General features: G+C 35.8%; 8 protein-coding genes, 2 long non-coding RNA genes and 1 pseudogene across 23 annotated transcripts; 6 read left to right on the top strand and 5 right to left on the bottom strand.

Annotated features, from left to right (window-relative positions):
* Window positions 1-56,616: 56,616 nt before the first annotated feature.
* On the bottom strand, window positions 56,617-58,970 carry LOC112292710 (oligoribonuclease). 9 transcript variants are annotated; one of them, XR_016506680.1, is made up of 4 exons: window positions 58,666-58,844; window positions 57,499-58,535; window positions 57,168-57,269; window positions 56,739-56,967 (listed from the first exon to the last, which is right to left on the bottom strand). XR_016506680.1 is itself a non-coding variant. In XM_090256391.1 (3 exons), the coding sequence occupies exon 2, from the start codon at window positions 58,444-58,446 to the stop codon at window positions 57,709-57,711; it is 738 nt and encodes a 245-aa protein (XP_090112517.1). In that variant the 5' UTR covers window positions 58,447-58,535; window positions 58,829-58,970; the 3' UTR covers window positions 56,617-57,269; window positions 57,704-57,708. The 9 variants fall into 9 exon arrangements, 3 of the variants coding, with proteins under 3 accessions (XP_090112517.1, XP_090112516.1, XP_024397236.1); XR_012219121.2 differs by having other exon boundaries at window positions 56,617-56,967; window positions 57,430-58,936; XR_012219124.2 differs by having other exon boundaries at window positions 56,617-56,967; window positions 57,499-58,913.
* A 183-nt stretch (window positions 58,971-59,153) lies between these two features.
* Window positions 59,154-60,127, top strand: LOC112292711 (uncharacterized). Its single transcript, XR_002972812.3, has 2 exons — window positions 59,154-59,309; window positions 59,836-60,127. It is a non-coding gene; the product is annotated as an uncharacterized LOC112292711 (long non-coding RNA).
* A 4,510-nt stretch (window positions 60,128-64,637) lies between these two features.
* Window positions 64,638-70,980, bottom strand: LOC149987741 (ABC transporter G family member 29-like; annotated as a pseudogene).
* A 5,587-nt stretch (window positions 70,981-76,567) lies between these two features.
* Window positions 76,568-80,816, bottom strand: LOC112292449 (uncharacterized). Its single transcript, XM_024540949.3, has 4 exons — window positions 80,249-80,816; window positions 79,666-80,017; window positions 78,209-79,403; window positions 76,568-78,093 (listed from the first exon to the last, which is right to left on the bottom strand). The coding sequence occupies exons 1-4, from the start codon at window positions 80,597-80,599 to the stop codon at window positions 77,175-77,177; spliced, it is 2,817 nt and encodes a 938-aa protein (XP_024396717.1). The 5' UTR covers window positions 80,600-80,816; the 3' UTR covers window positions 76,568-77,174.
* Window positions 80,817-84,706: 3,890 nt separating this feature from the next.
* LOC112292481 (vacuolar protein sorting-associated protein 41 homolog) lies at window positions 84,707-92,618 on the top strand. The gene is made up of 19 exons (XM_024541017.3): window positions 84,707-85,402; window positions 85,541-85,810; window positions 85,996-86,166; window positions 86,308-86,556; window positions 86,731-86,863; window positions 87,058-87,148; window positions 87,363-87,465; window positions 87,815-87,918; window positions 88,267-88,360; window positions 88,618-88,773; window positions 89,092-89,154; window positions 89,411-89,476; window positions 89,764-89,964; window positions 90,123-90,200; window positions 90,350-90,469; window positions 90,662-90,742; window positions 91,039-91,124; window positions 91,303-91,384; window positions 91,482-92,618. The coding sequence occupies exons 1-19, from the start codon at window positions 85,115-85,117 to the stop codon at window positions 92,019-92,021; spliced, it is 2,976 nt and encodes a 991-aa protein (XP_024396785.1). The 5' UTR covers window positions 84,707-85,114; the 3' UTR covers window positions 92,022-92,618.
* Window positions 92,619-92,912: 294 nt separating this feature from the next.
* LOC141046274 (uncharacterized) lies at window positions 92,913-93,999 on the top strand. Its single transcript, XM_073539190.2, has 2 exons — window positions 92,913-93,052; window positions 93,233-93,999. The coding sequence occupies exons 1-2, from the start codon at window positions 92,913-92,915 to the stop codon at window positions 93,432-93,434; spliced, it is 342 nt and encodes a 113-aa protein (XP_073395291.1). The 3' UTR covers window positions 93,435-93,999.
* Window positions 94,000-94,007: 8 nt separating this feature from the next.
* LOC141046275 (uncharacterized) lies at window positions 94,008-96,291 on the bottom strand. The gene is made up of 3 exons (XR_016506681.1): window positions 95,749-96,291; window positions 95,326-95,410; window positions 94,008-95,042 (listed from the first exon to the last, which is right to left on the bottom strand). It is a non-coding gene; the product is annotated as an uncharacterized LOC141046275 (long non-coding RNA).
* A 3,204-nt stretch (window positions 96,292-99,495) lies between these two features.
* Window positions 99,496-103,024, top strand: LOC112292870 (CBS domain-containing protein CBSX5). Of its 3 annotated transcripts, none has more exons than XM_024541788.3 (4): window positions 99,496-99,717; window positions 100,577-101,018; window positions 101,134-101,306; window positions 101,630-103,024. In XM_024541788.3, exons 2-4 carry the CDS (start codon window positions 100,743-100,745, stop codon window positions 102,636-102,638), a joined length of 1,458 nt encoding a protein of 485 aa, XP_024397556.1. In that variant the 5' UTR covers window positions 99,496-99,717; window positions 100,577-100,742; the 3' UTR covers window positions 102,639-103,024. The 3 variants fall into 3 exon arrangements, with proteins under 3 accessions (XP_024397556.1, XP_024397558.1, XP_024397557.1); XM_024541790.3 differs by having other exon boundaries at window positions 99,497-99,717; window positions 100,715-101,018; XM_024541789.3 differs by lacking the exon at window positions 99,496-99,717 and adding an exon at window positions 99,752-99,897.
* Window positions 103,025-107,906: 4,882 nt separating this feature from the next.
* Window positions 107,907-113,097, bottom strand: LOC112292922 (uncharacterized). Its single transcript, XM_024541912.3, has 10 exons — window positions 112,256-113,097; window positions 111,300-111,378; window positions 110,901-110,995; window positions 110,593-110,697; window positions 110,187-110,266; window positions 109,834-109,924; window positions 109,319-109,426; window positions 108,814-108,900; window positions 108,584-108,652; window positions 107,907-108,353 (listed from the first exon to the last, which is right to left on the bottom strand). The coding sequence occupies exons 1-10, from the start codon at window positions 112,511-112,513 to the stop codon at window positions 108,183-108,185; spliced, it is 1,143 nt and encodes a 380-aa protein (XP_024397680.1). The 5' UTR covers window positions 112,514-113,097; the 3' UTR covers window positions 107,907-108,182.
* Window positions 113,098-121,518: 8,421 nt separating this feature from the next.
* On the top strand, window positions 121,519-135,576 carry LOC112292035 (sister chromatid cohesion protein SCC2). The gene is made up of 28 exons (XM_024540125.3): window positions 121,519-121,945; window positions 123,013-123,125; window positions 123,471-123,604; window positions 123,729-123,852; window positions 124,096-124,352; window positions 124,754-124,861; window positions 125,134-125,248; window positions 125,549-125,657; window positions 126,120-126,306; window positions 126,534-126,959; window positions 127,346-127,884; window positions 128,223-128,433; window positions 128,646-128,696; window positions 128,890-129,048; window positions 129,424-129,591; window positions 129,796-130,095; window positions 130,229-130,381; window positions 130,789-130,958; window positions 131,248-131,371; window positions 131,544-131,705; window positions 132,011-132,115; window positions 132,315-132,527; window positions 132,908-133,041; window positions 133,232-133,513; window positions 133,780-134,089; window positions 134,263-134,355; window positions 134,646-134,777; window positions 134,885-135,576. Exons 1-28 carry the CDS (start codon window positions 121,665-121,667, stop codon window positions 135,164-135,166), a joined length of 5,442 nt encoding a protein of 1,813 aa, XP_024395893.1. The 5' UTR covers window positions 121,519-121,664; the 3' UTR covers window positions 135,167-135,576.
* Window positions 135,577-136,303: 727 nt separating this feature from the next.
* On the top strand, window positions 136,304-142,444 carry LOC112292036 (uncharacterized). 4 transcript variants are annotated; one of them, XM_090256393.1, is made up of 19 exons: window positions 136,304-136,474; window positions 136,895-136,959; window positions 137,132-137,233; window positions 137,354-137,439; window positions 137,763-137,847; window positions 138,021-138,107; window positions 138,475-138,536; window positions 138,962-139,158; window positions 139,294-139,354; window positions 139,473-139,650; window positions 139,777-139,815; window positions 140,029-140,087; window positions 140,170-140,206; window positions 140,415-140,464; window positions 140,796-140,865; window positions 141,128-141,206; window positions 141,397-141,473; window positions 141,787-141,855; window positions 141,986-142,444. In XM_090256393.1, exons 2-19 carry the CDS (start codon window positions 136,921-136,923, stop codon window positions 142,049-142,051), a joined length of 1,443 nt encoding a protein of 480 aa, XP_090112519.1. In that variant the 5' UTR covers window positions 136,304-136,474; window positions 136,895-136,920; the 3' UTR covers window positions 142,052-142,444. The 4 variants fall into 4 exon arrangements, with proteins under 4 accessions (XP_090112519.1, XP_090112520.1, XP_090112521.1 ...); XM_090256394.1 differs by lacking the exon at window positions 136,304-136,474 and adding an exon at window positions 136,486-136,667; XM_090256395.1 differs by lacking the exon at window positions 136,304-136,474 and adding an exon at window positions 136,496-136,577.
* Window positions 142,445-144,179: the final 1,735 nt, after the last annotated feature.

Below are 144,179 nucleotides of genomic sequence, written 5' to 3' on the forward strand. Positions count from 1 at the left end.
TGGCTGAGGCCCGTAGTAAGACCTGGATTTTCTCGTAATTAGACTGTATTAGGTTGCCCGACCAATGCAGGTCTCATATTGGATAAGAGGACCCGGATTAGATTCTTGAAATTGGATCCAATTGGCTCTTCGAACCAGGCTCATCCGTCATGTGAATTGGTCCTTTCTCTTCCTGCTGACTCTCGTTATTGGAATCGAATGGAGCATTTCAGTATCCCCCGGCTGACTGTAACGGGGTGACTGAACCTGGCCACTCAGTATTTGCATCGGAGTTGGTCGTTGCTCCCAATATTCGAGGTAACTGAACATTAATAAAAGTCCCCTTTTATTTATATTTTCACGGTATACTCGTGTTACAACACGACATCTACCCTCTCTGAATCTGTGCATCCTCCGATATGCACCAATTTATCCAATTACTGTTTGATTCAGAATATATCCTCTACGTCTTTGCCCAATTCGTCTTCGTCACCTTCATTATCCAAATCACTTTCCTCTTCTTGCTGCGGAATCTCTATACCTTCATTAAGGTCTTCCATATTCATCTCCGCGTGTCTTCATTTAAATATTTTACTCGCTTCCCTGCAATTGGTATTTTCAATTTTAGACCATCTAACTCTCGTAATGAGTAAGTCGCATTATTATGAACAGTTGTTACCACATATGGTCCAAACCAACGTTTTGAAAATTTCCACAAAGTACTATGTTGATTATCCAGACTATTGTCATAAACAAGTATCCACTCACCTTCCTCGATTGCTTTTGGTCTCAATCGATGTTGCTTATCGAATCGTGCCTTGTTTTGTAACCTTGCTCTTTTTAACCTTTCCAATGCTATCTGCACATCTTCCATTCTTTGCTCCAATTGTCGAATTCTAATAGCCAGAAGTTCTTCACTTGTCAATCCATCTTCCCATGGTAGCATACTCCAAGTAAGTACCTTTTCTTCAATCTGCATAATTGGTTTTCGACCTGTCATAAGTTCTACTGGCATATATCCTGTCACCGAACTATGTGTTGTTCGATCAGCTCATAATGCAAATGACAAAAGCCATGGCCACTCTTTAACTTTCCCATTACAAGCTTTAACTAATGCTTTTACAATCGATGGGTGACCACATTCGCTTTTTGCATTCCCTTCTGGATTATAAGCAGTAGTCAGTGATAATTTAACTCCACATCTTTCAAAGAACTTACGAGCTTCTTGTGCATTTAATTCTCCACGATCTGCAGTGATTTTTCCTACGCATCCGTAGCGGCAAATGACATCTTCAAGCAAAAACCTACAAATCTCCTCTGTAGATTTTGTCCTCAATGTTCTTCCTTCTACTTGATTTGATAAATCTTCACGAACTAAAACCAAATATCTCATCTGCCATAATCCAACTGGCATAATAATCAAATCAACAACCCATTTAAAATGAATAGCCAGAGGATATGTAGGATGAAGACCATCTCGATGTTGGATATTAGAATACGATTGACAGATTTCACATGACTCTACAAATGAGAGCACATCTCGATACATATTTTTCTACCAATATCGTTCCTTGAGTTTAGCAAAAGTAGCCCAGATTCTTCTATGCCCTGCCCATAAACTATCATAAAACTCCTTTAATAATTTTAGTTTTTCTTCTTTTTTGCCTATCACTCGTCGTGGCATCCCAATTCCTTTCTTCGGTCTCTTCCATAAGAATCCATCTCGAAGTAAAAATCCATATGATTTTTTTCTTATTTGTTTGAATTTTTTCTGTAGACCAATTCCCCTGCTTAGTCAAGGTATTCAAGTAATGACCAATATCCAATAATTCTCCTTTATAAGATTCTTCAAGAAATAGCTTGTCTTCTCTATTGAGATTTGATATTGAATAGAATTTCAATCCGATGTCATCAATGTCTTCAACCATTTCGTCCTCCCTTTCGTATCTTGCTCAAGATAGCATGTCTGCTACTAAATTGTTCTTCCCAGTAACATGCTTAAATTCTGGATTTAGTGACTTAATATAAGCAATCCATCTAAACATTGCAATATTTGGCGTTGAACAGTTAATAATCATTCCAAGCAATGGCAAGTAATCTGTTTCAATTACTACTACTGCCCCAATCAAATAATCCTTTTCAGCTTTCATAGCCGAAACAATTCTCCAAAGTTCTCTTTTGACTTGCGAGTATGTATGCTGACGAATACTTAAAACTTTAGCTCCAAATCGAACTGCAAATCTATTCCCACTTGAATCATCTTGACCCACAGCCCATCCAATGGCAATTGGACTAGCGTCCACAGTAAGAATCACTGGTCTATTGCACTTATAATCAACCTTCCTCAATATTGGAGGTGACATCAATAATTTCTTCAATCTTTGCATTGCCTGAATATGCCTTTCTTCCCATTTAAATCGGTAACCCTTGCGTAACAGTTCATATAATGGATCCTCTATGTGAGCAAAATGAGGGATCCAGATTCGATAAAATATACATACACCTAAAAACCTGTGAACCTCTGTAAAAAAATCACAATCCTCTTTCATCCTTCCAATTGCATCAACTTTAGTCGGAACTGGTTTTCTTCCGTAAGATCCACATAAATGTTCAACAATCACAACCTCTCGTACTCCAAATACGGACTTCATACCCGATAATGTAAGATGAACTTCTCCAAGCCGAGTTAAAATCTTTTTACAATCTTGTATATGATCAACAACATATTTGCGACACCCCCTCGTATCTAAAGTTTCATCCTTGTCTCCTTCTCTGCACCCTTTTATAGGAATATCATCCAGAAAAGGCATAGTCTTTTCCGGAATAAAATCTCTCAATACCTTATTCATCCCATTCATCATATGCGCAACTGAGTTGGTCGCGCCTTGAGAAAGAGTGCACATTCTAACCAATCTAAGTGGTGTCCTCATTGTTGTTATATCTCTACTTCCTTCGGTGAGTTGAAATTGATCATAACCTGAATACAAGTCACCCATTGAATAGATCGCCCTTCCAGCAAATGCCTCAGTAAATTCATCCACAATAGGTCCAATTCCTGCATTCGTGACAGTTACTGCATTCATCGGTTACATATCTTGAATAAACCGTAGTGACCCATTCTTCTTAGGTACCGTAAACCATCGACTAGAATACGGCGCAATTGAAGGTTCTAATATTTTCATCTTTATCTTTTCTTTTAATAGTTCCACCAATTTAGGTAAATGTGCCCTCGGTACTGGAATCCGTCTTAGATTCCAAGGTACATGTGGTACAGTGAAGATAACCATAGGTGTTATAATATTTGGATCCACACACCCAATTTCATGAGATTCGAAGGCAAACGATCTACCTTATTTAGCCAACATCTTTTTGAAACAAGTAATTTCCTCTGGCAATAAAGAACCATTAGAACCAATCTTCAATTCTTCAAAAGTCTCTTTAGTAAACTGATGTCCAATACTCATTGGATCTCTTAAACTTGCTTCTTTTGATGCTTCTCCTATTTGTTCTTTAGAATCTTCTGGTAATGGTCCAGCAACAGGCTTTACCTTCTTATCTGCCATTTTATATCTCGTCTCTACAGTGACTTCTGGTGCTTGAAAAGATTCAAGTATGGTATAAACCTCTCTTGAATGAATCTCAACAATCTTATCATTATCCCCTATCTCAATAGATATAATCAATTCCAATGAATCTTCCAGTCCATTTTCTTCATAAACACCTAAAATCCTCTCATCATCTTGCAATGTACCTAACTTGCGTAATTCTCCTTCAATATTATATAATCTTTTTCTTTCTTTTCTATTAAAATCATTAACTTTCTTATACATAATATTTCCATTCTCCAAAATACCAATAAAACTTGCATCAAAGGCACCTTCATCTCGCGAGAGTACCTCCTCTTTTGTACCTTCATAATCTCGCTTTATAGTGGTACCTCCCCAAAATCCTTAAATCCTTCAACAATCTTTGGCAATGGTTTCTCCCTCAACCTATGTCGATTCCGATCATGGTTAAGAGGTACTGTTAGAAATTGTACAGCTTTCCTCCCATCTTCGCTACGTACCCTTGCATAAGCAGAACCATCGTCAAGTACTTTTGTTTCTATCCGTGTTGCCGTAATATAAGGTTTTCCTAAAATCAACGGATAAGATGTTGTATCTTGAACAAAGAAATGTTGCTCCGTCCTAACATCTCTAATCGGAATTTGGACATCTAGACAAGCTCCATATAATTCGCCCCGTGTGTTATTAGCTGCTCGAATTGTCCATCCATGTTCCATATCAATTGGCCATTTTTGCTTCTTATAAAGATCTTTAGACATGAGATTTATTTCAGAACCATGGTCGATTAAAGCAACAATTGGTTCTTCTATATCTCTTACTTTCACCAATACCTCAGTAGTTACCCTTGCCCAATGCTTTCGAGTATAATGGCTCAAAGTTTCCATTTCCTTGTCACTAGAATCTTCGAAACGTACTCGTTGATTATACCCATTCTTTTCATTTGTTAGTTGCTTGTAAGCAATATCAACCTCTTCTTCATCTTTATATATTCTTGCATCAATAGCATGACTCATTCCAGTTTCGCCCATTAATTGCCTCTTTCGCTTAATGCTGTCAATGATGACATCATGAAACTCCTTCTTTGCAATTCCCAAGACTTCTTTCAATGTGAATTTTACCTTAGCATTTAATATACGTTCTTCCAACACCCCTTTCAAATTTGTTGCCGCTTCAATGTCAGAAAGTAGCTTATTAGCAATTGATTTGTCCTTATTTTTTGTCTCCCTTGTTTTTTCTTCCAATGATGCTGAGGTATCTTATACATGCAATTCTTGTGAAGCTGCCTTCCGAACCTTGTCTCCTCGAGTTTGCCTCTTAGAAGAATTTCCTTCTCTAGTACCATCAAAATTTCCTCGTCTCTTTTCTTCCATCAAAGCTTCATGTTGGCTCTTAGCAATATATGCATGAACTGAAAGAGACTCAACAGGATCCTCCCAACCTGTTCTACCTCGTATTGTAGCTGCAGTCCTCAATAACGCTTCTCGAGGTAATTTCCCTTCTTGCATTGTAGAAATGGCAGAAGCCCAAAACTCACTAGTTTCTGACTTCCACCAATTTCATCATTTACTCTAGCACCATAGCTTGTACTTTCTCGTGTTGCTCTTTCATGCTCTTTTATGTAATCTTAAACCAATGCTCTCATTCATCCCTTGCCAAAATTGGTTTGAAGAAGATCTTCCCTGTCTTTTAATGCTATCTTTTCATCTTTTCAGCAAATAATTCCTTATCGTATCATATTATTAAATTCATTGCAATCTTTTCTAGTGTGTGAAGCATCATCACACCAAATGCATCTTTGTACATATCTTTGTTTTGAAACATTCTTTGAATTGTTTATAGAAGTATTCTCTTCAAGTCTTGCCAATTTGATTTGAAGATCTCGCATTCCTCGTATAATTTCTTCCATCTCCAAATCTGCTTTCTTTGATAAGGATGTCGAAGGTTGAACTTTAGGCATTGTTGGTGGTGTTGTACGTACTGGAGCTTTGGGTGCTTGTATTGTTTTTGGAATATTGCTCCTATCCTTCCTCCTTTCTCTTTTTGTAAGCAACCCCACCGCATCTTCAACGTTCTTCTACTTCGTTGTCAATCCTTCATCTTCTTCTTTGTCTTCAAGAAAGAGTTCTAATTTCCATTGCAATTCTCCATCAGCAGCTTGAAGAAATAGATCAACTTTGTTCGGCTCCAATGTCAATTTTTCTACCTTCGATAATTGAGAGAACTGCCTCTAAAATTCTCTTAGTAGCTCTGTTGCTTGCAAATTCTTATTGACCCGTTCTATCCATTCCAGAAAGAGCTTCTTAGTAACGCGATCATCATCTTTCAAGAAATATTCGTCTTTCAATGCATGTGAAAAAATCTCCCATGAATTCCCATAACGATCCGTAATCGATGTAATGTGGTCTCTTATCTCTGGTATCGTGGGAAGTCCAAATAGTTCAACCATTTTCTTCTCAGAAACTCGATTTAATTCCATTTCACGAAGATAACATCTTAAATACCTTAAAATATTCCTCCCATCAAATTGATCAATTTTATTGACCATTGCTTGCAATGCTTTGGTTGCCAAAGCTTTCTTTCAATCATTGCTTTGTTGTTGCTGCATTGATAATGAGAAGGCTTGAAACATGCTAGCAATAGACGGATCCATATGTATACCTTGTCCTTTAGATGACTCCCGACCAGAAACTCCTCCCAAAAATCCTTCAAAATTTTTATTTTCGTTCTCCATAAAAATAAAAATAAAATCAAACGAAATCCAATACCTTCCATCTCAAGCTTTCACGTCGGGTTCACCACTTTTGTCGTATTACGTGCTTTTCTGCTCGAGAACGCGCTAGGCGTCTAGCTAAAGAGGGTAGTATGGAGATTCGCAATTAGTCAAGCAGTCTATCAGTTTTTGACTGCTGGAATATAAATGACTGTAAGAATATATCATAAATCTATACGGATGCCCTTCGACTGCTTGTCGAAGTCCTTTTTGCCCCAGCCGGTAGGTCTCTAGACGTTACAGAGAACCCCGAACAACCCACACTGTTAATCTTTAATACCGCTTTGTACTTACGATCTTGTATCCACTAATTGTCTTGTTAAATTAACGCAATAAATTTCATTCACTCCGCATACTCAATCCTATAGACACCCTTTTAATTCTTCAATCACAGACATAACTCGATTTCACAAAACAATCAAGAGTAATCAAACCCACTTCATTAAAAAAAATCCCGATTCACCATTACAACACTGACTTCAGCAACGATTGCCTCAGTCTTCCCAAAACTCTATGAAGAAAAAAAAAAAAAACCCAATTCTCTGTCTTCTTTCCCCCGCCTTAAGCATGAAGCTCCTCTCCCCCTGATCTTCAAAAAACTCCCATGAAACCGAACTAGTAACCTTGAAGCTAGCTCTTTGATCTAAAATCCCCCCCCTCCCCCCCCCGATCTGAAAAAAAAAAACCCCCAAAACTTATTCTCCCCCTAACCTTATCCTCTGAATTTCTTCAATCTTCCGTCTTGGATCTAGAATTGGCTTCCATCGTCAAAGCTTAGATCCGAAATTGGCTCCCACCATCATAGCTTTCTCCTCCGTTTTTACCTTTAAGAGATCCATTTACTGAAAACAACGTTCCCTGAAACGGCACAGAGAATAGGACAGCCTGAAACAGAATCGAAACCCCGTACTCGGCTCCATATTGAGTCGCCCGAACAATTCAGGTCTCATATTGAGTAAGATGCCCGTAGTAACCTGGATGTTCTCGTAATTGGATCAAATTGGTCCTTCACATCAGACTGGCTGAGGCCCGTAGTAAGACCTGGATTTTCTCGTAATTAGACTGTATTAGGTTGCCCGACCAATGCAGGTCTCATATTGGATAAGAGGACCCGGATTAGATTCTTGAAATTGGATCCAATTGGCTCTTCGAACCAGGCTCACCCGTCGTGTGAATTGGTCCTTTCTCTTCCTGCTGACTCCCGTTATTGGAATCGAATGGAGCATTTCAGTATCCCCCGGCTGACTGTAACGGGGTGACTGAACCTGGCCACTCAGTATTTGCATCGGAGTTGGTCGTTGCTCCCAATATTCGAGGTAACTGAACATTAATAAAAGTCCCCTTTTCTTTATATTTTCACAGTATACTCGTGTTACAACACGACACCGTTTCGGGAACGTCCTTTCGGTAAAAGGATCTCTTAAAGGCAAAAATAGAAGAGAATGCTCTGACGACGGAGCGAATTCCAGATCCAAGACGGAAGATTGAAGAAATTTAGAAGCTAGGGTTTGAAAAAGAGGAGAATTAGGGTTAAAAGAGAAGATAGGTTAAGAAATGAAAAGAGGGGAGAATTAGGGTTAAAAGGGAGGATAGGTTAAGAAATTAAGTGGAAAGAATCAGGGTTTTAAGGGGTTGAGAGCTAGCTTCATGCTTCGGGAGAAAAAAAGATAGAGAATTGGGATTTTTTTCTCTTCATAGGATTTTGGGAAGATTGAGGCAATCGTTGCTGAAAGTCAGTGTTTACAGGTGAATCGAGGTTTTAATAAAGTGGATGTGATTATTCTTGACTGTTTTGTAAAATCAAAGTTACGTCTCTGATTGAAGAATTAAAAGGGTGTCTATAGGATTGAGTATGCGGAGTGAATGAAAATTTTTGGGTTAATCTCATAAGACAGTCAGTAGATACAAGGTCGTGAGTATAAAGCAGTATCGGAGTTTAGCAGATTGCATTGTTCGGGGTTCTGTGTAACGTCTAGAGACCTATCGGCTGGGGCAAAAAGGATTTTGGCGAGCAGTCAAAGGACATCCGTATAGATTTACAGTATATTCTTATAATCGTTAATATTCCAATAGTCAAAAATCGATAGATTGCTTGAATATTAGCGAATCTCCATACTACCTCTTACAACTAGACGCCCGGTACATTCTCGAGCAGGAAAGTACGTAATACGACACAAGTGGAGAATCCGATGTGAAGGCTTGAGGTGGAAGGTATTGGATTTCGTTTGATTTTATTTTTATTTTTATGGAGAACGAAAATAAAAATTTTGAAGGATCTTTGGGAAGAGTTTCTGGTGGAGGTTCTTCTAAACGACAAGGTATGTATATAGATCCGTCTATTGCTAGTATGTTTCAAGCCTTCTTATTATCAATGCAGCAACAACAAAGCAATGATCAAAAGGAAGCTTTGGCAACCAAAGCATTGCAAGCAATGGTCAATAAAATTGATCAATTTGATGGGAGGAATATCTCAAGGTATTTAAGATGTTATGTTCATGAAATGGAATTAAATCGAGTTTCTGAGAAGAAAATGGTTGAATTATTTGGACTTCCCACGATACCAGAGATAAGAGATCATATTACATCGATTACGGATCATTATGGGAATTCATGGGAGTTTTTTTCACATGCATTGAAAGACAAATATTTCTTGGAAGATGATGATCGCATTACTAAGAAGCTCTTTCTGGAATGGATTCAACGGCCCAATAAGAATTTGTAAGCAACAGAGCTACTAAGAGAATTTTAGAAGCAGTTCTCTCAATTATCGAAGGTAGAAAAATTGACATTGGAGCCGAACAAAGTTGATCTATTTCTTCAAGCTGCTGATGGAGAATTGCAATGGAAATTAGAACTCCTTCTTGAAGACAAAGAAGAAGATGAAGGATTGACAACGAAGTAGAAGAACGTTGAAGATGCGGTGGGGTTGCTTACAAAAAAAGAAAGGAAGAAGGATAGGAGCAATATTCCAAAAACAGTATAAGCACCCAAAGCTCCAGTACGTACAACACCACCAACAATGCCTAAAGTTCAACCTTCGACATCCTTATCAAAGAAAGCAGATTTGGAGATGGAAGAAATTATACGAGGAATGCGAGATCTTCAAATCAAATTGGCAAGACTTGAAGAGAATACTTCTACAAACAATTCAAAGAATGTTTCAAAACAAAGATATGTACAAAGATGCATTTGGTGTGATGATGCTTCACACACTAGGAAAGATTGCAATGTATTTAATAATATGATACGACAAGAAATTATTTGTTGGAAAGATGGGAAGATAGCATTAAAAGACAGGGAAGATCTTCTTCAAACCAATTTTGGCAAGGGATGAATGAGAGCATTGGTTCAAGATTACTTAAAAGAGCATGAAACAGCAGCACGAGAAAGTACAAGCTATGGTGCTAGAGTAGATGATGACCTTGGTGGAAGTACGGAAACTAGTGAGTTTTGGGCTTCTGCCATTTCTACAATGCAAGAAGGGAAATTACCTCGAGAAGCGTTATTGAGGACTGCAGCTACAATACGAGGTGCAATAGATTGGGAGGATCCTGTTGAGTCTCTTTCAGTTCATGTATATATTGCTAAGAGCCAACATGAAGCTTTGATGGAAGAAAAGAGACGAGGAAATTTTGATGGTACTAGAGAAGGAAATTCTTCTAAGAGGCAAACTCGAGGAGACAAGGCTCGGGAGGCAACTTCACAAGAATTGCCTGTAAAGGATACCTCAGCATCATTGGAAGAAAAAACAAGGGAGACAAAAGATAAGGGCAAATCAATTGCTTATAAGCTACTTTCTGACATTGAAGCGGCAACAAAATTGAAAGGGGTATTGGAAGAACGTATATTAAACGCTAAGGTGGAATTCACATTGAAAGAAGTTTTGGAAATTGCAAAGAAGGAGTTTCATGATGTTATCATTGACAACATTAAGCAAAAGAGGTAATTAATGGGCGAAACTAGAATGAGTCACGCTATTGATGCAAGAATATATAAAGATGAAGAAGAGGTTGATATTGCTTATAAGCAACCAACAAATGAAATGAATGGATATAATCAACGAGTACGTTTCGAAGATTCTAGTGACAAGGAAATGGAAACTTTGAGCCATTATATTCGAAAGCATTGGGCAAGGGTAACTACTGAGGTATTGGTGAAAGTAGGAGATATAGAAGAACCAATTGTTGCTTTAGTCGATCATGGTTCTGAAATAAATCTCATGTCTAAAGCTGTTTATAAGAAGCAAAAATGGCCAATTGATATGGAACATGGATGGGCAATACAAGCAGCTAATAATACAGAAGATGAATTATATGGAGCTTGTTCAGATGTCAAAATTCGGATTGGAGATATTGCGACGGAGCAACATTTCTTTGTTCAAGATACAATGTCTTATCCGTTGATTTTAGGAAAATCTTATATTACGGCAACACGGATGGAAACAAAAGTACTTGACGATGGTTCTGCTTATGCAAGGGTACGTAGCGAAGATAGGAGGAAAGCTGTACAATTTCTAACAGTACCTCTTAACCATGAACGGAATCGAGATAGGTTGAGGGAGAAACCATTGCCAAAGATTGTTGACGGATTTAAGGATTTTGGGGAGGTATGACTATAAAGCGAGATTATGGAGGTACAAAAGAGGAGGTACTCTCGTAAGATGAAAGTGCCTTTGATGCGAGTTTTATTGGTATTTTGGGGAATGTAAATATTATGTATAAGAAAGTTGATGATTTTAATAGAAAAGAAAGAAAAAGATTATATAATATTGAAGGAGAATTACGCAAGTTAGGTACGCAGCAAGAAGATGAAAGTGATTTGGATAATGAAGGTGACGAAGATGAACTGGACAAAGACATAGAGAATATATTATATATCAAACTGTAATTTGATAAATTGGTGCATACCGGAGGATGCACAGGTTTAGAGGGGGTGGATGTCATATTGTAACACGAATATATCGTAAAAATATAAAGAAAGGGGACTTTTATTAATATTCAGTTAATTGAATATTGAGAGCAACGACGGATTCCAAGGCCAATATTTAGGGGCCAGTTCAGACACCTTGTCACAGTCGGTCAGGGCATACTTACTAGTAACGAAATGCTCCGTTCGAGTCCAATAGCGAGAGTCAACAGAATCGAAAGGACTAAATCGATGACTGAGTGAGCCTGATGCGAAGGACCAATTTGATCCAATTACGAGAACATCCAGGTCTTACTACGGGCTTCTTAGCCAATATGAGACCTGACTTAGTCGGGCAATCCAATGCGGTCCAATTACAAGGCTCCCATTCCGTTTCAGGCTGTTTCATTCTTTGTGCCATTTCAGGAACGTCCTTTCGATAAAAAGATCTCTTAAAGGTAAAAATAGAAGAGAAAGATCTGACGGCGGAGCGAATTCCAGATCCAAGATGGAAGATTGAAGAAATTCAGAGGCTAGGGTTTGAAAGAGGGGAGAATTGGGTTAAAGGAGAGGATAGGTTAAGAAATGAAAAGAGAGGAGAATTAGGGTTAAAAGGGAGGATAGGTTAAGAAATTAAGGAGAGAAAATTAGGATTTAAGAGGGGAGAGTTAGCTTCATGCTTGTGGGGGGGAGAGGGGGGGAAGACAGAGAATTGGGGTTTTTTTTTTCTTCATAGGGTTTTGAGAAGATTGAGGCAATCGTTGCTGAAAGTTAGTGTTGTACTGGTGAATCGGGGTTTTAATAAAGTGGGTGTGATTATTCTTGATTGTTTTGTGAAATCAAAGTTACGTCTGTGATTGAAGAACTAAAAGGGTGTCTATAGGATTGAGTATGCGGAGTGAATGAAAATTTTTGGGTTAATCTAACAAGACAGTCAGTGGATACAAGGTCGTGAGTATAAAGCGGTATTGGAGATTAGCAGATTGGGTTGTTCGGGGTTCTCTGTAACGTCTAGAGACCTACTGGCTGGGACAAAAAGGATTTCGGCGAGCAGTCGAAGGACATCCGTATAGATTTATGGTATATTTTTGGAATTGTTTATATTTCAATAGTCAAAAACCGATAGACTGCTTGAATATTAGCTAATCTCCATACTACTTTCTACAGCCAGATGCTTGGTGCATTCTCGAGCATGAAAGCATGTAATAAGACAATTGTGCCTAAGAAAAATGGATCATTATATTTATTCAAGATATGCAACCAATGAATGTAGTAACTATAAGAAATGTAGATTTAGGACGTTTAGCAGACGAGTTTACAGAAGCATTTGCGAGAATGGTAATTTATTCAATGGGTGATTTATATTTAGGTTATGATCAATTTCAACTTGTGTATGGGAGTAGAGATCTAACAAGAATGAGAATGCTACTTGGATTACTTAAAATGTGTACTCTCCCTCAGGGTGCTACTAACTCAGTTGCACATATGATGAATGGGATGAACAAGGTATTAAGGGACTTCATTTCTAAAAAAACTATGCCCTTTTTAGATGATGTTCCTATCAAAGGATGTAAAAAAAGAGAAAAAGATGAAACTTTAGATGAGAGGGGGTGTCGCAAATATATTATTGATCATATACAAGATTGTGAAAAGATTTTAACTCGATTTGAAGATGTTCATTTTACACTTTCAAGAGAAAAATCTACATTTAAAGTGAAGGAAGTTCTTATTGTTCGGCATTTTTGTAGATTTTATAGGAGAAAGCCAGATCCAAGGAAAGTTGATACAATTAGAAGGATGAAGGATTCATGTGACTCTTTAATAGAACTACTTAGGTTTTTAGGAGCTTGTGTATTTTATTGTATATGGATTCTTCATTATGCTCATGTAGTGGATCTATTGTATAAATTATTATGTAAGGGTTATCAATTTAAATGGGAAAGAAAGCATATTGAAGCAATGCAGAAACTAAAGGTGTTATTAATGACACCTCCAATTTTAAGAAGAATTGATTATGGCTGTAATAGACAGGTAATTCTTGTTGTGGATACTAGTCCAATTGCTATTGGATGGACTGTGGATCAAGATGATTTAAGTAGAAATAGATTTGCAGTTCGATTTGGAGCTAAAGTTTTAAGTACTCATCAACGTGCATATTCGCAAGTCAAAAGAGAACTTTGGAGAGTTGTTTCAGCTATGAAAATTGAAAGGAATTATTTGATTGGTGCAGCAGTAGTAATTAAAACGGATAGCTTGCCATTGCTTGGAATGATTACTAATTGTTCAACATCGGATATTGCAATGTTAAGATGAATTACTTATATTAAGTCATTAAATCTGGAATTTAAGCATGATACTTGAAAGGACAATTTAGTAGCAGACATGCTATCTCGAGCAAGATATGAAAGAGAAGACGAAATGGTTGAAGACATTGATGATGTCGGATCAAAATTCTATTCAGTATCAAATCTTAACAAAGATGACAAGCTATTTCTTGAAGAAAATTATGAAAGAGAATTATTGGATATTGGTCATTACTTGAATATCTTGACTAAGCAAGAAAATTGGTCTACAAAAAAATTTAAACAAATAAGAAAAAAAACATATGGATTTTTGTTTCAAAAAGGATTCTTATGGAAGAGACCAAAGAAAGGAATTGAAATGCCACAAAGAATGATAAGCAATAAGGAAGAGAAACAAAAATTATTAAAGGAGTTTCATAATAGTTTATGGGTAGGACATAGAGGAATTTGGGCTACTTTTGTTAAGCTTAAGGAACGATATTGGTGGAGAAATATGTATCGAGATATGCTCTTTTTTGTAGAACCATGTGAAATTTGTCAAGCGTATTCTAATATACGACATCGAGATGGTCTTCATCCTACATATCCTTTAGCTATTTATTTTAAATTGGTTGTTGATTTGGTTTTTATGCCAATTGGATTATGACAAATGAGATATTTGGTCTTAACTCATGAAGATTTATCAAATTAAGTAGAAAGAAGAATATTGAGAACAAAATCTACGGAAGGAATTTGTAGATTTTTGCTTAAAGATGTTATTTGCTACCATGGATTTGTAGTCAAAATCACTGCAAATCATAGAGAATTAAATGCACAAGCTCGTGAATTCTTTGAAAGATGTGGAATTAAACTATCACTGACTATTACTTATAAACTTGAAGGAAATGCAAAAAGTGAACGTGGTCACCCACCAATTGTGAAAGCATTAGTTAAAACTTGTAATGGGAAGGTTAGAAAATGGCCACGACTTTTGTCATTGCATTATGGGCTGATCGAACAACTCATAGCTCAGTAACGGGATATATGCCTATTGAACTTATGACAAGCTAAAAACCAATCATGCCAATTGAAGAAAAAGTACCTACTTTGAGTGTGCTACCATGGGAAGATAGATTGACAAGAGAAGAACTTCTAGCCATTAGAATTCAACAATTAGAGCAAAGATCAGAAGATGTGCAAATAGCATTAGAAAGGTTAAAAAGAACAAGGTTATAAAATAAGACACAATTTGATAAGTAGCATCGATTGAGGCCTAAAGCAATTGAAGAAGGTGATTGAATTTTGGTCTATGATAGAACCTAGAACAATCAACATAATGCTTTAAGGAAGTTTTCTAAATGATGGTTTGGACCGTTGTTGTATTACGTGCTTTTTTGCTCGAGAACGCGCTCGGCATCTGGCTGTAGAAGGTAGTATGGAGATTCGCCAATATTCAAGCGGTCTATCAGTTTTTGACTGTTGGAATATAAACGATTGCAAGAATACACAGTAAATCTATACGGATGCCCTTTGACTGCTTGCCGAAGTCCTTTTTGTCCCAGCCGATAGGTCTCTAGACGTTACAGAGAACCTCGAACAACCCAAACTGCTAATCTTTGATATCGCTTTATACTCAGGATCTTGTATCCATTGACTGTCTTCTTAGATTAACTCAATAAATTCTATTCACTCCGCATACTCAATCCTATAGACACCCTTTTAATTCTTCATCACAAACGTACTCGATTTCACAAAATAGTCAAGAGTAATCAAACCCACTTCATTAAAAATCTTGATTCACCATTACAACACTGACTTCAGCAACGATTGCCTCAGTCTTCCCAAAATCCTTTGAAGAAAAAAAGAAAACCCAATTCTCTGTCTTTTTTCTCCGCTCCGAAGCATGAAGCTAGCTCTCCGACCCTTCTAAAAAAAAAAACCTCATTCTCCCCCTTTCAAACCCTAGCCTCTGAATTTCTTCAATCTTCCGTCTTGGATCCGGAATTGGCTCCACTGTCAGAGTTCTCTCCTCCGTTTTTACCTTTAAGAGATCCTTTTACTGAAAACAACATTTCCTGAAAGGGCACAGAGAACAGGACAGCCTGAAACAGAATCGAAACCCCGTAATTGGGACCACATTGAGTCGCCTGACCAATTCAGGTCTCATATTGGCTAAGATGCCCGTAGTAAGACCTTAAGCATCCTTCGGTATGCACCAATTTATCCAATTGCTGTTTGATTCAGAATATATTCTCTAAGTCTTTGTCCAGTTCATCTTCGTCACCTTCATTATCCAAATCACTTTCATCTTCTTGCTGCGGAATCTCTATACCTTCATTAAGGTCTTCCATATTCATCTCCGCGTATCTTTGTTTAAATATTTTTACTCACTTCCCTGCAATTGATATTTTTAATTTTGTACCATCAAACTCCCGTGATGAGTAAGTCGCATTATCATGAACAGTTGTTACTACATATGGTCCAAACCAACGTTTTGAAAATTTCGACAAAGTACTATATTGATTATCCAGACTATTGTCATAAACAAGTATCCACTCACCTTCCTCGATTGCTTTTGGTCTCAATCGATGTTACTTATCGAATCGCACCTTGTTTTATAACTTTGCTCTTTTTAACTTTTCCAATGCTATCTGCACATCCTCCGATCTTTGCTCCAATTGTCAATCCATCTTCCCATGGTAGCATACTCCAAGTAAGTACCTTTTCTTCAATCTGCATAATTGGTTTTCGACCTGTCATAAGTTCTACTGGCATATATCCTGTCACCGAACTATGTGTTGTTCGATCAGCTCATAATGCAAATGACAAAAGCCATGGCCACTCTTTAACTTTCCCATTACAAGCTTTAACTAATGCTTTCACAATCGATGGGTGACCACATTCGCTTTTTGCATTCCCTTCTGGATTATAAGCAGTAGTCAGTGATAATTTAACTCCACATCTTTCAAAGAACTTACGAGCTTCTTATGCATTTAATTCTCCACGATCTGCAGTGATTTTTCCTACGCATCCGTAGCGGCAAATGACATCTTCAAGCAAAAACCTACAAATCTCCTCTGTAGATTTTGTCCTCAATGTTCTTCCTTCTACTTGATTTGATAAATCTTCACGAACTAAAACCAAATATCTCATCTGCCATAATCCAACTGGCATAATAATCAAATCAACAACCCATTTAAAATGAATAGCCAGAGGATATGTAGGATGAAGACCATCTCGATGTTGGATATTAGAATACGATTGACAGATTTCACATGACTCTACAAATGAGAGCACATCTCGATACATATTTTTCTACCAATATCGTTCCTTGAGTTTAGCAAAAGTAGCCCAGATTCTTCTATGCCCTGCCCATAAACTATCATAAAACTCCTTTAATAATTTTAGTTTTTCTTCTTTTTTGCCTATCACTCGTCGTGGCATCCCAATTCCTTTCTTCGGTCTCTTCCATAAGAATCCATCTCGAAGTAAAAATCCATATGATTTTTTTCTTATTTGTTTGAATTTTTTCTGTAGACCAATTCCCCTGCTTAGTCAAGGTATTCAAGTAATGACCAATATCTAATAATTCTCCTTCATAAGATTCTTCAAGAAATAGCTTGTCTTCTCTGTTGAGATTTGATATTGAATAGAATTTCAATCCGATGTCATCAATGTCTTCAACCATTTCGTCCTCCCTTTCGTATCTTGCTCAAGATAGCATGTCTGCTACTAAATTGTTCTTCCCAGTAACATGCTTAAATTCTGGATTTAGTGACTTAATATAAGCAATCCATCTAAACATTGCAATATTTGGCGTTGAACAGTTAATAATCATTCCAAGCAATGGCAAGTAATCTGTTTCAATTACTACTACTGCCCCAATCAAATAATCCTTTTCAGCTTTCATAGCCGAAACAATTCTCCAAAGTTCTCTTTTGACTTGCGAGTATGTATGCTGACGAATACTTAAAACTTTAGCTCCAAATCGAACTGCAAATCTATTCCCACTTGAATCATCTTGACCCACAGCCCATCCAATGGCAATTGGACTAGCGTCCACAGTAAGAATCACTGGTCTATTGCACTTATAATCAACCTTCCTCAATATTGGAGGTGACATCAATAATTTCTTCAATCTTTGCATTGCCTGAATATGACTTTCTTCCCATTTAAATCGGTAGCCCTTGTGTAGCAGTTCATATAATGGATCCGCTATGTGAGCAAAATGAGGGATCCAGATTCGATAAAATATACATGCACCTAAAAACCTGCGAACCTCTGTAAAAGAATCACAATCCTCTTTCATCCTTCCAATTGCATCAACTTTAGTCGGATCTGATTTTCTTTTGTAAGATCCACATAAATGTCCAACAATCACAACCTCTCGTACTCCAAATACGGACTTCATACCCGATAATGTAAGATGAACTTCTCCAAGCCGAGTTAAAATCTTTTCACAATCTTGTATATGATCAACAACATATTTGCGACACCCACTCTTATCTAAAGTTTCATCCTTGTCTCCTTCTCTGCACCCTTTTATAGGAACATCATCCAGAAAAGACAGTCTTTTTTGGAATAAAATCTCTCAATACCTTATTCATCCCATTCATCATATACGCAACTGAGTTGGTCGCGCCTTGAGAAAGAGTGCACATTCTAACCAATCTAAGTGGTGTCCTCATCGTCGTCATATCTCAACTTCCTTCGACAAGTTGAAATTGATCATAACCTGAATACAAATCATCCATTGAATAGATCACCCTTCCTACAAACGCCTCAGCGAATTCATCCACAATAGGTCCAATTTCTGCGTTCCTAACAGTTACTGCATTCACCGGTTGCATATCTTCAATAAACGATAGTGACCTATTCTTCTTAGGTACCGTAAACCATCGACTAGAATACGGTGCAAATGAGGGTTCCAATATTTTCATCTTCATCTTTTCTTTAATAGTTCCACCAATTTAGGTAAATGTGCCCTCGATACTGGAATCGGTCTTAGATTCCAAGGTACATGCGGTACAGTGAAGATAACCATAGGTGTTATAATATTCGGATCCACACAACTAATTTCATAAAATTCGATCTACCTTGTTTAGCCAAGTAATTTCCTCCGGCAATAAAGAACCATCAGAACCAATCTTCAATTCCTCAAAAGTCTCTTTAATAAACTGATGTCCAATACTCATTGGATCTCTTAAACTTGCTTCTTTTGATGCTTCTCCTATTTGTTCTTTAGAATCTTCTGGTAATGGTCCGGCAACAGGCTTTACCTTCTTATCTGCCATTTTATATCTCGTCTCTACAGTGACTTTTGGTGCTTGAAAAGATTCAAGTATGGTATAAACCTCTCTTGAATGAATCTCAACAATCTTATCATTATCCCCTAACCCAATAGATATAATCAATTCCAATGAATCTTCCAGTCCATTTTCTTCATAAACACCTAAAATCCTCTCATCATCTTGCAATGTACCTAAGTTGTGTAATTCTCCTTCAATATTATATAATCTTTTTCTTTCTTTTCTATTAAAATCATTAACTTTCTTATACATAATATTTCCATTCTCCAAAATACCAATAAAACTTGCATCAAAGGCACCTTCATCTCGCGAGAGTACCTCCTCTTTTGTACCTTCATAATCTCGCTTTATAGTGGTACCTCCCCAAAATCCTTAAATCCTTCAACAATCTTTGGCAATGGTTTCTCCCTCAACCTATGTCGATTCCGATCATGGTTAGGAGGTACTGTTAGAAATTGTACAGCTTTCCTCCCATCTTTGCTACGTATCCTTGCGTAAGCAGAACCATTGTCAAGTACTTTTGTTTCCATCCGTGTTGCCGTTGTCGTACTGTAATTACTTACAGTATGTAAAAATTAGTAAAAACATATAATATGTTTATAAGTCTTAATGTGAGTTAGAATAGTTAGTATGTTAATTTAAAATGAATTGAAATAAGAAAAATTATTTGGAAGTTAATCAAGTTTGATCATAGAGTTTATATTATATAGGATTTAGATAGTTAGTATAAAGATTAAGGGAAGGGAGGAGTTAAAAGATGAAGATATAACTAGAAGGAGGCTTATTGGGAAGGATGAAAGTAAGGCATGGTTGGATGAAGGCAAGGGGTGAAGAACTTCATCCCTATTGGTCAAATATCATGCCCAATGGGCTTTGAGGAGGCTGCCCGAGGCCATACTAGGAATTAGGGTTCCTCTTTCGAGGCCATTCGAGCTTTTGAGGCTAAGGTCAGAGGGTTTAGGATTTTGGGTATAATTTGGATGAAGATTTTGTGTGATTCCGAGTTTTTATGGAAAAGATATGAATGTTCAAAGATAAGGTGTCAATTTTGTACCTACTGTCACTTCTTTTGGGCATCACATACGAATACGGAGAGCAACGGAAGATCGGAGACTGGATTTGGAGGGAGCATTTTTTCAGCTACACATTCTACTTACTGTATAGTGAATTCTAAGATTGCGTGAAGGAGTTGTGAGGCGTTGAAGACAGTACTTGTAATTTGAAGGTAGTAAGTATATCGTTTTGTTGCTAGTTATGGGTGAAGCCATATCTTGAGTTTCGAGACGAATTTCTGGCTCAAAATTTCCACAAGTGTGTGTAATTGGATTAAGAAGCTTTAGATCAAAGTTTCATAGTATTTGAATAATTACTTTGTGAGATATGAAGGAAGTTGTACACGGGTGTAAAAAAGCTAGGGTTTGAAGCTACAGTTAGGATTTTCAAGAAATCACAAGATCCAAGACGAATTTACAGTTGAATTTTGGTGTGGTAGTTTTTAAAGATATATCAGTACTCCGTGTAAAATTTGGAGTTGTTTAGACGGTTAGATCGTAAGTTATGAGCTGTTGAACTTCGGAAAAAATTCCTCATAAGGAAATATAAGTTTTTTATAACACCTTATTAAGTATTTTGGTGTTCTTTGGATTTTAAGGCTTGTATATTGATGTAATTGCTCCAAAGGAGAGGAGTTTATATATATAAAATTGTTATTCTTATATTTCAAACTTGATTGAGTATTTAGTGACAGCCAGAAGCCCAGCGCTTTCTTGAGGCAAACTCTCTCTACCCCGACACCGTAATATAAGGTTGTCCTAAAATCAACGGATAAGACGTTCTATCTTGAACAAAAAAATGTTGCTCCATCGCAACATCCCCAATCTAAATTTTGACATCTAGACAAGCTCCATATAATTCGCCCCGTGTGTTATTAGCTGCTCGAATTGTCCATCCATGTTCCATATCAATTGGCCATTTTTGCTTCTTATAAAGATCTTTAGACATGAGATTTATTTCAGAACCATGATCGACTAAAGCAACAATTGGTTCTTCTATATCTCCTACTTTCACCAATACCTCAGTAGTTACCCTTGCCCAATGCTTTCGAATATAATGGCTCAAAGTTTCCATTTCCTTGTCACTAGAATCTTCGAAACGTACTCGTTGATTATACCCATTCTTTTCATTTGTTGGTTGCTTGTAAGCAATATCAACCTCTTCTTCATCTTTATATATTCTTGCATCAATAGCATGACTCATTCCAGTTTCGCCCATTAATTGCCTCTTTCGCTTAATGCTGTCAATGATGACATCATGAAACTCCTTCTTTGCAATTCCCAAGACTTCTTTCAATGTGAATTCCACCTTAGCATTTAATATACGTTCTTCCAACACCTCTTTCAAATTTGTTGCCGCTTCAATGTCAGAAAGTAGCTTATAAGCAATTGATTTGTCCTTATTTTTTGTCTCCCTTGTTTTTTCTTCCAATGATGCTGAGGTATCCTTTACAGGCAATTCTTGTGAAGCTGCCTCCCGAGCCTTGTCTCCTCGAGTTTGCCTCTTAGAAGAATTTCCTTCTCTCGTATCATCAAAATTTCCTCGTCTCTTTTCTTCCATCAAAGCTTCATGTTGGCTCTTAGCAATATATGCATGAACTGAAAGAGACTCAACAGGATCCTCCCAACCTGTTCTACCTCGTATTGTAGCTGCAATTCTCAATAACGCTTCTCGAGGTAATTTCCCTTCTTGCATTGTAGAAATGAAAAAAGTCCAAAACTCACTAGTTTTCGTACTTCCACCAAGGTCATCATCTACTCTAGCACGATAACTTGCACTTTCTCGTGCTGCTGTTTCATGCTCTGTTAGGTAATCTTGAACCAATGCTCTCATTCTTCCCTTGCCAAAATTGGTTTGATGAAGATCATCCCTATCTTTCAATGCTATCTTCCCATCTTTCCAGCAAATAATTCCCTGCCGTATCATATTATTAAATTCATTGCAATCTTTTCTTGCGTGTGAAGCATCATCACACCAAATGCATCTTTGTACATATCCTTGTTTTGAAACATTCTTTGAATTGTTTATAGAAGTATTCTCTTCAAGTCTTGCCAATTTGATTTGAAGATCTCGCATTCCTCGTATAATTTCTTCTATCTCCATATCTGCTTTCTTTGATAAGGATGTCAAAGGTTGAACTGTAGGCATTGTTGGTGGTGTTGTACGTACTGGAGCTTTGGGTGCTTATACTGTTTTTGGAATATTGCTCCTATCCTTCCTCCTTTCTTTTTTTGTAAGCAACCCCACCGCATCTTCAACGTTCTTCTACTTTGTTGTCAATCCTTCATCTTCTTCTTTGTCTTCAAGAAGGAGTTCTAATTTCCATTGCAATTTTCCATCAGCAGCTTGAAGAAATAGATCAACTTTGTTCGGCTCCAATGTCAATTTTTCTACCTTCAATAATTGAGAGAACTGCCTCTCAAATTCTCTTAGTAGCTCTGCTGCTTACAAATTCTTATTGGGCCGTTCAATCCATTCCAAAAAGAGCTTCTTACTAACGCGATCATCATCTTCCAAGAAATATTTGTCTTTTAATGCATGTGAAAAAAACTCCCATGAATTCCCATAATGATCCGTAATCAATGTAATATGATCTCTTATCTCTGGTATTGTAGGAAGTCCAAATAATTCAACCATTTTCTTCTCAGAAACTCGATTTAATTCCATTTCATGAACATAACATCTTAAATACCTTGAAATATTCCTTCCATCAAATTGATCAATTTTATTGACCATTGCTTGCAATGCTTTGGTTGCCAAAGCTTCCTTTTGATCATTGCTTTGCTATTGCTGCATTGATAATGAGAAGGCTTGAAACATACTAGCAATAGACGGATCCGTATACATACCTTGTCCTTTAGAAGAATCTCCACTAGATACTCCTTCCAAAAATCCTTCAAAATTTTTATTTTCGTTCTCCATTAAAATAAAAATAAAATCAAACAAAATCCAATACCTCCCACCTCAAGCTTTCATGTCAGGTTCACCACTTTTTATCGTATTACATGCTTTTCTGCTCGAGAACGCGCTGGGCGTCTCGCTGTAGAAGGTAGTATGGAGATTCGCTAATATACAAGGAGTCTATCAGTTATTGACTGTTGGAATATAAATGACTGCAAGAATACATTGTAAATCTATACGGATGTCCTTTGACTACTTGTCGAAGTCCTTTTTGCCCCAGCCGGTGTCGTGTTGTAACACGAATATACAGTGAAAATAAAAAGAAAGGGAAATTTTATTAATATTCAGTTACCTCGAATATTGGGAGCATCGACCAACTCCTGTACAAATACTGAGTGGCCAGGTTCAATCACCCCGTTACATTCATTCGGGGTTAACTAAAATGCTCCATTCAATTCTAATAACGGGAGTCAGCAGGAAGAGAAGGACTAATTCACACGACGGGTTCGAAGAGCCAATTGGATCCAATTTCGAGAATCCAATCCGGGTCCTCTTACCCAAAATGAGACCTGAATTGGCCGGGCAACCCAATGCAGGCTCAATTATGGGAACATCCAGGTTATTACGGGCATCTTACCCAATATGGGACCTGAATTGGTCGGGCGACTCAATGTGGTCCCGATTACGGGGTTTCGATTCTGTTTCGGGCTGTCTTGTTCTCTCTGCCGTTTTAGGGAACGTTGTTTTCGGTAAATGGATTTCTTAAAGGTAAAAATGGAGGAGAAAGCTCTAACGGCGAGAGCCAATTTCGGATCCAAGCTTGACGGTGGGAGCCAATTCCGGATCTAAGACGGAAGATTGAAGAAATTCAGAGGATAAGGTTAGGGGGGATATAGTTTTGAAAGGGGGGTTTTTTTTTTTTCTCTGGGAATCGGGGGGGAGCTAGTTTCAAGCTTTTGCAAGGTTACTTGTTCGGTTTTCATTGGAGGTTTTTGAAGATCAAAGGGATTAGAGAGGGGAGCTTCATGCTTCGGGTCGGTGAAGGAAAGACATAGAATTTGGGTTTTTCTTCTTCGTAGAGTTTTGGGAAGACTGAGGCAATCGTTGCTGAAGTCAGTATTGTAATGGTGAATCGGGATTTTTAATGAAGTGGGTTTGAATACTCTTGACTGTTTTATGAAATCGAGTCACGTCTGTGATTGAAGGATTAAAAAGATGTCTATAGGATTGAGTATGCGGAGTGAATGAAATTTATTGGGTTAATCCAACAAGACAATTAATGGATACAAGATCGTAAGTACAAAGCGGTATTGAAGATTAACAGTTTCGGTAATTCGGGGTTCTCTGTAACGTCTAGAGACCTACCGGATGGGGTAAAAAGGACGTTGACAAGCAGTCGCAGGGCATCTGTATAGATTTACGGTACATTGTTGTAGTCGTTTATATTCCAGCAGTCAAAACTGATAGACTGCTTGACTATCGACGAATCTCCATACTACCTTCTACAGCTAGACGTCCGGCGCATTCTCGAGCAGGAAAGCACGTAATACGACAAAAAGTGGTGAATCCGACGTGAAAGCTTGAGGTAGAAGGTATTGGATTTCGGTTGATTTTATCTTTATTTTTATGGAAAATAAAAATAAAAATTTTGAAGGATTTTTGGGAAGAGTTTCTGGTGGGGAGTCTTCTAAAGGACAAGGTTTGCACATGGATCCGTCTATTGCTAGTTTGATTCAAGCCTTCTCATTGTCAATGCAGCAACAGCAAAGCAATGATCGAAAGGAAGCTTCGGCAACCAAAGCATTGCAAGCAGTGGTTAATAAAATTGATCAATTTGATGGAAGGAATATTTCAAGGTATTTAAGATGTTATGTTCGTGAAATGGAATTAAATCGGGTTTCTGAGAAGAAAATGGTTGCACTATTTTGGCTTGCCACGATACCGGAGATAAGGGACCACATTACATCGATTACGGATCGTTATGGAAATTCATGGGAGGATTTTTCACATGCATTGAAAGACGAATATTTCTTGGAAGATGATGATCGCGTTCCTAAGAAGCTGTTTCTGGGATGGATTAAACGGCCCAATAAGAATTTGCAAGCAACATAGCTACTAAGAGAATTTGAGAGGCAGTACTCTCAATTATCTAAGGTAGAAAAATTGACATTGGAGCCGAACAAAGTTGATCTATTTCTTCAAGCTGCTGATGGAAAATTGCAATGGAAATTAGAACTCCTTCTTGAAGACAAAGAAGAAGATGAAGGATTGACAACAAAGTAGAAGAACGTTGAAGATGCGGTGGGGTTGCTTACAAAAAAAGAAAGGAGGAAGGATAGGAGCAATATTCCAAAAACAGTACAAGCACCCAAAGCTCCAGTACGTACAACACCACCAACAATGCCTACAGTTCAACCTTTGACATCCTTATCAAAGAAAGCAGATATGGAGATAGAAGAAATTATACGAGGAATGCGAGATCTTCAAATCAAATTGGCAAGACTTGAAGAGAATACTTCTATAAACAATTCAAAGAATGTTTCAAAACAAGGATATGTACAAAGATGCATTTGGTGTGATGATGCTTCACACGCAAGAAAAGATTGCAATGAATTTAATAATATGATACGGCAGGGAATTATTTGCTGGAAAGATGGGAAGATAGCATTGAAAGATAGGGATGATCTTCATCAAACCAATTTTGGCAAGGGAAGAATGAGAGCATTGGTTCAAGATTACCTAACAGAGCATGAAACAGCAGCACGAGAAAGTGCAAGTTATCGTGCTAGAGTAGATGATGACCTTGGTGGAAGTACGAAAACTAGTGAGTTTTGGACTTTTTTCATTTCTACAATGCAAGAAGGGAAATTACCTCGAGAAGCGTTATTGAGAATTGCAGCTACAATACGAGGTAGAACAGGTTGGGAGGATCCTGTTGAGTCTCTTTCAGTTCATGCATATATTGCTAAGAGCCAACATGAAGCTTTGATGGAAGAAAAAAGACGAGGAAATTTTGATGATACTAGAGAAGGAAATTCTTTTAAGAGGCAAACTCGAGGAGGCAAGGCTCGGGAGGCAGCTTCACAAGAATTGCCTGTAAAGGATACCTCGGCATCATTGGGAGAAAAAACAAGGGAGACAAAAGATAAGGACAAATCAATTGCTTATAAGCTACTTTCTGACATTGAAGCGGCAACAAATTTGAAAGGGGTGTTGGAAGAACGTATATTAAACGCTAAGGTGGAATTCACATTGAAAGAAGTCTTGGGAATTGCAAAGAAGGAATTTCATGATGTTATCATTGACAACATTAAGCAAAAGAGGTAATTAATGGGCGAAACTGGAATGAGTCATGCTATTGATGCAAGAATATGTAGAGATGAAGAAGAGGTTGATATTGGTTATAAGCAACCAACAAATGAAAAGAATGGGTATAATCAGCGAGTACATTTCGAAGATTCTAGTGACAAGGAAATGGAAACTTTGAGCCATTATACTCGAAAGCATTGGGCAAGGGCAACTACTGAGGTATTGGTGAAAGTAGGAGATATAGAAGAACCAATAGTTGCTTTGGTCGACCATGGTTTTGAAATAAATCTCATGTTTAAAGATCTTTATAAGAAGCAAAAATGGCCAATTGATATGAAACATGGATGGGTATTACGAGCAGCTAATAACACACGGGGCGAATTATATGGAGCTTGTCCAGATGTCAAAATTCGGATTGGGGATGTTGCGACGGAGCAACATTTCTTCGTTCAAGATAGAACGTCTTATATGTTGATTTTAGGACAACCTTATATCACGGCAACACGGATGGATACAAAAGTACTTGACGATGGTTCTGCTTATGCAAGGATACGTAGCAAAGATGGGAGGAAAGCTATACAATTTCTAACAGTACCTCCTAACCATGAACGGAATCGAGATAGGTTGAGGGAGAAACCATTGCCAAAGATTGTTGAAGGATTTAAGGATTTTGGGAAGGTACCACTATAAAGCGAGATTATGAAGGTACAAAAGAGGAGGTACTCTCGTGAGATGAAGGTGCCTTTGATGCGAGTTTTATTGGTATATTGGAGAATGGAAATATTATGTATAAGAAAGTTGATGATTTTAAAAGAAAAGAAAGAAAAAAATTATATAATATTGAAGGAGAATTACGCAAGATAGGTACATTGCAAGATGATGAGAGGATTTTGGATGTTTATGAAGAAAATGGACTGGAAGATTCATTGGAATTGATTTCATCTATTGGGTTAGGGGATAATGATAAGATTGTTGAGATTCATTCGAGAGAGGTTTATACCATGCTTGAATCTTTTCAAGCACCAGAAGTCACAGTAGAGACGAGATATAAAACGCCAGATAAGAAGGTAAAGCCTGTTGCTGGACCATTACCAGAAGATTCTAAAGAACAAATAGGAGAAGCATCAAAAGAAGCAAGTTTAAGAGATCCAATGAGTATTGGACATCAGTTTATTAAAGAGAGTTTTGAGGAATTGAAGATTGGTTCTGATGGTTCTTTATTGCCGGAGGAAATTACTTGCTTCAAAAAGATGTTGGCTAAATAAGGTAGATCATTTGCCTTCGAATCTCATAAAATTGGGTGTGTGGATCCAAATATTATAACACCTATGGTTATCTTCACTGTACCGCATGTACCTTGGAATCTAAGACGGATTCCAGTACCGAGGGCACATTTACCTAAATTGGTGGAACTATTGAAAGAAAAGATAAAGAAGAAAATATTGGAACCTTCATTTGCGCCGTATTCTAGTCGATGGTTTACGGTACCTAAGAAGAATGGGTTACTATGGTTTATTCAAGATATGCAGCCGGTGAATGCTGTAACTGTCAGGAATGCAGGAATTGGACGTATTGTGGATGAATTTGCTGAGGCATTTGCTGGAAGGGCGATCTATTCAATGGATGATTTGTATTCAGGTTATGATCAATTTCAACTTGCCGAAGGAAGTTGAGATATGACAACGATGAGGACACCGGTGGGATTGGTTAGAATGTGTACTCTTTCTCAAGGCGCGACCAATTCAGTTGCGCATATGATGAATGGGATGAATAAGGTATTGAGAGATTTTATTCCGGAAAAGACTATGCCTTTTCTGGATGATATTCCTATAAAAGGGTGCAGAGAAGGAGACAAGGATGAAACTTTAGATACGAGGGGGTGTCGCAAATATGTTGTTGATCATATACAAGATTGTGAAAAGATTTTAACTCGGCTTGGAGAAGTTCATCTTACATTATCGGGTATGAAGTCCGTATTTGGAGTACGAGAGGTTGTGATTGTTGAACATTTATGAGGATCTTACGGAAGAAAACTAGATCCGACTAAAGTTGATGCAATTGGAAGGATGAAAGAGGATTGTGATTCTTTTACAGAGGTTCGCAGGTTTTTGGGTGCATGTATATTTTATTGAATCTGGATCCCTCATTTTGCTCATATAGCGGATCCATCATATGAACTGTTACGCAAGGGTTACCGATTTAAATGGGAAGAAAGGCATATTCAGGCAATGCAAAGATTGAAGAAATTATTGATGTCACCTCCAATATTGAGGAATGTTGATTATAAGTGCAATAAACCAGTGATTTTTACTATGGACACTAATCTAATTGCCATTTAATGGACTGTGGGTCAAGATGATTCAAGTGGGAATAGATTTGCAGTTCGATTTGGAGCTAAAGTTTTAAGTATTCGTCAGCATACATACTCGCAAGTCAAAAGAGAACTTTGGGGAGTCGTTTCAGCTATGAAAGCTGAAAAGGACTATTTGATTGGGGCAGTAGTAGTAATTGAAACAGATTGCTTGCCATTGCTTGGAATGATTATTAACTGTTCAACGCCGGATATTGCAATGCTGAGATGGATTGCTTATATTAAGTCACTAAATCCAGAATTTAAGCACATCACTGGGAAGGACAATTTAGTAGCAAACATGCTATCTCGAGCAAGATACGAGAAGGAGGACGAAATGGTTGAAGACATTGATGATGTCGGATTGAAATTCTATTCAATATCAAATCTCAACAGAGAAGACAAGCTATTTCTTGAAGAATCTTATGAAGGAGAATTATGGGATATTGGTCATTACTTGAATACCTTGGCTAAGTAGGGGAATTGGTCTAGAAAAAAATTCAAACAAATAAGAATAAAAGCATATGGATTTTTACTTCGAGATGGATTCTTATGGAAGAGACCGAAGAAAGGAATTGGGATGCCACGACGAGTGATAGGCAAAAAAGAAGAAAAACTAAAATTATTAAAGGAGTTTCATGATAGTTTATGGGCAGGGCATAGAGGAATCTGGGCTACTTTTGCTAAACTCAAGGAACGATATTGGTAGAAAAATATGTATCGAGATGTGCTCTCATTTGTAGAGTCATGTGAAATCTATCAATCGTATTCTAATATCCGACATCGAGATGGTCTTCATCCTACGTATCCTTTGGCTATTCATTTTAAATGGGTTGTTGATTTGGTTATTATGCCGGTTGGGTTATGGCAAATGAGATATTTGATTTTAGCTCGTGAAGATTTATCAAATCAAGTAGAAGGAAGAGCATTGAGGACAAAATCTACAGAGGGGATTTGTAGGTTTTTGCTTGAAGATGTCATTTGCCGTTACAGGTGCGTAGGAAAAATCACTGCAGATCGTGGAGAATTAAATGCACAAGAAGCTCGTAAGTTCTTTGAAAGATGTGGAGTTAAACTATCACTGACTACTGCTTATAATCCGAAAGGGAATGCAAAAAGCGAACGCGATCACCCGCCGATTGTGAAAGCATTGGTTAAAGCTTGTAATGGGAAAGTTAAAGAGTGGCCATGGCTTTTGTCATTTGTATTATGGGCTGATCGAACAATACATAGCCCGGTGACAGGATATATGCCAGTAGAACTTATGACAGGTCAAAAACCAATTATGCCGATTGAAGAAAAGGTACTTACTTGGAGTATGCTACCATGGAAAGATGGATTGACAAGAGAAGAACTTCTGGCTATTAGGATTCGACAATTGGAGCAAAGTACGGAAGATGTGCAGATAGCATTGGGAAGGTTAAAAAGAGCAAGGTTACAAAACAAGGTGCGATTCGATAAGCAACATCGATTGAGACCAAAAGTAATCGAGGAAGGTGAGTGGATACTTGTTTATGACAATAGTCTGAATAATCAACATAGTACTTTGCGGAAATTCTCAAAACGTTGGTTTGGACCATATGTGGTAACAATTGTTTATGATAATGCGACTTACTCATTACGGGAGTTAGATGGTACAAAATTGAAAATACCAATTGTAGGGAAGCGAGTAAAAATATTTAAACGAAGACACGCAGAGATGAATATGGAAGACCTTAATGAAGGTATAGAGATTCCGCAGCAAGAAGATGAAAGTGATTTGGATAATGAAGGTGACGAAGACGAACTGGACAAAGACGTAGAGAATATATTCTGAAGCAAACAGCAATTGGGTAAATTGGTGCATATCGGAGGATGCATAGGTTCAGAGGGGGTGGATGTCGTGTTGTAACATGAGTATACAGTGAAAATAAAAAGAAAGGGGGATTTTATTAATATTCAGTTACCTCGAATATTGGGAGCATCGACCAACTCCTGTACAAATATTGAGTGGCCAGGTTTAGTCACCCCGTTACATTCATTCGGGGCATACTGAAATGCTCCATTTAATTCCAATAACGGGAGTCAGTAGGAAGAGAAGGACCAATTCATACGATGGGTTCAAAGAGCCAATTGGATCCAATTTCGAGAATCCAATCCGGGTCCTCTTATCCAATATGAGACCTGAATTGGCCGGGCAACCCAATGCAGACCCAATTATGGGAACATCCAGGTTATTATGGGCATCTTACCCAATATGGGACCTAAATTGGTCGGACAACTCAATGTGGTCCCGATTACGGGGTTTCGATTCTGTTTCGGGCTGTCTTGTTCTCTGTGCCGTTTTAGGGAACGTTGTTTTCGGTAAATGGATTTCTTAAAGGTAAAAATGGAGGAGAAAGCTCTAACGGCAAGAGCCAATTCCGGATCCAAGCTTGACGGTGGGAGCCAATTCCGGATCTAAGACGGAAGATTGAAGAAATTCAGAGGATAAGGTTAGGGGGGATATAGTTTTGAAAGGGGGGTTTTTTTTTTTTTCTCTGGGAATCGGGGGGGAGCTAGTTTCAAGCTTTTGCAAGGTTACTAGTTCGGTTTTCATTGGAGGTTTTTGAAGATCAAGGAGATTAGAGAGAGGAGCTTCATGCTTCGGGTCGGTGAAGGAAAGACATAGAATTTGGGTTTTTCTTCTTCGTAGAGTTTTGGGAAGACTGAGGCAATCGTTGCTGAAGTCAGTGTTGTAATGGTGAATCGGGATTTTTAATGAAGTGGATTTGAATACTCTTGACTGTTTTATGAAATTGAGTCACGTCTGTGATTGAAGGATTAAAAGGATGACTATAGGATTGAGTATGCGGAGTGAATGAAATTTATTGGGTTAATCCAACAAGACAATTAATGGATACAAGATCGTAAGTACAAAGCGGTATTGAAGATTAACAGTTTGGGTTATTCGGGGTTCTCTGTAACGTCTAGAGACCTACCGGCTGGGACAAAAAGGACTTTGACAAGTAGTCGAAGAGCATCCGTATAGATTTACGGTACATTGTTGCAGTCATTTATATTCCAGCAGTCAAAACTGATAGACTGCTTGACTATCGGTGAATCTCCATACTACCTTCTACAGCCAGATGCCCGGCGCGTTCTCAAGCAGGAAAGCACGTAATACGACACCGGTAGGTCTCTAGACGTTACAAAGAACCCCGAACAACCCAAACTGCTAATCTTTGATACCGCTTTATACTCACGACCTTGTATCTACTGACTGTCTTGTTAGATTAACCCGATAAATTTCATTCACTCCGCATATTCAATCCTATAGACACCTTTTTAATTCTTCATCACAAACGTAATTCGATTTCACAAAATAGTCAAGAGTAATCAAACCCACTTCATTAAAAATCTCGATTCACCATTACAACACTGACTTCAGCAACGATTGCCTCAGTCTTCCCAAAACCCTTTGAAGAAAAAAGAAAAAAAATCCAACTCTCTGTCTTTTTTCTCCGCTTCGAAGCATGAAGCTAGCTCTCTGACCCTTCTAAAAAGAAAACCTCATTCTCCCCCTTTCAAACCCTAGCCTCTAAATTTCTTCAATCTTCCATCTTGGATCCGGAATTGGCTTCGCCGTCAGAGTTCTCTCCTCCATTTTTACCTTTAAGAGATCTTTTTATTGAAAACAACATTCCTTAAAATGGCACAGAGAACAGGAGAGCCTGAAACAGAATCGAAACCCCGTAATCGGGACCACATTGAGTTGCCCGACCAATTCAGGTCTCATATTCGCTAAGATGCCTGTAGTAAGACCTGGATGTTTCTGTAGTTGGACCGCATTGGGTTGCCCGACCAATTCAGGTCTCATATTGGATAAGAGGCCTTTAATAAGACCTGGATTGGATGTCTTGAAATTAGATCCAATTGGCTCTTTGAACCAGGCTCACCCGTCGTTGAATTGGTCCTTCCCCTTTCTGTTGACTCTCGGTATTGGAATCGAATGGAGCATTTCAATATGCCCCGGTGACTGTAATGGGGTGACCGATCCTAGCCTCTCAGTATTTGCACTGGAATTGGTCGTTCCTCCCAATATTCGAGGTAACTGAACATTAATAAAAGTCCCCTTTCTTTATATTTTCACGGTATACTCGTGTTACAACACGACACCGTATGTAGTAACAACTGTTCATGATAATGCAACTTATTCATTGCGAGAGTTAGATGGAACAAGGTTAAAAATACCAATTACAAGGAAGCGAGTAAAAATATTTAAACAAAGACACACAGAAATAAATATAGAAGACCTTGGTGAAGATGTAGATATTCTTCAATAGAAAGATGAATTTGACATGGATAGCAAATATGATGAAGAAGATTTAGACAAAGATTTGGAGAACGTATTATAAATCAAACAACAACTAGGTTATGTGGTACATATTAGAGGATGCACAAGTTCAGAGAAGGTGGATGTCGTATTCTAACACGACTATATGGTAAAAATATAAATAAAAAAGATGTTACTAATATTTAGTCATCTTAGATGTTAGAAACAGTGGCCAATTCCAATGCCAATATTCAGAGTCAATTAATATCAACTCATCGACGTCATTGAACCAAGTACCCTCCATACCAACAGGACAACCAGGATCATTTTTCAACCTTACATGGAACAAGCCTAGTAGGTATATACCGGTAGAGACATCCAATATGCATGATGGAGGTACAAGAAGTCCACTTTGTTGTTTCTGTTATAGACAAGTTGGTCATTATGCCGGTGAATGTTCCAATCCCAAAGCCAATGATGATTGCACACCAGTGTGTAGGAATTGCAAGCAGACGAGGCATACTTATCAGCAATGTAATGCTCCATCCAATTTCAATAAACAGAATCAATAGATTCAAAGCCAAGGAAAAATTGAGGAGATAAATCAAGGTCCTCAAGATTCTCTGATAAATCGGGTGGAATGAGTCCGAGCCATTCTTACCAAGAGTCAGAAAAAAGAGAAAGGACCAATTTAATATTTGGGTGAGTTTGATGTGAAGGGCCAATTTGATCCAATTACGGGGACATCCAATCCAGGTCCTGGTATGGGCCTCTTACCCAGTATGAGACCTGACTTGGTTGGGCAATTTAATGAGGTCCTGAATATGGAGGCTTCGATTCTATTTCAAGCTATTTTATTCTCTATGCCGTTTTGGAAGAAACGTCCTTTTTGTGGAAAGATCCTCTTAGAGACAGGAATTCCGGGGAAGCACCGTAGATTGTTTCAATTTGGAGTCTAGGGCGTGAGAAAATGGGACCACACGGAGTAAAAAGAGAAGAGAGGATAAGAAAAAGAACATTCAGAGATCAAGATTTTAGAGGTCAGAGAGCTAGCTTTAAGCTCCTCCAAAAGGTATAGAATTGGATTCATAGGGTTTGGGAGAACTTTGACAATCGTTGCTGAAAGTCAGTGTTTGTATTGGTGATTGGGTTTTTTTTTGCAATAAAGTTAAGGCTGATACTCTTGACTATTTTGTAAAATTGGAGAAACTTCTACGGTTGAAATTTATAGGTGTCTAGAAGGTTGAGTATGCCGAGTGCATGCAAATATTTGTATTAATCTGACGAAACAGATAGAGGTTATTTGACTATTAGCATAAAGAGGTATCGAAAGTTAGCAGATTGGAGTTGTTTAGGATTTTTGTAATATCTAGAGATCTATCAAGTGGAATAAGGTGACTTTTGGCATGGTAAGTCGAGGACTTCTAGGCGGTGGTCAAGATATATGAGTGTAGATTTACGGCATTTTCTTGTAATCTGTAAGTTAGATTGGATTGAAACTTCTTGAGCATTTAGAAGGCTTACAAAGATACTAGTGATAGAAGTTTACAATATTCAGATGATCAGATTGAGAATTACAACTTGCCGAAGCTCATTGTCTAGGATTAGGATTTAAAAAATAAAAAATAAAAAATAAAGAAAGAAAGAAATAAAATAAAATAAATGAAACTAATAAATAACAAAAGACTTGTGCTTATAATATCTTGAAGTTATTAAAAATAGTGTTTCTAAGTATTTTGTAATGGAATTAAGCTTTTATATTGAAATCCGAAATAGTTTATATTTAGATAGTTGAAACCTACTAGCCTACCCAGATACTTGCAAAACATTGTTTTATCTTCCACAACCAAACGTCCGGTGCATTCTCAAGCAAGATAGCACGTAATACGACAATGGACTTGGTGACAATTCAAAATACATGCTGACATGAAGAACTCGAGATTCTTTTAGTCTATATAGTCAATGACTGGATTAATAGTGCCTTCTAGATGATGATGCCATTTTTGAAATGAATCCATGATTGCAAGAAGCTTTGTGTTGTGGATTTCATAGTTAATCTTAGCTACTGAATTTTTTTTGGAATAAAAAGCTACTAGGTGAAGATTATCATCTGTTCTCATTTGTGATTATACGGCATCTAAAGCAAAGTCTGATGTGCCTGTTTCTATAAAAAATGCCTTAAAAAAGTTGACGTGATACGAGTTTGGTGCAAAAATAAAAGTTGACTTCAAAGCTTCAAAAGATACTTCAACTTCTCTAGTCTACTCAAGTTTGTCTTTACAAGTCAAACTTGTAAATGAAACTGCAACTTGAGAAAAGTCTTTGCTGAAGATTCCATAATAGTTGGCAAAGCTCAAAAAGCATTGGACATCTCTTATTGTTTTTGGAATCTTTCAATCCATAATAGTTTGAACTTTCTTAAGATTGATCACAAGTCCATCATTTGAAATGATGTATTTTAAGAAGTCAACTTGAATAGTATAGAATACACACTTTTTTATCTTATCATAGAGTCATAGTTTCCAAGTTTTTTGAAATATATTCATCAATGCTAGAACCAATGCAAATTGATACAATATATTTTAAACCTCTCACGGAGTAAGAAAAAACTCAACGTCACTAAGAAGGTTTGTATTTAAATTATGGAAAAACTAAGCACAGTCTTTAACATTATCCAAAGAAGCAACGCAGTTACAAAATGAAGAGCTGAATTAAGAAAGAAAATAATATGTCAAAAAATGAGTTTTTCTAGCTACAATAGAGATCATGCAGATGGAATCATGTACAACACCTAGTAAAGGTCCTATTCTCTCCTCAGATCCTTCACCTTGTTTTATAATATATGTGTATTTTGAACCTAAAAATCACAAAGTCTTTGCCTATTAGATTCAGGAGCCTCAGCCTGTTTAATAGATGAAGATTTTATAAAAAATCAAAAAATATCTTTAATCAAGATGATATAATAAGATCTCCCTCTAATCCGATTATTTTAGGATAATCATGACTAATAAAATATAATCTTTAAACAGATTGGATTTTTTGTAAACTTAACTTTCTTGATAGTATAATTCAAAATTGGATTAGTGAAGTAGAAGTAAATAAGTCTAGTATATCCAAAGCTTTACTAATAGGTCGAAGACTTTTTATACATGCCACTATCGTATTACGTGAAATCTTACCTGAGAATGCATCGATCATCGAGCTCTGGAAGGTAAAAGAAAATTATAACAAAAGGTCCTAACAATCCAATAGGATTATAGAGAATTTACAATAAACATTAAAAATCATAATCAAATATTAAGCAAGCTCAATTAAATTTTATTGAAGTTATAAAAAAAACACAAGAAAATCCTAAAAAAATATAAAAGAATATTAAAGAAAACTTAGTCAAACTCTAATAAAAATCTAATAAAATCTTAAATTCTAACCAACTCCTAATCCTAATCCAACCTTAATCAAACTCTAGATAAATCCTAAACCCTAAACTAAATCCTAATCAAATCTTAATCAAATCTTAATCAAATCCTAAATCTTAAACCAATCCCTAACCAAATCCTAATCCTAACAAACATTAAATCCTAAACCAAATCTTAACCAAATCCTAACTCAAATCAAATCCTAATTATAGATTTGAAAATTAAATAACTAAAGATTGAACCATTGATTCTAATTCAAAATTTATACACTTCTTAGAATTTAAGTTAGAAACCAACACACAAATTTTGAAGAAAATCACACTCACCAATTAGTCGATGACCTCAAAATTCTACTCGGATGTCGGTTGGTCTCTCCTATCTTGTTTCCAACTTTCAGTACTGATATCTCCCTTTTCTACCATTCAATTTCTTCCAAATTTTACTTGCATATAGGAAATCAAGTCTTCTATTGATAAAACTAAAAATCTCTCCAATCCAATTGGCAGATTGCTAGATGTCTAAGAAAACCTTACTGGTCCTCAAAGCCCTAAATCTCGAGACCTTAGCCCATAAAAACCTTCATATGTATCGATCTAGCCATTCGATTGACCTCAAATCTTTTATACACATTCACAACAAGCATACCAATAAGTCTCTAAATTTTCACTTGTAAAAATGCTACAAAAGACACGAAATCCAAAAATTTGTAAACCGGTTTTATTTCTCAAAGTTCTGAATTCACAGAGAACATCACTCGCTTTGAAAATCCCTCAAAAATCCAATATTGATCCAAACAATACGAAATCACCTCTCAAAAATCCCTCCATAAGTCTTCTCTCTAATTTTGCTCTTCAATCTTCCAAAGAATCCTGGAGTCGCCATCAGAGTGCGGTTTTGTGCCTTAGAGTCTGATTTCGACCCAGGTTCATAACCGGTCCTCTTCGGGTATCAACTTTCGTCTTCTTGAGGTAATTTTTACTAATTTGCACTTCCAACTTCTCTCTACATATGCTTGTGTTCTTTATTTTTCTAATCTACCTTGTTTTGTCTTATTTATGGCCTTACAAAGTAAATAGAAGCATAATTTGTAAAAAGGCAGCATTAGCACCTTTAATTTTTCTATCCTTTGACTAATATCTATTTTTCCAAGATAATTTGCTACAATATTTTTGAAGTGAGATCCTCAAAACATGATATTTTTTTCACCCTTTCACTTGTTAGCCGTATTACATCATGACATCCACCCCCCATGAACCTGTGCATCCTCTAGTATGCACCAAGTTCGTTCATTATATTGATATCGAATGTTCTTCATCTTGGTCAAATTCTTGGTCAAATTCTTGATCTTTATTTTGTTCTTTTTCTTCCATCTCAATATCTCCTATAAGATTTTATTCTTCATCAAAAAAAATATCTTTACCTCTTTGATTAAACAATTTGATTTGCTTGCCTGCTATTGATATCTTTAAATATGTACCATCCAGTTCTCGTAACAAGTATGTTCCATTCTCATGCACTTGTTTGACAACATAAAGTCCAAATCATCTCCTTGTAAATTTCTTTGCCGTACTATGTTGGTTGTCCAAACTACTATCATAAACCAATATCCAATCACCATTTTGAATTGGTTTTGGACGCAATCGATGCTTTTTGTCAAACCTCTCCTTGTTTTTTTCTCTCACTTCTTTCAACTTTCTCACAACTACTTCAATGTCCTCGGGCCTTCTTTCAAGTTGTTAAATTCGTTATGCCAATAACTCTTCTCTTGTTAAACTATCTTTCCAATGTAATATAGTCCATGTTGATATAACCCCCTCTATCAACATTATCGGTTTTTGATCATACATCAATTCTGTTGCTATGAAAATTAGTAACCGTACTATAAGTTGTGCGATCCATCCATAATGCAAATGGTAATAATTTAGGCCAATCACTTATCTTGTCTTTGCATGCTTTAATCAATGCTTTAATAATCGGAGAATATCCACGTTCACTCTTGCCATTTTCTTTCGGATTATATGCTGTTGTCAATGCAAGTTTAATATCCATTCTTTCAAAGAATTCTTGTGCTTCATTTGCATCCAATTCTCCTCTATCTACAGTGATTTTTCCAATACATCCATACCAGCAAATAATTTCTTTTAATATAAACTGGCATACTCTTTCCATAGTCTTTGTTGAAAGTGCTCTTCTCTCTACTTGATTTGTCAAATCTTCCCGAGCAAGTACCAAATATTTCCTCTGACCAAATCCCATTGGCATTACAACTAAATCAACCACCCATTTATAATGAATTATTAATAGGTATGTAGGATGCAAACCATCTCGATGATGAATATTTGAATACATTTGGCAAGTTTTACAAGATCCTACAAAATCCGCCACATCCCTATACATGCCTTTCTATCAATATTTTTCTTTCAACTTAATAAATGTTGCCCAAATACCTCGATGGCTTATCCATAAACTTTCATGAAATTCCTTAATAATCTTTTGTTGAGCTTCTAAACCACATATCACTCGTTGTGGTACTTCTCCTCTCTTCTTTGGATGCTTCCATAAATACCCATCGTGTAAAAAATATCCATAGGCTTTCTTTCGGATTTTCTTAAATTCTTGATCTGTCCAACCATCTTGTCACTTTAATATGCTTAAATACTCTCCAATGTCTTTCCATTTTTCTTCATATAGATCTCTTGAAAATATTTCTAATTGTATATTCAAACATATACTTTCTTCCTTTGATAATTCATTAGTATAAAAATATGTATCCACATCATCTTTTAAATCTATCATATCTTCTTCATCGTAATATCTTGCTCCTGATAACATATCTACGACTGAATTTTCTTTTCATGTAATATGTTTAAATTCTAAATTTATAGATTTGATATATGCCATCCACCTTTACATAGCAATATCGAGAGTTGAACAACTTGTAATCATACCCAATAAAGGTAGACAATTTGTTTCTAAAACTACTGATGTATCAATCAAATATTCCCTATCATTTTTCATAGCTATTACTACACCCCATAATTCTCTTTTGATTTGTGCATATATCCTTTGTCTAGCATTCAAAACCTTTGCTCCAAATCTTACTACATATTTATTCCTTTGTTCATCATCTTGTCCAACTGTTCAACTTATTCTAATTGGACTTGCATCAGCTGTTAATATTATTGGCCTTCCACATTCATAATTTATTTTCTTCAAAGTTGGAGGTGAAGAAAGAAATTCTTTTAACTTTGCCATAACTTTTCTTTGTTCTTTTTTTCATTGAAATTTTTGATTCTTTTGTAACAACTCATATAATGGATCTGCTATATGTACAAAATGAGGTATCCATATATGATAGAAAATACATGCTCCTAAAAACCTCCTAACTTTCGTCGTATTTACAGACTCTTGGATTTTTTTATAATATCAAATTTTTTCTTACTTGGTTTGCGCCCATATGAACGACACATGTGTCCTACTATCAAAACTTCTTTTACTCCAAATATTGATTTTGTCCCTGATAAGGTTAAATGAACTTCTTCTAGCCTTGTTAAAATCTTCTCACAATCATCAATATGATCTGCCACAAACTTCCTACATCCCTTTGAATCTAATGTCTCATCCTTTCTTTCTTCTTCACATCCCTTAATTGACACATCATCTAGAATAGGCATTATTATTCTTGAAATAAAATCTCTTAGTACCTTATGCATTCCATTCATCACGTGTGCCACAGAATTTGTAGCTCCTTGTAGTAACGTACACATTCTGACCAATCCCAATGGTGTCTTCATAGTTGTCAAATCTCTACTTTACATTGCCAATTGAAATTGATCGTATCCTGAGTAAAGATCTCCCATAGAATAAATTGATCTCCCTACAAATGCCTCTGCAAACTCATCCACAATTGGACTCGAGCCCATGTTTCTAATAGTTATTTTATTTACCGGTTGCATATCTTGAATAAACCTCAATGTTCCTATTTTTCTTAGGTACTTTGAACCACCGATTGGAATATGGTGCAATAGATGGTTCTAAAATTTCCATCTTAATTTTTTCATTGAGTAATTCAACTGGCTTTGGTAAATGGCCCTTTGGAATTGGAATTGGCCTCAAATTCCATGGTTCATGCGGAATTGTAAAAATAACCATAGGTGCTACAATACTCGGATTAATGCACCTTATTTCATGTGATTCAAATGTAAATACTTTACCATGTTGTGAAAGCATTTCTTTAAAAAATCTCTCTTCATCTCTTGTCAAAAATTTATCACATCCAATTTTTAAACCATCTAACGTCAAATTATCGTTGAATTCATGACCTATTTTTCTTGGATCTCTTAAGTAAGGTTGCATAGAAGCCTCTTTAATCCTTTCCTCATAATCCAATGGTAGTAGCAATGCCACTGGTTTAACCTTCCTTGCAATAGTCTTGTATTTTGTGTTCACCTTCACTTCATACCTATCCATATATTCTTTTATTTCATCATAAAATTGCTTAAAATGGACATTTATTACTTTATCACTTCTTTTAAAATCTCCATTCAATAATATTTGTAAATCATCCATAATATCACCAAAACAAGATTCTTCAAACATCCCTGATATGTATTCATCTTCATCAATCATTCCACATTTCTTTAATCCATGTTCTACATTCTTAACATTTTTCTTATCTATCCTACTAAAATTATTTATGTTTTTGAATAAAATATATCCGTCTCACATTAATCCTATAATATCTTCATCTTTTCTATTAGGCGGGAAGCCTTCACTCTTTTTACCATTGCAATCCCGCTTTACAATGGCGTCTAGTAAAAATCCTTTGAATCTTCAAGATCTTCAAATTATTTATGTATCTTTGGCAAAAGATGTTCCCTCAAACTATCCCTATTTCTTCCATGATTTGTACAAACTATTAAAAATTGCACTGCCCTCTTTCCGTCTTGACTTCTTATCTTTGCATAAGCTGATACATCATCCATAACCTTTGCCTCCATTCATGTAGCAGTAATATATGGTTGTCCTAATATAATAGGATATGTAGACATATCTTGTATAAAGAAATTTTGTTCATGAATAACATCTCCTACTGTCACCTTGATATTTGGACAAGCTCCTTACAAATTTCCCTTTGAAATATTTGCTGCTCTTATCATCCACCTATGCTCAATATCAATAGGCCAATTTTCCTTTTTATATAATTCTGTTGACATTAAATTTATTTCAGAACCATGATCAATCAATGCTACAATTGGTTCTTCTAAATCTCCGAATTTTACTAAAGTTTCTGTAGTAGTCCTTTCCCAATGACTCCAAGAATAATGATTAGAAGCTTGAATCATATCTTCTTTTCTTGTAAATTTGACTCGTGAAACATCTCCAATAATTTGTATTTCAATTTCTTCATCTTCATTACTTCCTATTATCTTTGTACCTTGTGCATTTGATTTCATAGTATCACCAATAGATTGCCGTTTTCTTTTTATTGTATCAATAACAACTTCATGAAATTCTCATTTTGTAATTCCTAGAATTTTATCAATTGGAAATTCAACCTTTCCACTTAAAATCTGCTCCTCCAATACTTTCTTCAAATCTGTAGCAGCTTCAATATCTGATTGTAATTTATAAGCAGGAACCTTTATTTTTCTTTCACAATCTCTCTCTCTTTTGTAGAAATATTCTCTATTGTCTCTTCATGCATAGGATTCTTCTGTTGTCGAGTTTTATATCTTCTTGTGATTCTTTTTGATGGCCTTTCATGATTTTCATCTCTCCTTCATTTTTCTTCTATTAATGCTTAATGTTGACTACTTACAATATGAGCATGAACTGATAATATATCTACTGGATCATCCCACCCAGTAATTTGCTGAATGTCATTGCCAACATGTTTTAGATCATCTCTAGTAAAATTTCCCTTTTAGCATAATTCATTGCACTTGACTATAAAGAACTAGATTCTCTTGGATACTCAAGATTTATACTTAAGCATTTGCTTGGATTTGCCTCCACTCAAAATGTTGATGCTTCATTGCTTGAAATTGTATGCACCTTGAAATCATCTCCTACAAATACCTTCATTCTCCCTTTACCAAAATTTGTCTCTAATTTTTCTCCACTCTCTTTTAAGTGTATCATACCATCTTTAAATAAAATAACTCCTTTGTGTAGTACCTCTGAAAAATCCTCACACTCCTTTCTTGAATGATCTATGCTATTACACCACATACACCTATACACCATACCTTCTATTGGTCTTAAATTTTATCTTATTGATATTCTTGATGCTTGATCCATCTCTTCAAGTTTTGCAAATTTTATTTGTACATGTCTCATCTCTCGTATGATTTCATCAATGCCCATTTCTTCTCTCTTTGATGTAGCCATTGAAGGTTGAATCATATATGTATGATAGATAGCAAGCATTTTTCTTTTAGATGCTTGCAATGGTCTTTAAATTTCCATCCTATCTTTTCTCCTTTCTCTTTTTGCAAGCGCTCCAATCGCCTCTTCTACTTTCTCCCATTTTCTTGTCAATCCTTCAACTTCTTCTTTATCTTCCAGCAAAATTTCCAACTTCTCTTGCAACTCTCCATTAGCCACTTGAAGAAAAAGCTCTACTTTACTTAGATCTAATAATTGCCTCTCTTTCTTTGTTAAATAAGAATATTACTTTTCAAACTCCCTTAGTAACTCCATTGCTAGTAGATCCTTCTTAGACCTTTCAATACATTCAAAAAATGACTTCTTTGTAACTTGGTCACTATCTTCTAAAAAATATTCATTCTTTAATGCTTGAAATAATTTTTCCCATGAACCTCCAGAATGTCCTATAATGGACTTCACATGATTTTTTATTTCTGGTGCAATAGCCAATTCAAATAGCTGAACCATCTCTTTCTCTGAAACATGCTTATATTCCATTTCTTTTACGTAATACCTTAAATATTTTGTAATATTCTTCCCTTCAAATTGATCAATCTTGTCTACAACAGCTTGTAATACTTTGTCTACTATACCTTCTTTGCGATCCTTAACATGTTGTTGTTGCATGAATAAGGCCAATGCCTCAAATATGCTTGCAGAGTTGGGATCAAAATACATACCTTTTCTTTCAATTGAAGCTCCACTTCCAACTCCACTTGAAGCACCACCAAAAGCTCTTCTTTCCATTCTCTTACCATTCTTCTCCATAATCCAAATAGATCAAAGAAACTCCAAATACCTCCCACTTCAAGTATTTCACGTCAGGTTCACCAAATAAGTCGTATTACATGAAGTCTTGCTTGAGAATGCACCAAGCACCTAGCTATAGAAGATAAAAGAAAATTGCAACAAAAGGTCCTAACAATCCAATAGGATTATAGAGAATTTATAATTAAACGTTAACAATCATAATCAAATATTAAACAAGCTCAATTAAATTTTATTGAAGTTATAAAAAAAACACAAGAAAATCCTAAAGAAATATAAAAGAATATTAAAGAAAATTTAGTCAAACCCTAATAAAAATCTAATAAAATCTTAAATTTTAACCAACTCCTAATCTTAATCCAACCTTAATCAAATCCTAGATAAATCCTAAATCCTAAACCAAACCCTAATCAAACCTTAATCAAATCCTAAACCTTAAATCAATCCCTAATCAAATCCTAACCCTAAAAAATCCTAAACCTTAAATCAATCCCTAATCAAATCCTAACCCTAACAAATATTAAACCCTAAACCAAATCCTAACCAAATCCTAACTCAAATCAAATCCTAATTATAGATTTGAAAATTAAATAACTAAAGATTGAACCATTGATTCTAATTCAAAATTTATACACTTCTTAGAGTTTAAGTTAGAAACCAACACACAAATTTTGAAGAAAATCACACTCACCAATTAGTCGATGACCTCAAAATTCTACTCGGATGTCGGTTGGTCTCTCCTATCTTGTTTCCAACTTTCAGTACTGATATCTCCCTTTTCTACCATTCAATTGCTTCCAAATTTTACTTGCATATAGGAAATCAAGTCTTCTATTGATAAAACTAAAAATCTCTCCAATCCAATTGGCAGATTGCTAGATGTCTAAGAAAACCTTACTGGTCCTCAAAGCCCTAAATCTCGAGACCTTAGCCCATAAAAACCTTCATATGTATCGATCTAGCCATTCGATTGACCTCAAATCTTTTATACACATTCACAACAAGCATACCAATAAGTCTCTAAATTTTCACTTGTAAAAATGCTACAAAAGACACGAAATCCAAAAATTTGTAAACCGGTTTTATTTCTCAAAGTTCTGAATTCACAGAGAACATCACTCGCTTTGAAAATCCCTCAAAAATCCAATATTGATCCAAACAATACGAAATCACCTCTCAAAAATCCCTCCATAAGTCTTCTCTCTAATTTTGCTCTTCAATCTTCCAAAGAATCCTGGAGTCGCCATCAGAGTGCGGTTTTGTGCCTTAGAGTCTGATTTCGACCCAGGTTCATAACCGGTCCTCTTCGGGTATCAACTTTCGTCTTCTTGAGGTAATTTTTACTAATTTGCACTTCCAACTTCTCTCTACATATGCTTGTGTTCTTTATTTTTCTAATCTACCTTGTTTTGTCTTATTTATGGCCTTACAAAGTAAATAGAAGCATAATTTGTAAAAAGGCAGCATTAGCACCTTTAATTTTTCTATCCTTTGACTAATATCTATTTTTCCAAGATAATTTGCTACAATATTTTTGAAGTGAGATCCTCAAAACATGATATTTTCTTCATCCTTTCACTTATTAGCCATGTTACATCATGACACCACAAAAAAAGGATCATCTTTTGCTATATATTCTATGCCCATTTCTATTGATGGAAAAACATCAAGTGGTATTCTTAGCCAATATCAAGAATTCTAAGACATTTTTGAAAAAAAGAATATAGATATTTACTAGAAGAATATCAAAAATATCTCAGAATTATTATTGACTTTATAATTGTTCAATTGATTTACAAGAAGGAGCTCAACCACTATTTGGATCAATGTATAGCTTATCGTAGAATGAGTTGGTTGTATTAAAGGAATACATTGATGAAAACTTGGCAAAGAACTTCACATGCTATTCTAAATCTCCAACTGAGGCTTCTATCTTATTTGTGAAGAAGAAAGATGGATCTCTACAGATAAGTGTGAATTATCAAGGACTCAATCGAATCACCATCAAAAATAGGTATCTTTTGCCTTTAATTTCAAGACTTCTTGACCAACTCAATTAAATAAAGATCTATATCAAAATAGATCTACAAATAGCATACAACTTAGTTAGTATAAAATAATGAGATGAATGGAAGATTATTTTTCAAACTAGGTACAGATATTTTGAATATAATTTTATGCCTTTTGGCCTCACAAATGTACTGGCTACTTTTCAACATCTTATGAATGATGTTTTTAGTGAGTTTTTGGATGATTTTATCATTTTCTATTTAGACGACATTCTAATCTACTCTAAGAATATAGAAGAGTATAAACTTTATATTCAACGTGTATTACAAAAACTTAGAGATATAGGATTATATGCCAAGTTGAAAAAGTGTATATTCCACACTATTCAAGTTGACTTATTAGGGTATATCATTTCCAATGAAGGCCTTATGATGGATCTCAAAAAAATCCAAATTATCATAGATTGGAAGATTCCAAGAATAGTATAAGATAAGCAATATTTTTTGGATTTTGCTAATTACTACCAAATCTTTTTTCAAGAACTTTTATCAAGTTGCAGCTCCACTTATATGTTTGACTTGTAAAGAAAAACTTGAATATAATAAATAAGCAAAAGCATAATTTGATGTTTTAAAAAAAGAGTTTACTTTTGCATCAATTTTATACTGTATTGACTTTTTCAAAGTATTTTTTATGGAAATAGGCGCATCAGACTTTGCTATAGGTGCCGTGTTGTCACAAATGGGAACAGATGATAAACTCCACCTAGTAGCTTTTCATTCCAAGAAATTTTCAACAGCCAAAGTTAATTATGAGATCTATGATAAAGAACTCCTTGTAATTGCGGATTCATTTCAAGAATGGCCACATTATTTAGAAGGAGCTTCAAATCTAGTTACCATGTATATAGATCATAAGAACCTCAAGTACTTCATGTCAATACTTGTTTTAAGTTGTCGTCAAGCCCGTTGGAGCATGTCTTTATCTAGATTCAATTTTAAGATCATTTATTTATCCGGAAAATAACAAGGTCTATCAGACGCCCTTTTTAGACGTTCTTATCTTGCACCAAAAAAAAGAGATGCATCTTTTGATCAATAAAGAATGATTATCTTGAAGCTCGAGCATTTTTATCTTTAAGCAATAAAATCAATATTGACTATTGATTCAATCTATAGCAAGCAAATCCAATTAAGTATGTCCTCTAATCCTCTTGTTCATGATATCAAAAATCTTTCTTCTAAATTTCATGATATTTCAAAGTTTGAATTCAAGAACAACCTTCACTATTTTGAAAGATGCCTATATATTCTAGAAGGAGAAGCACATTTATGTATTCTTCAAGTACATCATGACTTTCCAACAGTAGGATATTTTAGATACAACAAGACTTTAGAGCTTATATCTAAAGATTTTTAGTTGTCACAAATGTGGAAGGCAATAAAAGACTTTGTACAATTATGAGATATTTTTTCAAGATCCAAAATTCTTTGCCATCTACTTTATGGACTTTTTCAATTGTTATCAATTTCAAAACAACCATGATCTTCCGTTTCTATGAATTTTATCATGGATCTTTGAATCTCAAGTTTATATGACTCCATATTCGTAATTGTAGATTGCTTTACAAAAATGACGCATTTTCTACTATATAAAAAATCTATTTTAAGTAAAAAATAATTAAGTTTTTTTTTGACAATATCTATCGCTATCATAGATTATCAAAAGATATTATATAGGATAGAGGGACTCAATTTATATCAAGATTCTAGAAAACTCTATTAAAGATTCTAAAGATAGATATAAAGCTTTCTTCAACTTTTCATCCTTAAAGTGATGGACAAACAAAGCGAGTGAATCACATTTTGGAGCAATATTTGAAGTGTACTATCAACTATCATCAAGATGATTGCACAACTCTTTTGCCATTTGTAAATTTTGCATACAATAATTTGGTACAATCTTCTATTCAAAAAAATACCTTTCTTTGTCAATTATTATTATCATCCATGATTTGATACTCTTGACTTTTCAAAAGTTGATAATCCAGCAGCAGAAGATTTAACAAATCATTTGTAAGAGCTACATACAACAATGAAAATACAATTAAAAGAAGCTCAAGAATTGCAAAAGATCAATGTGGATGCCTATTATAAGGAGTAAGTACAATTCAATGTAGGTGACAAGGTATGATTATTTTGTCAAAATATCAAGACTACTCGCCCTTGTAATAAGTTAAACTATGGTAGGCTAGGACCTTTTTCTATTTGTGAACAGTTCAATCTTGTTGCTTACTGATTATATCTATCAAAGTCTATGAAGATCCACCATGTATTTTACATGTTTCTTCTCGAGTAATATAAGACAATGAATATCTTGAGAAGAAGACAAATGACACTTCTTCTTATAGAAATGGATAATAATGAAGAATTCGAGGTAGAAAAAATTTTAGATTTAAGGCATCATCAAAATAGGTTGAAATATCTTATTCATTGGCATGAATATGATCTTAAAAAATGTACATGGGAGCTAGCAAAGAATCTTGCAAATGCAACAAAGAAGGTTGAGGCCTTTCATCGACGACATCCATCAAAAACAAGATAAAGAATTATAAAGATCCATAAAAGATCATGACCGCTTCTCGGAAAACTTGTCCTTAGAAAAGAGGATAATATCATGAACATGTATATTTATCTCAATAATTACTTATATAATTAGGTAGAAGTAAGTAAATAAAGATTAATTTCATAAAATCTTCTAGAATAGCTTCTTCAAAGCTTCATACATGCAGTTTTGACTTTAGATGTGTTTGTAAGTTAGAACTTAGCCAACAACCTAACTACATTTTGGTAGCTTGTAGAACAAGTTAATTTCGTGTAGTAGCTTGTGAAACAACCTAACTATGTAGTACATACATAGATAACTTGCCTTGCAAATTAAGATATGTGGTTAGCAAAGTCAACATGTTTTGGAAGTCCTATATGACATTGTCACATAGCTTCTAGTTATAAGAATATAATGATGCAAGAGTGAAGCCTTCTTCAATCTTGTCAATGATTTTCTAGTATTTAATCTTGTTCCAAGATAAGACTTTCTAGTCTTCTTATTTTTGACAATAGCTATTCTAATTAAATATTACATCACCTTTTGAGTGACTTTCTAGTTTTTTTCAATGACACAAGAGTGTATTGAGAATTTTTTTTCTTTGAGATTCATGTCCTTAACAACATGCCTTGACTTACAAGGCAAGTTTTTCTATATGTTCACTATGTAGTTAACTTGTTTTTCAAGCTACCAACATATGTGGTACATGGTTAACTTGTTGATCAAGTTTTTACCTAAAAGTTAACAATAGACACCTATAAAGTCAAAGTAGCATCTATAAAGCTTCTAAGAAGCTTCTTTAGAAGATATTATAGAATTAATTTAATTTTACATACTTCTATCTACTTCTACCTATTTATATAGATAATTATTGGCTTACATATGTATGTCCGTGAGTAAAACTTGTCTTACAAGTTAAGATATGTGTCTTACAAAGTCAACATGTTTTGGAGGTCTTATAGGATATTATCATATATCTCTTAGTTAAGATTATATATGGAGGCAAGAGTGAAGCCTTCTTCACTCTTGTCAATGCATTTTTAGTCTTTAGTCTTGTTTCAAGACTTTCTAGTCTTCTTGTTTTTAAGAATAGCTATTTTAATTCAATACTATATCATCTTTAATTGATTTTTTAGATATTTTTAGTAATGCAAGAGTGTATTGAGGATATCTTTCTTTGAGATTCATATCCTTTATAGTGTAAGAAGAGTGTTAATTTATTATTTCTATCTTATTTTAGAAGTGAATAGATTATCTTTCTTCTATTGTTGTATTTTGAATGTTGCAACTTACCCACCTTCAAACAAATAATCTTATTTTCTAACACTCATTTTTTCTTTACAAAGAGAGAATTATTTCTATTTTTAGAATTTTTTATTTGATATTAGAGGTTATAGATTATTATCTTTAAATTTAACTTTTTGTATTTATTTGAATTGTCTATGGAAGGAAATGTTATAAATGCTATTCTTAGTGGAAGTGAGAATAGATTTGCAACTATTACAAATCTTTATAAGTTTGTCAACACTCTAAAATTAAGAATCTCATACATTTTCAACGTGAATTATAGAAGTACTATTCCTATGACTATGAAAGAAGTTCAGAGTGTATGTCAAAAAGTTGTGTAGTTGAAGGAAGCAAATAGTTCAACCTTACAATCAAATCTAAGGAATTTTTCTTCTACAAGTATGACAAGGATAAAAATTGATATGTTTGAGAAGTTAAATGGAACAAGATCAAAATTTTAGAAATTTCTAAAATTTCTTGTCAAGCTCTATCTAAAGTTGCATTCCTTCCAATATTTTGATGGATTTATTTAAGTTAGATGTATAGGAGCACTTTTATCAAGAAGTGCTCTTTTTTGATTTGCACCTTCAATAGAAAAGGATCTCTAACTCCTTTATGATTTGAATTCATTCCTAGAAGTGTTTACATCCACATTTGGAAAAAAATAATGAAGAAAAAGTAACAAAGACTAAGTCAAATAATGATGGTAGTTCCTAAGTTTCTAAAAACTTATTCATCTAAGCTAAAATTAATGTAAATTGATGTAATAAGTTTTAAATCTCTCAAAGAGCAGGAAAAGACTTGATGATGTCAAGAAGGCTTATATTTATATTATGGAGAAGCTAAACACACTACTTAACATTGCCCAGAGTAATAAAGCAAACCACAAAATGAGAAGCATAATTGCCAAAGAAGATTATGTGTCAAAAAACAAGTTTTTCCAACTACAATAGGGACCATGCTTCAGAAAATTTCTTCCATGAACCTCCAAATTGTCCTATAAGAGACTTTACTTGATTTCTTATCCCTAGTACAAAGGCTAATTTGAATAATTGAACCATCTACCTTTCTGAAATATGCTTCAATTTCATTTCTTTTACATAACACCTTAAATAATTTGTAATATCCTTTCATTCAAATTAATTGATCTTATCTATAACTGCTTATAATGATTTTTTTTGCCATACCCTCTTTGTAATCTTTAATCTGTTGTTGTTGCATGAATAAGGCAAAAGCCCCAAACATACTCATAGAGTTAGGATCAAAATACATACCTTGTCCTCCACTAGTTCCACCACTTGTAGCTTCAATTGATGTACCATCTATATCTCCTCCTTTAACTCTCTCGCCTTCCTTCTCCATAATTCAAATAATCCAAGAAAATCAAATACCTTCCACTTCAAGCATTTCATGTCGAGTTCATCAAATATGTCATAATACGTGAAGTCTTGCTTGAAAATGCTCTCGATATTTGGTTGAAGAAGGTAGAATAGAAATTGTAATAACAAAATCCTAACTCTAATAGAATATTAATTAAAATCTAATTAGACCATAATAATATTAAGCAAGTTTTAATCAAATTCAAAGAAATCTCAAAGGAATTACAAAGAAATAAGAAGAAATCATAAAGAGATATTAGAATGATCACAAATATATCTCAAATACATCTCAATTTAATCTTAATTTAATCCTACTTAAAATCCTATTGAACTTCATTCAAACTTTAGGCCAAAAATTTATTAAATCTTAAATCCTAAATAAATCCTAATAAAATCCTAAATCCTAATAAAATCCTAACCAAATCCTAACCAAATCTTAAATCAAACCCTAACTAAATCCTAAATTCTAAACCTTAATCCTAAATCAAATCCTAACCAAATCCTAAATCCTAATAAAATCCTAACCAAATCCTAACCAAATCTTAAATCAAACCCTAACTAAATCCTAAATTCTAAACCTTAATCCTAAATCAAATCCTAATCAAATCCTAAAATCTAAAACAAATCCTAATCAAATCCTAAATCCTAAATCAAATCCTAATCCTAAATCAAACCTTAGTAATTTAAACCTCAATTACTAATGAATGAATAATTGATCTTAATTCAAAATTTTCACACTTGTTAAAAATTAAGTTGAAAACAAGCACAAAAAATTTGAAAAGGATCGAAATTACCAAATAGACGATAGCCTCAAAAACGTGCTTGGGTATTAGCCAACCTCCTTCTTTGACCTTGATGTCAATCTCTTAGAGCCAATATCTCTCTTTTTCACCATTCAATTGATCTCAAAATTTTCATATACATAGAGAAATAATTCTAATATCTTTACACATATATCTCACTTCAATCAAACTAGTAGATTGCAAGAAATCTCAAAAACCCTCACTACACCTAAAATTCTACTTTTAAAATCTTGACCCATTTAAACCCTAAATAGCCCTCAATTCAACTATTAGATCAAGCTAAAATTTACAATACATATTAAAAATATCTATAACCATTAATCCACAAAATTTTACTTATAGATTTATTACAAAACTTATTTATAAATAATTTATAATTTTACTTATAAATTATCCAAAATATCAATCATATTTTATTTCACAAAATCCAAATCATCTAAAAAAAAACTTGACTTTGTAAAGCTCTTTCAAAGTCATTACAAATCTAAATCTCCCAAATCCAATGCTCATATAAATTTTATCTAGTCTGCTATGAAATTTCATTCTCTGACCTTCAAAAGATCCCCCGAGTTGCCATAGGTGCTTGATTTTGTGCCTTGGGGTCTAATTTCGACCTAAGTTGATAACCGGCCTTCCTTGGATATCAAATTTTGTCTTTTTGAGTTAATTTTTATTAAAATCAATTCCTAAATTTATCCTATAAATGCTCATATCTTTTATTTTCTTAATCTATTTTATTTTGCCTTATTTATGGTCAATAAAGTACGTAGAAGTCACTTTTCTAAAAAGATAATATTACTTCTAAAAGTTTTACTACCTTCCTAGCTTTTATCCATATTTTCTATTTTATATTTTAACTTGGCTCTTCTATAATAAGATCCATATTATCTTCTTAACAACATCTACCGCTATTACAGATTGCCTTAAGATATTATATCGAATAGAAGAGTTCAATTTATATCAATATTTTGGAAAATCCTTTCTAAGATTTTAAAGGTGGATATAAAGCTCTCTTTGACTTTTCATCCTAAAATTGATAGAATGGATGAATCAAGTTTTGGAGCAATACTTGAGGTGTACCATGAACTATCATCAAGATGATTGGACAACTTTTTTATCATTAGTAAAATTTACATACAATAATTTGATACATTCTTCTTTTCAACAAATACCTTTCTTTGCCAATTATAATTATCATCCATGACTTAATACTTTTGACTTTTCAAAATTTGATAATCTTACAACAAAAGATTTAGCAAATTGTTTACCAAAGCTATATGCAATAATCAAGGTACACTTAAAGGGAGCTCAATCACAACAAAAAATTAATGCACATGCCTATTATAAGGAACAATTATAATTCAACATGAATGATAAGGTATGATTATTTTGTTGCAATTTCAAGACTACTTATCCTTATGACAAGTTGGACTATTGTAGACTTAGACCTTTTCTTATTAATAAATAAGTCAATCCTATTATTCATCTATTATATCTATCAGAGTCTATGAAGATCCACTCCATATTTCACGTGTCTCTTCTTGAGCCATATAAGACAGTAAATATCTCGAGAAGAAGAAAAATGCTACTTCTTCTTATAAAAGTGGATAATAATCAAGTCTTTAAGGTAGAAGAAGTCTTAGATTTAAGGCAACATTGAAATAGGTTGGAATATCTTGTTCATTAGCACCGATATGATATCAAATAAGAGAGTGGTCTTTCCGCCTTGATATACAACATTATCAATAGCTGAGAGGATCCATCAACCATCTTCAAAAAGAACAAAGATCAAAGTATATAGCAAATATAATTTGCCGCCTCTTATGTTTTATTAATACATGATGATCGCTCCTTGTGGAACTCATCTCTAGAAGGAGAGATAATGTCATGGATATACATACATATTCTAATAAATACCTATATGATTAGATAGAAATAGGTAAAAGTAAATAAATTTTATAATTCCTTCTAGAAAAGCCTCTTAGAAGCTTTATAGATACTGCTTTGACTTTACATATGTTTACAGTTGATTGATAGGTTAGAAACTTGATCAAGAAATTAATCACATATTAATAGCTTGTAAAACAAGCTAACTATGTGACAGAAATAAAGAAAACTTACATTACAAGTTAAGATACATGTCTTGCAAAGTCAACACGTTTTGGAGGTCTTACAAGATATTAGTACATTGCTCCTAGTTGAGATTATATATGAAGGCAAGATTGAAGTCTTCTTCACTGTTATTGATGCCTTTCTAGTCTTTAGTCTTATTTCAAGACTTTCTAGTCTTCTTGTTTTTAACGACAGTCATTTAAATTCAATGATATATGATCGTTAAGTGACTTTTTAAATCTTTTCAATGATACAAGAGTGTAATGAAGATATCTTTCTTCAAGATTCATGTCCTTGACAAGTAGCCATCATAAATAATTAAGAATAATATAAGTGTATAATAAGACCATGTTAATTTATTAATTTATTAATTTATTATTATAATTAGGTATAAAAGTCTCCTTCAATTACTTATGCAATATATTATCTTTATTTTTGTTTTGGCCTACTTCACCCTTTTGTATTTTTATTGAAGTTGAATTGTATGTAATTTGGCTAAAAATAATAGCTAATGTAAAAACCTTCTTATCATAGGCTTTGCTTATAATCTATTAATTTTGGCATATAAAACCATATTAGGTTTAGTATTTAGAAATAAAAAATTCATAAGAATTCAATAATATTTGAAGATAGTTAATAAATCTTTCCAATTTATAGGACAATTTGGTTGAACTTCCAAAGGTTGGAATTTCAACTAAATTATGTCTAAAGTGCTAAGGTTTAGGTAATAATTTTAATTTTAAAGTAGCACCAAAATTTGGAATATAGATACTAATATTTTGTATCTACTTTTTTTTAGTTCTATGTATTCTTAATCTAAATGATTTTGTTGATGGAATATTTCTTTGATTAAACATATAAAACTTTCTTTGTATGCATAAAAATTTGAACTACATTGTATGAAACTTTAAATTTATTTTCTCGAGAAATTTATTTGGATTTCATGTTAGTTATTAGGTAATAAAAATACTTGTTATATTTCTTATATTTATCTTAGTCAACTTTGGCATAAATGCAAAATTTTCTAATTGGCACCAATATATTGTATAAGATTCACAATTTGTAAATGATGATTTAATTCGACTTGTGAATATTATTGTATAAAATTTTAATAAACCTAAATTTGGTCATAGTAGAATTATATAAATTTAGATAGTAATTGTAAAATTTAAAACATCTAATGATTATAGTAAATAGATTTAATAACCTAGAGATGGATATTATGAATTTTTGTTATATTGTATTGATAAATAGTTTTAAAACTAAATATTCCTTTTATACAACTATGAGCCAAATAAAAAAATAATTACTAGCAAAAGATTCAAATAAAATATATATTTTTTTTTAATTTTCTTATTTTATAAAGATAATTTTAGTATGAATTAAAATAATGAAAAATTTAGAAAAACTTATATATAAAAAACTAAAAAATTATTCGATTTTATTTTTAAAAATCTGGTTTAATTGTTTTAAGTAAATATTTTTTCTTGATTTTAATTCTTTTGTTTCATTTATGTGTGATGTACTCACACCATTATTCTAACAAGATTTTAAATATATTAGAAAGAAGAGAGGTAATTTAATATTTTAGAAGAATATTCTTATAAAAAAAACTTAAGCATCAAAATAATATTATTATTTTTGGTTTTAGTTATGTAAATAAAAAATATCTTTAATGTAAAAAAAAGTAATACTAATGATATACTTGCTATGATAGTTTGTTGTATAATAAACATAATTCAAGAAATTAAGCAGAGGCACTAACAAAATATTCATGACATGGCTAATTAATTGCATAAATATATTAGCAAATAATAATGTTAAACAAAAGTATCATACAATTGCAATAATTGTTATTATAATTTGTATACATCAATATGCTATAGAAACATATTTTAAACTAATTTATATAATAATGCTTAAATACGCTCTCAAATTTAAGACACTAGTTCTTCAAAAATCTATTATCTATTTATTTATCTATCTATCTATCTTTAATTTTTGATGAGATGTTATTTTAGAAATTTAAAATAATATATTAATAAAAATATATTAAGTCAATACTTAGACAAAGACTGAATGGCTTAATGAGCTTATCAAAGAATTTAAAATATTATGTTTTTAAAAAATGACTTCATAAAATTTGATTCATGTTTATTTTCAAGTTGAGCATACAAGAGGTATATATCTTAGATGATGTTTTTATAATTTCATGAAGTTGGTCTTTTAAAGTATTTAAAAATAGCTTAAGAGTAGGTTAAAATCTGTGACACCTTTATACTAGACATTTTTCTTTAACCAAAAATAATATTAATTTTAGAGCTGTAGTTTTTATTGATTTGGATTGTTTGATTTATTTGAGTTTTATTTAGTAAGGGGATTTCACAAGTTTATAAACTTGTGTACTAAATACAAAATGATAAGTCTGTATTGCAGTGCAAAAAAATAATATCAAAAGAATTGGTCTACCTACTTCAAGTAAATCTTTTAGTATGTCTGGGGACATTAACTTTGCAGACTACCTGCCGTCCTTTGACTGTTGTTGAAGAAAATCTGACTTGTGATTGGTTTATAAAAAAATATTCTTATACTGTTGGTTGTGTTGGTATTTTAATTTCACTTGATATTGATTATATTTCAAATTGAATATGTTTTTCAGCATGTAGAGTAGGATTGAAATTTTAAAATCACCTACTACAATGATGCAGAGCAGAGCGTGGTGACTCTAATTCTAAAAACTCCATCAGATATATTATCCTTGATTTTTAATTTTTATGTATTCTTTAGTGAATCTTTTTTATACATATTTCACCGTGGTGGAACTACAACAATGTCGGGGATTCTTGAGGTCAGGCGTTCGTCAAAGACCATTGCGAGCTATTACAGCTGGATTCAATCACCTTGTTGGGCAGGGAATCACGTTTGAACAATTAAGTTATATTAAAGTTTTGCTTTGATTTCGTCATTCGGTGAAGCAGTTATGTATTCTTATATTGTATTCTTATATTGGATTCTTGTATTTGCATCCAATTATACCCAGACAATATTAAATCCTTCGAGAACATAGATTAAGTGTCCAATCAGGGGTGAGACAGAAGGAAGATTTTGAGGGTACCCAAGTCAAGCAACCTCAATTTGTTTTCTGAGAGTATCATGTGAAGTTTAGAACAGGGTGGAATGAGCCGAATGTGGCAAACACTGCAGAGGAATTGTTCTGTCACACGCTCGACCAAATGAATCTGTAGAGATTCTATGTCCTTGTTGGTAAGAGTTTCGACACCAATTTCACAAAATGTTGTTTCCTTAGATGTTGGACTGGTGGATGATTGGTTCAAACCTTCGTCGCTACCTATACCTTGAAATTCAGCAATCCGCCACACTGCATCTTCCGAGTTAACTTCTGAAATAGTCGTGTGCTCCACACTGTCAACTTGTCTTCTGAATCAGAATGTAGGATTCAAATTCAACCAATTAAAAGTGAGACACTGCATCTGATTGTGATAGATACCTTCAGTATCTTCACAATAATGACATGGCAGATGGAAGTGCCATGAACATGTACACGAGGGTAGTAAAAGCTGATGAGACAGAGCAACATAGCCTAATGAACTACCATATACTGATGGCAGAAGACATGCCTCACTGGAGACGACTTGCAGTTACAGATTGAAGTTCGCGACACCGACCGTCACTGCTTTGTCGGATACATTGCAGATGTCCATCAAAAGTGGGGTTTGGTCCTGCACAACGAATTGCAACTGTGCATCATGCCTGTAGGAGTGTGTGAGAAGCAATATCATTTACAAATTCTTCACACAAGAAAGAAAATAATCAAAACACACATGCACTCGCAATTTACAATAAATGGCGTGAAGATTTGGAAGTAGGAAGATACCCTACGTTCCCTATAGTAGCAATCTCACACTTAGGTGGAGTATTCGAGTCTGGATAAAGATCTCCGTCACTCACTCTACGGAATCGTACAGAATGAATTTTGAGCTGTATATTGGCCGGCGTCCACGGTTCTATTAGTTCATCATCAGCTAATAGATCCAATCAACGTGCAGAAGAATTTTGGAAAGGAGAAAGCAAAAATTCGCTGTCGCTGTTGCAAGCTCCATATTCCTGCCCGAGAGCAGATTCCATGGCCTTCTCACCAGAGAGGTGTACTTACTGCGATTACTTGAAGATGCTGCGCCGCAGATACTTGAGCTCTGCAATACTCTCCTTGATATCTTCTAATGAACGGTGCTGCTGTTTCTTTGGCGGTTGTTTTTCAGCCTCTCTCGGGTACCAACGCACACAGAGCGCTCGGATGCTGCTCACATCCACCAATACTGGGGAAAATTCCGCCGCTAAAATGGGCATGTATTTCTTTAAGAACTTTAGATCCACGTATATTGAGTTTCCAGCGAGCATGGATTGTCCAGAATTCCCTCTGGTGTGCTTGCGTAGAAACTCCAACACTTCTTGCTGAGCTTGATCTTCTGTTACTGTGCTTGCCCGGACGCTATCCGTCAGCCCGCTTGCAGCGTGGTGTTCTTGACACCATTCCCCCATACCTTGCAGGACATCTTCAGGCTGCGAGATCACTATGACTGGGCCCTCAACTATCTTCTCCAACTTGCCATCTGTTACGATACACGCAATCTCCAATATCCTGTCTTTCTCGATGTCTAGCCCCGACATCTCTAGATCAATCCAAACCAGTGGCATTTGCATGAGCGTCACATCGGCATCCTCTGAGCCCCCTTCTTTCTTCCCCTTTCCTCCACCCTTCTTCTTCAAATAGGCAGGAGTCGTCGCCGCGCTCTTGCTCAGCGTAGCACCTTTGTTCTTCTGAGGGCTTTTCTGCTCCGCCACTTCATCGTCTCTAAATAATGCAAGCGCAGAGAAATAATTCTGGAGTTGATCCATCCCGGAAACCTCAAATGGAGCTTATTTCCCAAACAGCCGTAGGCCACGCACTGACGACTATTCAATCCCTATTTCCTTAGCTGGAAATTCTGCAGGGCAAATTTGCAAAACCCTAAGTCACGTTTCCGCTCAAAAAGCCATCCGCGATCGAAAAGCACACTCCGCTACATGAGAAACCTCACAAACAACTCCACCCCTTAAGAAATTTCAACAACTTACAACGAGCATCTATGAATTTTCGCAATCCACACAAAACACTCTGCTGTTGACTCAGTTTAGCTCCGCCTCAGTAACATCAAAGCCGAATTTCAAAGCACACAGTTGATCGAAAGCTGTGAGCAAACGCCATCAAGCCAAGAAATCGCCACAAGAGATTCCGCACCAAATTCAAGCGGGTAGAAGTGATGCTACAGGTACGACGTCACAACAATCCTTCAAAAGTGTGAAGAAAAGGCCATTTCCACTGAAACACCGTCGAAACAGAAGACTCCTTGTCCCATCATTAAAATCAATCCCACTTGCCCAGTCATCACCAGCACATGGGGGCGAAGTCCCGGAGCATCATCCCCTCTGCACCTAAGTTGGGTCCGTTCAACGCATGCTCCGCGCACAACTGCGCGTGGTTCTTCATTCGTCTCTTGGATGATACAACCCATCAGTGTCCTTTTGTATCCGCGCCGTGTAGGATTTCAAGCACATACATCCTCGTCTCCCTCCTCCCCTTCACTTCCCCTCGCCGCGAAACCCTTCCAGCTGTGTGCTCTCTCCTCCCTTCGAATTGCTTCAATCTGCGCTTACATACATGCCGTGACATCCCTGTGCCGCATACAAGCAACATGAGAGCGGGGAGCCTCTGATAGTAGGTAATCCTTTTGTTTTCTCTGTTTTTTGTTTCCGAGGTTGTTACTATGGCTTTCTGTGTTAGAATGTTGTGCTCGGGGTGATGCTCGGAAGCGATACAGTAGGCTTGATCGGCACAATCAGATTGCATAAGCTTGCTTGCTGTATCCTATGCAAGCGCGTGAACAATCAAGCGTGCTCGGTAAGCCGCAATGGCATCGTGAGCTTTTTCTCAATCCGTTCAGCAACTCATGCCTGGAAAGTTAAAAAGAATGTTGTAGCAGATATTTTTTGCATCCTCTGGATATGGGTCACGCAATCAATGGGGTTGTCATCCTCGGCATGGTCGGTCCCTAGCACTTGGAGACATCTCGCACTCACTGAAAGCCCGATACCTTAACACATCTACGCATGCTTACATGATGTACTGTTGCATCGATGCGCGCGAGTAGCGTATTGGCTGGAGCGTTTCCTTTGATTTTTTCTAAGACAGGGTGCTATCTCAGCTCGGTTGGAGCAAAGATTGAACTGATGTGGTGGGTTGGATAGATTGAAGAGTGAGCGCAGGTATTCGAGGATAGCGTTTTGAAGGTCGAAGTGATTCGTAGATTGCGATGACAACAAGTTTACCGTGACGATTTGAATTAGCAATAGCGTTGCTCGAGTACATCTATCGGTATAGGTATGTACTAAGATTCGATGTGCAGATTCATAATCTTTGCTTTAGGCGGATTGTTTAGTAAGCCAACAATCAAATTTGGAGTTGATTGTTTGTGTACTTAAATATCACGGTGTTGATGTTAGTCGGTGAAATATAGAGTCTGGAAATAATTGTGATCTACACATGAAAAGTTTGATTGATCGAGTGCAACGATGTAGTAGTGAACAATTGTGTTTATATAGCACAATATTTAGATAATATTTGAAGATGTGTAGATTAGTGAAACATAGAAGATTTGGTTGATGGGTGAAGTTTATCTGGGTGAAGTTTATCTGATTGATTATATAGGTTGGATTCTTAATTAAGTTTGTTAAGAGAGTACGGCTTGTAAAGATTTTAGGGTAGAACATAGAATATTTATTTTCTTTGTCTGTGTTGGTTTAAATTGTAATTGTGTCATTAGTATAATGAGTGATCAAGGAAATACAAAGGATTAGAGAAATAAGCTAACAATCATAATAAGAGGAGATTATAATTTCAACATAGTATTAAATCTTATCTTATTGGAAAGTTAATAATATCTACAATTACATGAGAAAAATTTGAGGGAAATCACAATTACAAATTGAATGATTGATTGAAGGAAATTTGAGGCTTTTGAAAACCTTGGAGTATTTGAAAGGCCAAGGAAGTTATCTATTACAATAAAGCATGTTTTAAAACCCAATGACTATCATTTACAACTTAAAATCTATGCATATCTCTTCACAAAGTCTACAATGAAATTTAAAAATCTAAATGAAATTAAAATTAAGGTTTTTGGCCAAATTTAGGTGTGGCTTCACTTTTCACCAAAAGAAAAGAGAGAGAGGGCTTAGAAAACCAAGCTTCTCTTATACCATTGAGCAAAGGCTTGTGGATGGATGGTTGCATCTCTATCCATGATTTTTAAGATCCCTAATCTAGATTTACAATCTTTATTCATCCAAAAGTTAATTTCGTTATTAAGGTTAATGGCTATTGTAAGTAGTCAAAAAAATAATTTTTGGTAAATCTAACTTCAACATTGTATTTAAAACACCTTTTTACGCTAAGATTGACTACTCACATGCCTTTATCTATGTTTAATTGTAATTTTTATGAAAATTTTTAGTAATTATTGTAAAATCCTTTAAAAATAAAAATTCAATTCTCCACTTATGTATTAGAAGAGAAGGTTTTGATCTTATTTTCTTCACTCCATGAGTTGAATCCAATACCACTATTGCATTTGAAAGCCTCTATTGATTTAAAAAAAAACTACTTTGTTGTTTGGATTTGTTGAAGTTAAAGAAAAAATTTCAAAACGGTCATTTCTAAACTTTACTAAAACTTTTAGAGAGTTCTAATTCTAATTCACTCTAAATCATATGAAATGATTGTAGGTGAATTCATAGACTCTCAATTAATCCTTATAGTAATGACTGACAACCTCTAAATTATTAAAATCAACCAAATTACTATTCTAGTTTTGTAATCTTTATCATTTTGGTCTTAATTAACCTAACTCAAGGAATCAGGCTAGGATTTATACCATCAAAGGTTACAATCCTAAAAGTTTAATAAAACCAGATTATACTTATATAAATCTTAATCTAATATGCTCAATTATCATAAAATAAGAAAAAATTAAAAAATAAAATTTTGGAGCATAAATGAGAACTCATACTATATACACTACATCCATTTCTAATGGTGGAAAAACGTCAAGTAGTATTCTTAGCCAATATCAAGAATTCTAAGATGTTTTTGAAAAGAAAAATGTATATATTCTTCCAGAGTATTAATCTTATGATTGTTCAATTGATCTGCAAGAAGGACCTCAACCACCATTCAGACCAATCTATAGCTTATTATAGAATGAATTGGCTGCATTAAAGGAGTACATTGATAAGAACTTAGCATAAAACTTCATATGCTATTCTAAGTTTCTAGCCGAGGCTCTTATCTTATTTATGAAGAAGAAAGATAAATCTCTATGGATGTGTGTAGATTATTGAAGACTCAATAAGACCACCATAAAAAATAGGTGTCATTTTTCTTTGATTTTAGGACTTCTTGATCAACTCAATCAAGCAAAGATCTATACCAAAATAGATCTACGAAGAACATACAACTTAATTCGTATCAAAGAAGTAGATGAATGGAAGACTGCTTTTTAAATTAAGTATGGATATTTTGAATAAAATGTCATGCCTTTTAGATTTCCAAATACACCAGTTACTTTTCAACATCTTATGAATGATTTTTTTTATGACTTTTTAGATGATTTTGTTGTTTGCTATTTAGATGACATTCTAATCTACTCTAAGAATACATAAAAGCATAAACTTCATATTCATCATGTGTTACAGAAACTTAGAGATGTAAGATTATATACCAAGTTTGAAAAGTGTATATTCCACAACACTCAAGTTGACTTTTTAAAGTACAGCATTTTCAACGAAGGCCTTATGATAGATGCCAAGAATGTCCAAACTATCATAGATTAGAAGATTCCAAGAGCAGTACAAGATGTGTAGTTTTTTTTGGACTTTGCTAATTATTATCAAATCTTTATCGAGAACTTTTTTCAAGTTGCAGCTCCATTTATATGTTTGATTTGTAAATACAAACTTGAGTAGAATAAAGAAGCCAAAGCATTCTTTGTTTCTTTGAAGAAGGAATTAACTTCAATACAAACTTTATATCGTGTCAACTTTTTTATAGTATTTTTTATGGAAATAGATGCATCAAACTTTGCCTTTGATGCTGTATTGTCATAAATGGAAACAAATGAGAAATTCCATCCAATATCTTTCCATTCCAAGAAATTTTCAGTAGCTAAGATTAACTATGAGATCCATAACAAAGAACCTCTTGCAATTATGGATTCATTTCAAGAATAGCGTCATTATCTAATAAATCCTTCAAGTTCAATCATAGTATATATAGATTACAAGAATCTCAAATATTTCATATTGGCACATGTTTTGAATTTTCACCAAGTCCATTAGAGCATGTCATTATCAAAATTTGGTTTCAAGATAACACATCAACTTGGAAAATAACAAGGTTTATTAGATGCTCTTTCTAAATGCTCTTATTTTGCACCAAAAAAAGGAGACATGTCTTTTGATCAACAAACGACAATCCTTTTGAAGCCAAAATATTTTCATCTTTAAAGAATGAAACCAACATTGACTGTTCATTTGACCTATGTCAAACAAATCCAATCAAGTATGTTTTTTGATCCTCTAATTCATGATATCAAGAAGCTTTCTTTTAAGTCTAATAATGTTTCAAAGTTTAAATTCAAGAACAACCTTCTTTATTTCAAATGACACCTACATGTTCCAATAGGAGAACCACATTTATGTATTCTTCAAGTATGTCATGACTTTCCAGTAGCAAGACATTTTGGATACAAGAAAACTTTAGAGCTTATATAGAAGGTGGTAAAAGACTTAGTCCTGTCATATGATATTTGTTCAAGATCAAAAACTCCTTGTCATCGACCCTATGGACTTTACCAACCATTGCCTATATCCAAACAACCATGGTCTTCTATTTCTATAGATTTTATTATAGATCTTCTAAGTTCAAATTCATATAACTCTATATTTATAATCATAGATCAATTCACCAAAATGGCACATTTTCTACTATATACAAAATCTATTTCAAGTGAAGAAATAGCTAAGTTTTTCATTGATAATATGTATCACTATGATGGATTGTAAAAGGATATTATATTGGATAGGACAAATCAATTTGTATTAAGATTCTAAAGTATCCTATTCAAAATTCTAAAGGTAGATATGAAACTCTCTTTAACTTTTCATCCTTAAATTGATGGACACATGGAATTAGTAAATCAAATTTTTGAATAGTATTTGAAGTGTACCATCAACTATCATCAAGATGATTAAATAATTCTTTTGCTATTAGTAGAGTTTGCATACAATAATTTAGTACATTCTTCTACTCAATAAATATCTTTTTTTACCAATTATAGTTAACATCTATGACTTGATACTTTTGACTTTTCAAAAGTTAACAATCTTGAGCAAAAGATTTAGCAATTCGTTTATTAGAGCTATATGCAATAATAAAGACATAATTAAAGGAAGCTCAAAAACAGGAAAAGACTAATGTGGATGCCTATTGCAAGTAGCAACCACAATTCAATGCGAGTAACAAGGTATAATTATCTTGTTGCAATATCAAAACTACTTGTTGTTGTGATAAGTTGGACTATCATAGGCTAGGACTTTTTCCTATTTGTAAATAAATCAATCTTGTTGTTTGTCGGTTATATCTATCCATGTTGTATTATATGAAGTTTGGCTTGAGAATGTACCAGGCAATAGATTGTAGAAGATAAAAGAAAAATTACAACAACAAGTCCTAACAACTTTAATTGATTCTTAAATAAATTATAATTAAAAAAATAGCAAATATAATCAAACATCAATCAATTTCAATTAAAATTTCAAAAAAATTATACAAGAATCACAAAGAATTCTTAGAGATCCTTTAAAGAAATCATAATGTAATAACATAGATAATCAAAATTATATATATATATATATATATATATATATATATATATACTAAAATAAAAATCTTACTAAAAAATTTAAATAAAAATCTTAACTAAATCCTAGTCAAAATTTAATCAAACCTTGCTCAAACTTTAGTCGAATTTTAGTCAAATCTTTATCAAATCTTTTTCAAATTCTTGTCAAATTCTAAATAAGACCTAACCAAATCTTAGACAAATCCTAATCAAATCATAAAAAAATCCTAGTTTGATCTTTAATAAATCATAATCAAATCTTAAATAAATCCTAGATAAATTATAATTAAATCTTAATCAAACTCTAAAAAAATACTAATCAAATCCTAAATAAATCTTAATCAAATCCTAAATAAAATTTAGTCAAATCGTAGACAAATTTTAATCAAATCCTAAAAAAATCCTAATCAAATCCTTATTAAATTCTAATTAAATCCTAGTCAAATCCTAAATAAATCCTAGTCAAATCCTAAACCTAACCAAACCTTAAATCAAATCCAAATCCTAATCCTAATCCTAAATCAAATCCTAAATCAAACCAAAATCTTAATCTTAATTCTAGTCAAATCCTAATCAAATCCTAATCAATCTTAAGTAATTCCTATAATAAATTTAGACCTCAATAACTAATAAATGAATCATCAATATTAACTCAAAATTTGTACACCTCTTAATAATTAAGTTGACAAAAATTATAAAAAAATTAAAGAAGATTGAACTCACCAAAAAGAAGATCGACCATAAAATTTGCTCAAGTGTTGGCTGTCCTCCTACTCAAATCTGAATGATGAAATTCTAGCACCAAAATCTCCCTTTCAAATTGTTTGATTGTTTTTAAATTTCATATATGTGTAGCAAATCAAGTCTACTACCTTTACAAATAAATTTTACTCCAATCCAACTAGTAGATTGTTGAAGATCTTGAAAATACTAACTACCTTTCAAAGTTCAATTTTTGAAACCTCAAGCTACTTAAAATTCAATAATTGTCAATTCAATTGTTCAATCAAGCTCAAACTTATAATATATATTGAATACATATGTATCCACAAATTCTTAAAATAATACCTATAGATTTATTATTAAACTTATAAAATTCTCCAAAAAATATTATCCATTTTATTTCACAAATTTAGAGTCATCTAAAACAAACCCTCACTTTGCAAAGCTCTTGTAAAGTCAATACACACTCAAATCACTCAAAATCAATGTTTAAAGAAACGCTATCAAGTTTGCTTCCAAATCCCACTCTTTAATTTCCAAAAAAAACCATTGAATTACCATAGGAGCTTAGTTTTGTGCCATGGGATCTGATTTTGACCTAGGTTCATAACCTATCTTCTCAAGGTATCAACTCGTGAGTTTCTAATATAACTTTTGCTACAAACTACTCTTAACTTCTTTCCAAAGGTATCTATATTATTTATTTTTCTAATCTACCTTATTTTATACTATTTATGGTTCTATAAAGTGAGTAGAAACATATTTTGCAAAAAAGGCAGCATTATCACTATTAATTGTTTTACCCCTTGACTATTATCTATTTTTCTAAAATAATTTGTTACAATATATTTGAAATAATATCTTCAAAAATATGATATTTTTTTCACTTTTTTTCCTATTAGCCATTTTACTTCATGACATTGGAGTCTATGAAGATCCACTTTGTATTTCATGTGTTCTTTCTTAAGCCATATAAGATAGTGAATATCTCGGGAAGAAGGCAAATGCCACCTCCTCCTATAGAGGTGGATAATAATCAAGAATTCAAGGTGGAAGAAGTCTTATATTCAAGGCAGTGCCAAAATACGTTAGAATATCTTATTCATTGGCATAGATATGATATTAGGGAATGTACATGGGAGTCAGCAAAGAATCTTATAAATGCAAAAAAGAAGGTCGAGGCCTTTTATAGACAACATCCATCAAAATTAAGATGAAGAATTGTAAAGATCCATTAAAGATGATGACTGCTCCTTATAAAACTCATCCGTAGAAGGAAAGATAATGTCATGAATATATATGTTTATTCCAATAATTACTTCTATAATTAAGTAAAAATAAATAAATATAGATTAATTTCACAAATTCTTCTAGAAAAGCTTTTTAGAAGCTTTATAGACGTCGTTTTGACTTTAGATGTATTTATAGGTTAGAAACTTGGCCAACAAGTTAACCATATATCGATAGCTTGTGGAATAAGTTAATTCCGTATAATAGCTTATAGAACAAGTTAACTATGTGGTACATATATAAATAACTTACCTTGCAAGTTAAGACATGTGGCTAGCAAAGTCAACACATGTCAGAGGTCTTATAGAATATCACGATATAGCTCTTAATTAGAGAGTATATATGGATACAAGAGTGAAGCCTTCTTCACTCTTGTCAATGCCTTTCTAGTCCTTAGTTTTCTTTTAAGACTTTCTAGTCTTCTTATTTTTGGCAATAGCGATTTTAGTTTAATATTACATCACCTTTTGAATGACTTTTTTGTTTTCTTCAATGACATAAGAGTGTATTGAGGATTTTCTTTCTTTGAGATTTATATCCTTGACATAAGGATATCTTTGAAGTATTTATTTTTTTAATAAGAGATTCTTAAAAAATATTAATAAAAATATTAATAAAAAATAAATTCTATTTTTATTTTTTAAAATTTTAAATTAATAAAGTTATTATTTGTAACATACAAAAAATATTTTTAGAATTATTTTGAAGAATTAATAATATTAATATTGATGAGATTTGAATTAGATGAAGGACTACTAACAATATTATTTATAATTAGTATATTATTAAGACTTAATTTAGATGGATGTTATCAATTGAAAGTATTATCAAAAGCCATAAAAAAACCTTAAATTTTTAACATATTTGGACTTAACATATAAAATAAATTAAAAAAATATTAGATGAATTGAAAATTTTATTTTCTTTAAAATTATTTCAATTATTTGATTGTTCAAGCTTGACAAGCTTGCTAAATGAATTGACAAATCTTACTTCTTTGATGATACTTTATTTGAATGATTGCTTAAGATTGACAAGATTGTCAAATGAATTAGCAAATCTTGTTTTTTTGATAATATTTGATTTTAATGGTTGCTCAAGCTAAATAAGCATCCATAACAAATTGGAAAATCTTTCTTCTTTGATATCACTTGATTTGAGTGGTTGTTGAAGCTTGATAAGTTTATCAAATGAATCAATATAATTTCTTTCTTAACAAAACTCAATTTAATTTTTTTTCAAGCATAATATGTTTTTTAAATGTATTTTACAAATCTTCTAATTTGACATCACTTAATTTGACTAATTCTTCAAGCTTGACATGTTTGCCAAATAAATTAATAAATCTTTCTTTTTTGACAATACTTAATATGAAAGATTATTCAAATATGACAAGCTTGCCAAATAAACTAATAAATATTTCTTCTTTAATAATACTCGATTTTAGTAATTTCTTATAATTGATAAGCTTGCAAAATGTGGCAAGTCTTTTTTCTTTGACAACATTCAATTTGAGTCATTACTCTAGCTTAACAAGATTCTTTAATAAATTTGATAGTTTTTTTTCTTTGACAACACTTAATTTGAATTATTGCTCAAACTTAATAAGTTTACCAAATAAAATTAAAAATCTCTCTTCTTTGATGATACATAATTTAAATGATTTTTTAAGCTTAACATTTTGACATATGAATTGATAAATTATACTTCTTTAATAATATTTGTTTTAAGTGATTGTTCAAGCTTAATAAGCTTGCCAAATAAATTTGCATTAATGTCTTTATTAACAAAATTTAATTTAAATTGATATTCAAGCTTAATATGTTTGCCAAATAATTTGACAAAACTTTCTTCATTGATAACACTTGATTTGAGTAGTTGGTCAAGATGTAAAAACTTACCAAATGAATTGAAATTTTTTTCTTATTTCATAATACTTGATTTGAGTGGTTGCTTAAGCTTGACATACTTGCTTAATAAATTGGCTAGTCTTTCTTTTTTAATAATACTTAATTTGAATTATTGCTCAAACTTAACAAGTATGCCAAATAAGCTAACAATAATAGTTGAATAATTGCTCAAGCTTAATAAGCTTTGTAAATGAATTGGCAAATCTTTCTTTTTTAAAAATACTTAGATTGTATGATTGGCTAAGCTTCAACAATCATTCAAATCAACTATTGATAAATTAGTTGTTTTTAAAGATGCTATTTGTAACAAATTTAGACTAACAAAAAAAAATAAAAAATAAAAAAAAAAAAAAAATTACATACAAAAAACTTGCATACAAAAAACTTAAATAATTCCAACAATATTATGATGTAGCACAAAAAAAAAGTTAAAACTGGAGTTGTACTACTACAAACTCAAGTCAAAGATTTATGAAATATTACTATTTGAAAATATCATATTTTTTGTTGGATATAAATAATATTTATACTTAGAGCAATAATCTAATATAAAACCACATGGCAATTTTTATTACACATCTTTTTCTACAAATTAAATTAAGATATTAATTATGAAAAAAATTGACTTCTAAATTATTTGTTATATTGTAAGAATATTTACAATAATTTTTGTCTAGATAATTTTTTTCTTTGAATTTCTATTTTTTAAAATTATCTATTTTAAAAAGTAGAAAAATGAAGTCTACATAATATTTTTGATAATATTCCAATCTTAGACAACACACTTTTTTTCATGAGAACAAAGTTTGAGGCTAAAGATGCAAGAAGAAAATCCAAATCATCATTGCACCCTTTCAGCCCCATTCTCGTTCCTCCCGTTCTCCCTATTCCAAACCCGTTCCCCTCGTTCCCTAGCACCATTTCCGATGAAGTCGTCGCATGGCCATGCTCCTACCCTGCCTCATCCGACTGAGCCCGATCACGGCCTTGATTATCTTCAGCAAGTGTGCTTCCAGGAACAAGCTGCCCAAAATCAACGCTATAGACAGCGTAAAGATAAAGCGTACGAGGTTGTAATCTGGACTGCGTCAGTACGTGATAAATTGCTTCCACAAGATGGTTATCAACTGGTTGAAGTAATTTTGCGAGTACTGCGTTTCGAAGCACAAAGCTTTTGAACCTGGTGATGGAGTTTTGAGCTACTTTTCAAGTTGCACGTTGCGGCTGCATGCCAGTCCACCCATCTCACATCAATCTCAAAATTCCAGCCTCACATCACCTCACTCTTCGATTATTAGAAAGAGTGGCTGAACGTGTCTGGAAGGATAAAAATTTGGCTTACTGGTAAGGGTCCGATGTCAAGTAAAGCTCCGCGAAGTCCACTCCAAGTTGATCCTCAATTCTGTTGTTTACCACTTCCAGCATCCACGTAGCTGGGTTGTACCCTTCTTTGATTTTGGTAACTCCAGGGATAGCCTATCAAGTACAGCACGACCAAACATAATATCAGCCCCGTGCACCTTATTGCTACATTACCATACGTATAAATAAGTGAAACCGAAGTATTAACTAAGCGTGTGTCTCGATCATGAAAGAGAGATTCAATCCATTCACTTACCTGGAAGTATTCAATAACCTTCTCAGAATTGTGTCCAAATGGCCCGTTACAAATCACCCGTCCTCCACGCTTCAAAAGAAGCAACTCATCAAACGCTTCGACGATGTCAATGCTGGGTTGATGAATGGTTCACACAACAGTCCTCCCCGTGTCCACCGTGTTAGGCACAATGCGCATCACAATGGTAGCGGATTGAGCGTCGAGGCCACTGATAGGCTCATCCATGAAGTTGATGGAAGGATTTGCCACCAACAACACCGCAATAGTCAGACGTTTCCTTTGCTATGTCGACAACCCGGAAGTTCCAGGCAATCCCACCAATGCATGCTCGATAGAGCTCAGCTCCATAAGCTCCATCACTTGGTCCACAAATTTAAGCTTGTCTTCATCGGAGATGTCGGGGTCTAGACAAAGCCAAGCAGAGTACATAAGCGACTCCCGCACGTCGAGTTGAGGGGAATGGATGTCATTCTGCTCGCAGTATCCCGAAATCCTGGAAAATGTTTCTCGCACTTTGGAAAACCCAGAGATTCTAATGTTGCCTTCTACGTATTCACCAGTTTTTCTCCCTGCCTAGACGTCCATGAGAGTCGTCTTCCCCCCTCCACTCACACCCACTAAAGCTGTCAGCACACCAGGTCTGAAGGAGCTTGTAATGTTGCTGAGCAGCTTCAACTTCGTCTCTGTCAAACCTTCATGCTTCATTTCAGGGGGCATGTCGACGCAGTAATTAATACATTCAAAGGAGTTCGACAAGGGCTCGAAGGGAAGGGCTATGCCCTTGACCGCTTCGGGCACTACCATGTTCTTGTTGCTGTTACTTAAACGTCGACTTCGACTCAGCTGTTCTTCCCGCTTCGAGGTTGTCTTCTTCGGCCGCAATGTAGCTCTTCATGATGTAGAACGGCACTTTGGTGAAGATTCTGTATCAAGGGAGCTTCCTGCTTTGGCTCTTTCCTTCATTGCTAGATCCTCTTCCGACATAATCGCTTGCGGCATTCCGATAGCTGATTTTCATGGTCAATACGTCGTTGTTCGCATCAATGTACTTGATCAAACAGCTAATCTATGAAGCCGGCCTTGGAAACAGATCAACTCACTCATAATAAATTAGACTCAAAGTTCGGATCTGAATAAGTGTAACATTACCAGGCATGAATCCAAGTGCAATGGTGAAGCCAATGTTACGTATGCATTGTCTGCATCGCAGCTCTCCAGTCCGCTTTCTGCTCAAACTACAAGTTATAGCGATAATAAAGTCCGCTCCATGGTGAACAACCTCAAAACCGGGTTGATACGAGATCATAATTTTATTTCGTCTGTAAGTCTTTCGTTTTGGTTCATGAGTTTGTGCTCACGATCCACATGCTCTAATTCAATTGCAGCACCCGAATTCCGAAGCTTTGCTGAGCCGCCCTGAACTTCGAGCCAAGTGTGTACAGGACCAATCCATGACTTCCACGCAATGACCTTGCCCAAACGAGGACGGAGGCTGGCGGGGCTGGGTGACAGGGACTGGAGCGGGGGGAACGGGGACGGGATTGGGGGAACGGGAGAACGGGGACAGGGCTGCGGTAACGGAGAGAACGAGGACGGGGCTGAGAGGGTGCTACGATGGTTTAGACATGTGGGTCATTTTAACATTTCCCTTTTTTAATTATAATAATAAAATCAATCCTAGTAGATTTGCATCTTCTAATACAAAAATATTTTATTATATTTAAAAAATTTAATAATTATATTTACATTGGCATTTAAGAATACCTATTAGTATTATTGTATTATTTTTTAATACTCAATTAGCTTTGTTTAAGATAGAATTGTTCTTATGTCCCTAAGACATGATATGTCTTATAAAAGTAAACTTTAGAAAAAATAAAGGATATTTAAATATATATATATATATATATATATATATATTATTAGTGTATTGATGTACATGATGGAGTACCTTTGTATATCTATGTATATTATTAAAAGAAATTGTACATGTCTAATTTACAAAGATATACATTACTAATTTGTTGTACATGATGCATATTGATACTTGTTAGTTTAGAGAAATCTTATTACTATGCATTGCGCAACAAATACTTGACACAATGTGATAAAATTATTCATAGAAATGCACTATTGCATATTTCTTAAGCAGAAGTAACTCCATTTGAACTATTGGATAATGATTTAAGACATCAATTATAAGGATTATAATTTTTATTTGAAATCTATGATTAAAAATGTTTAAAGTTTGGCCTTGACTCTTGTGATATAGAAAAAATTGACAACTTGTCAATATAATGAAGAAATTTTTTATCCAATAGAATTTTTAAAATAATAAATTTATAATATAAATAAATAAAAAAATAAAAATAACTAACTAAATAACTAAAAAAAATTTAAAAATATTGCACAAAATAATACATAATTGTAACAATAATTATATTTCCAATTTATAGTTTATTTTCTTTTAAAAATTATTAAATATGATATTTTTTTAATAATTGGTAAAAAATTCAAAAATAATTGTGTTCAAATTGCTACTTGTATTAATATTTAGAAATAAAACACATAAGAATTAGTTGTCCTCAAACCAATACATATATTAATATTTAAAAACAAAACACATATAAATATAAAAGTTACCTTTTTTAATATGATTTTAGATGTATTATTTCCTTATATTTATATATTCCTAATATTTGAATTTTAGAATAAATACTATTTTAATTACGAGTTTAGATCTATAAAACTTAATAATCAATACTAGATTTGCTAAATAAACATGTGTCAATGTTAATTAGATAAGCTTGCAAATAAACCATAGATTATGCATTGTGTTCCAAGATATTATTTGACCATTTTTTTATATTTATTTTGATTTCAAAATCAATTTGATATCCAATAAGTATTCAATAAATACAACAAAAAATTCTTAAAAAAACCTCTATATCTAAAAAAATTATGATGATACTTAGTCGAATTTCACACTATAAATCAAAAATGATCCTACACATATATTTGAAATTATTGCATCTATAAAGAGCAAAGTACTTATATTAAGAAAAAATAATAAAATCCATTGATAATTTCTAAAGTAATGATAAAAATATTTTTGTCTATCTAATAAATAAATAAATAAATAAATACTAGGATCTAAACTACAAACATCCTAATAGTATTGATTGAAAATCAATTTTTAATTTTTAATGCTACCAAATCCTAATCTTATCCAAATTACTAATTCCATTTCTGATACTAAATCCTATTAAATCCTACATCCTAAATTCTATTAAATCCTACATTCTAAAAGATTTTATAATCTTTGATCTTAAAATCTTTTTAAATTCTAAATCCTAAATCTTATCAAAGACTAAACATGTAATCCTATCAAATCCTAAATCCTAAATCCTTATAAATTTGAAGCAATACAAACAATTTCTAAGCATATGTAAAATTTTAATTAGTGAAATTAAATAGAGATGAAATTATATTTAATAAATTTAAATATTTTCACATCACTAGCTTTATAAGTCATATATAAACTTACAACTTACAAATTAAAAAAGAAATCAATAAATCTTAGAATGATGGATCTTTATTTTTAATTTTAAACTTTATGAAGAACTTCAATTATTAAATTATATAATTTAGCTATTAAATTCTATTTAAACTTCATATATAACTTCAATATAATATCTTACATTAGCATTTAATTTTTTTGCTTCATTCAACATTCAAAATGTCAAATATCTAAAAATTAGAAAATAGCCTCAATTTGTTTAATTCTTATATCTACTAATAAATAAATTTAAATTTTTTTCAATTTTATTATAAAAAATAATACAAAAATTATAGTAGTTTTTTTCTTATATATTAAAGTATTCACAAAAAAATTAATAAAAATCAAGTATAAAGTTTGATACATCTATCAAAAAATCACACTAATCTTTGGTACCTTCAAATTTACATTACTCAAAAAACAATAACTTCAATTGCCTCATTAAAAACCTTTTTTTATATTATAATTTTAAAAATCTTACATTCTTAGAATATTTTAAAAACACAATCTCTAATTTCACTTTCTAATCTCTAAACATATCTTCTTATTTAATACATGCCATTGTTTTTGTATCTTAAGATATGATTTTAACTCTATTTCATAAATAGCCAATTTCACAAGTATTTATTTAACAATTTTTTAAGTAAATTTTTAAAAAAATACATCTAATTTTGTCTAAAAAGGTAATTATATTGGTTTTCTACCTATTCTACCTTACTTTGATTTATTTATGATCTATTATAAAGATAGAAGTTTTTTTTAATATGAATAAAAATATAGTATATTGTCTTTTTTTTACAAAAATTGGCTTATTAAAATAATTCTTGATAAAATCAAATATAAATTGGTCATGTGCATCAAATTTAGTGGCAAGTTTTTGAAAATTTTACTTTTGAATTTTAAATTTTGTTTTATTTATGCTAAGATGAAGCATCAAAATCTATATAATCGAATGTTTAAGAAATTTTTAACAACAATTTGGTTACATAATGATCAAAAGTTGGTTCTAAAATAAACTTAAGAATTGATTCTTGAATATTCTCGATGGTTGATTTCAAAATAAATTCTATTACAAGAACAAAGAGGTTATGAATAACATAAATAATTGATTCTATCTAATTTTTACTCAATTTTTACCCATTTTTTTACCCAATTTTGTACATCATCCAATCAAAGCAAAGTATTAGTAATAACCTCTAATTCTTTAGCTAAGGTTTCTTACAATATTTTTTTGTTTAGGTTAGTTTTTTCTTATTTGTATTTTAGTTGAGGCATCTAACCCTTGTTATAATAGTAATGGAATTGTTAATACAAACAATGCCAACTACCTCATATGAAACTAGAAAATAATCATGTACTAAGTTAAAGGACATTCTTAAGATGGTTGTTATTAGAAAAAATACAAAAAAAATAACATAACTCAATGTATCAATAGTTACAAAATCAAGCATTATACAAGTAATGTCTTTTCCTATACAACAATCGAATTCAAGTACTCTTAATAAACATATACATAGGATTTGATAGATATCCATTATTTAAAAGTTATATATCAAATATACTATACAAAAATTGAATTTTTTTGACATGCACTTTTATTACAAATTCCAACAAAGAAACAAGAAGTCTTAGATAGAAGAAAAGAAGAAAAAAAAAAAAAAAAAAAAAAAACCAAAGATACTATCATTTGCTAGAATTTTTTATCAACATGCCACTTAAAAATAAGCTAATAATATCATATGATGCCATTGTTGTGTATTGTTGCCATTAATTGATTTTTTACAAGAATGATTATAAAAATCTAATCTCAAAAAGCAATAGGGATCCACCATATTTAAAAGATTGGTAGATCCAAATAAGAAATGTTTTATAAACTTATTCTTTTTTATTGGAAACACCTATTATTTGGCCAAACAAATGCATATATCTATTATTTTAGTTCCTTTAGCTTAAAATAAGTAACTAACAAGTTGCTTGTTTATTAGATGTTTTTAATAAGTAATAAGTGAAAAATACATTATTATAAATGTTGTATATAATATATCAATATAGTATTTTTTTTAATTATTTATTTGGCCAAATAATAGGTGTTTCCATTAAAAAAGAATAAGTTTATAAAACACTTCTTATAAAACTCAATAGTAGTTAATTAAAAATTAAAAACATATGTAAAAATATATATAAGAAACAATTATAAGAATATTTTAATTACAAGAATATTCTAATATTGACAAAACTTATTGGTATTTATATTGCATCATAGAACTCACATTTTATTTTCACCTTAGAAAAAAAGATTAAATGATATTAATTAAAGTGTTTTCCAACTATATGTGTAACACATATTTCTTTAGGAATTGTAAAGAAAAGTGGTACCAAATTGGAAACGACAAGGACCAAGATCAATAAGTTTTCCTCTAAATAGAACTTAGTTGTGAATGAAAGACCATGCTTAACCTTGAGCAAGTTAATTCATGCATTAGAAGGATAATGAATTCAGACTATATGCTTAGTTTCAGTTGTTACACAATTACATAACTCAGAAAAATGTTCAATTCATTCATGAGAGCACCACATGTGACAACGTTCTGTGGGTTCACAAGTGTGGAAGTTGAAGTAAAGAATTACTTAGCCTGGATGCTATGCTTGCACAATTCAGTCCATACATGTCAATGCCTTGTTCTGAATTTCACCATCCTGAGCTTCCAAGATATAGCTCATGTTACAACCTAATGTGATCAAATCAAACCTTGCCTAAATGCTCAAGAATACAAATTTGACGAAAAGATGTTTCGATGCTGAATACACAAGATCTCTAGATAGTGCATTGCAGTAAGTTCAAAAGAAACTTAAAAGCTCAAAAACTATATGTGTAGAATCATTTCATCTCAATCAAAGACCTACTCTTTGCTAAGGGAGGTCAAACTCAAAGACTTCGCATGAAATTGCAAAATGAATATTCAAGGCAAAGTATTCGGGATTCATAGAACTTGCCTCTTAGTAATGTCTTTAGAGCCCTTTCACATGATAACAAACCATACCTGCTGATAAAAGTTTCTATCCACACTGCATCTCCTCATATGGCTCATATCCTCCCTGACAGCCGCTTATCTTCAACACTTATAATACACATGATCGCTATTACACATACTGGTAAATATGGAGTTTATTGTACAATCCAAACCGACCTTGCAAAATGATTTCAAATACAGCCGCCACAACGTTTCAAAGCGGTGACAGAAACTATGTTTGCCTCAACGTCGCCCCTGCATTTCCTGTACAACACTGAATACCAACTCTCATGCGTACCACAGCAGCTACGACAGGCAAGGCAGGGAACAGCCAGCAGCAGAATGATAAACCCTCAGTGTGCTTTAAAATGGAGTCATCGACATAGTTGAATGCCAATTATCACCTCTACAGCATTTCCTGAATTCATTCAGCACGCACCATTTTGGGGTCCCGTCTTTCAAAAACGTGCACTACCTTGAAAGTTATTAGCGGGGCCAAAAGCTATAGGTCCAAGTCTAAGCTGCTTGAGTTGCGAGTTCTTTGTTCAAATCAACTGGCAAGGATGCCAAGTACGCTAATGAATAGGGCGACGTCGATTTTCCAAAGCTTAGACACCACTTCGGAAGATTCTCCAACATCTTTGCTACTTCAGGTGTTGTGAGATCAACATCTGTGCGCAACTTCAGAAGCTTCAGAACATTTTCGTCAGTATCATTCTCTGACCAATGAAGGGTGAGCAAGAAATTTCTGGGACCACTGGCATCTGTATTATATTGAATATGATGCCAACCATCGACTCCTAATGCCTTCGTGACCGGTACCAACGGATCTTGTGCAGATGAAGAATCTGTAAGAGCTTCTAGCTGAAACTCTGATATCTTGTTTGAATTTATCGCCAGAAACCAACGGGAGGCTTCTCCAGCATTCAGGCGTACAACTGTCACTCTTGGTGGATCCTTTTCATCATTGACCACCACTAAGGAAGGTCGGGCCTCCCACAAACTTTCATCCAGCGGGACGGGCTTGATACATCCATATTTCACCTTATAAGTTACAAAGTCAAGAGTACTGTTTTGATTACACAGAAGGTTTAAATCACCCGTATGTTTTGCTTCTTCGTCCAATCTGCCCATGGTTACAGAGGCCAGAGAGATAAATGATTTTGCAGCACTTTCAACATCTTTTGCATCAGTATCAATAACATGAACAACATTGATGCCTCGACCGACTTCTGCAGTAAAGGCAGGGAAAATGCTGAGAGTAACAGCTGTCAATGCTATTAATAGAACAGCTCCTAGTGCTCCGAGAACATATGGAAGCCCTCCTGAACGGTGAACATAGGGGAGCAAGTACACAAGTATCGAGACCGTAATTGCCGTACATAAACATGCTATCATTACGCTCCCCAGCCACACCGGCAAACCTCCAGGATTCCTGTTCGCAAATCAAATTTCTGTTAGCATATCACGGCGAGACCTTTCAGCCACTAAAAAGATTAAAAACAATATACTTTTCAGATAGCAACTTGGTTTGAATTCACTTATATTACCTGTCAAAGTTCACAAGCATGTTGGTAAGTGCAAGAGGGAAGTGGAAGAATGGAAAAGCCGTCAAGACGGTTGGAATGAGCACACCAATCCAAAACGTAAGATGTCGTAGTTGCCTCAATACTTGTCGAGATGAGAGGCGAACCTCAAGCAACCCATACGCCATAGTAGGGCCAATTACCCATGCAAGAGCTAAGTAGGAAGACCCTGCCTTTGCCCATGTTGCTACTCCAAGCAATAATAGCCACTGCATAATCGCCGCCTTGAACAACCATCTCTCTGCCTCCCAAAATACTGTTTGCGGAACTTTTTCAACAAGGCCTTCCACTGAAGCAACTTGGTCTGACTTTGACTGGGCCTTGTTTTCCTCTTCATCAACATGGCAAAGGTACCAAACAAGAAGCATATGACCAAAATGATGACCAATCAAAGCGCCAATGGTAGCCGGAACACAGTACAGTGGTATAACTAACCACGGGGACGCTAAGAATGGAACAGCCGAACTGGCTATAGATGGAATAAGAATTGCAACAACGAGAGCGAAACCTATGGCAAAGCACCATGTGAAGTAGATGGTCAATAAAGCTAAGCATGCGGCTACCAGGGAAGAAATCCCTGATAGAGAAATAGCACTAACTTGAAGTATTATAAGCTGAAAGATAATGGAGTGGTGCAGAAGCTTGGCAAAACCCTGAGAGTAAGTCACCATGTACCACCCCAATATATCCCAGTAAACAACGTCCATGTTGGAAAATCCTGTTGGATATGTCATATTACGGGATGCCAGCTCTGATGATGTAGCTACTTCACGTAAGAAAGGAAGCATATTGTCTCCAGAATGTTGTAGAGACCCTGGTCGCAAAAGCCCCAAGTTGTCGTTTTTGGTATGGTAAACAGCCGAATTTTCCATGTAAGCAAAATCAAGCCCTGTCAAGCCTGCAATTTCTCTAAAAATTTGGAAATCTGTGGCTGATTTCACCAAACCAGAGTGGAATATGTCTTGAGCTAGCATCATTGTGGCAGGCCACTTGGCTACCTTCGCATAGGTCTCAATAAGCCAAGCATCCGGACCACCTTGAAACAGCCAATGTTTACCACCAATGCCCGAAGCCTCCAAGTCTACTGCTGCACGGATCGTTCCTCTCCATGGATGCTGAGTCATGAAACTATGCGCACCAATCAAACCCTCTTCCTCACCTGCATGACTCAATATTGCTTAGTGAATACGTGTAACCCATAGATGAAACAAATACGATGAGGGGCCTCCAACTCCACAATTTATACATGCAGCAAGAGCTACTAAATCAAGATTTTATTATGAGGCACAGACAGCTCAGAGATCTGTACAAGTTGCAAAATCCACAATCTACGTTGATACTTAACAACCCTAGATAATCAAATGCAAAACGGTGAGACGCTGCGAAAAGTAAAAGGTTTTCGAAGCAAACATTCACTTAACCTGTATTGAAGAGAAATATGATGGAGTGTTTGAAGCCCTGGCCCCAATGGGATAACGCCCGCACCAATTCAAGCAGAACACCCACACATGAGCTGCAATCCCCAGCACCTGGTGCGGTGATAACAGTGTCGATGTGCGAAGAGATCAAAATTGCATTCTCCAGGGCACTGTCCTCATATTTAGGATGTAATCGAACGACAACGTGCTTCAGTCCAGAATAAACTAAACTCTTTCCCTTGAAAAGTCCTCCTGTAAGCTGTGTCGCTCCTGGTCTCGCATGAAAGTAATCTACCTCCACTTCGACCTCCGAATTCGCTGTATCGCGTACCTCCGTAACCTGGTCTATCACGTACTGCAAGAAAAAAAATCACGCCACACGGTTCTCGAAATAAGATACTAGAAAGAGCAACCTTGAAACTAACTCCCCCGTCTACATATCCTTCGATAACATCAGTCGCATGGAAAGGAGATTATTATTTGAACAAAATCAATTTTCGTGGATTGAAACGCTACTGAAAACAAACAAACAAACACACACACACACACACACACACACGCACACATGAAAGCTGTATCATCATACCTGAATAGCATGACCGAGAGCATCACTGCGAATAGGATGTGGTCCCAAAGAAGAAAGCGCTGCGACATGCCTGTAAGCTCTTTCCTCAGAAAAGCCTCTAACCCCAGCAGCCTTCTCAGACAATGGAGAAGGTAATATCTCCGTCTGGTAGCGAAAAATGAGCCACGTCGCAAACAGGAGTGTCACAAGCATAGACATCCAATCTGCAGCTGCCTTCCCCCTGCTCACCTTCTTGCCATGCTGCGATGCTCTGGACCCTCGCACAATCTCTTCCGACGACTCATCCGGCGCCGAGGCCTGCGATGGTGCAGAGATTGGCCTCTTAGGTCGTCGTGACACGGCTCCCGCCATAGCTGATGCCAACAAACTTCGCAGTCAACGCTAATTCCTCGCAATCTACCAATCAATCCAGCTAACAAGTAGCGGTGAACCCCACAAACCTCATCGAGAGAGATCCAACATCCCAACCACAAAAATGGCAAATTAACCAAAGGGGGCCCAAGTCTCACGCTGCAACGCTGCAAGCAATTCCTGAAGTGCACGTGAAGTGCAGCGCAGGGTCCGTCCCATTGAGAGGGAGTGAGGGAGGGGGCGACGAAGACCCTGCGAAGTGGACTCGACTTGGCGTCCACGTCTGCATGCTTGCGTGGACAGTGTGTCCTTCTTCGGCTGAGCTGGCAGCTGTGCAATTGTGAGAAATCTTCCACCGTTCTCACGTTCTTCTCATCCGCTCTTCTGTTCACAATTTGTGGGTTTCTTTTTTTACCTTTCCTTTTATGATACAAAAATGGCATATCTCTTGTATAAAACAGCTTATGGGGATAAATTAATGGGGTAAATCAAAGGAGACAAAAACCATTTCTGATTGGCTACATATCTCATTGTTTCTATCAAAAGTGAAGCAATAATTTAACTTTCTATCATATTATTTCTCTTTCGTTTTCTTTTTAACACAAAATGGGATATATTTTATGGTCTGGATTAATGAATGTTATAATGTACATCTTATTTTAGTCCCTTTCATCCTACTGCCATGGCATGACTAAGAACAATACACTTTGACATATATTATTATTGTGTAGACAATTTAGATTTTAAAATTGGTTTGCAATGCATAATTAGATTACAAAAATTATTCATCTTTTTAAGAATTCTCCCACGATTTGCCCCACCTTTTTGAGAAGCCTTTAGTTTTCTATTTGTTTCATATTTTCATGTAAGTATTTTTTAAATTTAATCATGCCATGTTTGATGGCATTATTTCATATTTGTTTTTATATGTGTTTATTATCTCAAACTTTGTCTTTAAAAATAATTGCATCTCTTTAAATCTAAATTTTCTATAATCATATTTTATACAAATAAACTATATAAAGTGTAGAAAATTAAATTTAAGAGATTATTTGGTAGCAAAAAAATATATATATTCTATTGTATAGGATTTGCAAGGATCCTAGCCTCTTAGACTTGAGACCAATTTATACATGATTTTTATACTTTATATTTTTTAAATGCAAAAAAAAAAAAAAAAAAAAAAAAAAAACTATCAATATTTTGACTTATGAAATTTTTGAAAATAATCCATTAGGCTCTATCGTTCATAAGTGAGTTTACATTCTTGATTAATTGTACAAAATTTAGTGCAATAAGTATACAAATACCATCAACTTTTGTTCTATTGGAATCTAAAATATAATGAATTGATGCTTGTAAAATACAAAATCTAACTTTTAGCCAAAGAAATCATCTAAAATCTTAGACTCTCTTATATAGAGTTTGTAAATATAATATTATGTATGCAATTATGTAATAAGAGGGTTTTGCTATAGTCAATCAATAGCTACACATTATAGGATAAAAATTTCAATTTTTCTTCTTGCTAATATTTTCTTCATGTCCATTCTTCTTTCTAGTCTTAGAAAAGCTAGTATTCGCTAATCTTCATCTTTGGAATTAGAAGAGTTATTAATCTTGTTCTTATGATTATAATTAAGAGATAGAATAGCATTTACATCAATATGGTATAATCTAGCTATATTTAATCAAACATAGGAAATTTTAAATTTTCTTATTTTTAAAGAAATTTTGATTCAAAACCAAGTTATTGAATTTAGTGATAGTTCAAAGACTATATATATATATATATATATATATATATATAATTTGATATTTTTTTAATAAAAAAATGACATCATTATTTTATCATAGTTTTCTTTCAAAAAAATTATCATAAAAAATTCATTTATTTATGAACAATTATAGTTATATTTTTGGTTTTAATGACTTCTAACATTATGAGTTATGTTTTATTTATAAAATAATATGCTAAACTAAACCATTGATGTATGATAATAAATAATATAATTACAAATTATAATCTATAGAATGCAACAAATACTTACACAAACATCTATTATTGATACTCCACATATATTTATTTATTAAAATAATTATTATTATTAAATAAAAATAATACCAAAATGATTACTAAAAATAATTAATAGTAAATCAAATATGTAAAAATAAAACAAAAAATATCACGAATCTTATTTTTTGGGATTTTATAGTTTTTTTTATATTTCTATGATATATATATATATATATATATATATTTATATTTATATAGCTTTAAAATAATAAGTATTTATAGATTTATGTTTCACTAATTTCTTAAATATATTACAATAGATATTTTGTATTATTTAATTTTTTTATCAAAATTATTGCAAGATAATGAAATAAAAAAATGATTGTTTAGTGTGTGTATATTCATATGTAGAGTCAAAAGAAACATAAACACATATAAATACTTATCTTATGAATTTGTTACCGACAAAATTATAAAATAAAACTTCTATATATGCACATTTAAATATTTTCTTGAAAAAATGTTGATGTAATTTAATTTTATGCATTACAATTTGTCTATGCATTTTAATTTACTTTTAAAAATACAGTTCATCAGTGCTTTAAATTAAAAATTTAAGAAAATCAGTACATTGTTAGTAACAGTGTTTTAAATTCATGTTTTAAGAACAGTTTATATCATATTCTTTGAAATTCATTCCCTTTCAAAGAGATTAACATCCTTCAAAATGTCTTTTATTATTAATTTTTTCATATTATTAAAAAAATTAAGATAGTGAAACAAGTAGCGAGACATAGCATTATTTGGTGATGGAAAAATTAAACTAACGATGTATACTTTTAAAAAATGATGGTAATTTAATTTTTATGAATGCAGAACTTTGTTCAAGCAAGGTTTGATTGATTTACACATTGAGTATTTTACTTACATTTTTTTGAAGAATAAAATCTAGAAAATTGTGACGAAACAATAACTATTTGAATGCATGGATTGATTGAATTTTTCTTAAGAATTATAATGTAACCAATATAAATGTTAGGAGTAGTCAACAGATTTTTTTTTGTATTGACAAGATAGCAAGATATTTGTAATATATATATATATATATATATAGATGTTGTGTAGAAAACAAAGTGTGTCAAAGGTCATGAAATGTTATGATTATAAGCAAATCATGTTTATTAAAATAAATTTATAATTTATACTGTTATTATTCACCAATCTATTTTTCTTTTATATTTACCATCAAATACGTATGTATGTATGTATGTATGTATTATTTAAAAAATGAAAAAAATGAAAGAAAACACACAAGACAAATGATAAACCTTTTGGACTTTAGTTTATTCCACCAGTATACAATTAAAAGTTAATTGCCTACATGTAAATAAATAAATTAATACATTACATTTGAATTTTCTCTGCTTGGTAATTATACGTGGTATGAAAATCCTATTTTGAAGCTGTCTTAAAAATTAAAAAAATCATAAGTATAAAGAAGTTTGCAAGATTATCATCTCAAATAACGGTGAGCATACATGATATAATTTAGCCGTGCTATTATTAACTAATATCATACTATCCGTGTTTTAATATTTAGCTCTCATGCCTCGATCATCCTAGCTAAGAATGCAACAAAAAGAATTTCGATTAAAACATTCTAGATTTATAATCCCAACTTGAGACAATAGCTCCAAGCTGTAATTTCCTCCAGTCCTACTGCTCAGAAATTATTGAAAAGTTCTAAGTGGCTAATTCGTTTAGTTATCTTCACTAGAGAAGAGGAGAAGAAAAGATTGTACACACACATACACTGATACTATCACTGCAACAATTAACCTCTCTCAACGTGTTCAAATATGAATTTAATTTGCAAGTCTATGAACCAAAGAAAAAGTGGATGCTGAGAAAGTTAAAGTAATGGGGGGGAGGGAAAGTGAAAGGAAGTGGGGCCGAAAGAGAAGGGAGAGTGCCATGTAGCGGGAGTGGCAGCCTGGCTGGCCATGGCGGACAACACACATCTCATACCCCGTTTCACACCTGGTTTAGAGTTTTCCCCCTTCGGGACATTCTGGCTGCTTTCCTCCCGTCTCGCCCTCTAATCTCGTGTTTCGTTTGAATGCTTACTCTCTCTTGTAGCGACATCCTCTGCTTTATCCCGTTCCTTCAATTTCCTGCTCAACCAAACAAATCTCTCCTGCAATGTCTCTGGCAGAAATCCCTTTGCATTGATCTCACGACTCTCGAGAGTGAGCTGCGGAACACCTTTTTGTGAGATTGAGGTTTAGGTTGTGAATTTCAAGCACGGGCGTTTCATTGATGTAGAGAAATCTGAGTTTGTATGGCCTACGGTGGGAACTCATGTTTTGATTGAGGTGTCCAGTTGCGATAGTGTTCGAGGTTTTTAATTAGTGCGTAGGGATGAGAAGAGGCCGAGCGGGTTGGAATTGAATTTGAGGTTGTGGAGGATTGGGAGGAGCGGGTTTGAGAGAGAGGCGATGGCGGTGTCCAGTAAAATCGAGGCGTCGCTCCTGCCTACCAGGCCAAGCCCTGTGCAGGATGGAGGGGAGGGGGACGACGAGCTTGGTGACGACGATTCCAGGGACGATGACGATGAGGGAGAGGGAGAAGAGGAGGAACCCCGGCTCAAGTATCAGCGGCTGGGAGGGAGTTTGCCATCGCTGCTTTCGTCGGATGCCGCAGCATGCCTCACTGTCGGAGAACGGATGATCGCTCTTGGAACGCATGATGGCACTGTGCATTTGTTGGATTTTCAGGGCAACCAGGTTTAAAATTCGCCCCTGTCTTTGTATGCTTACTTGCTCTTCAGAGATTCTTTATTTGTTTCATCACAGTTTTCGAACAGCTTGCTTGAAGAGTTTCGGTTCTGGTGAAAGCACTAAGTGCAGACTGTCGCTTTACAGATAAGAGAATTTCGAGTGCACACAGCGACAGTGAATGAGGTGAGTTTTGACTCAGATGGAGAATATGTTGGGAGCTGCTCCGACGACGGTACTGTCGTCATCAGCAGTCTGTATTCGGATGAAAGAGAAAAGTTTGAGTATCATCGGCCTGTGAAGGCCATTGCACTAGATCCAGAATATGCTCGTAAAAGCTCGAAGCAATTTGCTTTAGGAGGACTTGCTGGACAGCTCCTCTTTCTCAGCAAAGGCTGGCTAGGCTACAGGGAGCAGGTACAACATCAATGTCACTTCGAGATTTCACACTTCACTGCCTTTCTCTCTGTAGTGATAAAGATCATATGCACCATAGTTTTTCAATACTTTCTTACAATCAAGTAGTGTAGTGTCATCAGCATTGCATTTGGCGACGGAAGGCAAAAGAAATAGAATGGTGATGTATGCATTGTATGTGCTAGATCCTGCACTCAGGTGAAGGGACTGTGCATGTTATCAAGTGGCGGACAAGTCTCATTGCCTGGACCAATGATGCTGGCGTAAAAGTATATGACACAGCCTCACATCAGCGTATAACCTTCATAGAGCGATCGCCGCGTGCCAATCTCTCACGTCCTACTCTTGTTTGGCAGGTCATTTTTCAGCACGTTTCACTTGCAGTGAATAAGATTAATCTTTTTTCATCAATGGATTGCACTAACCAAGCATTTGCTGACCTCATCATTTCTACCAATCTTTCATATCAATTTGTATTACTCTTCTTTCTCTTGCAGGATGATACAGTGCTACTTATAGGTTGGGCTGATTGCATCAAGATTGCAGTCGTCAGAACTCGAGGCTGGGATGGCTTGGCAGGAACCTTAGGCCCAGGTACAAAGTATGTCGAAATACGGACAACTTTGCAAACAGACTATTACGTGTCGGGACTTGCACCATTTGGAGATCAACTCGTGGTTCTTGCTTACCTCCCAGATAAAGAGGATAATGAAGCTGAGCCCCTATCGACGGCATTTCCATCCCAGGTATTGGAATCTCAGCGATTCTTTAGGTTTTCTGGATAGATTTGTAAGTGTTCTGTTTTCGAGTGGAATACTGCTCCTTCGAGACATATTGATTGGTCCATTCTCAATATCGCTCGTACACATTGATTTTGGAAATGTTCTCTTATCTTCTATCACTTCTGTTGTATATTGCAGGGACATGCACAACGGCCAGAAGTACGGATAGTAACAAGGCAGAATGAGGAGTTGGCGACGGATGCACTTTCTATTCATGGCTATGAGCATTACAAAGCTAAAGACTACGTCCTTGCTCATGCTCCTTTTATTGGTGCGTTTGTCTCACAACTTTTCCAGGATGATTGTGCCAAAGTAGTAACTGTGAGGCTGGAGCTGTGTGAGTACGATTTAGGATGTATTTTATTTTGATTTACTCATGTTGTATCAGTCAATTCCTTTGGATTGATGATGAAGATCTGATTATGGAATGCTGAGCATCTGATTGTGCATGTATCCTGATTTCAGTGAGTGGTGGAGCGGCAGGCCAGTGGGCAGCTGGTGACGAGTCACTATACTATATCGTGTCTCCAAAAGACGTCGTACTTGCGAGGCCCAGGTTTGTGTGACGCACTGTGATGGTTTTCGGTGCTAGAATGCACAGGGTTTCCGAAACGTGTGGTATGTGGTTATCATCCTACGGGTTCTCGAAGAGATATTGGCGTAGCTGATACTGTTCCTCTGATGATACAATTGTTAGAGATTAGTCTTGAAGTCCTAAGATGTTGAGGCGAGGAGTGGACAATTGGCTCTAAAACAAACGCGACCTACAGGGATGCAGATGATCATGTGAAGTGGCTACTTCAACATGGCTATTACGAGAAGGCTTTGGCTGCTGTAGAGGAAGGGAATGCGAAAGCGGAGCTGTTGGAGGAGGTATACAATGTTCTCCAGTGTTTGATGATGCTGGGTGCTGACCAATTTGTAAACGATGAATTCTTATGTTTCAAACTTTGTGAATGTTCTTCTGCTGTTGTCTTAATATTTTGCATCACACTGTTCATGCATGAATAGCTCGTGATCTTGTCTTTAGCGTATGTTTCCTGAATCGCTGTTGAATGAGAGTAATCTATGTGATGAGTCTTAGATGTCAACTGTTGTTAGCTAGAGTGGTTCATTTTCAACTCATTTTACAGTGACTTTCGTGTATGTAGAGTTTAGGACTGTTCTTTGTACGAGGAGTAAAACACCGCTTTTTATGCTGTTTAGTGGGAACTTGTGTCAGGTGGGCTCTAGATACCTCGACCATCTACTCCTGGAACGCCAGTACGATAAAGCTGCAGAGCTTTGTCCTAAACTACTGCGAGGCTCTGCATCCGCCTGGGAGAGGTTAGTATAGCTTGCTATCGTCCAGGTCTGACGCATACTAAGTGCAATTTATCAGGGTTCTCTTACAGGCTGATCAATTTGTAATAACTATTTAGCACTCCTACCATTATTTCTGTTCAATCAACCGAGGAGTTAATTTTGTTCTGTGTGATCTATTATCTCTTGAGTCTCACATGCCATTGAGAAAGATAGGGATCTAGTCAGATTCAACGTTTTTTAAATTCATCCGAAAGTAGTGTGCCTAGGTATCTATGTTCGTTCTGATGAGCGCTGTAACTGGGACTAGTAGTGTCTTCGTTTCTACTACATATTAGTTACTAAGGCGTCACGTTGAGCTTGTGAAAATAGGTGGGTTTTTCATTTTGCACACTTGCGGCAGTTGCCTAGTTTGGCTCCTTATATACCAACATCCAATCCACAGCTTCGGGACACGGTGTATGAGGTTTGCATTTTCTTCAGCTCACCACCCACTTGTCTCAAGCATGTCTGCTGATGATCTTGACAATATAGCACTTCATCTTTAATATACTGTGTTGGTCTAGCATTGGCAATGACTTAGAAGTGTTGTACTTTTATGGCTTTGCAAAAAAGTGCACTTCATGTCCTTTTGCTAAAGTTTTCAGTGCTTTGAATATGTTAGTTTACAAAAGCTAGTCAGTTGTCCTTATACTTATAATGCTTTTTATGATATTTCTGTAGTTGGTGCTGAATTCACTAGTCACCAACCCAGCATATCACGACCACTTGCTCACCACAATCAAAACATGGCCGTCTACTATATTTTCCGTTCCAACTATAATTGCGCCTGTTCAACTACAAATCAGCACTGGCTCAAAGTCACTGACTTTGAAAGAGGTGATTGCTTAGTGCTCGTATTGTGCATCTTTATTGGCACTTTTATTGCTTAATAGATATCTAAATGCTGTTAGAATACGCAGAAATCATAGGTCCCATGAAGTGTACCCTCATGCTGGCATTGGAATGTGGTGCAATTCATACTGATGCATACCAGAAAAGTAATTCAGAATAGCCTCGTCATGTACTGTGACCCAAAGTTGTCAACTGATCATGTAGTGCGGTTCTTTTAGTGTCGATGTGATTTATTCTTATTTTTGTTTCAAAGGTGTTCTTACTTTATGTTTCCTTGTGATTTATCTGGTCTGCTATTTACAGGTTTTGGCTGAGCTTTATGTGCTTGAGAAGCAGTATGCCAAAGCTCTGGCCATCTATGTAGAGGTACATGCTATGATTTTAGTTTTGTGTTCAAACACATGTCCATTTTGTGTATGCTACTGTTTGACTTCTGTGTGTGTTTTTTTTTTTTTTTTTTTTTTTTTTTTTTTTTTTTTTTTTTTTTTTTTTTTTTTTTTTTTTTTTGTCGAGTTGTATCACATCTGAATTTTAAAATTTAGTCTTCATTTTCATCTGATGTCCTCGTATGGCTGTATTAATTGTTTGTTAACTACTGACTGCTTGCTGTTGGTCGATGCAGCTGCAAAAGCCCTTTGTGTTTGAGTTCATTGAGCAGCACAATCTACTTAGTTCCATACATGATAAGGTACGCTACTTGTAACTCTTTTTCGTATGCCTAGAGTGCCGGTTTGCAGGGCTACATGATTGATCCAACCATGATACACTTTTGATATTACAGCTTTCGTTATTCTTCACTCTGCGATTTGCCCGCCTTCAAGGTGCTCTGTATTTTATTTTTGCTTTTGGGTGCATTTGTCTAAACTGGTCCACCATGAGAGGTTTGTAGTTTTTAAACGTGATTTAATCATGTCAAGGAACTGGGAAGGAGTTTATGTAGATCCTGTGTCTTATGAATTCATTAAAATGCTGCAGGTGGTTCCTTTAATGGAACTGAACGGAAAGCGAGCAGTCCAAATGTTGATCAACCAGAGTGATAGTATCGATGCTACTGAGGTTGTGTCTCAGCTTCAGAAAGAGGATGTAAAGGACAAATTGAGGGAATATCTGCACCTGTATCTTCACAGCTTGTTTGAGAAAGACCCAACTGCAGCCAAAGAGTACCATGGTTTACAGGTTCTTGCCATTTCACTTGCACGGACATGCCGTACAGTGTCTAGGTTTACTGTCTTCTTTAAGCAATCGATCCCGCTGAATGAAGCACTGCTAACCCCTGTTCACAGTGACCATCAAGATTTCCTTGTTGAATTTCTTACGCCTTATGTTTTTTGCAGGTTGAACTATATGCAGATTATGAACCGCGATTGTTACTTCCATTTTTGCGAAGCAGCCATTATTATAGTCTTGACAAGGTAGCCTGTTTGAGGGATGCACATATATTTGTCACAATTTTTATTTTTTTTTATCATTCTGTCATCACGTAGCTTTGGAGGAGTATGCTTTCCAGCTGAGTGTTTTAGTTATATTGCCTTCATTTTTATCTTTACATTTTTGATTGCAGGCATATGAAGTCTGTACCAAAAGGGGCTTAACCAGAGAAAGAGTTTTCATTCTTGGACGAATGGGCAACAGTCGGGAAGCATTGGGTCTGATAATAAACGAACTGAAGGACATACAGCAGGTATTTTGTGTCTGACATGCGCAGTGGAAAAAAAAATTGTCTTAATCAATACCTTGTTTGGCCAGTCATCTCAACAACAATCATCGTAAGCGTTTGGAAATTGGTTTGTAAGTGGATTGTTCCTTGAGTTTGGGGTTAACCCTGCTGAAAATTTATAATACTGCTCTGATCCTGCAACTGTCTGTCGCACAGGCTGTAAGCTTCGTTCAGTCTCAAGCCGATGACGAGTTGTGGGAGGAGCTTATTACTCAAAGCATGCACATTCCTGACATGGTTCTATAGCCTTTTCTCTCTTTTCGTTTATTGTCCTTTCTTTTCTTTTTTGGATTTGTCTTCAGAATCCGATTTTTGGCACCACCATTACCGTTGTCTTCATGTCATGCCTTAGAAAACGACTCTTTTTTCTTAACTACAGTATGGAGTGGAGATGGAGAATATTTTTCTTTTAGGAGATTATTTGTAAGTAAATAATTCCGAGTATCAAGGCTCCTTATTAGACTCAACATCATCATGTGCAGAGTCGATCTTTCTTTTCTCTTTCCGTTCAAAGAAATGTGATCTTGTGGCAGGTGGGTTCATTGCTTGAGCACACAGTGGGCCACATCGATCCTCTGCATCTTGTGAATAGGGTTCCAGCTGGAATGTCCATTCCTCGGTTTGTGCTAGCCTTCATCCTTGTTTTAACTTCCAATGTATTTGTACTTAGTCATTTAATAAGTATGATGTGAAATTGATATTCCCAAGTATAGGCTCCTAAAGCTTCTTGACCTTATTTGACCTTACCTTTTGCAATTCTGATTTAAATTTCAAGGTTAACTCGTGAACTTTTGTAGATTGCGTGATCGGCTTGTGAAAATCATCGCCGACTACAGAACCGAAACTTCGCTTCGTGCAGGCTGCAACGACATTTTGAAGGTTTGTTATTATCCTTTCTCTTCTTCTCAGTCTCTGCGTCTGTTTAATCAGTTTCGTGATGGCCGATTCTCATCCAACTACTATTTCATGGAAACAGGCAGATTGTGTCGACTTGCTCGTGCGATACTATGATGAGGCCCGTCACGCTGTCCGAGTTGGTGGTTCAGAATACGACATGGAGAAGCCTGATGAGTCTGATTCTAACGGAGGAGAGATTGTGAAAGTCAGTGCTGCAAGTTTGAGTAGAACAAACAAGGCTGGTGGTAAGGGTGGCCGGATGCCCACTAATTATGGAGGCAGTGGACGTTGTTGCATTTGTTTCGATCCCGTGGCACTTCAAAACGTGGCTGTTGTGGCCTTCTTCTGCACTCACGCTTATCACGAAACCTGTCTGAATGACACTTCGGGGATTCTACCTTCAGATGAATCCGAAGGTTTGCGACGGTCAGGATCCAATATGAACGACTCTGCTTATGGATTAGAATACAATAGTTCACCTGATCCAGCTCCCATGCGATGTATCCTGTGTACCACTGCTGCGTCTGCGAAGGGAAAGGTGGAGGTCAACGGGTATGGGAGAACAATGTCCTCCTTCGACCGAAATGGATCCACTTGGGGTGCTGTGAAAGTCAGATAGCAGGATTTTTCTGAGGAAAGTCATCTCAGCGCTGTGCGGCATGAACCTGGATTTCTCTTATGCCCGTATCGAGATTGATCAAATCACTATCCTCCATCCTCAAAAGAACAGGTACCTGGAGCGGTGATAGCCTTCCTTTGTCTTACTCTTTCGACGAGTATTTCCTTATGTCCAAGTGAAGCGGGCTGCTGCGTCTGTGATTTTTGGATGCGATTTGTCCGAGTATGTTATTGTGCTTGGACATTGATTTCCTTCCAATCTTCCTACTCTTTGTATGTGACCCAGATAGAGGAAGATCAGAAATCTTCTTGGTTTTTGACTCCATCTGCTTCAATGACATAGGACAGTCGATAAGAATCTTCGACACTGAATGAGGGCTTAACCTTGGGACAAACAGCAGTGTTAGGCTAGCGATAAACCAGGTCCGCTAGATTGACCTTTCTTTAGCTTTTAGGTGGTCATAACTGTCATATGATAGATTTTTGCCACAAAACTGATTTGTGTCCTTGTCTAGTCTGTAGACAACAGAGATTTAAAGGATTTTGAGGTACATGTGATAATGTGTTGTTAATATAAACCAAAGGTATTATAGTATTATTCTGGGACACCTCGAGAAGTCTGGTATTCAATCATACTAGGAATTCTTGAGGTCATTGTAGGTGGTGTTTTGCCTGGCCCTACATCTATCCATGTGAAGGTTCAACTCATTGTTTACTCTTGATTGATTCTGATGTATCTCTCAATTCTTTAACCTTTTTCCCCTCAAAACACCAGTATTTGTTTATAGCAACTTGGTACCTCTGATGAGTAAAGCGTTGAACGGACTAACTAATTTCTTCAGATGTCAAACTTTCTTTCATACACAAGTACAAGCTGGACTCTTTTACTAAAATGGGTGCACCTGGGCCGTTGTTGGCTGGGCAGTACCTCACTACAACTTGCATTCTCCCACCAACCTCAATTTGGAGTGGGGTCAAAAGAGAAAATCGCATTTTTCTACGAGAAGGTTTTCCGCGAGTGAAGATCACCTGGTACGGATTCCAAAATCTGTCCCCATATGCACTCTCCTGTCGTGAAGGATCCTGTACTGCACCTCATAAAAAGGCCGTGTTCAAAGCTCGGTCATTCAAGCTTGGCATCTTCAGTGATCAACTCTCACGCTCCAAATCTGCATTACTCCAAGGTTCTTGTGTCGTATGGGGGTGGGACAGGATGACCCCGACTGCCATCAAATCCACCCATTTGCCCTATTCCACATCAACCAGTCGAGAGCACACAAGACAATTGTCAGGCGCAAACTCGACAGCTCGCAGAGAGTTGGAGCTATCCAGGCCGAGTACAATTCAATCACGGACCAAAAACAGAAATCCAATGAGCTTTCCAGGACTGGTAGTAGTGCAATACCGTGGATGAGTCATCCCCGGCACACCCCAAAAACCGAAATCCATTGCCACATCACCTTAAGGAAGAATGAGGATTCAACATTCCATTGGTCAGTTTATGATTCAAAACAAGGACCAAGGACTTCGTATATGGAGATGGAGGGGCGGTGGTCCAGAACCTGTTGACACAAAGCAATCGAACAGCTAGCATGCCATGATCGTGCATGCATTCAAACATCCATATAGAGTTCCTTTTCATTTTTTCTTTCATTTTTTTATTATGTATAATTAGTACAGTACCACACGGTCGTTCAGCCTATCAGGAGGAGTGGCCAGAAATAGCAGTTTGATGAATAGCAGGTTATTCTATGAATGAAAGGATGGTACTGTGTCGTTAACCACTGTAAAGTTCAATTCTCTCCTGAATGGGCAAACAAAAGGAAGAAAAGAACATAAGAAAAGGAATGAGCAACTCAAGAGATATCATCAGCGAAACCAATTTCGTTCCTGCTTGGTGATGTAAACAAGCTACTTTTTCCCATGCCAGTGTTATTATTTGATAGGAAGTATTCCAATGTGCACGACGATTTTTTGTTAGAAATAATTCCCTTTTGAAACAAAAAAGAAAGAAAAAGTAGAATCTGGATCTTTAATGTTTGGTAAATGTGTTTGGTGGCTTTGACGTTACAAATGCAAAGACTACGTAATGATTTGTAGAACTACATTCAAAAACTAAGAAGTAAAAGTAAAAAATGGATATAATTCAGATGCTGAAAATATAAAGTCTAGGATAAACTTTGCATGTCATCACATTCTAATAATCATAGAGAGATGAAAAACGGATATTGATATTCTGAAATGTTAGATCCATACAAGATGCTGTCAAATCAGCTTTCTTAAACCGTTCATTGTTATCTCAACCAGAGTTTTCGGTAAGGCCCCAGAAATCATGGTGTTTAAAAAGATGTCAAACTTTCCGAAATAGCACTCAGATAAGCATCCAGTTGGAATATATATATATATATATAACATTAATATTTATTTTCCAACTGGATAAATTTATATATTATATATATATATGTCATGAATAAATAGAAAAAGGACACATGGTTGTTACCTTTGGGAAGACAACTGATAAAAGACAAGCTCTTACCTAACAAAGCAAAAAATAAAATAAAACCTTTTGCATATTTCATTCAAGAGGTGTGGAGTGGGTGGTAGATGAATGCTTGAAAAAGAAAAGAAAAAACCTCAGATGTTGAGATGATGTGAGAGATTAAAAGAGTTAGGCTGTACTATGAAACAATCTATCCATATGGACTTTTGAAAGAGGTTAAATGTTTCAGATGTAGAGGTTGATTGTTTAAATAAATGCTTTAAGACCTCACCTTATGAAACAAAACCCAATCCTGTGCAATACTGCACATAGAACAATAATGTGAATTCAGTTGAATCTGTGAAGATTCTAGATAGAAAACACACAGAAAATATTTTTATATATATATATAAAAGAAGACCAAGAAGAAGAACCTATAACTTGGTCATTTTTAAAAAGCCATACACATCCCATGAATGAACTTCATCTCTCATCAACTTCCTTGTCATGAGGTTTGTTTGTTGCAACTTGAAGTCTTTCCATCTTGTTAAGGAAACTCTTGAAGAAGAATTAGAAGAGTGATTTATTTCTATATATATATATATATATATGTGTGTGTGTGTGTGTGTGTGTGAATAATACTATGGTTTGAGTTGTTTATACTGTGCAAGAGACCATGTGCAAAACTTGTGCCTAGCTGACATTCAGTACGTTAACTCATGTGTCTGAAGAGCATTCTAGAAACCCAACAGAAACAAATTTCTCTCAACATGTCTATAACATAATTTTGTTTTTTTTTTTTGTTAACGGTTTGGTTGGTACCCACTTTCTTTCTAGACAGGCTTTAGTTGGCAGGAGGAATGGGTCCACGTGGATGTGTACTGGAAGGATGAGGAGATGGGACTGGGTGGCTGTGCATGCCAAGTCAGCATGTGCCACTTGTCAAACAGAAGTGTAGCAGACAAATTACAAAAAACAAATAAATAGAACTCTATCATGACATTCGACATGGAATTCCTGACATGGAGATTTATTTGATACAACATAATTAGGTCTTCACACATTTCAAATCTTTGTTTTTTTTTTAAGAGGCTCCAAAAATTCAAACCATGTATTATTATTATTATTATTATTATTTTCTATTGTTGATAAAAAATATACTCATATTCCATTTTATTATTATTATTATTATTTTCTGTTTTCTACTTTTTAAATGATGTCTGACATTATTATGCACATCAGAAATTACCTTCTTTTTTCTTTTCTTCTTCTGAAAACTGATGTCAGGGAAATTCAAAATTCAAAATAAACCATGCAGTAAGAGTCACAATTTTCATGAGATTTGTTTGTATTGAAAATTTATATTTTGTAAGAAGCAAATAATAAATATTACTCATCAATACTGTGAGTTTAAGCTTTGTATTACTCTTTTTCTATTATGTTTCATCATCAACTCTAATATAATGCAAACACTATTAGAAATTGACTGTCCCTGGAGCGACATCTTTATGAAGGTATATTAACACTTTATTCTACTCACAAAGCATTATTGTTTATCAATTACAAACAACAAATAGATGAACTGTTCAAAACCATCATGAATAGCATGTTTGTCATGCTGAAAAAAAAAAAAAAAAAAAAAAAAAAAAATCCTTCATGATAGGCTTTACAGGTTTTTCAGTGCTTTAAACTCTATGCAAAATAAACTATACACACATATTCATACACATGTAAACAGTAAGCTTGTCTGTATACAACCTATATCATAAAGTCATATGATAAAACCAATACCTAAAAGTGTAAGAAAAAAAAAATAAAAAAAAATAAAAAAATAATTAATTAGTCCCTTGACCAAACCTTGCTTTGAGTAAAAATAAAACAATATTAATAACAAAATTAACCATCTCATGGTTTTGGGAAAAAAAGAAAAAGGAAAAGACAACATGGAAGTTGAAGCTACACAATTCAAAATAAAATTTGTCTTTAACCTTGATATGTAGTATAAATTTGAAATTAAGACAATAATTTAGGATTTTTGTTTTAGATTTTAGATTTTATATATGCATAAATGATAGAAAATATTATTTTATCAAATCATTTTCTAACTTTCATAGACAATAATTTTCAATTATAAATTTCATTTTAAAAAATTCTTACTCAAAGGTCATTATTTGTGGTTACTAAGATTTTAAAGATTCAATCAATCTCCACATTTAGGTATTTATTTTCTTATTTAAATCTTAATTTTGGTAATAGCAATGAGTTTCTTATGAAATCTCCAAAAAGAATAGAAATAATTCAAAGAGATACCTCTTTCAATAATTGTGAGGTTATTCTTTTATGTATATATGTATATACACACATTTGTGGGTTTATCATGAAGTTTTTATGATCTGAATTATTATAAAATGAATTTAAATCTTTTCTTTTCAACTTACACTAGGTTATTTAGTAATGAAAGTGATATATATATATATATATATATATATATATATATAAATATATACATATGTGTGTGTATACAGATCCATACACGCATTTACATATAAATTCAAAAACTACAGTAAACTGCAACACAAAGTCATTTTTTCTGTTTTATCAAAATATTCATTCAATCAAAAAATTAGTTTTGAATCTTCAAAAAAATTAAATAAAATATCACATATTTAATTAAATAGGTAGAAGAAATTTCTAAAGGTAAAAGCTGCATATTATAATGAAACTATTATTAAAGATTGATTTATTGAAATAGACACTTATGATCTATCATATGTGACATCATATATATATATATATGTATATATATACCATTACACAAAAGTACCTTGACTCAATTGTGAATCCACAATTTTACTGGCTGGTCTGAAGTCAAGTAACTGCAAGTCCCAAAAGACATGAGACACAAGGACATGAGAAGCAGCAACAACAAACACTGCACTTATGGGTTGTGGGTCCCAATGGAGATAGTTTCTTTCATGGGTATGTAGAGCCATTGCATGAGTTGGAATGGGCTCCATGCTGCCCCTCTTGGATTAGGAAGGATTCACAAAGGTATACCCAAAGACCAACATGTGTACATGTATATGTATGAAACATTATATCTTTTGCTGGAAGTATTCACACTCGGGTTCATAGATAGCTCACCCATGGTGGGTTGAGAGTGAGCCTTTCAGACCTTATTCATGTTCCCAATGATTGTTAGCTTATCTTTGTGTAAAGGGTATTAAAATGTTGTTTTTGTATCCACTGTTCAAAAAAACCATATATCTACACATGATGTTTTGAATGTTTATCATTACAGTTAAAACTTCAAACTTTACATATTTGCAATGGTGTGTGTATATATATATATATATATATATATCTTATTGCAATGGTATAATTATAAAAATACATATATGTATATTTATATTTACAACAGAAAATATAATTATCCTAATAAAAAACATGTAAACATCAGTAAGATGTCTGTGTTACAAACCAAACATTTATATAATTTTAAAACTCACATGACACCATTCCCCATTTTGTTGTCATTATATAAACACATTTGTGTGTGTGTATATATATATATATATATATATATATATACATGTTTGTATTCTGCAAGAAAGAAAATGTAATACACCAATATTTAACAATGTTTAAAATTAAGCAAGTAGGGAGATTTAATTGAGTGAAAATAACAAACAGTGAACTGAGAAAACCAAAGACACCAAACAAAATAAATCAACATAAGTGGAGAAATTAGGTCAAAATTATGTCACTGATGCAACATGACCCTAAAACCACCAAAAGAGGGCAACCCATTGCACCAAAAGCGTTGACATTTCAAATTGCCACAACAAAATAGCAGCTAAGCTTGACAGATTCTAGCAAAGGAATGGATTCCTCCTTGACCCAAATCTCAATAAAAATATGAATCTCAATTGGGAACACCCCAAGTCAACATAGGTCTTCAGCTTGCGTACATATTTGGGGGCACAAAGTGTGGCACTAATGCCAAGACAATCCCATCATTACCACCCTTCCTAAGACCAACATGTGCAACACATATACACACATACACTCCTGTATTCTCTCTCTTTCACTTTCTCAGATCTTCTATTCTCCCACCCCTATTCTTCCCATCCTTCTCTCTGCCCCCACATCCCAGTCCACACTCCACACCCTCCTCCTCAAAGGCCACCACCACCACCACCTCCACAGGCTTGGAACCTCTCAAAAAGTGAGAACTAAAACACACCCATTCAAACCCTAAAACAGCCACCTTTACCCCAAATGTAGGCTTGAGGGGGGGAGCAGCATCCAAGACCAGGTTGGGGCATCATCTCCTTGGACATGTTCAAGGGAGAACCCTGTGCCTGTGTGAAGCATCCAGACAAATAATTTTAAAAAAAGAAAAAGAAAGAAAGAGAAGAAAAGAAAAGAAAAAGGAGCATGCGCGGCATCAGAAAGTTGGGAAAAAATAGAAGAAAAGAAGAGAATGATCATCGGTGGGCGAATTCGGCAAAGGGAGGGGGAGCAAGGATTTCGGGGGGGGGGGGGGGAGCAAGGAAGAGAGGAGGCGCGATCAAAACCGAACCCAACAAGGGTGGAAGGCAGGCAGGCGGGCGGTATCTGTGTCCGCAGCGGGAAGGAGAATCGAGCAGCCGCGTGGCGAGTGTGTCAGAAAAAGCAACACCAGAGATGGAAGCAATGCGAGCAATCCAATGTGGTAGTGAGGGAGGGAGGGAGGGAGGGATGCTTTGCGGAGGAGCAATCCAGCTGGGAAGGTCGGCGTGAGCAAAGGCAGGCCAGCAAAGCCAAGCAGCCAGCGAAGAGGGTGGTGTGTTGGCAGCTCGCAACACGAACCCAGCGAAACACGAGCGCCACGAAGCGAAGTGGGGCCACAAGGCCGGCCAAGCGTAACCCAGCTAAACCAAGCCCAAGACCACGGGGCCACACTGCCCTATAAGCAGAGAAGTCCCGGAACGGGACCGACCGCACCTCAGTTTTGGCTGTGCCACAGTTTCACCAGTTGGCAGGCCGCCCCATCATCTGCTCCTGCTTCTGCATCTTCTGCTTCTTCTAATTCTTCCACACTATCCGCCCCGCCCCCATCACCCTCTGGTCCCCCCACCCCCTACACCCTCTGCTCCCACCTCTACCTCGCTCTAATGCTCACCGTATCTCTCTCTTTTTCTCTCTTTCTTCTCTGGCTGTGATTCCCTCGGAGGTACGTGTTCTCATTGCCGCTGTTCTGGTTTTTCCTCGTCCATTTCAGCAATTTCTATATTGGTTGGGGTGGTAGTTGCCTGGATGCGTCCCCACCCCCTTTTTCATCGTTTCTCTTCTATGAGATGTTTGTGGCGGCATTGAGTGAGCGTTTCATGTGGTGCTGTGTGCACTAGATTGGGTGGGTGCAGTTGTTGGAGAGAGAGGAGGTTTTTGTTTGTGTACTTGGATGTGGTTGACTTCGAGCGAGAGTTGTTGAGGTTTCGTGAGTTTTTGGAGTCATTCTTATTATCATTCGATCCTTGTTGTTTTTTTTTGTTTTGTTTGTTTCTTTGTGTATTTTTAGGTTTCATTGGTTTTTTGGTTGAGAATGTCCGAGGAAGGTAGTTGGTGTGGCTGGTAGATTGGGAAGGTATTGTTGCTGCTTTTCAAATTTGGTTTAGATTCGGTTGGATCGATTGCGTAGTAGTGCCGGCGTGAAGGTACGGAGGATGTTGCAGAGCATGATCATGCGAGTGACCTCAGAAGTTCTTGGAATCTGCATCATTCGAGCTATCCCAGAGAATTCTGTCCGTGCTATAAGAATATTCTTGGATTCTAGTAGATTTCTCCAGTAATAGTGGAGCAGCGTTCTGCTGTAGAGCCAGACTCTCGGGAAATGTGCTATAATGAGAACCGATGAAAGATGTCCGTCAGTTCTCGAGTTAGACGTGGATGCCGCAAGTGGAATGCCTCACTTTCTGCTGTGAGATCCTTTAATAATCTCGATCTGTGAGGTTTGGGCCCAGTTTGTATGGTTCGGTGCAATCCCTGCATTTGAAGGCTCACCTCGATCTTCTTATTTCGTTTTTGTTGCGCAGTGTAGAGCACTAGCAGCGTGACCTTTTTTAAACAAATGCAGCACTGGATTCTGAAATAATCTGTAGAGTGACGGAGATTTATCTGGGATTGGGGAGGCTAGAAGCGCTCATTCAGCGCGTTGAATCCATTTCTCACAGGTGAAGCGGAAATAGTGGTTTGAGTTGTATGGCCGGTTTCCTGCATGCTCGGCTTGCTGGCGACCTTGCTGTGGGCAAGCCTCCACTGCACAAGTACCGCAAGGACCTCTCAGTGGGAGAGGCCTTGAGAGCTCTCAAGAACAGCCATGACCCGGAGCTGAGCATTTGGGACGAGTTTTGCCCCTTGACAGAGAAACCTATCAAAGAAGCTGCTTCCCTACCTCGGGGTGCTGCAACGGAGATTGTTGGCCATGTTACGTCTAATCAGACCCTGGGCAATGGGCACAGTTGTAATGGCTCACAGGTACCTACAATGATTCACAGTTATCGGATGATTTTTTGTGGATTTTTTTAGAATACTGCATTGCTTCTTCATATCTGGCTCTGCATGGCGATAGGTCTGAATCCCTCTCGTGCAGGGCTTGAAAGGAAGCTTGTGGCGATGTGTGGGAAAGCTGGGTATGGTGGACATCATCTGCTTTCTAGCTCGTGATGAAAGCTTGGCGGATCAAGGTGCTGCCCTTCGAACTCCAGTCTCAGCCATTGTTCCGGATAGTGCGTGCAGTGTCCAGCATGTGGACTCCAAGAGCAAGTTTGTGCCCAAATCCTCTATCTTTTTATCTTATTTTATTTTATTTTAGAGTTTCTTTGGATCATTGAATTCTCCGGTATGTTGTGCTGTGTGCATCTTTATCTTGGCACATTGTTGAAGTTAGAGTTAGGACAATCGACAGTTCTGCTTTTCTGTCGATTTTGCATTTTGAGCCCCATACTAGGACAGAAGAGCTTGTTCACACTCGTGTAGCTAAGCTAATCCTTCAAATAATCTTTTTATTCTCTAGTATTGTATGATTATGTTGGGAGCCAGCTGGCGTTGGACTCTCTGGACATTTCTCACTGTTTGTGTTTTTGCAGGTTGTTTGACGCCTTGGCCCACGTATTCGATGGTGTACAACACCTCGTCGTGTCTATTGATCCGTCCGTCTTGAACCGGTTGGCTCGCTACAACAGCATGCCAAAGCCCAAGAGAGTAGTCCCTCAGACATTTCTAAACGCAAAGCAGGGGAAATCTTTGGGCTCTCACCTATCTCTTTCCCCCAAAATTCCACCCCATGTAGGCCAAGAGTATTGTTGGCTAACGCCAGAGGATATCCTCCAGTTTCTATTAAGTTGCATCGGCTTATTCTCGCCTCTCCCCATGATGACCATCCAGCAACTCGGGATCATCAATATGGCTGTACTGTCTGTGAAATCAACCGCTGATGCAATCACTGCATTACCTTTGATACAACAAGCCGCTAGGGAGATGACGGCCGTGGCTGTTGTCGAAGCGGACGGGGAAAACGAGGAGGATCTTAAGCTTGTTGGCGAAATCTCACCCTTCACCATGAAGAGCTGTGACGAAAAGGCAGCTTTAGCTCTCTCGACCCTCTCTGTGCGAGACTTTCTGGCTTTCTCTCGGGATTGTGAATGCCCTCCCAATTCCCTGGTTCAGCTTGTCGAGTCCAGGATATGCGAGAAACTGGAGCATTTACAAGCCACTGAATCTCTTTTGTCAGATCCTGACAGCCCGGTTTCGTTCCCTTCCTCTCCCTCAAATAGTATCTCATCTGTTGGCCCGCTCGCTACAATTTACAGCATTGACAGCGGTGAGGAGTCGTCTTCTTCAGATGAGGACTGCATTGGACAGTCTCCCACCGGTCCATTTGGCTCCTTGCACAGCCCTTCTTATTCTTATTCCAAAGGGAGATTGGCTCCCAATATGTGTCGGCCATGGAGCTCTCTGGTTGCAGTGATGGCTCAGGCTCTCACCCACCGGGTGGGTTACATCTGGGTGACTGACGATGATAAAAACTTGATTGGAATTGTGACATACTTGGACATAATTCAATGTATCCTTGGCCACCTGTACTCGTGGGATTGAAACCTGCCGATTTGTTTGTTTCATGTAGTGAGTTAGCATCGTGATGAGTAGATTGTCAAGTGCAGACTTGGACTTCACAGTGGCTAGCTGCGTAGCCACTGTTAACCTGCCTGGAGTTGACAGCTTCAGTAATGAATATTACATCAATTTTGCTGGAGAGTAATGGTAGTGTAGCGCAGGCTAGTGCAACCCTGCGCATGCGGAACCCCCTTGGCACCCCCATGTACAATACTGTAACCGAGTTTAAATTGATACTTAGAAGGTTCTCGCAACCACCTTTCACAGAGCTTCGATGGTAGCATTTGGCTCTGTGGATACACATTTCTGTACCCACTTGTATATGCACCCATAACGGGTAGTTTATAATACAACAGACCTTTTGGTAATGGTGTCCTTGCTACAGAATAGGTTACAGTTACTCTCTTCACGGTTATATTCGGAGTTAGCTACTCTCCATTACATCTTCTAGAGTTGTAATTTGCACATGTATCCAGGTGCGTCTGCTTTGACTCAGGTCACCTTTGCAGCTTTAGTTTGCAATAATGCAATTACAAAGTCATAGTTTTTATCCACAAAACTGGTCTTCACTTCAAAACGATCTTGAGAACCTCTATCAGTTCCACAATCTCTCCCATCCAACACGTGATACTTGTCCTGTGCCCACTTTTAGCACAGTTTGCAGTGGTCCTGTGAGTGCATCTCCACCGTGCCCCACTAAACAGGCGCGCCCATTGGGCTTTGATTGAATGGGGCCCATAAAACTGCACACTATTCTTGTCCTGGGTGCAGTCCACACGGTACATACCCTATGGCCGGTGGTGACCGCCATGTGGTGTATAGTATATGGTTCAATTTATTTACTGATAACTATTGTTAAAATTAAGAAAGTCAATTATAGAGTGGAATTTGGGGAGACTTGAGCAGAGCTTAGAAGAATGGTGTTGTCTTACAATTCACTCCAGAAAAAGGTGAAGTAAGCCTTTTTTAGTAGAGGCAATTTTACCTGAGCGGTGATTGAGAGAACAATCTTAAAGCAGACAACACTGGAATTTCTTGATGCTGAAACTAAACCATTTGAATAATATTACTGAGGACAAAGTGGAACTCACCTCATAGTTCATGCTCAGAAAAGCAGATGGTGGCTTTGTCCCTTGTACTACCCACTTCATACTTATTAAGCAATTTTGTTTAGTACCAGTGGAAACTCGTGTAGTTGGGCATGGAAATGGTGCATTAGCTTTTAAGGAGCAGTCTCTTCCAAACTATGAGGCTTTGGAAAGCCCTCCATTCATTTGCTTTCATGTTCTCAACCTTCCTCACATTCCCTTGTTCACAACCAATGAAAAGGCTTCATTGTCTCTTGGTCTTATACCCAAGTTGTTATATATTATAGATTATATATATATATATATATATATAGTTATGTTTCTCTCTACCTATATGGAAAACCTCTTTAGAAACATTTGTAGTAGTGAGGCATCTCTTATATAAAGCAGCTCAAAAGGGATAAACCAAGAGGATAAACAAGAGGAAACAAAAACCATCTCTAATTGGCTACATATCTCATTGTTTTCATCAAAAGTAAAGCAAAAGTGAAACAATAACTTAACTTTCGATCAAATATAGATTAAAATCTATATGTTATTGTTGCAGATTGCTGAGAGTAGCAGTGCAAAATCACTAGGCATGGAGCTTGGAAGTTCTCAAGCACAATTTTCAATAAATATTTTTCATAAAATATTTTTTGTGGCCAACAACACAAGTTTCTACTAGTATTAAATGGATTAGCTCTCATTTTAAAGTTTTCCCTTTAAAAAGAGTTGGTTTGGTCGAGGTTAACCAGACATGTTAAGTGGGTATTATGATAAGTGGGGGGGTGTTTCAGGCTCTTTGCAAATCTCCATGCCCTTGACATGAGCCACAAAAAATGGTCCCCACAAAACTAAACTGGTGAGCCCTAGAATTTTAGTGTGGACCATCAAGCCAGTTGTGTAGATTGCAAGTACACTTTACTGTGTGTGAATGTACTACTGTTCCAGTCCTTCATTGACTGAAGTTTAATATTCTGTGCAAATTTTACTGTAGTGTACTGCTCGTGCAAAGACTTTATTTTAACCTTTTTTCTGCAAAAAGTGATGATAGGAGGTAGTATATTCATGATAAAACTTGACCTCATAGTTAATTGGTGTTTTTAGGGTGTGTTTGGGTGCATAAATGACAGTTAGAATCAAGTGCATGTGAAATATGAACCCAAACCCAAACAGGTTCCAACATGAAGAATTTCAACTTTTGTTTTTGTTTTGTTTTGTTTGCCAGTTTCTACACTTTGTGTTTTGTGTCTTTTTCATCTGGTGATGGATTTCGTGCTTGATTCACAGAAATTATATTTTGAAATAAATTTAAAAATTGGGGTTTTAATATTTAATTAGAGGTTTCAATCTAAAGCTATAAATCCATTGAAATTATCCCTAACTGATCATTATGCAAAGCTCATTTACATGTGACTTCTAAAATACATCTGCAATTACCTTTTAACTTTAATTTTTAAAATCAAATATAACCTATATATATATATATATATATATATATATTCTATTTGTAACTTACTCATATGTACCAAATTTTTTCATTTTTTTATTTTTTTTTTGGGTTTTCAAATTATTAAAAAACACATGTATTTACAATTTTGTTTATGTATATTTAAATTTATTGGAATACTATATGAATTTAAATGTTAAACAATGGTCAAAACTTTAGGTTTAATTTTATTAAAAACTATTATCCTGCTACAAGAACCAGACACTTCAGATTTCTTCCAGCTTAAAGACTTTATACAGAGACTTGCACGTCTTTGTACTGCTTAAATATGTCATAATGTGCTTATTCCAAAAGAATTGATTTCAACATAACCATAAATTAGTAGTAGCCGCATCCATGAAATTTTATGAGAAATTTTACTTAATCTAGTGATATATATAGAAGAGCCTAGCCTCAAAGGCATCAATCAAATAATTTAATTCAACCACTTTTTATTGTAACGAAATTGTGCTCATTATTATTATTATTATTATTTTATACTGTAGATCTTTCAACTTCCAGTAGTAAAGCTAAATTTAGTAACTATAGATCATTTCACCAAAATTTGGAAAGAAATTGAATTCTATTATTGGATATCTAGTATATAATCTATCATATCAAACTCCTTGATTGAATTTAAGATGCTTGAGACTAACATTGTTTGATATTGGCAGAGTTTATCTTAATTATAACACAGATTTATTAGTTAAAAAATAATAATAATAATAATAATAATAATAGTAATAATAATTGTAGCAACTACCTTCAAAAAAATTAATTCTACAATAAAAATATCAAGATTCCCATTTCAAGAGATTTGATTAATCTATTGTGTATCTTCTAGAAAAATCTTATGTTTCTTGTACATGATATTTAAAATTTAATACAACATTACATGTGTTATTATTGTAATGTTTAATTAATATTTAATGTATAAGATTTATAATATTTTATTCAAAAAAATGAACTATCAAAGCTTAGATCCACTTTTTATTCATTTACATTTATTCAATTAATATTTAGTATAGATTCTATTCAATATAAATACTTGTTTATTTTATTTTAAACTTATTATTTAGACGTTTTTATCCATTAGATATGTTATAATACTAACAAATAAATAAAAGGGTCATTATAAAAATTAATTAATTTATCAATAAAAGTTTATGAGTTTTAAAACTATTACATTATAATCCAAATCAATATGTTTATAATAAAATCTAAAAAATCTTATGTTTAAAAAATTAAAAATAAAATTAAAGGTTCCTCAAACGACATATAGAAAGAATAAAGAAGAATATCAAAACTTAAGGGCGTAATTAGTCTGTAATTTTTATGAAAGTTAGGATTCTTAATTTTATTTTTGTACTTATTATATATCATATTATATAGTTCAAAATTACTAAACTTAAGTTTTGTTTGTTGAAGTTATTTTACTAACCATCCTTGTTGTTACAACCTTGTCATCACATAGACTTTCCCAAGACAAAGTATGTTCTTTTAAATATCAACCATAACTTTAGACTAAGTAGTTTTAGTCTTGAAATATTTAAGAATATGTTTAAAAGAGTTTATGCAAGACTTTCAAACAAATCTTTAAGTTTTGTGGAATGTATAGAAATTGGTAATTGAAGCTTGTTGTCAAAAATGCTACTAAAAGAAGAGGTATATTAATAATAGAAATTGTAATTTGGAGCATTGAGGAGCTTACCAAAATCTTTGTTAGATTTTTTTGTTAATTTTGGAATAGATTTAGCATTATCTAAAACTTTTTATTGTCTTTTAGAATAATCTAAGGATCATATGTAATCTTGACAAAATTTCTTTTGTGTTTTATAGTCATCAAAGTCCTTCCATAATCTTTTAAAAGTTTCTATTAGAACTACTTTAATATTACTAGTATAAGATTTGGAGCTATCTAAGTATTATTTTATTCCTAATCTTGTGTATAGTGTTGTTTTAAATCTAATCTAATCTAATCTCTATGTTCACTTGATTTTGTTAATTCATTAGTTGTTAGTCTTTGTATTTTTGACATGTTAGAGCTATAAGAAATTATTAAGATATTTTTGAAAGAAACTTAAGATCAAAATATAAAATAACAAAAATAATATGTAAATATTAGTATATATACATACACATATACACATGCCACTTTATGATTAATTTATTAATGACTTTTTAGGTTTCTTTAATGTTTGATCTTAAGGCAATAAAATCAAAGTAAATAAAATGTATTCAAAACCACAATCTTAAAATAAAGACTAATTGTTTGTTAATTTAATTTTTAAAACATGCCATGTTTAAAATAATATCTTTCAATTATATTCAAAAGCTCATACAAATGTACCAATATAAACCAAATTTATATGTGGTCATATTATTTATCAACTGTTATATTTGTTGGTTACAAGGGCAAATGAACTACCTTGAAAAACAATTAAAATCACTTAGAATTGACTTTAGTACATGTGTATAGGTTTTTTGAAATAATTTTCTTATTGTTTTCTTTAACCACTCTAAGACTACAAAGAAGGCTTCTTTCTCATAAAAGTGATGTTTAGAATGTTATCCAGGGTTATCTGTTAGATCCAAGAACCTTATTGTAGGGGTGAGGATATCATTTTGGAAAAGAAGCCAAGGGATCTTCCATTGCCATAGCCCAACACGGTTACCACCATGGACTCTTCATTGTGCCAAAATTTCTGAAATGACAGAAACTAACCCATCTTCATTTCAAAGAACTCTTCACGTCCCCAAGAAGTAATGGAATATGATGAAGAAAAGACTGTAGGAAGAAAAAATTACTCTCTTAAGTATTCCACTCTTCAAACACTAATCGTGAACATTCTGATGTTCAAAAACTTCAGTTATTGTGCTCTTGAAGGAGGAATCTTAGTGGAGACGTGCAGAGCTTGGAGAGAGGTGTATCAGATCACATTCGACTTTACACAAGGTTCTCTTCAACTAAGTCGATGCAGCTTTCTGTTTCTGCACCTTCTCCTGCAACGTGTTCTTGGCTACGTGCTTCATCTTCTTCATTTTCGCTTTGATTTTTGCCTTGGCAACCAAAGTGGCTATGGTGTTGAAAAAGTTACCAAAAGCCATGGCAATCAATAGTAACCCGCAAACAACCATCTGCACACGATACAAAATGATAAATGAAGACACATGAAACACATCAGTTCGTGCTACTGTCTCTGCGTTTTTAGTGGTGAAAATATAGGTAGCTTGGAACAATAACTGTTAAATAATTAACGATTAGCTAACCCAAAGAAGCGTTCTTGAAATGCAATAGGAAAAGTGCTGTAGGATGGTAAGACTGTTTGAGAAAACAAAAACTAGACAAAGAGGCATTGCCGACTTGCCTGCCATTCGCAATCGTCCTCAACAACAGCTGTCCGCAACAGGAGGCCTCCAATATAACATTGGAATACCTGGAATAAAGGAAGGGCCACAATTAACGCTTAACTTTAGGAACAACGATGCGAGAACCCTCTACTTAGCATGTCTCCATAAAGTGTATTCAAAAAGTAAATAGAAAAATCCAATACATTCCAAAAAAACGAAGTGGATGATAGAGAGCAAAGAAGAGAACCTGCAAAGTGAAGAGAACAGGATATAGAATCCAAAGTTGACCCTTCACACCTGAAGTCTCTCCCCAAACTACATCCATCCTCCCAGCCTGCACAACGACAACACAAAAACTTGGAATGGTTACAAGAAGCTACATTGACATCGTTAAATCATGCAGTGGTAAGCAAGAAGACTTGTGCAGACCTATTCGAGACATCCAGACATCCCAATAATGCCAATGTCGACGTCGACATAGGTTCTGACACTTGCTGGATTTAGTGTCATGAAAAATATATCCACTCATTGGTGCAACTAAAAACCAAACCCACATGGTGTGGGGAACTGCGGACGAGTAAAAGTGTTGTTGTGCTTGAGTGGATAATAATCAGACGTCATCATTACCTACTCATATCTTGACCTATTTATGAATGCATTAAAATCATAACTCAAAAGATTGAATCCAGGCATAAAGAAATTGATAATTGCTAGAAGCAAACCAATGCTAATCTAAATCAAGCATGGAATACCTTGCCAAGGGCAATCCTTGTGTACAGCCGTTGACGCTGATAACGATTCTGGAGTAGCATGGCCACACCTTGCATCACTGCCCATTCCAGAAATAACTCCACTCCATGCTGTATACAATTGAACCATAGGATTGTCAAATCTTACAAAGTTTTTGAACGTCAAGAATTCAGAAACAAACCGCCATCGAATGTAAACCAATGATTCGTTCATAAGCAAGCGTTAACTTTTGCTTATAAACCAAAACAAATTTATACATCACGTACGGAGTCCGGAAGTCTGACATAAGAAGACTTTAAAGATCCGGTTAACTATAGCAGCACATGCAGCGGTTGTCCAAATTTTATTTGAATTAGTTGCTAATACAATTATACAATTACCTGTCTAACCCTAGTCACTGAAAAGCAATTTATAAAAAATAACTTGACAAATCGTGCTGATTGACACATTAGTGCATTAATTTAATTAGTAAAGGCCCGCTTAAGATACATGGAAGCCGGGGATATGCCAAAAATACCTGTTTACGAGAGCAGTCAGGATGACCTTGTATACCCCAGGTGAGACTCACAAGAGCCATAGCAATTGCTAGGTAATGATGATACACCCACCTGGAATGCCAAACAAACATCTTCGTTAAATCAGAAGACAAGTTAATGAATCAAGTTACTAGGCAAAATACAGAAAAATTAATGAATGGAAGCATTGCTTCTAAATACGACTGCATTTGTTTTGAGTTGACAAGAAGTACAAACAACAAACGTTACTGCCATAACAGAAGAGAGTTGAAGGCTATGACGAACATACACTCACACACAGGAAGCACAAAACCCTCATGAACTTTGAGTTAAAGAGTTGAGAAATAACACACACCATGGTCTTATATCACTACCATTAACTCTCAAAATGTTCTCTCTCATCGCTAGGCTGGTGTAAAAAAGCAACAGCCACGCCTGTAAAGTCAAAAAATGTGAGCATAAGTTACACCAAGATTAAAACCCATAAAGACGCCACTTTGGATAACTAGCAAATACATGGGCTACATTTTTGCCATATAACTACGAGAACAGCAAAGCAAAGAATAGGAATTATTGAGAAAGTTCTGTCCTTACTTACTTCTACATGACTTGACCACTTCAAACATCAAAATGTGCTTAAGATGTTGACAAACCCAACATTGAGTATCCAACAAATGACAAGCGCAGACGTAGCACTAGAACAAGATATCAGCTTGGCTCACAAACGACTTCAAAACCGGATAAAAAGGGTCCACAAGTACCTGATAAATCTGAACTGGCAATGCTGGAAAGCATTCATTCCATAATTTCTTCTTAAGAGCTAACAAAACGATTGGAAATACAAGAAAAATGATAGTTGTATTATCCTGGGGGAAAAAATGATAAATTAGCCATACAGACGCGAGAGTACGAGCAAAAGAGTCCAAATGTTACAGGTGAGGCCAACATTTCAAAACTTTACACCAAACAATGTGCTTCAAAGCAAGGCTATAGGAAAACACAACTAGAAGACCAATGGGCGGGGGCAGACGAGAAATGCAAAAATGAGAGCCTTGGTAAGCAAACAAACCCTATAAGCATTGTACTCCTCTTTCACTTTGTATCGACCATCCTTGCGTGCCGCTCGAACATTGGCAGGCCCCAGTAACGCTCTCAGAAAAAAACCTGGGAATGCGAAACACCTCAGTACCAAACTTATTACCGAAAGTCATCGTCAGTTTCAAGGCTCGTCCATGCATTCACCAATAGACAGCAAAATTCAGAAATGGTCGTCTTTAATGCATTCATCACGACGACAACCTCTAAGATCGATTAGCTGCGACCGCCAAGCAAATACTTCAAAAAAATCACTTTTCGGCAATTAAAACACCAACTCATTCTTTCGCGAAGCACGAACCCAATTCAGCCTGGGAATCTCAACTACATTCGAATGTTTACGCCTAGCAGTGCGAAAGACAGATCGTCTCACCATTGGCTTTGGCAGGAAGTAGTGGCGCCACATCTCCGTCGTAAAGCATAGTTCGCACCTTAGACAACTCATCCATTAACTGCAGAATCACACCATAGCAACATGACCTTCAGCAAGACAGTCAAATTAAAGTTACAACCATCTCTCAGATAATTAGCCACAGCCAAATTCTAACGAGGACAAATAGCGCTGTCCGGCATAAATACTAATTCATTGAGGCCTCTTCCTGACCGCAACGACCAAGACCATGGAATCCACAGGTAGTACGACTATTGCTGGTGCGAACGGAAACAACCCTGCGAAAGGTTGAAACCCTGTGATCATACTCAACCGGAAATTAATTCGTCCAAATCTGGTGAAAACAGAAAGACTGCGATTCCAAATCTTTACATTCTTAAGAGAATATGATCCTCAACACATCAACGATATTACAGCTGTATCGCTTTCAACTTCGAAAACCCTAAAAATCCTTCCGCCTAGAATAGACTAAAATGAGGTCCATAGAGGGAGGTTCAACGCAGACTAGGTTAAAGAAGAAGGAATAGATCTCGCTAAAAAAAGTGAGGCAGTCGTCATTGGTTAAGATGGCAGAATCGCCAACTTCCACAGAGCAACCGGTATTAGTTACTCGTGAGTATTCCTACAGTCCAACCAGGTGATTCAACACTTCTCAATCCACGTATACCTATCTGGCTACTTCTACATTTCTAGAACCAAGTTTACTCTTGGCTGAAATGCGATCAAATTGCGTTGATGTATTCTTTCTAATCCGACACATGAGGAGTGTCGTTCGATACAACTTGAGTCTGTCATAAGTTTTTACTGCCCATGCCTAGGATCGCAAGGCTCCCGAACGATTTAACTGATAGCATTCGTCCACACAATTGCATTACAGCCAGACAGAGGAAATCTGAGACCAGGATACACAGAGGAATGAGGGGGGGATAGAAGGGGACCTTTTCTGCCACGCCGTGACTGATATCTTTCTTCTCGCTGGCAGCATAAACTTCCGCTTGAAGTTGCTTCATGGAGGCAACAAGTTCAACTGCCTGCTTAGAAAGAACATCCGATTCGGATTGCAATCGTGATGAGTGAGAGGAAACGGCCTCCTGAAAAGCACTACATTCCTTGACCAGCTTCGCGACGTCATCCAACACACTGTCGACGGCAGAGATAACCTCCGCGTCTGCGGACAAGCCGCCATCGCTCCCCATCACACACCACCCAAAATCTCACACACCTCCGTATCCTCAGCAATCGACAAAGACCCCGCAGTCATCCATGCATTCTCCGCCCAAGATCCAAAACCTCAGATTCACAGCCCTAACATCTCAGAACAAGGTACTACTTCGCACCTTCCGATGAACAACACACGGATTAATTCACAGACACGCCCAAAACTGAACTTCCTTCTCCCCCTCTCCTCGAAAAAACAAACACCTAAACCAACAGCCCAACAAACAAAATCCAACAAAGCGGCTTTCGCCAAAAGGCCATATTCGTCGCCATCCCAGGGTCAGTAGGGGGATCCAACGAAACCAGATATACCGCTCCCGAGGAGCGTGAACTAGAAATTCATCACCACGGTGATGAGATCACTGACGAAACCACACAACCACCACCACCACCAAGATTGAAAAGCGAAGAAGTCCGAAGAAGAAGCAGAAGCAGAAGAAGCAGTGGCATAGCTTGAATCCAAGCCCGTGGGACAGTGAAGATCGAAGAAGAAGACACAACGCAAGCAAGCAAGCAAGCAAGCCGAGACAAAAACCATACAAAAAACAAAATAACAAAAAAAACGGGCCCTGGCAGCAGCGGAATCACGTCCCCCTTTGAGAATGGTTGTGGTGCGTTGCCCTCACTTCCGGGACCTACAACCGGGTCTGACGGAGCTCGCCACCCCCCACCCCATCCCCGTGGTCCGGGCGCTCCCTGTTCTTACCGAGGTCAACTCCCTCGGCACGACCGGGCCCGTCCCTTGAGGAGAACGCGGTGGTTCCTGTTGGGAACTTCATTCGAACGCCTTGGGAACTAGTGGGTCGAAATTCGACTTCCGGCACTCTCATCAAAAATCAAAGTTAATATATTCATTTACTTATTTATTATGAGAATATTTAATAGACACATGATTTTAAAAAATACATAAATTTTTAATTTCTAAGAAAAAAGATGAAAATTTTCAAGAGTGATATGAAGTTCCAATATAAAATTACCTTGTTGTATTACCAGATCACAAGGTTTCAAAAAAAGAATAAAAAATAAAACTTAAATCAGGAAGCAATCTAAGAAAATTATTTTGACAGTTCCTAAATATATTGCAAAAAAAATTTAAGATTGCATCTCTTATGTTTTAAAGTATTTTGCAATATAATACAAGAATTCGATTCTGAAGACTATGATACATGTTTCCAAAACCAATATAATGCATTTTAAAATAGTCCACATTGATGCTACAACCAAAGTTTCAAAGGTATTTTAAAGTGTGTATGTTTTTATTTTTATTCTTATTTTTGTATTTAAGACAATTATCCAATAAAGTGTGTATATTTGTACATGTAGTTGAGTTATGCATTTTTAATATTACATTAAACATGTTCATGTGCAACTTATATAAGAACTGTGTCTGGCATGTACTCTTTTCAGAAAAAAAAAAAAAAAAAAATCACCAAAAATGAGAATAGAATATAATACAATCAAAACATCTCTAATTAATATCATGTGTGTTTTTTTCATACACTTGGTTCAATTTTGATCTTATGAGTATCATGGCATACCCACATGAATATACAACTAAATAAGACTGATAATAATTTTAGAAAACACCCATGTTAACATATGCATTGATTTGTATTCCTGCAAAATGTATATCATACACAACAAATTTGATCCTAAGTTACAATTTCGTTATTCAATTGTAAGCAATAACCACAAAAATTGGATCATTGTCATCAATACTAGCATGATCAGATAATCTTGCCAGCTTTCTTTTAACAAACATAATATGTCATTATTTTTGGAGAAGAATTTTATTTGCATTTTGTTTCATTTAATACAAAATTCACTTTGATGTTTGATACACACATCTCTTAAAATCAAACATATACATTCTATTGTAATAAATAAATAAAACAAAATGCTTATTGTGTGTGTGTTAGAATTAGGGTTAGCTAGTTAGTTAGGATTTGGGGTGGTGGGGAAGAAGCAAGTAGGTGCCAAGTGTGGAGGGTGTGAGGGGACAATACCCACACATGCTTCATGTTGTCAACCAAGCAAGTGAATGAACATGATTTGATCAATGAATGAGTGAATAATTGTCATTGCATACAACCAAATGACTTATGGATTAATGGATGAATTCCACCTTATATATGTATAAAAAAAATTTATTGCTTGGTTTTAAAAGAGAATATTATTATGTTTATTTGAAGGATGGTGTATGGATGGATTACAATTTGCCATGCAACACTTTCATTGTGGGTATGATGATCATCTCCAAATGCCTTGCTCTAGTCATCTTGTCCACGTGGTTTTAAATCTTCTAATCTCTTATGTGTCCAAAACATCACTTAAATGTTGATTATTTTCTTCTATAAGAAATATTATTCAAAGAGGAAAAAGAATTTGTTTACTACTGCACAAATGTCAACTAAAATCTTAGGGCTATTTATTTGCATGTATGGACTTGGTATACAACATGTAGTATGCATGCAAAAAAATCAAATCAATGGTTCTTTTATGATTCAAATAGAAATGCAATTACAACAATACTATTATTGCTATGCATTGAGTACTATTGTTTCATTATCTAATGAATGTAAGGGGAAAAAAAATACAAAAAAAAAAAAACAAAAACAAAAAGAGAGAGAGATTGCCTAGTCCATAGTACCCCTATTATTTTATCACATAGTACTCTGCATTCATATCAAATGGGAAACAAGACAGCGTCCATTTATTTTTGTTCAGAATAATCATTTTGATAATAATTATGTTTAAAAATAAATTCAACAATATGCACACAAACAAACTAAAAAAATTACTAACTATTAACAGTATTAGGATGCATGTTTCATTATAATAATGATAATAGTGGCAATAGTAGCAACAAAGAGACTAATAATAATAGGATTTATTTTTGTTTTTAACTAACCTAATTTGACGAAACATTATATACATAGTTCCTCCAATTATGATTTGTGAAAAAACCGATTGTGAAAATAAGTATTCTTTAGTGCCAGAGAACTTGATAAGATGCTAGAAATGTGTGTTTGATCTATGCACCAAGGATATAATATCATAACCGATAGATCACAAAATTTGCATTGCAAGAAGTATATTCCAATTTTCAAATGTGTTTTTATGTGAAGGAAAATTGAAATTAACAAATAAAAATATCATAATAGGTGTATTAAAGAGCATTATAAGACCAAATGATTTTTGTGTTATCTGATATAAACACGATTTTGAATGTGTGATAGCACATCATAAATAAACAGAAAAAAAGATAATCAAAACTTGTGCATATATATATATATATATATATATACTCATTGGGTATGTAGACAAAATATATTATGTGTATTTTTGAAATGTTGACAAAAGTAATAGTGGATGTTAATTATTAGTGCAGAAGTTACAAAAATAATTGCATATCTGTCAGGATTATGTAGATAATACAAGCACATCATAAATAACAAAAATATTTTTATCCAAACAGATATATATATATATATATATATTTATTTATTTATTTATTTATATTGCAAAAAATGGTTATTCCAATCTTCCAAAACAATTTTTTTCACAAATAGATGTGAAAAAAAACTATTTAAAAAAAATTTAATATTAAAGAAAAACTTCAGAATTAGGATGTTTTGTTCACTTCATTCCTTTTATAAACATTTTGTTTATATTGTGTCTAGGCTTCAACATTAAAGTTTGGATAAATTTCTTTAAAAAATAAAAAAATCTGAAGATCTTTGATAGAGACACAGTCCCCCGGACTTATTTTTTCTCCGTGTGTAAATTATTTGAAAAAATGAATTCACAATATGATATGTTTACCATTAAATAAATTTTCAGTATAATTTTTTAAATTGTCTTGTCTAGCATTACGCTACAACCATTTTGACTATAGGTACACGTTACAAGATGCTCTTAACAATTCGCCCAATCAGTATAAAAAATGAATTTAAACAACAACCAGAACACATTTCATTGTCTCAAACATACCAAAGAAACGGAAAAGAAAGGAAATGAAAAGAATAACAGAAATTGAGAGTACCTCCAAATTTAAATACTAATTGTTTTTCATAGTTTTATTCCATTGAAGATAGTTTTTTTGAAATTACAATATGCTCATGTAATTTGACAGTGAGTTGTGCAAAATTTTAGAACTGTATTTTAGCAAAGACCATTGAATTTGAACACACTTTTTGCACTGCACATTGTTGTATGTCACTTCAAAAAGCATTTTGGAAACGAAAAAACAGTACATATTCTTTTTTATTCATGTATGTTCTTTATCCATATCCAAACTTTCATTAAAAACGCGTTTATTAAGTGAAATATGATTTGAAAAGTTAAAAAACATTGAGTAAAATAGCAAATTCTATGTTTGATTATTATTAGCATGACTACAATGTCATAGGCGATGCTGACTGACACTCGGAGCTTCGAAGAACTTTCCTAGATATTTCATCGGTTCCTTGTTGTCCATCATGGATGGATGTACGAAAACGTCATCCACAAGAACAGTGACGACTTAGAAACGTGTTCCGATGTGCTGCTTTACTGATCTCGAAGTGGTCAGGGTTACTGCTCACACCTTTGCTTGCTTGCCTTGGTGGATAGTGCCCCCCTCTTAAACCCCTTGTGGCCTTGTGAATTTCTGAAGCAGCTGGCTTGATTAGCTGCTGTCCGGCAGGTGAAGACCCGGCCTGGAAGTAGATGTTCGATGATGTTTAATGTCGCGTCTTTGTCCTTTTTATTAAGCTCTTCAATGCGCTCTTGTTTCCGACTCACGTGTGGTGACTGGCTTGAGCATCGATTTTCCCATATGAACTTGTTTACAATCGAGTTCCATCCAGCTGCGGTAATCGTGAGAGGTTCATCTTCAATCCGAATTGTCTTGTTGAAGGCAAGGTGAGCCAGCTGTTTGTGGCGTAACTGGCAACAGAATTGCATGTAATCACGGGTCAGGATCAGATTCGTATGGAAGAGTTAGCCGCTGAGCGCACTTGCAGCCTTTATTCTGCAGTCCGTTTCGGGTAGTAATCTTAGCATCATCAAGAACGAGGGTTTGCGTCGGTAGAGCATCATCTTCGTCGCGCATCCTGAATGCCCTCGAAGTACCACTTGAATGACCATTAGAATCCACATTCCTGTACGTGGGTTTCAAACTCTCGTATCTCCAGGATCTTTCGTAGTGTTGAAAGCTTTTGCTAGAATCCAGTGAACTTTGTTAGGTGAGTTTCTCGGATGTCCCCATATATGTGGAATTGAGAATGTGATTCGTTGAACAATAGAGAGCAATTAAGGATTCCTATTTGGAAGTTAGCTGCCGGTTGCATGTTAGCAAATTGTAGCGGTCCTGAGATGAAGTTGCCATGTTCTTGAATGCGTGCATAAATTTGTAGTTCTTCCTCTTTCAGTCCCTGCAGCAGTCATCGGAGTTGAAAGATAGATGCGATAGACTTTGGTTTAGAAAGGTATTCTTGCCATTGATGTTTCCGCTACTGGTCATTTGCAAAGAGTGCAGTCTGTGGAGCTTTAATCCCTAAATTCCAAAGATTCCTTCAGATACGAGAATGAAAATCTCGGATTAGGTTGGCACTAGGTTGGTGCTTTGGGTGAGATGTAGTGATCTCTAAAGTTATGATCATTCTCAACCAGTATTGTACATTTCTTCATTGACGTGAAGGCAATCACAACAAGTGACGAATAAATGACAAATAACTTGATTCTTTAAACCCTTGACTGACTATAAGAATCATTGATAATGTTTAGCACCGAGCATTTGCTATAAACTGTGCACAAATCAAAAACCATTACATTCATCCGATAAAATGAAACAGGAACACATACGTTAACCTCCAAATACTGGTATCTCAACAAGCAAGTTCGTTGCAGTTGTAGGTCCAAAATGTGAAAGATATTTCCTGACAGCTGATTTTAGCTAAAACGCCCTCGGAAGGCAATCCAAAAACACTGAAAGTGAAGGCGAGAACCAACTTTAGGACAGAGAAGCCAAATGGCTGCAGAAATCCTAGGTACTGGAAAAAAAAAAAAAAAAAAAAAAAAAAAAAAAATTGCTCTTGAAACCCAAACAAACTCCGGAAACATCCAACAAACACACTAAATTGAGAACGAGTAACCGAATTGATAATGAAAGATAACTAAATGAGCCCAGTCAGAAAACTGACTTTCCAGCATTGTTGATTTCGTGGATTGCTGAAGGAATGATGCTGCAAATGAACGAACCTTAAAATTTGTAAATATATGATGCTCAAACATTCTGACCTATGGCAAGAATATTGACATTAGAGCCACCTTTCGATTCCTGCTGAGATACGTTTAATTAGTCTCCGAGAACGGCGTTTCGGAGCTCCGTGAAGAAGTTATCCTAGTACCAAATATTGCTCATAAATTTTGCATGTTAAACAAGCGAGCAATCGCAGTATGTCGTCCACGCGAAGGAGGCGCAAGGAGTATGCAACAAAATTCTACAGAAAATTAATTACACGGCCGAAATGCCAATTCATTACTTCCAGTCCAATTACTAGATTCTGGATCGTCAGAAACACCCTCAGTTCTTGTGGCTCTATCCAGGAACACTTCGATGAATAAGATAACGGTACGACAGGCAAACCACAAAAACGATAAGGATATGCACTCACTAAGAGCAAGAGAAACCACTCAAGTCGGCAATGCTTGCGTGAAACAATGATTTAGTTTCCCTGCAAGAATGAACCAACCACGCCCCAATGAAACTGAAGGATGAAATCACCGTTCAAGACTTATCTTGCTCCAAGACATGCAAAACGCAAAAAGTTTCCAAAGTATTAGGAAACTTAGCGACAGACTCTGCTCGCTCTCCTTCTGGAAAATCCGAGTGTTATGGAGCGCACTTCTTAGAGAATCCGGCCCCCGCACTGCTGACAATTGAATCAAGATGTGGTGTAGCAATTGGAGGGGGATCCTCTTCTTCTCCCATTGTTCTCAGCGGTTGGACTCGGCGGTGGGATCATTGGCAAGCTTCTCGAATATTACTCCGCTTTGCAACAATGGTGGAAGTTCAGATTATGACTGTCGAAGGAGATTCATGAGCATTGGTGAGACTTGTGGGAAGATGTAGTCAGGAAACCACTCGCATGAAAACGGATACGGAAAGCAATCACTTCCTTGAGATCAGTGTCCACCTTCATCACTCCATGCTACCATATTAAGCGTGTATTTATTGCAAAATTCATTGCCATTTGTATGGATGTGTTTTAACACGCATATATAATAAAATGTATATATCTACATATTAAAGTTTAGTGTTTATTTGACATATACATATCAAACCTTGCTTAAATAGTTGTATACAGTATTCAAAATATTTCATTCTCGAGCCACCAACACCGTTAGTTATAGCATCAATATTGATACTTCGATCATGGATATAAAACAGGCTTACAAAAATTGCAATGTTTTTGAATTAAGGTCACACACTTATGTTTTTCAAAATGTGCAATAAGTGAAAACTAGTTAAACTTGAAATGTTTAAAACAGCCAACTTATTAATCACTAACTGATCATTTCTAAAATTTAAAAACCGTACATAATGATACAGAATTAAGTGATCATATTCTCAATTTGATGAACATTTTTAGAATATTGTACCAAGTATGTTCGAGTGTGTTTTAAATTAATCAATTAAATGTAAATAACACAAAAAAATGAATTACAATGAGCACACACACAGCTGAACACCTTAAGATGTCATTATGCCATGATGTTAAAAAACAATGAATCCAGTTCCCAATGGTCTGCTCACAGAATGTGTGTAGGAGATCTGTGTTCATTTCATGCTTTCTTCTCACAGAACATATTAGAAGTCTGATCTTTAACAAATATGCAATGGACCATAACTTGCAGGTTGTGCACCAGGTACATTCTGCTTTAGAGTCAGTGCTTGTCCCCACTTCTGTAGGGCAGAGCATTGTAGACGGGGGGGGACTAGCTTAGCAATCTTGGTGCTTAGATCCTGAGGATGCTTGCTGTAAACTTGAAAGAGAGGATAATTAGTGCAGAGTAATGCAGGAATGTTGGATTATAAACAGCAGTTTTACTAAGAGTATTTCTATGGCAGAGTACTAAACGGGCATGTGAGCCCATCATTGGGTGACAAAAGTGTACCAAGTGAGAGAGAGAGTAACTCACTACCTTGTCAAACTGCAAGTCACCAGGCACTGATGGTGGCTTAACAAACTTGAAGAGATCAACAGAAGTGGATGAATGCTGTCGATTTGTGGTCGTTTGAATATTGGGATATCGTTGCCCTCGGCCCAGTTCAACCTCGAAGAAGGAAGAACAAGGGTTTGCCCAACCTTCGTCTCCTTCCTTCGTCACGATTCCTTTCCAGCCCTTTGCCCTCTGTTTCACTGATGACGCTCTTGGTTGGAAGTTCCTGTATAGGTTTCCGATGCTTGCCTGCTTTCTAGTTTACGATAGGAAGAGGGGTAGGAGTCTCTGGTGAGGTTTGTAGTTGTCACGGAAGAGTTTAGCAGTTTGCTGGATTCTCCATAGAGCGTGGTGGAGTTTAAGAAATTGGAGGAGTTCTGGAGCAGTTTCGGTTGTATTGCGACGGTTGGAGCGGTGTGAGTGGAGTGGACTGTTGCACTTAATTTTTTTGTTCCTTCTCCCTTTTTTTTTTTTTTTTTTTTTTTCTTTTTTTCTTTTTTTGAGCCTCCGACGTAGGGAAGCGATCGTTCAGGTAGCTAGGGTTTCGTGCAGACGGGTGAAGAGATATGTTGCTTTGCGTGATTCGGCGACTGCAACTTTTTACTGGTGTTGTTATTCGCTCTGGTGGAGACTGTGGGGCCTCCAACCTGAGGGATTGTTTTTTAGGGACCGGAAATCGAATGCAGTAATGAACAAATGTTTTCCTCGACAAATGAATGTTCCTGGTATTGGAATGATCGCGACTGTCATTTGGCTTCACATCAGCTGTGGATTGTTTCCGCATTTGTAAAATTGGAGTAGGTTATTGGAGAGATATTTCGAGGAGTTGGAATCCTAGAATCAGAGCTTAGCAGCAACAACAAGCGTGCGCGATCGTATTGAGAAGGCAATGTAAAACGCAGGAGTCGACAAGCTCGTGAAATGATCAATGTCTCCAGTGGGAAGAATAATTTGAGAGTTTCGGGAGGCTTTAATTGCGAAATCATGAATACCTACAGGCTTACGAACACCACGTACACAGAAGTTGTGGCAAGGTTGCCCGTGGTTACACTTCCAGTCAGTTTTGGCTCCAGTAGTAAAGAGCTCTCCCTATTTGATGACAACGAGGCCGCTCCTAGGGTGGGAAGCAAGAGCGAGGCAGCCATCAACGCTCAAGCTGGCAAAATTGCTGAGCTTCTCAGAGCGACTGATATTAGCTACTTGTGAGTTTTCCTTCTGTTCAACCCGGTGATTCAACTCTTCTTAATCCACGTACACTTATCTGACAATTTCTAAGCTTCTAGGACTAAGTTTACTCTTGGCATGAGTGCGATCGGATTGCGTTCATGTATTCACCCTAGTTCAACAGATTGAGAGTAACTTTCAACACAACTTTAGTATATCATCAGTTGTAGTGCCCATTTCCGTGATCGCAACGAAAGGCTGGTAGCGACACGCATTCTGCGTATGAGCCGAAGCACTACTTGCGAAATGTACGTTGTACACAATTTACGGCACTTGATTAATTCATTGTATGCTGATCAGTAGTGTGAACATTTTTTTTTGCTTCATACCTCGAAGCTCTTGGAGGAAAATGGTTTGCCAACCAATTAGGTCAGCATATCAAAATTCGGGAAGGACCGTGATTACTGGTTCAATCATTTTTTGAATTTCGAAATGTACGTTGGGAGTCATTCATCGAGGCAACTTTCTTTAGGTCATGCAAGAAGTGGATGGTGACATTGCTGTTGCTCCACAGCGCGTCTATTTGAGCGCGATTTGCCACGACATCCTGTTCGCTGTGTAGATTACAGAGAGGATTTGAAATGTTTACATTTCGCTATTTAACTACATTGTGTACCTTTATTTGGGAAAGTCACCTTTCAGAACCATAGAATCACTACCTTCGGTCGTTCAGTGGCTTCTCTCTACTTTCATACGTTTGTATATGTTACGCTTGACCCTGTGTTGATTGGAGTCCATATCAGAGCAATTGCACTAAGAAGTCCGATTTTAGCGTTCGGATTTTGTGCTAATGGTACAGCAATACTTGAACAAATATGTCTTACTCAAAACGAACGCAGCGAGTGCTGTGCTTGCAATTTATAGTTTATTTCAGTACTGCTAGTCAAATAGTAGGTTATCATGGAGCGTGCATATGCTAGTGAACCAGTTTGCTGCATCACAGTTGCGATGTGCAATGAAAGCGACTTTGCAATCTGAAGATTCCCTTTGTGCATGAGCATTTGATTAATTTTTCCATTTATATTGTCTCTTTGATTGAACTTAGGTCTCTCAGAGAGGAAGCGAGAAATGGCAATCGTCAAATTTCAGCGAAGCGTGGAAGCCTCATGGCTGCTGTTCTCCAACATGATCCAGATGCATTTTCGTACAATCTTTCAGGTAAATTGGGATTGTTGTTCATTATCTATGTTTCATGCCGAAAAACCATCGACCTTAGAGATTTATACAGCCTTTTGATTTTCTGAACAATAAAATACTTCCAGAGTTATTGCTCTTTCCAATTGCAATTCATAGAGTCCAAGGGATTGTTAGACTACTACATGTTAGTCTAATCTTAACTTTTATGCTCAATCCTATGAAAGTTTTGTGGTGGCATGGAGTCCTATTATCAGCTTATTTTTTTACAAGATAAGTTATTTCTTGTTCTATTGATCAGAATTCATTTTCATTCACCTTTTTCTTGGTTCTTGGTTCTATCTATCTCATGTAGTTTGTGCTTCACAGAACCTCATAAGCGTGGAGGATGGCGGACTCCTGTTGAAAAGCGTCCGCCTCAGACAGTACCTAGGGACTATTCTAGTCCTTGCACTCCTCAAGTGACTCATCAATCACTAGAACCTCCTAGTGTACCAAATATAGTGCGTGTATCTAACTCCTCTTTAAAATTCTCTTTGCTCCGATGTGATCTTGAGGTGTTGACCTGTGTTTAAGTGGAGACATGCTAACAGATGTGCACAGCTCACCTTATTTTTCTACTTGTAGAGTTCACCATCTGCTGCAAGACTGACTGGAGTTAAAAGAAAAGAGGCTCCTGAATCTAAGCCTGATAGACATCAATTCAAAAAACCGGCTACAGGCTTGTTGGATCCGATAAAGAGCAATCAGGGTATGAGTCCCGTGCATTCTTATGACCAAAGTACTTTTCTATGGTTAAAGACTTTGATGATACGTCTTCGATCTGATGGAGTAGGTGCTGGTGTTGCCACGTGGGTTAGGCTTTTGCGTCTTGATTATGTTTGGGTAGATTCGGCTGTCTTATGTTTGGTTCCAAGTATGAATACTTTCAATCATTTAGCTTTTTCACATTGTGATTGCTCTTCTAAAGCATTCTGTGGAACTTGTATGGCAGATGCTGTTGTGCATGAACTCTGCGAGCTGCTGGATGATATTTTTACAAGATCAGGGGCATTTGGTGAAGACGAAGGCGATGATGCTGGAATTTCATTGTCTCTTGCTGAAATGAGGTCAATTGAAGAAGATGTTGTAAAGTTACGGTCAAAGAACATACTTCAAATCGTTCCTCTTGATTATCACGTACGACTTTTGAGCTTGCTCGATCAGCATGTTCAGCGAGCTCATGGGAGGGAGGTAGATGAGGATGATGATGTAAGTGACTTCTCATATCCCCCCCCCCCTACAGAAACTAAAGGTAGAAGCTAGCAGGAAAGTGGGTCATCATGGCGTAATATGGGTGTCTTTCTTTCCCTTCTCCCACTTTGGATGAGACAAACATTTTGAAATTCAAAGTTGAGCTTTTTCCTTTGCAATCTACTTCAAACTTACAGGTAAACTTAAAATAAGCAGTTTGGAGTTCCTTGCTATTTTATTAACTGGACATATTGGATGTGTTAGTCAAGATGGAAGAGTTGAGATCTTTTAAGTTTGTTCAGTACTTGATCTAGGGCAAGATTTCAGCTCCTTGCATGTGTACCGTCTGCGCTTTCATGGCTCTCACTAACCATTTCTCTTTACCAACTGACGTGCTTTTTCTCTGTTATAATCTGCAGGAAGAGAGTATGAACTTTGAATCGGTGATGTTGGGTTTGGAGGCGGTTCAAATTTCACTAACTATCATGACTGGTCCAAATATGGCCAAGCAGATTTATAAAGAAGAGGTGAAACATAAATTATTGCCCTTATGATAGCATGATTGATTGCTAAAAGTCTTAATCATTCTATTTGTATTTATCCGGCTATTTGTTGAAGATTGTTTGTTTACTTGTCAACCTATGTTTAATCGCTGACTGCAGTAGTAATAGTTTCGATGTTATGATCTTATCTCAGTTTGGCTAAAGCATTCTGTATTTAAAATTATGATAATAAGTTGTATTCGCTGTTGGCAGAATAGAGGTCTTTCTAATGGACGATATGTTGTACCTGGTCTCAGATTATCGACAGATTAATCGATTTCACAAGGTTTCAGATTATTCATAGTGTGTTCACAGCATATGATCCTGGTTATCGCCAGATCCACAAAGGTTCTGCAGGTGGTGGAGATGAAGGTAACACGTGTTTAATTTGTGGAAGCATTATCCGTTTCATAATATCATGTCCTTTCTTCAAATTGGAACCTCTACTTCAGGATTCGTGTGTTAAGCTTGCTTGTAATATCTCTTTGGGTACTGGAGCTGAGTACTAAACTAGTCACGGTAACTTTTTTTTCTTCTTCTGAACATGACAAAAATTTAAAAAATTAATAAAAACTAACAATCGAATGAGTATTTTAAATTTGTAATGTAAGATTAATTGATTGAATTATTTTGGTGCCACCGCTAAGTATGGGTTGTTTTGTTTCTTTGCAGGAGATGATGATGAAGACCTTCAGGCAATAGAGAATGGAAGTAGCTCAACGAAAAAGAGTCGACGAAAGAGCAAAACACCTGCGAAACCAAAAAAACCAGCTCTAAGCAAGTATGGTTGTCTCTGATGGATCTGCATTATTGGGCTATAAATTTCTTGCAGAGAATCATCTGTAGATATTGGTGTTGTAGGTTTTAATAGATTCTTTATCTGGTGACACTGGTGACACTAATGCGCATATACATGGAATAACTGATTTCTCTCTGGAGTGCTATTAATCTAGTTATAATTGTGAGCTTATCTTCAATTTTTTCATCTGAAGTCCCGATGACTTGTGGATCCTTATAATGGTTAAAGTCAATTCCAATTTCTGTATGTACTCTTGGAGACGATCATAAAGTTAGTTTGGAATGTAAAATTAGAACTATTGTTCTTTGCTCAGCTCTGGTGTCAGTTATTAATAGCCTGGCTACAATCTATTATTTAAAACTGATGAAGCTTAAAAAGCTCAGTTCAGTAGCAGTTCCAGACGTAAATAATTACGTAAATCTTTTGTATTTGTGTTGGGAGCAGGCAGTCTGGCGCTGTTTCAGGCGTGCTACACAAACTATGCAGTATTTTATCTTTGTTGAAGGAGCTCTTGCCCATTACAAAACTTTTGGATAGCAGTGTTCTGCAGCTTACGAAAACCATGCTGGACACTTTTGGTGTAGACAATATCCAGTTGTTGCAGCTGAAGGCTCTTGGTGTGGTGTGTACGGTATGTGCCAACTCTGACGCGCTTTTTTATCGAATGTTTGAATTACTTGGGAATCATACCCTGTTCTGGAATGTGTTGCCCAAGGTTGCACATGTATCGTATCTGATGCTCTGCTATAATCAGTGAGTGGCTAAAGCGATTTGTTGCATGATGCGTGTGTAAGAGCATTTTATAGTTAACTAATTATGCAAAATTTTCTATTTATATCTTTTGTATTATTCTCGCAGATATCAGAGGTGTACCCACAGCACCGCAGATTGATAATCGAGGAAATTGTGACTTTACTGTGGAAGCTTCCATCCTCAAAACGAAATTTGCGGTCTTATCATTTATCAGATGAAGAGCCAAAGCAAATACAAATTTTGACAGCTCTTATATTGCAGTTGGTACAATGCAGCGTTTCTCTCATTGGAGTTGACGCTGTTAGTAAACCTGAGGTTGGAAGCAGTAATGAAAATGAGACCAACTCACAGAGGATTTTTGAGCCTGCTATGGAGGTTACTAGCCACCTTTGGCAGCAAATTTTTCAGCGTTGGGCTGCTCCAAAGACGCCAGATGGGGCAGATGTGAAGGGAATAGTGGACAATTTGCTTGTGGACCTGCTTACGACCCTGAATGTTCCAGAATTTCCTGCAGCTAGTCTTCTGCTTCAGGTTGCAAATTATATATTTTTGCTGCTGTGTTCTAGTTTATCCTCATTTTGTTGCTGTGTAGAGGTGTAAACTCTGAGTGGACAAGTATCTTGTAATTTCTTCGATCGGGTAGTTGGAGAGTAACAAGATTTTATTGATATGTTGGTTCCTTGCTTCAATGCTTCGGGTCTAATTTTTACTTATTTGTCACTGTTGTTTTCTTTCTCGAGCATAAAATCGTCTTGAATAACAATATTCAGCTACGTCCACCATGTATATATCCAATGCTTCCTTCATCCATTTTCAGTTTAATCCCATTTCGAGTTAAAGAGGGGCGAAAGACGGGCGTGTGTGTTGTTGCCTCTGGAATATCATATTACCTTAACTTTTAACTTTTTTGTATTCAGGTTTTCTGTGTACTTTTATTCGGTAATGCCGGCATTAGAGCAAAAGATGCTGTTCTACGGGGTGCTTCAGTTGACCTTCTTGGTCAGGTGGCAGCTCGCTTGAAAGAGGATTCAGTTGCTTGCAGTACAGACAAGTTGTGGATTCTGCAAGCACTTCAAGACAAAGACTTTAATATTGATTCTGATAGTGATGAAGCATCAGCCCGAAGCTGTTCAGCGTGTGACAAAGGAAAGAGCACAAAGCTCATGGTGTCCTGTAATGGTTGTAACCGGTGGTTTCATGGCGATTGCATTGGAGTTACCAAGCATGACAAAGTGGATCGAGGCTGGCTTTGCCATTGCTGTTTGTGTAAGAATCAGATAGATTTACTTTATTCAAACGATAAATGTCAGTCCAATGGAAGCAAGCCTTCTAAGGAAGTTTCATTAGCAGAGAAAGTCGGAACAACGAAAGAAGGAATACTTGTTGTGCAGCAGATTCTACTTAACTACCTTCAGGAGTTGACTGTCACTGACAGTACGGCAATATATGCCCGCAGGTATGACGGTAACTGCAATGTGTATATCGTCATACTAGCATTGTGTGTCCCAACTAGTATTTTGAATGTATTCTCAAAATTGTAATCAACCTGATTGATGAGGAGGTATATATATTTTTGAAAACGAGATACTGTGATGAAAGCTTGCCTACCTTCTTGAGGTTTTTCGTTCTATAACTTTTTCCTTCCTAATCCTGTATGATGAAAACGTCTGTTTACTTGATTCAGAATGTGCAGATGGTATGCAGTGAATGTTATCTCTATGATTTTCGGACCCAATTCGAAGTTAACATTTTACTGTATATTGAACGCTCTTTAATTGTTTTTGTTCTTTTCAGGTTTTATTTGTGTCAGTGGCTACGGGACGAGGTGCAAACCGCACAAATCATCCAATTTTACCAAAATCGTTGGAACTCCAAGTCGCCTTTTCAGGACTTTGGCATTGCACTCTCTCCTCTTTCACGCGATGCTGCTCTTCGGATATCAAGAGCTTTGGGTCAACAGAGGCCACTTGCAAGAGGACTTGACAAGATATTGGAGAGATTATTGGTAATTGGCCTAGTACAGCCTAGTAAGAGGCTTTTGTCTGAAGTTTTGTCTTGCTAGACGAAATTCTGGTGGTCCTCAGGGTTTGGGCTGTGTTTCTTCACCTCAATTTTTTGAAATCTTCCTCATTTTAACGGCAAGCAAATTAATTATTTGTTCTAGTAGGTTAATGTTTTTTATTGGTTGCTGGATTTTGGCCTCCTTTGCTGCTGCAGGTCAGTCTTACGGACAATTCACCAACTCCTCGAGCAAAAGCATTGCGAGCGGTATGCCGCGTTATTTTTTCCTATTTCGTTTCATTTTTGTGGAGCTCACTAAGTTGTCAGAAGTACTTCGACCGTTGTAATTGTCTCGCTGTATTTTTGACGAAAACTGAAATATTCATGGAGGAAAAATATTATTTCCACTTATCTTACATGGATGATTGTATGATAGTAACTTTGGGTGCAAACCATACAGGTGGGTGCTATTGTGGAAGTGGATCCAAGTGTTTTAGGTGACGAGCGAGTGCAGAGAGCTGTGGAAGGACGATTTCTTGACTCAGCGATTTCTGTTCGAGAGGCTGCCATGGAGCTCGTCGGTAGACACATAGTTAACCGGCCTGATTTCGCTTTGAAGGTATTCAATCGTGTTTCATCTATACATTGCTTCCTTTTGGTGATGGATGTTCTGGTGTTTCTTGTTTATTTTACATTTAGACCTTCTCACGGACAGTTGGCTACAAGGTAATTAATATTTTTGAGGCCTACACACTGGTGCACTGCAGCATCTCGTTTCGTCCTTTATTTTGATTGGGCATTTTTTTGAGTACATGACCTCATGTGTAGGGGGCTGTGGGATTTATTGTTTCTTGAATTTATATTGGTTCATTAGTTTATCGACACCGACTCAGAAAATTGCTTATTTTGGTTGTTCAAAGCTAGCAAAATTCTTAAATCTTTCTGTCTCCACATCTTTCATAACACTAATTTCTTGGAGAGACTGCTCTTGCAGTATTTTGAAAAAATTGCTGAGCGTATTATGGATACTGGTGTAAGTGTTCGAAAACGGGTTATCAAGATCATCAGAGACGTTTGCTTGTCCAACGCGGGGTTTTCCAAGATGACAGATGGCTGTCTTCGCATCATTTCAAGGATCAATGATGAGGAAACAAGTATACAGGTAACTATGGTTCCTCACTTTGAGGGTATATTTCTTGTTGTGTTTATATAGATTATGTGCGGATATGTAGATCTATCATTATGACGCCTGTCTGTTTTTATTCTGCTATTTCGACAAGTTTTCAACTTCTTATCCACTACACGTGCCTTAGTAGGTATTGGTGCTACGTATGTAAGCAGTTGGCATTGCTGAACCTTTCTGCAGGATCTTGTTGGGAAAACGTTTTTTGAGCTTTGGTTTGATGAGCCAACAAGGCATCATACCCAGCATTTGGGTGATGGAAGTGTGGTCCCTTCGGAAATTGCAGAGAGAGCACAACAGCTGGTTGATGTGCTCAGAAAACTCACTAGCCACCAAGCCATGGTTACTATCATAAAGCGTAGTCTATCATTGGACTTCTGTCCTCAAAACATAAAGAATTCAGCAACAAGCATGATGACTCAAGCTGCTGTTAGGCTTCGCTGTGAATTGATGTGCAAGTGCTTACTTGAGAGCGTGCTGAAGGTAAATTTGGCGTACTTCTGTAGTTTGTTCTGGTGTCGAAATGGCTTGGTCTTTCCAGTAATTTTAGATAACAGCGAAATTAGTTCGGTATTTCCTTTCACTTGATTAACGTATGGTATATGGTTGCCCGCAGGTAGAAGAAACAGCTACGGATGATACAGATATTCGGGCCTTGCCCTATGTCTTGGCGTTACATGCTTTTTGCACTGTTGACCCTACACTGTGCGCACCACCATCAGATCCATCTCGCTTTGCCGTGACTCTCCAGCCCTATCTGAAGACTCAGGTATGTTCGAGATTCTTATCTCTTAACATTGTTGACCAAATGATGATGGTCATCATCCTTAAAACATTTGTTAGAAAACTTCTGTCAAAGTATCAGTAAATTATGTTTGTAGTGGTATAAAGATGCCGATGATGCTTTGTTATGGTGGTGAAGTCACAACTAACTTACATTGTCTGTATGGCATAATGTGCGGTCTTTTCAATCATGACAATCAAATCTTTGCTTGCACTGTTATTTAAACAGCATTTTCATTAATACTTTGCGATATAGGCTATGAATATACAGTGGGTCAGATTTATTTCGTTCTTCGTTTTGTTATTTTACTGTTTATATCGCTTGTATAAGGTAACGATTTGAGAATTAGATGTATGGGCGTAAGCTTCAGCTTGTGTTGGCATGTTGAGCAGGTTTCGAGTCGGGATGCAGCTCAATTATTACAGAGTATTATCTTTGTGATTGATGCTGTGCTTCCTTTATTACGGAGACCTCCACAGAGCTTTGTGGAGGAGCTTGAACGTGATCTGCGCCAGCTAATTGCCTCGTGCACTTTTCTGACAGTCGTCCATGCATGCATAAAGTAAACATTCGACTATCTTAAACATCCATTCTTCATCAAATTGAAGCCCCATAATCATTTCACCACTATTCATATGAATTTGTTCAAAGCATTCTTTCCTTAAACGACGTTTTTTGAGTATTCCTCGATGGTAGTTTCAAACGTTCTGATGAATATCCTCTAGTGTTTGCAGTATTACTACATGGTGAATTTGAATCGTTGGAATTGAATTTTTTGAGCACGTTACCTTCACTGTGGGATTCAGAGGATCTAATCTTTGAACATGGTTTGTTTTTATTCTATGTATCAGGAGTCTTTGTTCTTTAAGCAAGATTGCATCAAAAGGAATTGCATCTTTTGAGTTCCTTGTTCGCCAGTTCTTTAAACTTCTCGACGGGTGCCAAAAACGAGATTCTGTTGCTGCTGAGAAAGCCGTAAGTAAACTGGAGTAAATGTATTTGCATTAGTTGGATCAATAGCTGTTGCATAACCATAGCAATTATGCTTAGTGTGCAATATCAGAATAAGCCCAACTTATTGCAGCGTAATTGAAACTGTGCATAGTATACTTCTAGAGAAAACTGATTAGAGATACTGTTTGTGCAGAACATTTTGCGGTGCTTGTTCTGTTTGGGTCTTTTGGCTCGATACGGATCAGAGTCTGTTGAGGCTCTTGAGGATGAAGATATCAACATGAACCAGTTCCTGGAGTTGTATAAATATTTTCTGGGGCAGGGTGATTTTGATATTAAAGCTCGGGCCTTGCAGGTGGGGACATTGTTCCTTATGTCTGAATGGGGGTTCTACTTGTTTTGTAGCCAGAGTCTGTATTGTGTGGAAAGACATGTCTGCAAAGTTGACATACTGTAACACAATTTGTTTTTTTATTTGTACATAATTTCATCCCATTTCAAGGTGTGACATTTAATTTGAATCAGGATTGCGACATTGTTGTTTTGTTTGCGGTGTTGTTTCCTTTCTCTGATTCTTGATGATGGGATTTTTGTGAGTTGGCGTTTGTGAAAGTGGGTTGTTCATATTTTTTGGAACTCATTCACTGTGATGGTCTGCAGGCGTTGGGTTTTATATTCATAGCAAGACCCGAGTTTATGATGGTTAAGAACATGGACAAGATTCTTGAAACCACGCTCAATGCTTCTGCTGATTCGCGCATCAAGGTGGGGCTTCTGGATAGTCACACCTTTTTTCGTTTGTTCTTTTTGATAATAATCCAATTAGTTATGTGATAACTTGTAGCTTCTTGCTTTTAGAAATTTATTGTTCTGCTTGTAAGTGAATTGCTCTATAATTGGTAAACATTTTTTCATTTCTTGTGCTAACTTTCACTCTGAGATGATATGGCTTTTTACTTGGCAGATGCAAATGCTTCGAAATTTCAGCGATTATCTTCTTGATGTTGAGGAGAAAATGGGGGAGACAGATGAAAAGTCCAACGGTGACAGTGCTGTCCCAGTAGCGGCAGGTGCTGGGGACAGCAATATTTGTGGTGGTATTATCCAGTTGCATTGGGATCTAATCCTAGAGAGATGTTTGGATTATAACGAGGAAGTGCGTCAAACTGGGCTGAAGGTCTACCACTCTGATCTCCACCCAATTAGTATGATTGTTATACGTGTTATTGAATGTTTCCAAAATCCTGAAGAATGAAGTGAGTTTATGTCACTGCTAATCATGTGCACAAGAAGCAGAAGAATCTTGCTGTTAATCCGGTGTCAAGTGTTCATTTTCTGTAATAAAACTGGTATTCTACTTGGTATGTACTTATGGCAGGAGCCATGTGCATACACAAAGCTCATACTTGGCAGAATGGCTGGGCGACTTGCTAGACACATGTCTTCTGTTTAAAATCAATTTATTGCGTAGCAAGATTCCCAAGTCATGTGTTTAGTTTTGAAGTACATCATACATTTATTGTTTTTTAACATTTTTCTTTTCTTTCATTGTTTCAGGTGGTGGAGATTGTCTTGCGGCAGGGTTTGGTGCATCCAATGACATGCGTTCCCCAACTCATTGCATTGGAAGTGGACCAGCTGGAAGTGAACTGGAAACTTGCACATCGTTTATTGCTACACATGAATGAAAAGTACGTCTATCTCCATTAGCTTCAAAGATTTTTCAGGTGTGATATGCTATTCTGTGAAGCTTTATAGTTAACATTATGACCACCGTTATCAAAGCTTTAGATATCAAATCTTTGTGCATGTGGTACGGTTGCAGTTCATGGATGCGTGTGTGATTTCACTTTATTATAACTTATTGTTACTATTTTGTAGATATCCCTCATTTTTTGAGAGTCGACTAGGGGATGGCCTCCTTCTGTCGTTCGCTTTCATACAATCTGGGGCAGCAAGTTGTGAGCACAGGACCTCTCCTACGAAACCTGCCGCGATTAAACTCAAGGATCCAAGCATCCCTGCATCGTTTGCGAAGCCTGGCATCTCTCGAATTTACAAATTAATAAGAACCAGTCGAAATTCTCGAAACAAATTCTTATCATCTGTGATCAGAAAGTTTGATTTTGGAGCCTCTGGCATTCAATCTGTTCCATTCTTGGTGTAAGTTTACCCTTGTTTTATTTTAAGTTTATCTCACCATGCGCCAGTTGGACTTGATCTGACGTGAAGGCGGAAATGGTTTACTTCAATATTTTTAGAACAACTAATGTTAGTTACTGATTCATGTTTGTTTGTACAATGGAAAACTTGGGTTGTAACGACACTCTGACTGATTAAACATGGAAAGTATTCCCTATACATCGACTCTGGTAGTTCTTGTTGTTACTTTGTCATGAAATCTGATCAGTGCTTTCGTGATCCTGCAGATATTGTTCGGAGGTTTTGTCAGCACTTCCATTTGGAATACCCGATGAACCTCTCTATGTCGTATACACTATCAATCGGGTCGTTCAGGTACGAGGAGGAGAATTGGAGGCAAATATGAAGACCATTATTACTGAAGGGGCATTGGGGGCAACGACTAAACTGGTTCTAGAAAGTATTGCAGCAGAGAAAGATCGGATAGAAGAGGCAGCTTTGAATCCTAATTCTATGCAGTACGAATTTAAAAAGGATGTCTCTATTGAAATGGTTGACACGGAAGGAATTCCTCAGGATATTTTGGACAAGCTCAAGGTATCATACCGCTGTTCGACTTCGGCTTAACTGCTGAGTCTAATTTTGGTCTTTCAACATCAACTTTAATTTCTGTCATAGACTTTGTTCACATTACTCAACCCACGGCAATTTCGATCCCTTGTTTTTACTCTTTTATCTGTTGCTGATTGTTGTTGGTACGAGTGACGTAGGGATACTGCAATTCAGCCATGGCTTTGGCGTTGCTGCTTCGGCTCAAGAGGCACTTGAAGATAGTGTATTGCTTGAACGATGCTCGATGCCAGGTAAGAGGAGTTATAGTCGAAATACTTTTCGATGAATGATCTGAAGTCAGTTTTATTTTCTTCGTTTTGGAACGTGATCCGGGACTTAAAACAGCTTTATGTATTAATGAACGTTCGCCAGTTCTGTAGAAGTCCGAACACTCTCAAGCTATTAGCCTCTTGGCTGATGGAATTTAGTACTTGGAGTGATGAAACTTTGATTCTTGCGTTTCTTGCGTTGGCTTAGTAACCCGCATAGATGGATTCTAATCAGATCAAGTTTCTCACATTTGGCCATTGGAACTTCTCAGTCTTATCAACCAACTGAAGTTATCAAACCTGTTGATATGCTTTCTAAACGAGAAAGTATGAAAGAATTCAACTTGAAGGAACTACCTGTTGAATCCCCAACAACAGTTCGACAGATGCTAGAACAATATAAGGTAACTGATGTCTCATCACTAAACCTGTTCTCATATTTCTGCTTCTGTAATAATGATGCTGTACAGGAACTGTTGAGATATTGAAACGTGTTGTTGCGTGCAACCAGGCATTTAAGCGATTGCTGAAAGAAGATTCTGTCGATTACGCTGTTTACACTGCAAATATCTCGACGAAGAAGCGACCAAGCCGTGCCCAAGTTGATGCCGATTCTCCTCACACTAACGGACATCTTGTAAGTCGTGTAACGCAAAGAAGGAAAAGCGTGGCTGCTACAGCTGTGGAGTATGATGTATCAGGTGATGATGAAAGTGATGAAGACTGGGGGGCTTCCAAGTCCGGACGAAGAAAAAGTGCCCCTGCAGGGAGGACTCCTCGGGTTAGGAAGTGATTTCTGTAACATAGTTTCACATTGTACCTTAAATCCATTCTTTTCCACAGAAAATAATCGAGCAGCCGAACATTTTGGGCGGTCGGAGAAGGCAATTTTGGTGCTCCAGTCAGGACTCTGTTGTATATTAGTGTTCGCTGTCATAAGTCTTGTGGTAAAGTAGAGTTAGGTAAATTCAAGAGGGGAAGGGAACTGTGATGAGCACTTTATCGCTTACTCATCTGAAAGAGTACACTTCCGAATTCCATCCCAAAGAATACAGCACATTTAGAGATTGCTTCCTGGATGGTACAACTTCTACATCGGATGCACTTATTTCATATATAGCCGCCTCTCAATTGCACCCAGTTTTCATTCTGTATAAGATTCTTCCAGTGTCTGGGACATTAGAATTGTTTCGATCCTGCTTCTTTCTCATGTTCACGAAACCTTGTGATGTTCATTCCCTCTCCATGCGGTGGTTGTAACCTTGTATGCTTCAGCGCCTGTTAGCAAAGTTAGACTCCAAACCTTAGGAGTAGATGCACTTGCGACAGAGATCGTAGATGTATTCTTATGCAAAGGAAGAGTCCACTCTAGAGATTTTGATACTCGAATCATATTGCGAAGACCTAACAATAGAAATGGCTCGATTTTTCCGTTCTTGTACACTAACCTTTTTATTTTTAGTTCTTGTTTTTTTTATATCGTACTAATCTTTTCTTCTTTTATTTTGTTAAACAAAATGAACTTACACTACGCCTCTGACTGTCATTACAACGTTATTCAATTCTCCTAGCACTCTATTATGATTATTATTAATTCAACGTAGTTTTAATCCAATTTGGATTAGGGTACCGTGAGAGTCGAATTTGACAATAAGATATTTTGTAGAATCACTGGTACATCAGAGGGTAATCAAAGCGATACACGAATGCACTGGATTAACCATAAAAAAGAAACTAAACCCTGCGACAACCTTGCAAACTGGATTGTTCCAGCACTCGGTGCCCGAAAAAGCCATATTAACTTATTTCCCACAAAGCAAAAAAGCATCAAAAGATTGGCAAGTGCCACGAAGCCGGGCCCACGCGAAATCCATCGACGTGGACTCATTTCTTAGCAGGAGTTCCCTGAAGACTTTGCTGGACTCCAAGCTTCTCAGCCTAGCATTCAATCCTGGATTCGATCACTTTCTCAATCCTGGGTCACGCTATCAAACCCACTGTGTAACTCTCACCGCGATTCTCGTTCCCGATTCGATTCTCGCCTTCAGACATCGTGTTGCCTAGTTTGTGGTATTGCGAATTGCGTTCATCGGGGTCTAAGGTATGTGCCCCGTCATTTCCTTCGCCGTCATGTGCGAATTCTGCTTCAGCTGTGCTTGTAGAAGTCCATTGAGGGTTCTTGGAATTGGCACAATTCTATGCCTGTGTGCAGTCTGCTTTTGGTTCTGTGAAGTTCTTACTCAGTTTAGGCGTTTTTCAAGAATTGATTGGGTTTACACGCATTTTACATTGGGGTATAAAGTTTCTGGGAGATAAGATTTTAGTGGCATTTGAATTCTCTATACGCAGCTCAAAGCCCATTAAGATTGAGTGGTCACATTTGTGCTTGATTTAGAGCTGAATTCAGAACATACCCATCTTGCTTTATCAGTTTGATCGAACCTCGTTCACCTTCCAAGTCTCTTGGATGTGTTAATCAATGCTGCCTACATTCTGATCATGGTGTTCGGGGTAATTTCAGGAATCATCACAGTGGTTTCTTCGGCAATGGCTAACGAAGATGACGTTGAAGATGTAAAGGATCTTGTGAGTAGTTCACAACTCCTCCCAAACTTTTGACTTTGTTGACCTGTTTGGCTTTATAAAGCTCTGATTGTGGGATGCGAGTAGAGTTCTGGATTTTACAAAAATGGAGAGTTTTGTGTAGCTTGTTCTGGTTCAATGATAGTATTCATTGTGAACTTGGCGATCCTTGCAGAGTTTAGTTGATGGAGAAGGAGAGACGTCTCCTGAGAAGAATGCTGCAGTTGAGTTTCTCAGGAGAGGAAACCGTGATTTCCGAAACTCAAGATTTAAGGAGGTTTGTCCCTTTGTTTCTTTATTACCTTATTCAAGTTGGAATATACCTCCAGTTAAATTGGGAAGAAGGAAGGCTGACTTTAGCTAAGATAAGTTTTATTTTGTCTTGTCATTTTTGCAGGCCATTTTGTGTTACACAAAAGCACTCAATGCTAATTGTCTAGACCAAGCTATGCTGTACAGTAACCGCTGCGCTGCATACTGCAAGTACAGACCTAGTCTCCATACCTAAACCCTGTTTCACATACCTGCACGTCTAACATTACCTTTCTAGAGAATACCATTTAAATCCAGTGGTATATCCTGAAAATTGTTATGGACAGCGTCATAGTTCTCCGGCCTTTTGTGTGGGATGGTACTCATTTCTCTTGAGTTTGACAATAACATTTATACTCAAAGTGGGGTAAACTGAAATGATTATTGGATGCTTTCAAATTTATTCGTCGTGCTTCAAACAGCAGTAGACGATGTCAGATTGCAAATGTTTCGTGATCTCAGCCAGTGCCTGATTCTAATATCATTGCATGCAGGTACAGTCAAGGTATACGGTTGAGACCAGCACGAACATCAGAGGAATCTGCTATGTTAGAGTTGGATCCTATGACACTTGGACAAGTAAGGCCGTAACCAATAAATGCGTTCTCATACTTAACTCATCGAGAGTTTCCTTCTTGGTCATTGTCTCATTTCCTCCTCATGCCGTGCTTCAGTAAACTAGCCCCCTCTATATTTACATGTAAGAAGATATTGATTGAAGAAGTTTTTGGGTTTTACTCCTTTCGTTTCAGCTAGCGTTGAAGGATTCAGAGAAATTGGTGAAGCTTCAAAGTGACAACCCTAAGGCCTATTTACGCAAGGCTACGGCACAAGTACTGGTATGTCGTCTTTACCCCAATATTTTGAGTTTCTATTCACTTTAGAGAATAAGTACTTGTACTGAATGAACTCTAAATTCTCTGGTCGTCATAATTTAATAAGCTCAATGTTCACTTTGCTCTTGTATGGTCGTTTGTGAGTGTTAAACTCATCTGTATCTTTGAGATCAAAGTAATGTTTCAAGTGCCCAATATTCATATTGTGTATCCCTGGACGGAAGGCTTCTCTGTTTAATGTATTCGACTGATTTTCGTCTTTCATTGGACTCCTTCTATCGATGTTCTTAGAAAAGAACTAGTGTAAGTTACTTATTACATCAAGGCATTCGTCCATGGTATTGATGACGTGTATGGGGGTGGTTTTCAGCTGGAGCAGTATGAAGCAGCAGTGGAGACCTACCTGTCTGGACTGGAGATCGATCCCATGAAGTAAGACCTCATCTAATCCATGTTTTCTCAGTATATGCCTCAATAATTTCTGAAAATATTTTATAGCACTCTTTTCCAACTATCTCTGTCCATTAAATGAGTTATTTCCTAACAGCGAAGCATAATTCTGTTGCTCCATCATGCTGGAGTTACATCTCTTCATGCAAAGTCTTTTTCTTTTCTTTCTGAGGCCTTAGCTCATTTAGTACTTCTTTGTGCATGTGTACAAAAAAATAGTGAACTCAACTAATGGAAATCCAAGTATTGTGGCATTTCTCTTTGACAATATGAACCCATTTATTGTAATGATATTTCTCTTTGGAATTCATACTCCGTACTTTTAGCTGATTTTCACAGAAGGAATGTTGTTTTTCTCTCTTTGAGCATAGAAACGAAGTTCGTAATTTTATGTTGTTGTTATGCAGCAAACCACTTCAGGAAGGATTGCGTGAGGTTAAAATTTTAATGGAGGGTGTAGAACAAAATGATAGCAAACGTCGCAAGTTGAAGCGATCAGATGATCTGGATTGCACCTTGTGTTTGAAACTATTGCATCAGCCAATCACTACACCCTGCGGCCATTCATTCTGTCGAGCATGTCTTCTTCAGGCTCTTGATCACGGTGATACTTGACGCCTGCTTGCTGTAATTAAATGAAGATTTGGAAGTACCCTGCTCTTGTGAGATGCTAATGCCTTTCTCCGCTCATTCATTCTTAGATCAATCCTAACTATTTATTTGCATTATGAAAGTGCAGGTAATAAATGTCCAATGTGCAGGACGGTAATTTTTGTGAGCCCCAAGACCTATCCAGTCAGGTATTTTACTTGTTCTGATGTTCTGATGTCGTCTCCTCGGGGTTCACTCGAGTATTGGTTCCCGGTCTTGATGAATTTCCACACTTTTCTAACACGGTTTCTTTTTATGGTTTTGCAGTGTAACTCTCAACAATTTGATTCAACGAAATTTTCCCGAAGAGTTTGCGGAGAGGAAAGCTGAAATGGACGCTGTCTCTCTTGCTGGCGGAGAGACCTTGCCGCTCTTTGTAATGGATGTAGTCCTTCCAATGCAGCAATTGATGTTGAATATCTTTGAACCACGATACAGGCTCATGGTATGTATGCTTTCTATTTAAGGAATATTCGTGGGCCGAGTAGAAGTTACTCTAGATGTGATACCCGATTGCCTATGCAGTTTGAGCCTCTTTAAACGGGTCTGAAGGCACTCCGTTTCGATGCAGATACGTCGAGTCGTGGAAGGCAATCATCGTATGGGAATGGTACGTAAACCCACTCCTAAGCTGCTGCAAAAGCCTGAAAGGATTATGGAATGTCCTGGGATGTCTGGAATGTGTAGGTATGGAATGTCCTGGAAGTAAATTTGTATTTATAATCTAGCACCGCGATTCTAGTGTCCTATACTGCTAACGAAGTACAAAAATATTCGTTGGATATCGCAAGCAATGTTGTTGATAATCAGACGTGGGTGTCAGGTGCGTATTGAAGAATCGGGTTCCTTGGCGGAGGTGGCATGCGAAGTCGAAATCACTGAGTGAGTTTCAGTGTCAGAGATCAGGGTTCTTTCTCTTTCATCTGCCTTAAGATTTGGAATCTAATTTTCTGTCCGTGTGCAGATGTGAACCTCTTCCCGATGGACGGTTTGAAATTGAGGTCAGCATGCATTCTTCTTTATTGCATTTTGATTTTTATGACACTAACAGGTTTATAGAGTTCTAGTACTTAGTGGCTGAAACTGAAAAATATAGCGAAATATAATCTCTAGATATGTGGCGCTGGCTCGTGATGTATCTTTGGCTAGGTAAAAAGCATTACTCGTATTTTACAATTGATGCAATCTGATCTTTTCTCTCACGGTCAGGTTGTTGGAAAGCGTAGATTTCGAATGACAGAGACATGGGAGCAAGACGGGTGAGCTTGAAATATCGGTTCTGAAGTGACTTTTAACCTAGTGACGGATTGATTGCTTCTTGAAAGCTTCATGTTTAACCTGCATTTAACTTCATACATCAAATCTTCTCAAGATTCTTTCATAGATTCCATGGAATGATTGGTCAAATAATCTGTACGTCTCTCAATTTAGCCTGCCCAGATTTTTGAAATAGGCATATTGCTCTTATGATATGTAGGTTGGTAGTTTAGTTTGTATCAACTATATAGTTCGTGCAAATGCCGTGCTAGACTGAACAGTTTGCTCATTTTGAAGTTGTTAGATGCGTTAATTGTGCATCTTAATGAACAGATATCGTGTAGCGAAAGTGCAATGGTTACAAGACGTGGTTCATCCAGATGGTTCTCCGGAGAAAGATGAGGTTCTTATTTTGTCACTGTCTCTTACTTTCGCATGTTCCTGCATCATATTTCCATTTCTGAGTTCACCTAGTTAATTTAGATATTTTGTTGAACCAAAACTTTCAACTTGTTAGAATAATTTTGAATGCAGTGTTGCCATTGTTATTATTTTGTATTCAATGAAGTTATCTTATTACATGAACGTACAGTTCTTTGTAATGATTCAAATTGAATTTTATATACCGCAATCTAAGACTATGTCAAATACTTTCTTGGTATCAGCTTGCCCAAAGTGTGCGGACAGCAGCTGACTTGGTAAACGCCTTCATCAGTCGAGTCAGGGATATTGCAGTCCGTTCAGGTGAAATAACTCCATACGTGACATTTTTTTAACTCCTGTAAACACACATACTCTTAATGTCAAATGTCTAAGTGATTATTTTCATTGCAGTAGAATATGCGAGAAGAAATAGAGAATCATCATTAACATTTTTGCCTTATATCTTAAGGTAAGTTTCTTGACATTTTGTTGACGTGCGGGACTTTTGCAGATCGTCGCTTGTTAGAGATGTTGAACCGTACAGAAGGCATGCCTAGTGCCTCAGATCCTGAGCGCTTCAGCTTTTGGGTATGCACCCTACTACAATCTTTCCTAACATGTCGAAAGCTACAACTTCCAATAGTATCAGTTATCACCTACATCACTTCAAGATTGTGAAAAGCACATCTACCTTCTGACTTGATGGCACTTCCGCAGTTTATGTTGCACGCTTTAGCAATCCTCATCCTTGAATTAGGTTTCTTCGGAACTCCTACCAGATAGGATACATGCTAAGATAACCATGTCAGTTGGATATTCAGCCGGGATCTGGATTTTAACCAAAGTTCAAAATAAGTTTTTCTCTTTTTAAATTTACACTGACAACTTCAATCTTATGCAGGTTGCAAATCTTATGAACATACCAGGAAGGGAGCGATTGCAATATTTGCGTATCACAGATACTCGAGAGGTGATTCTAACCAACTTTGATTCATGCAATTCCCTCTGTAAGTAAGAGTGTTGTTGCCGCCTCTAGAATTTCTACATGTTCGTAACAACAATGTACCTGATGTCCAACTTCTTGTCTGTTTCATGTGCAGCGACTGACACGAGAGATCACTCGGTTACGATCAATGCCAGCGGATAGTAATTGCTGCATCCAATGATTCTCCGCCCGGAGAATCAGAGTAGGATAATTCCTTGCTGTAGTGAGCTCATTTTTAGGCTTCTATAATACTTGGCTGGTGGTCAAGTTTGGCACCACTTCAGCACAGCTATCATTTGTTAGTAGTGAATTTGGAGCAAATGTGTAGATTCAATAGGATATGGCAAGTCATCGTAGCAGTAGGAATCCTTCAGTAATTTGTGATAATTTGACTCTCGATACACTTTGTCTTTTTTCGTGTAACTGTTCTCTTAAAGTATTTTAAGAAGAATGGGATGCTCTTGATTCTAGATACTAGTTTTTTAAGGATTGTCATTCGAAGCTCCTGCCCTTTTATTATTTTCTACTTTTTATATGTATCCCGGTTTGGATCTATAAAGTAATACTCATGGGATCTGGCAAGCGTGGTGAAACCCACATCCACAAGTCTCTTCCACTCGGTTGCTTTATGAAAAAATGCAGCCATCAATGAAGATGGCCTCTTTTTTAATTCAGTTAGCTCGGGAAAAGGTGAAAGCAAGAGTACAGTAGATATTAGTATTGGACGCCGGTCTAGCTGTATCTGCTTGGCAAGAGAACTATGTAGGTAGACAAGGAAGTTAGAAACCTAACAAGGTTTGTATACAAGTGGATAGAACTCATAGAGAAAAAAGAAAATAGAAAAAAGAAAATAGAAAAAAGAAAATAGAAAAAAGGAAAAAGGAAAAAGAAAAGTATATTTGTTTGGTTTAGTTTAGAAAAAAGTATGTATGTTTGCTTTAGAGTAGAAAAGAAGTATGTTTGTTTGTTTGTTTGGTTTAGATTATGTCATGTGATATAGCATCGAATGTCAAATCCCATTGAATGTATGTAATTTAGTTTGATTAGTAGTTTTTCACCTATTGATAGTTTTTATATTAGTTGACTTTAATCATGTCATTTAGAATTTGAATACTTCGGTGGAAAAAAACCCTTGACTTGACATTCTTGTCAAGTCTTGTGAGTGATTTTTGAAAAAGAAAAAACTTATTACAAGGATTAGTTTGGCTCTGGCGATTTAGCCAATTAATAAAGCTTTAAGATTTTATCTATCTTCACACTTGCATTCTTGAATTCTTCTTTTGTGGTGTGAGAGATAGCTTGTCTTGGTTTGGTGTAGATTTCTAATCTTTTACTTGACAAGAATCTCTCCTTCTCTTCAATTTGTGGTATAACAAATTAGAATGAAGTAGATCAAATAAATAAATAAATAAATAAATAAATTATAATTTGGATTTTCTTTGCTGCAAGTTTTTATGCATTATTGTACTGGATGTTGGAATCTTACTAGGCCATTGTATTAGAGTGACAATGTATCATGATAGTACTAGAGCGGTAGTGACAGGTACAAGGTTGTAATGTACAAGAAGGTAGAGACAAATCATAAGTCATAAGCAAGGATTATTATGCAAGAGTTTGTCGGCACAAAAGAGACGTGGGCATGGTCACAATTATTGATACAGTCGCAACATGATAATGAGCTGTGGTCATTTTTCTTTTATTATTTTGAATACTATTCAAAGTACAGTATGGCATAAGGCATTGTTCATACAATGTCGAATTTATTGTGCACTAGATTGTATAAAGCAGAGCGACAAAGTGAATAAAAAATGAAAGGCAAGTATAGTTTATATTGGAGATTATCAAATTTTAATTTTGTTTTGTTGTTTATCGAGCTATGTGCCACCTATAATCGGAGGCGAGAGTGATATAAAGTTATGCAAATCTAATTTTGTAAAACTTGCATTGTGCAAATACTATATAGTGTATCTTGAAAATTCTATCATGTAATCATAAGACCATGGTGATAAGATCCTATAGTCATAGATTCATTGCATGGTCATAGGATCATAAAAATAAAAATAAAACATTGTCCATAACTCTTAAGTCTTAATTTTAGAAGCTCACTCCAAATGTGTATGGAGTCCAAATTTGATCATTTTTGAGTCAATTTTATATAGAAGAGGTATAAAAAACTCATGGACATTCTTGATTTTTGAAGTGGAGATCATTTAGAGCATTGAAGTAGTATTTATTAAATACCAATTGCTTTCTATGTGAATTTTTGAATTTCTCTCACTTCTCTACATTTCATTTTATTTCAATTATCT

This window comes from Physcomitrium patens, chromosome 15, assembly GCF_059467195.1.
Source record: "Physcomitrium patens ecotype Gransden chromosome 15, ASM5946719v1, whole genome shotgun sequence".
NCBI classification, from domain to species: domain Eukaryota; kingdom Viridiplantae; phylum Streptophyta; class Bryopsida; order Funariales; family Funariaceae; genus Physcomitrium; species Physcomitrium patens.

What these genes read in the sequence shown, in the direction of transcription:
- LOC112292710 (XM_090256391.1), bottom strand. Translation starts at nt 58,446, where the DNA reads ATGGATCAACTCCAGAATTATTTCTCTGCGCTTGCATTATTTAGAGAC.
- LOC112292449 (XM_024540949.3), bottom strand. Translation starts at nt 80,599, where the DNA reads ATGGCGGGAGCCGTGTCACGACGACCTAAGAGGCCAATCTCTGCACCA. An exon ending in CATATTTCTCTTCAATACAG is followed by an intron (nt 79,404 to 79,665) that starts GTTAAGTGAATG and finishes TGAGTCATGCAG; the next exon opens with GTGAGGAAGAGGGTTTGATT. An exon ending in ATGCTTGTGAACTTTGACAG is followed by an intron (nt 78,094 to 78,208) that starts GTAATATAAGTG and finishes ATTTGCGAACAG; the next exon opens with GAATCCTGGAGGTTTGCCGG.
- LOC112292481 (XM_024541017.3), top strand. Translation starts at nt 85,115, where the DNA reads ATGGCGGTGTCCAGTAAAATCGAGGCGTCGCTCCTGCCTACCAGGCCA. An exon ending in GTCGTACTTGCGAGGCCCAG is followed by an intron (nt 87,149 to 87,362) that starts GTTTGTGTGACG and finishes CGCGACCTACAG; the next exon opens with GGATGCAGATGATCATGTGA. An exon ending in GCTGCAACGACATTTTGAAG is followed by an intron (nt 91,385 to 91,481) that starts GTTTGTTATTAT and finishes TCATGGAAACAG; the next exon opens with GCAGATTGTGTCGACTTGCT.
- LOC141046274 (XM_073539190.2), top strand. Translation starts at nt 92,913, where the DNA reads ATGGGTGCACCTGGGCCGTTGTTGGCTGGGCAGTACCTCACTACAACT. An exon ending in CCGCGAGTGAAGATCACCTG is followed by an intron (nt 93,053 to 93,232) that starts GTACGGATTCCA and finishes GGGGTGGGACAG; the next exon opens with GATGACCCCGACTGCCATCA.
- LOC112292870 (XM_024541788.3), top strand. Translation starts at nt 100,743, where the DNA reads ATGGCCGGTTTCCTGCATGCTCGGCTTGCTGGCGACCTTGCTGTGGGC. An exon ending in ACAGTTGTAATGGCTCACAG is followed by an intron (nt 101,019 to 101,133) that starts GTACCTACAATG and finishes CCTCTCGTGCAG; the next exon opens with GGCTTGAAAGGAAGCTTGTG. An exon ending in CATGTGGACTCCAAGAGCAA is followed by an intron (nt 101,307 to 101,629) that starts GTTTGTGCCCAA and finishes GTGTTTTTGCAG; the next exon opens with GTTGTTTGACGCCTTGGCCC.
- LOC112292922 (XM_024541912.3), bottom strand. Translation starts at nt 112,513, where the DNA reads ATGGGGAGCGATGGCGGCTTGTCCGCAGACGCGGAGGTTATCTCTGCC. An exon ending in CTGTTCTCTTCACTTTGCAG is followed by an intron (nt 108,653 to 108,813) that starts GTTCTCTTCTTT and finishes CCTTTATTCCAG; the next exon opens with GTATTCCAATGTTATATTGG. An exon ending in AGGACGATTGCGAATGGCAG is followed by an intron (nt 108,354 to 108,583) that starts GCAAGTCGGCAA and finishes TATCGTGTGCAG; the next exon opens with ATGGTTGTTTGCGGGTTACT.
- LOC112292035 (XM_024540125.3), top strand. Translation starts at nt 121,665, where the DNA reads ATGATCAATGTCTCCAGTGGGAAGAATAATTTGAGAGTTTCGGGAGGC. An exon ending in TACTTGAGAGCGTGCTGAAG is followed by an intron (nt 130,096 to 130,228) that starts GTAAATTTGGCG and finishes GGTTGCCCGCAG; the next exon opens with GTAGAAGAAACAGCTACGGA. An exon ending in AGCCCTATCTGAAGACTCAG is followed by an intron (nt 130,382 to 130,788) that starts GTATGTTCGAGA and finishes CATGTTGAGCAG; the next exon opens with GTTTCGAGTCGGGATGCAGC.
- LOC112292036 (XM_090256393.1), top strand. Translation starts at nt 136,921, where the DNA reads ATGGCTAACGAAGATGACGTTGAAGATGTAAAGGATCTT. An exon ending in CCCAAGACCTATCCAGTCAG is followed by an intron (nt 139,355 to 139,472) that starts GTATTTTACTTG and finishes ATGGTTTTGCAG; the next exon opens with TGTAACTCTCAACAATTTGA. An exon ending in TGCGAAGTCGAAATCACTGA is followed by an intron (nt 140,088 to 140,169) that starts GTGAGTTTCAGT and finishes GTCCGTGTGCAG; the next exon opens with ATGTGAACCTCTTCCCGATG.